General features: G+C 36.0%; 1 protein-coding gene across 1 annotated transcript; it reads left to right on the forward strand.

The window, feature by feature from the left end:
- Positions 1–16761: 16761 nt before the first annotated feature.
- LOC110603621 (probable LRR receptor-like serine/threonine-protein kinase At1g56140) lies at positions 16762–94305 on the forward strand. Its single transcript, XM_021741415.2, has 24 exons — positions 16762–16978; positions 18394–18577; positions 20587–20658; positions 20959–21030; positions 21948–22019; positions 22190–22261; positions 34465–34536; positions 34627–34698; positions 65320–65391; positions 65465–65536; positions 83743–83814; positions 84099–84170; positions 84281–84346; positions 89214–89276; positions 89403–89447; positions 89611–89672; positions 89975–90357; positions 90562–90757; positions 90959–91120; positions 91280–91398; positions 91517–91727; positions 93067–93298; positions 93462–93612; positions 93711–94305. Exons 1-24 carry the CDS (start codon positions 16864–16866, stop codon positions 94095–94097), a joined length of 3096 nt encoding a protein of 1031 aa, XP_021597107.1. The 5' UTR covers positions 16762–16863; the 3' UTR covers positions 94098–94305.
- Positions 94306–144179: the final 49874 nt, after the last annotated feature.

Genomic DNA, 144179 nt, shown 5'->3' on the forward strand with positions numbered 1-144179 from the left:
CTGGTCTTACTCAGAGACTATTAGATCATCCACTTTCACCCACACAGCACAATGATAGAATACAATGCAACATATTCGTGATTTCTAATGCAATCAACCTATTGCATAGTTATGGTGCATGAAATATGCTCAAAGCATTCAATTTCTCAAGTAAAAGAATTACGTTTAGTTCCACTCACCTCTGGCTATCTCTGAACAGACTCTGCAAACTCTGAAGCAGTACTCACTGCTGAACTCTCTGGTTCCTCTGGTCTGTGCCTACACAGATGGACTCAAATGAGGGACCAAACTAGCTCAATAACAACTCTATAAAACTCCCCAAATATCCCCTTAGATACCCTAAAACAACCATGTAAATCATGCAAAGGAAGGCTGGACAGAGCACATTCGGCGGCAGGTTCGGCGGCCGAACTTTTACTTTCGGCAGCCGAACCCTTTCAGGGGCAAGGTTCGGGGGCGGAAAGGCACTCCAGAGCCGAAAGTCCACAACCTTCTGCGGCACCTTCGGCGGCCGAAACCCCCCTCCAGAGCCGAAAGTCCAAACTCTCGGGGGCAAGCTTAGACAACCGAAGCCACCTCCTCAGCATGTTCGGCAGCGGATCCTTCCTTCGACGGCCGAAGCTGGGTTCTTTGGCAAGGTAGAACCTTGCTCTGCCTCACGCCAAACTTCTCCAATCTTACCCAAACTCAACCACAACAAATCCTCAACACACATATACCCAAGTATATGCTCAAAGGGGTCAAAAACTACCTTATAACCCAACAAACAACAGAACACAACATATATACATGCTTTCATCAACAAAACACCAAAAACATACCAAGAACCCTAATCATGCAACTCTACCCATAAACTCTATAAAACCTCCACAAATCATAAAAAGAAGTTCAGGATCTTCACTTACCTCTTGAAAAACAAGAAGATGAACAATCCTAGCGTGGAGATATGGAGAAACTCTCCCTCAAACTCTCCAAACTTCAAATCTTGGGTTTTTAGCTCAAAACCTTCAAAACAACATCAAAACCTATCAAAACTTTGCAAGATTTGATGAAAACATGAAGAACACCTAAGGAAGACATGGTCTCATCTCTGTTTGTGAAAGGAAAAGCAAATCTTATCCTTTAACCGACTGAGGGCCGGCTGGCCAGACCACCTTCGGCGGCCTAACGTGAAACCAAAAGCCATGCATGTTCGGCGGCCGAACATCACCTTCGGCGGCCGAACCTGGCTTTTCTTCCTTGGTGCTTTTCTTTCAAAAACTCATTTCCTTTTCACTTTAAACCTATATATCCTACGAAAAATACTTTAGAAAAACATAAATCTTACCCGTCTAGAGGATTCCGACATCCTGGATCCAACCAGAAAGTAAAATTCCAATGCTGAACTCGAGCCGGGTATTACATTAACACTCCTATTTATTTCAATAAATTAGTTTAGGATGTGGAAGACGCTTCTCACAATCCAAATTCCTCCTTAGTTCTAGTTTGATTAGGAAACGTTCGCTAATCAAACACTAGTTAACAAGTTGCCAAGGAACGTCCTTGGGGCTTTTAGCATCGAACAACTGTTAACTGCATTAAGACTTAGAGAAACCTAATTCTAATCTTGCCAACCACGTGGTCAAGTTTAGATTATGCAACTTGATTAAATGTGTGTTTAAATAATCCAAGTAATTCCGGAACTAAATTATTCAAACAATTGTTACTCAAGCAATTAAAAGCAATATGCCTAAATTGATTCTAAAAGCAAAGCAACAATTATAGAAAGATCAAGTTGCATAAATATTGAAAATAAATAGAAGTTTAACAATGGAGATTTAAATCTCCCAATTCATCACAAATCTGAATTTTCCAACTTCAACTAGAAAGGAATTGTTTTAGCCACTCATGGTGGACAAAAATATACAAAAGAAGAGAAGAAAAGAAGAAAGTAAGTTCTGGTGTATTTCTGCAGAATTCCTGAGGAGGAGAGGATGCTGAGATGATGTCCCTTTGCTGGTTTGGAGGTTGCTCTTTTATAGCTGAAGAATCCCATCCATCTAGGGTTTTGAAATCCCTTTTTGATTTGGTTTTTGTTTCCTCTTTTGATGTTGAATTTAATTGCAAATGGAATTCCTTAGGTGAGAAACTCTTTCGTGGCCCTTTGAATTGTGTTGGCAGTGATTGAGTTGGATTTGGGCTTCTCAAAATTCAAATTTCGGTTCCCTGCACTTTTCCCGCCTCTGCTGTCTGTTTCTGCTGTCAGTGTGATTGGGGCAGTGATTTGGGCAGATCATTTGCCCCAATCGCTTTTCCGTGAGTCAGCCCAGTTTTTAGCTTTCTGTCTCTGCGAGTGATTTGGGCGGTGATTTGGACAGATCGCTTGCCCAAATCACTTCTACCTGTTGCCTCCAGGTTTCTGCTTCAGCTTAATCTGGGCAGCGTTTTGGCCAAATCACTTTGACCCAATCACTTTTCCAGCTTTTTCTTCACTTTTTCTCCAACTTTTCATTTTCTTCTTTTTCTATAAAAACATAAATTAAGCTAGAAAAATGTGTAATTAAACAGTAATAAATATACTAAAAATGTGGCTAAATTATGCTTGATCAATGGGTTATAGGCAGAGCAGGGGGTAGGACACCCATACCCTCATTCTCAGGTGGAACTCTAGTCAATCGTGTAGATCGACGAGTGCCTCGCATTCTAATTTCTGAAAAGACAACATACATCACATCAACATTAGCATCATATGGTTCGTGTGGATACACATGAACTCACATCATATACATAACATGTCATTAATGCACATGCATATTATCATGGCATTACACATCATCATCAAGGCAGGACTCTACATCCTATCCTAGTGGACATGACTTTTCCTAATGTGCTTGCCCTTCTATACCATCTATGAGTCCGATACGCTAGGTCCGACCATATAAACCTAGGGCTCTGATACCACTTATAACGACTCGAAAATCGGACCGCTACTGGCGCTATGATTCAGATCGACTTAAGGTCGCCGAAACCCGTAGCAAGCCTACTGTGCATCCTGTGTACCTGATAACATCCCATATATGATCAAACATTTTCATAAAAAAAAAAAAATTTAACCTTCCATATCCCAATCTCGACCTGTGCTTTCATCATAAACTGTATACATAAAACCCACACTAGAGTCCTCATCAAATGCTCTAGTATGGTCAACATCACATACAACAAGCTTGGTTCATCATAACTCATTATAAAAACTTTTACATAAAAACATGTTCACTGGGATTTATAAAACATACACTAGGGCAAAGCACAAATCTAATCCATTACATAGTACATGTCTACTACTATTCTACTACATAAACTTATACCAGCATCTAGCCGACTTCCCAAGCTTTTCTTGACCTTGCAAACCTGGGGTTAGGGGAGAGGGATAAGCTACAAGAGCCTAGTAAGCAGAACATAAGAAAAAGAGTTTAATAAACATATGCTCTCATGAAATGCATCACAACGCAAACAATATACATCAAGGATGGACTTGTCCAGTGACCCTCTACATAATCCAAATAATGTCCGGCCCTCGACGGAGCTCCTCAACACTTCCTCTTAAAACATAACATAACATATCCAACTGTGTCAGGGGCGTAAAATGGGCCTCACCTAGACTTTCCCTTACATAATGCCAGGGGCATAGAATGGGCTTCACCTGGATTTATGTATCCGTCATAACATAACCTGCTCGAGGGCTAGTGGGTCATCCAATATCCATCCACAACAACTGTAAATTATGCAATGCATCATATTCGCGAATTCTAATGCAAACAACCTATTACATAACATGGCATTCGTGATGCATGAACATGCTCAAAAATTTGATTACTTTAAAACAATAGATTAGTTTAGTTCTACTCACATCTAGCTAATGCTTGCCTAACAATGACGCAACTAGCTCACTGAAGGCCTCTATGGTCTCCCTGGTCCGATCCTACAAAGGTGGACTCAACTGAGGGACCAAACATAACTCTAAACAACTCCCCAAAAACCCCCCTAAAACATCATAAAACATGCATAGGAAACAAGCAAAGGAAGGCTGAGCAGAGGACTTTCGGCGGCAGGTTCGGCGGCCGAAGGTCCTCTACAGATCCAAAAGTCGGGGTCCTTCGGGGGCAGATTCGACGGCCGAAGGTCCTCCACCGATCCGAAAGTCAGGGACTTTCGGGGGCGAGTTCGACGGCCGAAACTCCCTTCCAGATCCGAAAGTGCATGCTTTCTGGGGCATGTTAGGCGGCCAAAAGGCTGCCTCCCATACAGGTTCGACGACCAAACCTGGGTTCTCCAGAATGGCAGAACCCGCTTCTACCTCATGCATTTTAACGCCAAAACTCTCAAATCCTCACACCCAACTTCCCACAATATGCATACTTACTCCAACATGCATAAGGGGCATAAAAACTAACTTAAGCCCCAACAACAACAACAAAAACATCACATAAGCATACATTCAACAAAAACCCAACTCAAAGCCTATGACCTTAGATCTAGCCATTTCATGCATTTATTACCCTTAACCCTTTTGTAAAACTTACTTAAAACATAATAATGAGCAAGGATCTACACTTACCTCTTGAAGATCGAAGGTAGATGTGACCCCAAACTTGGAGTTGAGGAGAAACGGTCTCCGAACTCTAAAATCTTTGATTTAAGCTTAAAACTTCAAAAACAAGCGAAAACTCATGAAAATTTGAAGGATTTGAAGGAAAAACATAAAATCATCAAAGAAAATGCAAGAACTCACATTTGCCCGAAAATGGAGAGAGAAAACTCTTTCATTTTCGGACTGGGGGCCTCATATAGGTGGCTGGCCAGACCACCTTCGGGGACCGAAAGGGAAGCTCCCGCGACAGCGCCATGTTCGGCGGCCGAACATGAGGTTCAGCGGCCGATTTGAAATAAGCGCTGATGCCAAAACTCTAATAAACTAGAAAGAAATCTATTCGAAAAAATCAGCTTCTGAAGTATTGGACACAACATACAAATCATGCTTTTGGTTCCCTGTTTTTAACGAGTGCCCTATTTTCCATTCTTTAACACAAAAAATTTCATCAGAAAATTCACAATTATTAGGAAACTGTGATGTTAATTGACTAATTGAAAGCAAATTTTTCTTTAAACTAGGAACAAAAAGAACATCATCAAGTGGCAATAGATTTTTTATTTAACAAAAGACTCACCAACACCCATTATAGGCAGCGAAGAACCATTTCCTATCATAATTGAATCTAAACCTTTATAATTCTGAATTTAATGAGTAAAGAAAGCTTACCTATCATATGGTTGAAGGCTTTAGTGTCTATTGTCCACTCTGTATCCGCAACTGAATTATCTAAAGCGAGTGTTGCTAAAGCTTATTGAATTACAATATTCTGACTAACTTGTTTCGGTATCCACCAACATATTTTAGCTATATGCATAGTTTTACCATAATACTGGCATGTTTCATTCCAATATAACTCACGTTCTTCAACCATCATTCGTGGTGGTGGTCAATGTGATTGAGCACCAACAGCATTATTACCAGCTTGAACCCTAGGTCGTTGTGCTTGAAAGCCACGTCCAGCTGAACTAAACTCAGGACACCTACTTGATGTCAGTTGACTAGTAGAGTTGATCAATTAATTTGGTTGCAACAAAGGAGTTGAACAATTAGAGAAGTTATTCATTAGACTCATTTGCACCAAAAAAAAGCCGACTGATTAGGAAAAATAGGTTGTCCAAGACTCTAATGTTGTCCATAAAAACACACATGTTATAGAAACCCTTGTGAACTTCTTGAAAACCAATTATGCCTTTAATCAAAATTTTGCAGTTGAGAGACCAATTCAGAGTAAGTTGGTCTAAATGGTTTCAACATTGTAGTGGTAAAGGTTTTATATTGAAGCCTAAGGCTAGTAAGAAGACAAAAGACCTTTTCCTTATCTTGTACTGGTTTTCCAATCGCAGTCAAATTAGCACATATACGTTTTAAAAATCGAATATGCTCTCCAATTGACTTGGTTTCATCTTTGCGAAGGTAAGTGAGTTGTTAATGCAAAGTAAACTCGTGTTCTTTTGATTCCTAAGCGCATTCTTCTTTCAAAGCATTTCAGACAGCTTGCGTTGTATCAATACCAATAACAAGTCCTAAATTCTCCTTTGAAAGAGTGCCAATGATCTATCCACGAAGAAGTCGATCAGATTTCTACCAAGCAACAAACACCTTCATTAACTGAGGTTCTGGACTAGATGTTTCTAATGTTGCAAACTTTGGTGGAACAGGAGTTTCATTGTGAAGATGTCCAACAAGATCCTGACTTTCAACCAACCCCATAACCTGCTCTCTCCATAATAGAAAATTGCTTTGTGTGAGCTTCAAGGTCACAAAATTACTAACATTGAGGGAAAGAGTACTAATTCTTTGAAGTTAGGAGAAAAGGAAAAATAAATGTTGCTAATTTAGTAATCGGTACAGTGGAGACGATTTTAATGAATGAAATATCAGACACAAACAAATATTTTTTTTGTTATTTTTTGGCAAAAAAAAAACAATTTGAAAGCTGGAAGTTTGGAATGATTTAGAGATTGGAACACAATTTGGTAACCGGTTTGGTTTTCAAATAGAATTTGGCAGGTTGTATTTGATAGGAAACTAGAAGACAATTTGATGGTTTTTTGTTGAAAAACAAATTAAAATTTGACAAATTCTATCTAGTAGAAAACAAATTTAGAATTTGGTAATCTATGGTTGATGGTTTTTTCCTGCGATTTTGTGACTTGGAAATATAATTTGGAAATGAACGATTCTGCTCTGATACTAAAATGAAAACGAAGAATGGAAAACAAAAAGAAAAATAAGAATTTTGGTTTCTTGTTGTTACCGATTCTTGAAGAAGTAGATTGATAATTTTGTTTTTATTTCTCATTCTTAACGACAAACGACGGATACATTACATATATAGAATAGACTACAACTAATATTAACCAATAACCACTAAATACAAAAATTAAGTGTAACTTAAATTTCTTATCGCTAAATACATCTCTTCAAATATTTGTGAGTTGTCTTATCTCTCTACTACCTTATTTCTCCAATAATCTTTATTACTCCAAACTCATAGAAAGACCGTCTAATAATTTTATTTGAATTGATTATCTTCAATAACGGTGGAGTCTTAAATTGAGTTAGTCCTCTTATTGCATTTAGAAAAAAAATATTGGCTTTTGAAATATGATTAAATACTCATAAAAGAGATTTAAACTATCTTTTTAAGACCCTTATAATTATTAAAATATATAAAATAAGTCATTCAAATTCAAAAAATATATCAGATAAGCTATTGTTAGATATATAAGTTATTAGAAATTTTAAAAATAAATTAAATAAACTCATTAAATCTTAAAAATAAATCAGATAACCCTTTGCTTCCAATTTATATATTTTCTTTTTGTTGTGCCTCATCTCTCTCTCTCATTAACATTCATTAGCTATATTTGTGAACTTACATCATTTACCTAACTCTTACTTAGATAATTAATTGGAATCAATTCTCTTAAATCAGTGACACGTATACATCTTTTGAATCACTCAACAAAGAACGATTTGTTGTCTTCGGTCTTTTGAACCACTAAATAAAAAATAACTTTTTTTTAAAACGAAAATTATAGATCGAGTGAGTAGAATATGTGATCTCTTAAATTTATTCAACTGAACTTATTCAACAAAAAATAACTTATCCATCCATTCTATAATACAATAAATATCTATTAGATGCATAAAATAACTAATAAAACCTAGATTTTATGCAGTCTTTTGACCATATTTAAATTTTAAAAAATAAGACCAATTAAGTTTATATACGTTTTTTAAGGGTTAAATAAACTGAATTTAAATTTTTGGATCAATTAAGTCCTTATATTTTTATTGAGAGTCAAATAAATCTTAATAAAATATAAAATTATATTTTAATAAAAAAATTATTTTTTAGTAAAAAAATATTATTTTTTATAATTTAAAATATCAAAAATTTTTTAAGAACACATAGATATAATAAATAATTTTTAAAATTATAAAAATAAAATTTTATTACATAAAAATATTTTTATTGTTAAAAAATAATATTATATTAAATGAGGGTTTAATTCACCTTTGAATAAAATTACAGAAATTTAATTGACAAAAATATTAAACTCGACTTATTTGAACCTTAAATAAAAGTAAAAAGAATTAATTAGATTTATATCCTTACATTTATGCATTTATTATGTAGGCCAGTAATGTCTTTCCCTTTGTATCCATTTCAGAAATTTATATATATCTGAGTGAATTCAAAAAAGAAAAAAAAAATCAATAATTTTCTCTTTAATAAATTTAAAAAATTATCAAATTTTTTTGACTTTTTATAATTTTATCAATTCTGGTTAGTTCCACGTATTTGACCATATTTAAATTAAAAAAAATTAACACCAATAAAGTCTATATATCTTTTTAAGAGCTAAATAAGTTGAATTTAAATTTTTAAATCAATTAAGTTCTTGTATTTTTATTGAGGGCCAAATAAGTCTTATCATATTATAATATTATATTTTTAATAATAAAATTATTTTTATAATTTAAAATATAACGAATTGGATTATAAAAATTTTAAGAACACATAAATATAATAAATAATTTTTAAAATTATAAAATAAAATTTTATTATATAAAAAATATTTTTATTATTAAAAAGATAATATTATATCAAATGAGAGTTTATTTAATCTTAAATAAGATTATGGAAAGTTTAATTCGCAATAAAAATTGAACTGATATTGAATGAAGGTAAAAAAAGTTTAATTAGACTTATATCCTTAAATTTAAAATAAGATATCATTTAATCTACTTTAAATCTAAAAATTGATGAATTTAATATCGCGTACTAAAGTTTGAGAAATATAATTTTTCTATGAATTATTTAATTTATTAATTTTAGACTAAAAATAGAAATTTTCCCTTCTTTTATTTGCCATCTATCTATCTACCTATTCATTAATTTAATATTTCAATTTATGCATTTATTATGTAGGCCAGTAATGTCTTTTCCTTTGTGTCTATTTCAGAAATTTATATATATCTGAGTCAATTCAAAAAAAAAAAAACAATAATTTTTCTTCCAGATTAAGATTTCATTTATAACAAAGGAAAAAAATTAATTTTTTTAAAAAAGGAAAAATACTGTTACAAAATGTATCATACAACTCCAAATATAAAGGAAATTAAATATATCTAATTCATATACTTTACTTCTTTAGTGTATATTAAAATACTGAAAAATACTGAATTTAAATACATCAAACATTGAATTTTAATATCTTTTAAATATTATTTGTTTGATTTCAATCGGATTAAATATTGAAAAAAATATAATATTAAAAAAATAAATATATTTTATTTTCTATGCGGTAAAAATACATCATAATTAAATTGTTGCAAACCATAAATCGTATAAGTATTCGGTCGCAATAAAAAAACCTTAGAATTAGTCAATAGATCTGAAAAGAAAAGAGGTTTTAAATGCTACATCTCTGTTTTTCTTATAAAATTTGGAGACTCTAGAAAGTATTTCTACCAAGAAGTATAGATTCTAATAAGATGTCATTCTATACTCAAATTCTAGGATTTCAATATAATTTAATTAATTAATTAAATTACGACTATAATCTATAACTTTAATAAATAAGTCACTCATAAACCAAGTAACGGGTAAAATGTATCAAAATATAAAAGTTCCTATATAAGATTATTTATTGATATTAAATCAAAGGATCACTTATATATACAATCATCACTTGAATAATTCATAGATACATATTATTTTTCATATAAATTTCTTAGGCGGGTCAGTTTAATGTACTTATTTATAAAATAAATCTTGAGATTATAGGAAGAAAACTGTTTTTATTTTCTTACCTCTTGTGTAGTAAGTTACAGAGTTTATATAGTACATGATATGAACAATTAGACCTTTGATTGAGCCCTCAATTATGTCCTAGAATCGTGCTATGCTAAATATGGTAAGATTTGATCACTGACTGATTTACAATCATGACAGAGGATCACTGATTGATTTACAATCATGGCAGAGAATTCTTTCCAACAACTGATTGATTTACAATCATGGCAGAGGATTCTTTCCAACACTCCCCCTCAAGTTGGTTCATGTGGATCTAGCATACCCAACTTGCCCAAAAACTCATGGAATATTCGTCCAGCTACTGCTTTGGTTAGGATGTCCGCCCATTGATCCTCTGATCGAATAAACAGTAAAGATATCAGACCACTGTCCAACTTTTCTTTGATGAAATGTCGGTCTATTTCAACATGTTTTGTTCGATCATGCTGAACTGGATTTTCAGAAATGCTTATTGCTGCCTTGTTGTCACAACAGAGTTCAGCTGCATCCTTTGATGGGAATCCAAGCTCAAACATCAACTTTCTGATCCATAGGAGTTCTGCCAGTCCTTTTGCTATTCCCCTGAATTCTGCTTCAGCACTTGACAGTGCCACCACCTTCTATTTCTTACTTTTCCACGTTACCAAATTTCCTCCGACAAAGGTAAAGTATCCTGAAGTAGATCGTCTGTCAGAGAGATCTCCTGCCCAACTTGCGTCCGTATATCCACTGATACTGAAATGACCATTCTTTTTGAACAACATGCCCATCCCAGCTGTTCCTTTCAGATATCGAACGATTCTTAATGCTGCCTCCATATGGTCTTGTTTTGGATCATGCATGAACTGACTTACCAAACTCACAGCATATGCCACGTCTGGTCTGGTGTGTGATAAATAAATCAGTTTTCCTACCAGTCTCTGGTACCTCCCCCTGTCTGTGGGTCCTTCTTTTGAGTCCTTGCTCAACTCGTGATTGACCATTACCGGAGTATCGACTGGTTTGCAATCTATCATTCCTGTTTCAGTTAACAGATCAAGAATGTACTTTCTCTGTGATATTAGAATTCCCTGGTTTGATCTGAGAACTTCGATTCCAAGAAAATATTTTAGCATCCCCAGGTCTTTCATCTCAAATTCTTGGAATAAGTTGTCCCTTAGTTGTTTGATTTCGTCCACATCATCTCCAGTTATAATCATGTCATCCACGTATATAATCAAACACGTGATCTTCCTTCCTTGCCTCTTCAAGAATAGAGTGTGATCGGAGTTACTCTGTCGATATCCATTTTTCTTCATTGCTTGAGTAAATCTCCCAAACCATGCTCTGGGTGACTGTTTCAACCCATACAAGGCTCGCCTCAATCGACACACTTCTCCCCTTCTATATCCACTCATGAACCCTGGTGGAGCATCCATGTATACTTCCTCCTCCAGATCACCATGTAAAAAAGCATTTTTCACATCAAATTGGTGAAGTGGCCAGTCTAGGTTTGCAGCTAGAGAGAATAGGACCCGTATTGTATCAATTTTTGCTACTGGAGAGAATGTTTCAGAATAGTCAACTCCATAAGTCTGAGTATATCCTTTTGCTACAAGTCTAGCTTTATATCTGTCCACCGTTCCGTCTGACTTATACTTTATGGTAAACACCCATTTGCATCCCACTGGTCGTTTTCCCTTGGGTAGCCAGCATTTTTCCCAGGTCTTGTTTTTCTCCAGGGCATCCATCTCGGTCTCTATCGCCTCAACCCATCTTTTGTCCTTCTGGGCCTCTATGGCATCCTTTGGTATCCATTCTGAGCAAATGTTTTTCTGTAGGTTGACCAACTGAGGTGATAGTCTTTCTCCTCTGGTAACATTTGCCACAGGGTATCTGGACCTGGCTGCCTCGAATTCTGGATCATATCTCCTGGGTGGAATTCCTCTATTATTCCGAGGGGGTAGGACATATTGGCCTGTTTCAGAAACCTCAAGGGAAATGGGTTCAGTAGTAAGGTTATTAGAACCAAGGGAAAGTTCAGATTCACATACCTCAGTTGTGTGTTCCTCAGGATATTCTACGGTGTCAGGTTCTGGTTGTGACGTTGAGACCGAGGACTGTACTAGATGGTCAGTGTCTCCCAGTTCTGGTGTAGACTCAGGAAGAGAAGAATGATCAAGTTCTGGCCCCTCCTGACTAAGCCAATTTGGCAGTGGTGGTGATTGTGACTGTACTAGATGGTCAGTGTCTCCCAGTTCTGGTGTAGACTTAGGAAGAGAAGAATGATCAAGTTCTGGCCCCTCCTGACTAAGCCAATTTGGCAGTGGTGGTGATTGTGCCGTTGTCTACCCCTCACTGCTAGTTGGCGAGGGAAAAAAATATTCCTCTTCCAGAAAAGTGCAGTCCATGGTAGTGAAGAGTCGTTTAGAGATTGGGTCAAAACACCGATAGCCCTTTTTATGGACACCATAACCAAAGAAAACACACTTAAGAGCACATGGATCAAGTTTAGTGCGGTGTGTTTTAGGAATGTGAACATAAACTGTACAGCCAAAGATTTTAGGTGGAAGGTTGAAAAGGGAAGGGATGGTGTGATGAGAGGACAAGGTATGCAAGGGAGATTGGAAATTAAGGACGTGAGACGGAAGTCGATTGATGAGGTAAATGGATGTGGCAACTGCTTCAGACCAAAACTTAGGAGGAACTTGGGCTTCAAACAATAGGGCTCGGGCAGTCTCAAGGATATGTCGATTTTTCCTTTCAGCAACCCCATTTTGCTGTGGTGTATAAGGACAAGTAGTTTGGTGAAGGATCCCATTATCCCGAAAAAAGGTTTGGAGATGGTTATTGACAAATTCCCCTCCATTATCAGATCGGAGGACTTGAATGGTCTTGTGAAATTGGGTTTTAATCATGCGGAAAAAATCACAGAATTTCTCAGCCACTTCACTTTTTTGTCTTAACAGGTAAACCCAAGTAACACGAGTGCAATCATCAATAAAAGTCACAAAGTATCTATAATCAGGGGAGACAGTTTCCGGGGCAGGCCCCCATACATCAGAGTGTATTATTGAGAAGGGAGTATCAGATTTATTTGTGGATATATGATAAGTACTCTTATGACTCTTAGCAAGCACGCATGAAGAACAAACTGGAATGTCAATGGATTTAAACTCAGGAAACAAAGTACGAAGATAATCACTTGAGGGATGGCCGTAGCGCCGATGCCAGAGCCATAACTGTCGGGTTGAGGACCCTTGAGCTAAATGAGCTGACCCAGTACTTGAGATCTCCTCCACATAGTACAGTCCATCTTTCCAGTACCACGGCCCAGTACCGTGCCCGTATGAATATCCTGCAAAACACAAAAATGAGGATACATGAGTACTCTGCAATTTAACTGTTTGGTGATCTGACTGACAGAGAGTAATTTGCAAGATAAGGAAGGTACATAGAGGCTATTGGAGACATTTAAAGTGGGGGTTATAGAAACGGTACCACCACCGATGACCGGGAAAGAGCCACTGGTAGCGTTTAGAATATTGGATTTTGAGGGTGGGGCTGACACAACAAAATTTGAAGAATCATTAGTCATAGTGTCTGTGGCTCCTGAATCAAATATCCACCCACTAGTATTTTGTACCTTGTTAGAATTAAAACAAGCAGAGGCACATTTAGATTTATTTAAAGAGACAGGGGTAGAAAGGTCATTTGCCCTCCTTTCTAACCCTAAAATACCTTCTTTCCGATCATAAGGGACACCCGTGCCTCCTCCTTTCGCGGCTCCTTGTAGTGCCGTGATAAACATCTCCATCATCTTTGCCCATACAACATAATTGGAATCATTCAATTTTATGTCGGACGGTGGCTGTGCTGAATTAGGAGTGAATTGGTTCACTGATTTCTGATTTCCATCTTGGCTATTCTGAATTAACTGGAATAGTTTTTGTGACAGGTCTGCTATTGGATCAATTATTGCCTGGGATTGGTCAACCGGGCTGGGGAGGTCGGCCATTGTTGTTTCGGTGAGAGAAAGAAGTTGGGAAGGGTATCTGGTAAAGGATTATTGCAGGATGGCTATATTTTTAGACCGAAACCTGCTTTGATACCATCTTGAGATTATAGGAAGAAAACTGTTTTTATTTTCTTACCTCTTGTGTAGTAAGTTACAGAGTTTATATAGTACATGATATGAATAATTAGACCTTTGATTGAGCCCTCAATTATGTCCTAAAATCGTGCTATGCTAAATATGGTAAGATTTGATCACTGACTGATTTACAATCATGACAGAGGATCACTGATTGATTTACAATCATGGCAGAGGATTCTTTCCAACAACTGATTGATTTACAATCATGGCAGAGGATTCTTTCCAACAATAAACACTTAAATATTAGTTCTAAATATCTCACATATTTTAACCTATGAGATCGATTGCTTCCTCTAAAAGAAAAGAACATAATATGTATTAGTTTCAGCAGTCTAATCATTATTCAATCACGATAAGAACATCTACCAGGAATATTTGGAGATATTATTTAAATATAATAGAAATCTCACAATTATAACTACATTATAATTTCTTTTGCATAGTAATATAGTCTCATAAACTTTATTTTTACTTGAAATTCAATTAAATTAACACCGAAGATAAATAATAATCTTTATACAATGTACTTAAATACTTAAAATACATGAAAAAATATTATTTAACTACAACTAACAGATTGACTGTAAGACATATTACTAACATTATTCTCTCATGCTCATAACTTGAGTCAGACAAATTATTATTAAAAGAAAGCTTAGTCAGACAAATTATTATTAAAAGAAAGCTTAGTCAAACCAATACTATCATCTGTGACCTATTAGTCATATAATGGATCTAAGACAATACCTTGAAATTACCATCATATATATTTAAATTGTAGTATTAAATCAAGGGGCGATAGTTTAAAAACCAATACATTTATAATAGTTACATAACTATTACTGCATAAAAGAATAATTTACTTATTTTTTCAAAACAAATAAACATCACAACTAAAATTATAATCTAATTAAGCATAAAGCAAGCCATTTATTAAAATAAGTTATTATATATATAGTAATAAAATTGATTTTTTCGTACAAAACTATTGTCATATTGTTGTTGGAGATATGTGACTTAGATATACATTATAGTATTCATTTGATATAATCTTATATCTCTAAGAATAAATAATAAATAATCTAATTGTATAAATAATTAAAGATAATTTATTATCCATTAGTTTTTTATAGTCATTCCATTCTTAAGAAGTTGAGAATATGATGATTGAACGTAATTATAAAATATTATTAAATGTTCACAATCATAAGATACTTCATTGAGAATAATTCATCTAGAATATATTGTCACTTTTATATGTCAATACATAGTATACTGATACTAATGATAGTAGAGTAACGAGTTTCATACCATAGCATATATAATACCTAGGCAGATATGTGGGTGCTTATGGTGATGAGTGGATCAAACTAGTGGCAGTTAGATGAATAAGAAATGGAGGTTTATCTTGTCAATATTCGTTCATCTCGATCATAATAGTGCATATGGTCCTTACACCAAAAACTGCACTTATGTTGTATGCAAATGGTTTGAGTTTGATTTCGATTATTTACTTGTATAATGTATGAGCACATGACAAGTGTTGCCTTAAGTTAGTTATGCATGGAGATAAAATGAGATTTATTACCTTGGATAAATGGGTGGAATCCTATGATCGAGTTAATTTTACTTGATAACAAGTCCTTGGCAAGGCAATCTCACTTAATTAGAAAAAGGTTTCCAATATAAGTCTTATTAATCATGAATTGGGAATAAAAAATGATCATATGATTTATGATATTGAGATTTGACATTTACCATGACCATATCTTTGATTGGAACTCTATAATGAAAAAATTCTAGTGCATGATGATTTATGATCATAATTATTGAATGGAATAATATATTCATTATTAATTGGATAGACATGTTGCATTATATGTGATATGACCGAAAAATAGAGTTGTGTTGTGAGTGGCTAGACCTACAAGAAAGAGAACATGAGATGGTGGGTGCCCACGGCAGCCACTCTAATACTCAAGTCAGTATAATAGAGGATAAGACAAATATAATGAATTGCTTAAAAATTGAGTAATGTGAGATAATAGCGTACATTTATCTCTGTGATCCTTCTATTTTTATATTGTAAAAAAATAGAGATAAATATAGCAAATTTTGATAATCCAACGATGATGTGGCCAATTGCTTGAAAAGAAATATCGCCAGTGGATATGTCGGTGATCCCGCAATTACAAGCGTAACAGAGATTATATTGGAATGTATGGTAATTTTGTGCCGAAACTTGTCTTTCCCAAGGGAGGGAGAGTCTTGATAACAAACTAGGTGTTTGAGGTGTCCGGATCTTTCTTTGTTTGTGTGGACCGTGTTTTCTACTTATTAGATCTTTACCACGTGACTCTATTCTATGATGACAACTCATGACTTATTTTGAATGACTCTTATGCAGTATCAGAGGTTCCATTGTTGATTTTTAATTCTTTAAATTTAAAGATGACGATTTATCCTTTTAATTTGAGACACGTAACATGATTTGGCTGATCTTCATTGTTTGTGTCATTTTACCTCCTTCCTGTAGTAACGATGGTTCAAAAATCATCCTAATGTATGATGGGACTTGATGAAGAAAATAAAAAATAGTGTGTATTTAGTCATAAAGAAAAGTCATCCTCTTGCAGAAAGAAAAAAAAAAAAAAGAAAAAAGAAAAGAAAAGTCATCCTTATGTATGATGGGACTTCATGTTCCAAACAAGGACATTTTTAGCTTAATGGACTTGCACTATTTCTCTATATATAATCAACACTTGTCAAAGAGAGTTTTTAGCAGAGAAGATGGGTTTGAGGGTTTCTTCATCGTCTGTTGAACACTTCTGGCTTTTTCTCCTCTTCTTTTCCCTTTCCTTTCCTTTCTATCATGCTCAGAATGCTACTACTGATCCATCTGAAGGTACTTCTCTCTCTCTCTCCCTCTCTCTCTCTCTTTCTCACTCTCACTTTGATTGCAGTAGCTGGTGATCATCTATGGTACGATGCTAGAATTACCGGGAAAATATTCTTTTTTTAGTGATTCAGTTTAATAGCTTTAACCCAAATATTAACAGTGGAATTCGCTTCGTTTCGTTTACTTCATGTATCTGTATGAATTAAGTTTTTTTTTTTTTTTAACAAATTTTTAATACTTCTATGCAAGCTCAATTTCCTTTTATGTCGATTTTATTTTTATTTTTATTTTTATTTTTATTTTTGTTCTATCTCCGTGGATGTTAAAAATTCCTATTCGCATAAATATCAACCAATTGGATAAGATAAGATCGTCTCAAGCTTGTGTGGCTCAAAACACCTTTAAGATCGATCTCTCTTGGTTTTTGGAACGAGCCTTGTGCCCTTTTCCTTTATGATTTGGATAAAATTGGAAAGAAAAAAGAAAATAAAAGAGGACAAAATACATATTTTTTTGTTCCTTCATATGCTTGGATGGGTGGAAATTAAAAATAAAAAAAAAAAAAACTTATTTTTCATTATTTGAAAATATAAGAAATGAAAAGAAAGTTAAAAAGATTAATATTTCCTCATTATATAAATTACATTTTTATTGCATGACTAAAAATTTATCAATAGTAATATAATAAAACCTATTAAATAATAATAAAATTTACCGCAAATCATTGATTCATATTTTATTAAGAGTTGAATAAATAAACATAGAAGTCAATAACATTTTTAGAAAAAAATTAATATTTAATCCTTTTTTATATTAAAAATTTTATTAATTAGTTGCTGAATTTTTTTTAAAAAAATATATATATATATATATCAAAATATTTTTAATATTTTAAAATATTTATTAGTTAATTATTTTATTTATTTTAAATTTGAAAAGTTTTGATTAAGAGTCATCTCTTAATTTTTAAATTTTAATCGGCAATTTTGATTATTTATCAAATATAGTTTTTCATTAAATTTTTTAAAAATTGATATTAATTATTTAAAAATATTTTGTAGCATTATAAATTAAGATTTTTCAATTATTAAATTTTAATATGGAAATTCAACAATATTTAACTGTAGGTTAAATACTACATAATAGATCTTTATTTAATTTTAAAACTTTACCATATATCCTATTTAATAATTTTTTAGTAATTGAAATAATAAAGATACTTATAAGTTATCTTTTAATAAATATAACTATATTATTATTTAATATGTATTAAAAAATAAAATTTAATAGTTTCAAAAATAATTTAATAGTATGAGTTATTTTACTTTAATGAAACAATATAAATGGAGGTGCAGTGTATTAAGAAAAAATTAAATAAAATTTATTTAATAATAATAATATGGTCAAATTATGATACACAGTGAGAGCATTGAACTTGGTGTTTGCGGAATGGGGAGCAGAAGCTGTAGAACTATGGAACATAAGTGGAGAACCATGCAGTGGATCTGCCATTAATGGTACGGCATTTGAAGATGGAAACAACAATCCAGCGATCAAGTGTGATTGTTCCTACAACAGCAATACTACTTGCCATATCACTCAATTGTATGCTCTCTTTTTCTTTCCTTCTCAGAAGTTTTGTTTAATTTATTTTGAGGTAATGTGCTTCTTTTAAAATAATAACACTATAAAACCTTTTTTTTACTCTTTAAAATACTATAATGAAGATTTTTTCTTTTTAAATTTTTAAATATTTTATAAACAACTACTATTTAATTTTTATAATATAGTGAAATCAACATATTAATTTTTTATTTTTAATAACACATTAATTATTCTTGTATTTTTCAAACTCTAATCTTCAACTTTTAGCAATTCGATAATTATCTTCAACCGTTAACAATACAATAATTATTTTTATATTTTTCTCACCGCTCCTTAAATTGTAGAGATGAATATAATTATAATTTTAAAATAATAAAAAGTAAAAAATTTGAGATTTAAAATTTGTAAAAATAAAAAAATTATGATTTTAAAAAGAAAATTTATTATTTAATCTTTATATTATTAGAAACTTATTAATTATATATCTATTTTTAAAAATATATTAAAATATTTTTAATATTTTAAAAAGTCACTCCGTAATTTTAACTGTAAATTATTATTAAAAAGTTTAAAATGTCTCTAATACGAAGGTGTTAATTAATAAATTTTTTAATAAATTTAATAAAGTTTTTAATAAATTTTTTAAAATCACATAAAATAAATAATAAAATATTTAATAGTTAAAATAAAATTTATAATATATTTTTATTTTTAATATATTTTTTAAAACTGAAATGCTAACTATTAAAATTTATAATGATAATTTTTTTTTTCTTTTAAAATTAGAGTAACATTTTAAAATCACAAATACTAAATACTCGCAAATACTAAATAAAGAAAAGATTTATTAAGTATAAAAGATTAAAACTTTATATTTAATATAGCTAAAATTTTTAAGTTTAAATAACAATAAATTTGTTACTAGTTAATATCTAAGAATGGCCTATTAAATATAAAAATTTAAAATTTTACATTTAATCATAATTAAGTTAAAATTTTTAATATTATACTTAAATTTTTTTATTTATTTTATTTTATAATTATAATTAAATTTTAAAATAATTTTAATAAATTTTAAATTAGTACGGTCGCATGTAACATGTGTTATTTATTTGTATTTTTAAATATAATTAAATTTATATAAGTAATTCATTCACTCTGATTAATCATATACTTTAAAAATATATAAATTTTATTATTTTAATATTTAAAAAAGATAAATAAATATATCACTAATTTAAGATTAATTAAAAAAAATTATAAGTGTTAACCATTAAAATGATTAAATATAAAATTAAAAATTTTAACTATAATTATAATTAGACTTCAAATTTTTAAATTTTTATATTTAATTAGATAAATTATCTGATCGATTATAATTGTATCAAATTTAAAAATTTATATTTTATCATTAAAATTGAAAAATTTTACTATTAACTATAATTAAGCGTAAATTTATGATGTCCCTAAAAGGCCTAGAGACAATAATGATATTTTAATGATTTTATATAATACTAATAACGTAAATAAATGAATATATAAATTAAATAATTATATGCTTGAAAGGATAATAATTTTAAATATATAGACTAAATAACATATTTTTTAAAATATAATTGGTTTCTTAGAATTATATAGACTAAATAATAATTTTTTTAATATTCAAAATAAAAGAAATTCATTCTTTCAAAGTAACTGAAATTATAAATATTTTAAAATTATACATTAAAAACCCTTTATTCTTCATTCTCTCAATCATAATATTATTCTAAATTAGAAATAGTTAGGATGATTACATTACCAAGCTCAAAAAAAGACACATATTTCTCTTTTCATTTAATTATTTAATTAATAGAAAACTTAGTGTTTCTTTTTTTTTAAATGGAAATTAAGGAGTAAAACCTGAAATCTATCAAATTTTTTCAAATATACTTACCACCAAATTAAATTTATGAGTGCAATAAAAAACTTAGTTATATATTGAAAACTTATTTTTAATTGTTTTTCAGGAGAGTTTATGCTTTGGAAAAGCGAGGAAGAATTCCAGAAGCAATTGTGGGATTGAAATATTTGACCCTTTTGTAAGGAATCTTTCACACTCCCATCTAGCATTGTCACTCCACCATATAATCACACTTGTATGTATTTTTAAAAGATCAATTCTAGTAAACTTGTAGAAATTATCATATTCTCTTTAAAGCATGATCTTTTTTCAAAGCGGAATCTTATTTAGATTTGATTTTTATTAATTTAAAATACAAATATATGAATCTCAATTATTTTTATACGTAATCCACTATAATTATTATGTCTTAGATTTTTATAAACCACATAATTTGTATAGAAGTTTTTTTTTTGACATTTTTTATTAAATTTTGCAGGAAAATTGATCAAAATTATTTCACAGGTCCCTTGCCTGCATTTATTGGGAATTTAACTACATTGAAAACTTTGTAAGTAAAGCAAGTTCTTTTTAAAACTTTTTAAATTAAGTTTGATTTATTGCTACTCATAAAAGATGAATAACATATTCATAAATCTAGCTGAAAAATCAATAAAAATAATTTAAGAATTTTATTTTCAAGACATACATATAACTTGCATTGATATTAGATTGAAAATTTGAAGTAGAAGACCAATTTGAATATTTTTAATAGCATATGGATAAAAAATAATAATAAAGTGCATTATTAATAAATATAGATCAAATTGAAAATGATTGTTCTGAATTTGATTAGATTATTAATAATTGTAAATTTTTTTTATAAAAATTAAATTAAATTTTATTATAATAATTTTAAATTATTATTAAATTATTATATTAATAATATTAAACTAATAATTTTATAATCATTGGTATGATACTATTAAATAAACTCTATTATTAAAATAATAATTTATATTAATTGATATGATATAATTGTTATGATATTATTGTATAAAGTCTAATATGTAGTATTGTATGATTTTAATTGATATAAAAGATATTTTAATTCACTATTTATTAAATTTAAATTTAAATTTTTTTAAAATTTTTAAATGATAGTTTATTTATTTTATAAATTTTATAAAATTATTCTATTCATTTATAATAATATAAATTAACATAAATTATTTATAAATTAAATTGTTAAAATATAATATTAAAATTATTTATTTAAGAATTTAAATGGCTATGCACATTTATTTTGTTGACGATATATAGATATATAATTTATGAAGCATGATGTTTTTATTTATTTATTTTTTTTAAATGAGAATTAAAAATTAAGAGAATATAAGTTGATATGCATTTACCACTAGAATAAATCTGTGAATATTATTTACTTATACTTTTATGGCTTCTAATAATTAATGTTTTTATGACAAGGTCAATCGCTCATAATGCACTCTCTGGAAGCATTCCAAAGGAAATAGGAAATCTTAAGGAGCTAACCTTGTTGTAAGATTTTTTTTTTTTTTTTTCAATTTAACCTCAATTACTTATGGAACATTTCATTTATCAATATTTACTTTTTTGAGCTAAATTATAAATATTGCAATATTTTAACCTAAATTAAAATGTTTCATATTGTTTATTCTATTATTAAATAAAATGTTAACTAAAAACAGGTCTATAGGAGTGAACAACTTTAGTGGAACCCTTCCTCCAGAAATAGGCAATCTTGTCAAGCTTGAGCAAATGTAAGTGAAAAACTCTCATCTTTTGATTAACTAATATACTCGGTACATACATATGTGTATATATATGTACAACTCCAGCTAATTTGCATTCATTGTTTAATTATTATTGTCAGTTATGAATCTTAAAAATAAAATTTTATACTAAATCTCTAAAAACGTTTTTAGTGTGGTAAAATTAATAATTTTTTTTTTTTTGGTCAATTGATCTAAAAAGCTAAACTTTTCCATATTTGTATTTTAATAATTTTTTTTAATTTGATTTAATTGGTTCAATCTTTGCATTTTTATGTAATTTTAATTAATTTATAAATTTATAAATTTGATAAATTTATGTGAAAATTTGATAGTTTAATTAGCATAATATCGTGTATTATTATTATTATTTTTTTACAGTCATAATTATGAATATTTTATAATAAACATATTGTTTAATCCAAAACAGTAGGATATATAAATAAATAAAAATAATATATCTATTATAAAATCTTCATAATTATTAATAAAAATAAAATCTATCTTCTTTTTAATTTACCAATTAAACAATTAGATTATTACTATCTTTAAAATTAAATATATTATTTAACTATAATTAAATATGAGTTAATATTATTTTTATATATAAAATTAGTTTATACTTAAAAAATAATAAAATATTATATTTGGTATTCTATTTGAACTTTAACATTTAAATTTTTAAAAATTAACTAAAATTACATTCAAAGGCAAATATTGAATGGATTCATTTAAAATTTAAATATTTAAATTAAAATATAAAATAATATAAACATTGACATTTTTTAGTCGTTTAGTCATTAATTAATTAATAATAATAATAATAATAATAATAATATAATATATTAGTTAAACTATTAAATTACCATATAAATTATCAAATTTAAAAATTTATTAAAATTGTACTAAAACACAAATTAAATTAATTAAACTAAAATTTAAAAAAAATAAATTAAAAAATAAACAATTGCAAATTGCAAACGACTGAGTTTTTTGATGAATTGACTTTTTTATTTATTTAAAACGGGAGAAAAATTATCCAAGTTCATATTATAAGTTCATATTATATAAAAAAATCTACGTAATTGTACTTTTTTATAAAAAGAATATCCGACTGTTAAATTTATGAGGTTAAAATTTAAATAAATAAATATAAAGAGTTTTATCAATAAAAAAATATTGACTTTTTTTTTGAGTAGACACAAGTCCAAATTAGTACGTAAAACTTGTAAATTGCTTGATATAATTTTTCTTCATGTCATCTTATATTTATCTCTCTTTTTCCATCTCACTATTTTTATTAAGTTATCGAACTTTTTATCATAATCAAACTTTTTGGCTAAACCGTCACTATACTAAAAATTTAAAAGATGATTTATCAAGATCTTTTTTATCATCTTCTTATCCGAAAAATTTTGTCCACGCAATTTTATTTTATTAATAACATCAAGAAGATTAGAGGAGAAATCCTTTATACTTTTCTATTCATTTATTTTCAAATTTTCAAATACCGACATCGTATTGCTTAATAGTGTAAGCAACTAAAAGTTGACAAGAAATTCCTTCATCATCACAAAATTTCTTGAACTCTATTGAATTATACTTCATTCTATTATCTAACCACAAAACTTTACGTTTGCATCTGAACTTTACTTCAACCATCTTCTTAAACCTTTTGAATACATTGAATACCTGTGATTTGTGACTTATAAAATAGATCCAAGTCATTTTGGTTAGATCATCAATATATAATATAAAATATTTATTTTTGCTTAAGAATTCATCCTTCATGGGATCACACACATCAGTGTGAACAAGTTTCAATTTCTCCTTAGCTCTCCATGAAGATGCACTAGAAAAAGACATTTTGCTTCCCGATTTGACAATAAGAGCACATACCATCATGTTGTTTTATACTAGGAAATTCCCTTTCTAGGCCTTCTTTACACATCAAAGAAAGAGAACCATAATTGCAATCTCCAAACCTCTTATGTCATAATTCAGATTCTTCAACCTTAGCAAAGCTTAATGACTCCTTTACATCACTCCAACCTAACAGAAAAGATCTATCAACCATAGGCAATCTAGCAATCAATTCATTTTTTTCATCATAGATACAACAAGCAATATCTTTAAAATATAAAACATAACCGTTCAAAAATATTTGCACTAAGTAAGTTTTGTGCTAAGCTTGGATTAAATAGAGCACATTATGAATGAGTTTTGTACCTTGCTTAGTTTGAATAGCAATAATACCTTTTTTTTTTAGCTTTGACAATAGCTCCATTACCCAACTTCACCTTTGTCTTGCATGTCTTGTCAAGTTTAGTGAAAATACTTTCATCCTTTGCTATATGACTTATACAACCACTATCAATAAACCATACATGCTTGCTTTCCATTATAAGATTTTGAGCAACCATAAGCATCCTTCCCACTCTTTCCTCTTCTTCATCCTCTTCGGTATAATTACCTTATTGCACATCTTTTGCTTGAACTTGGCTTTGTTTCTGCTTACAATTTCTCTCAATATGGCCAAGTTTCTTGTAAAAATGGCATTGAATTGGAACTTTACCTTTGAACCAACAATCCTTCTTAAGATGATTGGTTCTAGTGCAGAACTTATATGGAGGAAACTTTTCCTTTTTATCTGAATTGAATTTGTTGCTATGCCTTTACCTTTATCATCTTTGTCATTGTTTTCCTTCTTTCTTACCTTGCTTCCATTTGTGCATTACTTGAAAACACCTTCAGAGACATCTCTTTCCCTCGTAATAGCCTTTTACTCTTGAACTTACAGCTTGTTCAAAAGCTTAGAAACACTCATAGTTTTAAAGTCACAAGATTTTTCAATTGCAGAAATCTTGAACTTCAACTCATGACATCATACTCTATGTTCACAATAAGCCTTACTGAAACCATATCTACAAATAGGCGCAAATGTATAATTATAAATAATCCATTTACTATGTACCTCTACTATATATAAAAGTGAAGGAGAAAAATATTAAAAATTTTTAAAAATACGTTTAAACCTTTAAATTATTTATAAAAATATTTATTTGTAAAATAATTGATAATGTTATTATTTAAATTTAATTTTCAAAATAAATGATAATTTGATTATTCAAATTATTTTTATAATTACTTAACAAAATCTCAAAAGATTTATAAAAATAAAATAAGATTATAATTTTTAAAACAATTATATTTTTAATGTGATGATAAAATTTATTATTTAAACTAATTTTAGTGTTTATTAAGAAAGTCTAAAAAAATATATTAAAATACAATAATATTAAATTTCAAAATAAGAATTATTAACATAGTTATATCTCTTGTAACTATTTAGATAATGATACGAAATTCAAAATCAACTTGTGATTAAGAACTCTACAAAACACACTAAAAATATCTTTCAAAGTTTCTCTACCACATCTTTAATCAGGTAATGTAACTAGTAATACAGATAATCAAGTGATATATTTAATTAAATAAAAGAGTATGAGATTTCCCTTTAGGAAAATTTGTACTCAAATTAAAAAAACAAAAGAGGATGATACAAAGCTCAACTAAAGGAGCTGATCAACTACAGTATAGGCAGGAATACTTGTTTTGCTTATCCTGCTCTAGTCCCAAGTATATTCCTTTACATATTAATTTCTCCACAAAAAATTAACCATATTTGCTTGGATTGTAGCTAATGTATTTGATTATGTATAATAGCTATTAACTTCTCCTTATATAATAGATCCTCACTAGTCTCCATCGAGTTGGGTTGAAGCATATGAGATGAGTTAATTATGTGCTTCCTCAGCATAGAAATATGGAATGCATAATAAATATGATAAAGCTCTAATGGCAACTCTAAATGATAAGCAATTGTCCCAACTTTGTTTGTGATTTCTTAAAATTAAGACTTTTCTCCATTATTTCTTCTAGAAGGATTGAGTATTTGATATTTTTTGGATATCTAAAAGTTATTTTCATTTCCTAAGTATGTTTTTCGTTTTCTGTGTTTATACTTCTTCATGAAATTCCTTATGTATATAAATATTATTTCTATCAATGAAAGCTTAAGAGACTTTCTAGCAAATTCTGGCAATTCTCTTCATCTTTTATCTATTCTCCATCTATTTTTATCCATAAAACTCTATCAATTGATATCAGAGTTCAATTCTTAAGGGATCTGTGAAGGTTATTCAATCAAATATTAAAGGATCTAGAATTATAGGAAGAAAAATATTTTTCAATTTCATCCTATAATTCTAGATGGTATCAGAGCCTCCCATCTGATGTTGGGTCTCTCATAAATGTGTCACGCACCAGTAAAAATTCTGGGTGTGAGGGGGTATGTTGAATCTCATATCAGTTGTGGAAAGGTATTCTACAAATGATGATTGTAGGAAAAATAGGCTAAACTTTTAGACCGAAACTCGCTATTTTCTTCCTATAATTCTAGATGATATCAGAGCCTCCCCTTCTGATGTTGGGCCTTCCATAAATATGTCATGTACCAGTAAAAATTATGGCCATGTGGGATGTGTTAAATCTCACATCAGTTGTGGAAAGGGGTAATGTGCCCCTTATATAGGTCATCGACAATCCTCCCCCTTACGCTAGCTTTTGGAGTGAGTTAGATCTGCCCCAAATTTAACAAAAAGTATAAGATGTCTTCAAGCAACATCCTTAATTCAGGTCCTCCTATCACATATGATCAATCAAGGTGAAGATCTATCTTCAATTTTTAAACTTATGAGAAGTTATTAAAGTAGGTGATGATTTAGCCCCTCTTGGCAATAATCCCACCACTGCTCAACTGAAGGAATTTGGAGAGAATAAGGCAAAGAAGCCAAAAGCTCTTGCTTCTCTCCATTCGGTTTTGTCCGATGTGATTTTCACAAGAATCATGACTTGTGAATCTCCAAAGGAGATGTGTAATAAGTTAAAAGAAGAATTTGAAGGGAATGCTAGGGTGAAATCTGCCAAAATTTAAATCAAATAGTTCTCTCCAGAATTGGCTAGTAAAAGCCGGGTCCAGATCACAAATAATTATTTTTAGGAAGAATAAAAGTGTTGTGGAGATGGTGATATACATGCTAGCTGAAAAGAAGCTACATAATTCATTTTGCGCTGAAGCTGCATATACATCGGTTTATTTGCAAAATCGACTATCAACTACTGCTCTTAAAGGAGCAACTCTAATTGAAGCTTGGAATAGTGTCAAGCCTTCAGTTTCTCACATGAAAATCTTTGACTCGTGTTGCTATATTCATATTCCATCTATCTAAAGAAGTAAGTTAGAACCCAAGTCTGAAATTGACATCTTTTTGGGATACTCTACCCAATCCAAAGGCTATTAAATCTATAATATTGAGAAGGAGAAGGTTATTATCAGTCGAGATGTGGTTATGGATGAAAATTATTTTTGAAATTAGAAAAAAACTAGAAGTTGAAACTACCAATCTAGCACCAAACTACTAAATAACTTGGGTTAATCAGTTTGGGCAAAGTGGAAAAGTGGGTCCAAAAGTTATTTGGGCCAGTTTGGGCTGAGCTGTTCCAATTGGTATCAGAGCCACCCTGAGTCAGACAAATTGTGCGGAGCTAGTGGACTTACAAGGAAAGGGCTACCCATGTAAGACGAGGTAGAGCCGTCCGAAGTACTAGCGAACCACAATACCTAAGGGTCCGGTCCTAGTTAGCAATTGTATCCGATTCAGTTGCGACAAGGACGTCGCAAACTTAGTAAGGGAGAGTGTGACGCTCACCTGCTAGCTTGGGGACGATTCCCACATCGGCGGATTACGACAATTTCGAATTGTATATAATAACTAGCACGAAACTACTAAATAACTTGGGTTAACCATTTTGGACAAAGTAGAAAAGTGGGTTCAAAAGTTATTTGGTCCAGTTTGGGCTGGGCTGTTTCAAAAAATCCAGTGCTTCATGGTAGAAAAAAACACATCAAATTCAAATATCATGCTCTAAGGGAAGCGAAAGCTAATGGAGAGGTGAAGCTTAAGCATTACAAGTCTAAAGATCAAATTGTTGATATTTTGACGACAAGTCTTCCTAAAGGGAAATTTAAAGCGCTAAAGTTGCAAATGAGTGTCATGAAAAATTTTAAAGAGTGTTAAAATTAAGATTTTTCTCCATTACTTATTCTAGAAGGTTTGAGTATTTAATGTTCATTAGACATCTAAAAGTTATTCTTATTTTCTAAGTATGTTCTTCATTCTCGGTGTTTATCATTAATGTTATACTTCTTCATGAAGTTTCTTATGTATATAAATATCATTTCTATCAATGAAAGTTAAGAGACTTTCTAGTAAATTCTGCAATTCTCTTCTTCTTTCATCTATTCTCCATCTATTTTTATCTATCAAACATATCGATATTCCAACTTACCTTTATCCCAAACCTCAAAACTCCCTTTATAGGAGAAATCTCAATTAGTACAAAACATCTCTCCTTTTGGAATCTGCACAACTCTTTTGCATTCTAAAAGCTAGTTTCAAGTGTTCCTAAATTAATGGTACTTTATCTACTATGTACAGAACCAGGTTAATGTCATTGAGTTTAGCTTCACCAACTTTAGCTTAATATAAAGGAGATTTGCACTTCCTACCATAAAGTGCTTCATAAGATTCCATACCTATACTTAGCATCAACAAACTCTACTAATATTTTTTGGTAATCTCACTGACTGCCAAAGTCCATTATACACAAATGAAGCATACCCTCTAAGTTCTTTCCAATAGTCATTGTCTGCAGATGGAAAGTGATACTAAAATTTAGTTGTGTGTTAAGTGCTTCTTAGAGTTTCTTCACTAGAATCTAGAAGTGAATTGGGGCCCTCTATCAGATGTAGAATCTTATATAATCTGAATATTTCCCTGATATATAATCTAGCATATTATGCAATTGATAATGTAGTCCATACAGGAAAAAAATGAGCTGCTTTAGTAAGTTTATTCACAAAAAAAAATTTTATCCTTAATTATGGGGGTAGAGCAATCATAAAATCCATGATGATCATTTTTCACTTTGACTCTTAAATTGAAATATCCTGAAGCTTCTTTAATGGTCTCTAATACTCAAACTTAACTTTCTAGCAAGTCAAACACTTCAATTCAAATTTTACAGTGTCTCTCTTCATACCATTCTACCAATTCTCTCCTTCACATCATGATACTTCTTTATGGATTATGGATGAACAATATAAGCTATATAATGTACTTGCTGCATAATTTCATTCTTCAAGCAACATTAGGCACATAAATATGGGAACCTTGCATCAAAGCAACCTTGTTGCTGAATCTAAACTCAGTCTTCACCATACTGCAACTTTTCCACTATACTCACCAACTGTGAATCTTTATGTTGAGAAAATTTAATTTTATCTCTAAGGTTTGGTCATGTCCTTAAGTGAGCTAGTTGTGCACCAAAAGGTAAAATATCTAATTCCAATCCTTGAACAAACAACACATGTAACTTCCAAATCAAATGTCTCATTTATATTACACATGTGCTAGACTTCAAGCTAATTTTTTGCTTAGAGCATTAGTTACCATATTAGCTTTTCTAGAATCATACTATATGGTGCAATGATAATCATTCAAGAGTCCCCTTTATGGTCTTTGTCTTAATAGGTTTATGTCCCTTTGCTTTAGACTCTTACAATTAGTGTATATTTCACATGTTTTCTCATATAAGTAATGCCTCCTCAATGAAAGACTACTGTTGCCATTTTTAAGTCATAAATAGGGTAGTTCTCTTCATATCTCTTTAATTAGTGTTATGCATAAGCAACCATTTCACCATTCTACATAACCACACATCTAAACCAACTTTAAAGGCATCAAAATAAATGATATTTCCTTTTGCATTCTTAGGTAGTGTTAATTTGGGAACTAAAGTTAAACAATGATTGATTTTTTTTTTTTTTAAAAAAACTCTCTTCACAAGCATTTGACTACATAAAGGCATGGTTTTCTAAGTTAACTTAGTTAAAAGGTTGTAATTCTTGAAAAATTATGCAGAAACTCCTTATAGTAGCCTGATAATTCTGAAAAGCTCTAAACATTTGTTACTATAATAAGTCTTAGCTAACTAGTTACTGTCGCTACTTTCTTAGCGTCCACCTAAATTTCTTCTCTAGAAACTACATGGCCTGCTACACTATTCGGCTAGAACTCACATTTAGAGAACTTAGCATATAATTGACATTCCCTTACAATTTGTAGCATCATCCTTAAAGCAGAGTTTGCTCCTCTACAGTTTGAGAATATACCAAAATATTATCAATGAATATTATCACTAATTGAGTCAGGAATGATCATAACACCAGATTCATTAAATCCATAAAAGTTTTTGATGTATTAATAAGTTCAAATGACATCACAAGTAACTCATAATGTCCATATTGTGTCTTGAAATGTGTCTTTGGAGCATCCTCTCTTCGAATCCTCAACTGATGATATCCTGACTACATATCTATTCTAAAGAAGTACTTAACTCCTTGCAACTGATCAAATAGGTCAATTTCAAGAAAGCATATATTTTTTCTTCATTGTCACCTTATTCAACATCTAATGATCAATACACAATCTTATGGACCTATTTTCTTACTCACAATCAATACTGGTGTACCCTATGATGATAAACTCAATTGGATAAACCCTTTCTCTAATAGTTATTGTAGTTACTCCTTATGCCTCTTCAATTATGTTGGGGCAATCCTATAAGTAAGCATCGAAATAAGAGCCATAACAAGCACCATGTCAATATAGAATTCTATCTCTTAGTCTAGAGGGAACTTTAATATCTATTCAAGAAAAAAAATCCGAAAACTCATTTACCCACTGGAACATTAACTACGTCGATAATATCTGCACATATGTCCCTAATTAAAGCTACATAATCTTTGAAAACATTGCCATAACATCTTCCTATTTCTCTTAATCCAAATCCTATTAGTAAGGTCAACTCTGACTAATCTAAAGGATTGAGTCCTAGTTTATTTAACTCAAATCGTATGACCTGTTCAATTTATATCCACCACATATAACATATATTCCCATCTCCAAATTATCCCGAAGGCAACATATATAAACAATTAGCATAAAACAGACATGTAACAAATAAATGTCTCTAACATATATAACTAATTAAATACATATACAATGATAATACATATGCATGCTAAAAATATAGAAACAGTATTGAAATTATAAAAATATGCGATATCCAACTCACAAACTAGATACAACCTTAATTCGGCTGGCCAAACATAGAAGGACTAGTGGTATCACCTAAAATCAATAATACAAATAAAGACTTCATGGAAGCAAAATTAAATCTTACAATCCTGCAGAAAATTCAATAAAGTTTTTCCAATACTTAGAGCATAAGAAAATGTAATCTCAAGCTCAATAATGGCCTTAACCCACCACGTAATTATGATTGCTCATCTACGGTTATAAAGTTTTAATTTATTCTTTGGCCACACATTTTATTTATAGTAATTTAATATAGAGATAGCCCAAAATTTATTCTTACCACTCTAAAAAAAACTCTACAATATATATTTAGAGAGTCCATTATGACATCATTATATTACTCTAAATTTTCATTTAATTTTTTATAGAGCCAATTTTTTTTAAATCATAGGCCAATAGCACAAAGTTGATTTCAGGATTACATGATATACTATAAATTAAACAATCTAAATGCATTGGCATATTTGATAATGTAAGAATCAATTGTAATATTGATTCTTCTACTCGTTCACTTTAAACCAACTCGGGTTTGATTTGAGAAAGCGTCCAAAATTGCAATAAAATTTTAACAAACTGAAGATACCTACACGAATTCAATGACATCAAGAGTTAGAATATAAAAAAAATTATTATTAAGAAACTGCCCAGAAAGCCTGAAAACTCCCCTCGAAGTTCATGAATCACTTAAAATCTCACCATCCCGAAAACTCTCCTCGAAGTTCATGAATCACTTAAAATCTCTAATGATGAAAAATCATACATAAGTTGCCAAATCAAAGATCTTAAAGCATAGAGTCCAAATATACTTTTTTTTTGTGGTTAGAAAGGAGATCATACTTGATGGGTAAACAACTGGAAAAGGGGTGGTGGACTGAAATATATAGTTTTGATCTGGTGGCTTAACAACATTGGTTGCTTAAGCGAATGCTGCGATTAGGCTAAAGGCAGCTGAAAAAGGCGAATAGTTGCAGTCTAAAAGTTTTCTAACATCATATATGTTGGAATTTGGCCGAGTCATCTAAAAGGCATTGAATTGATCCATTAGTTTCTATACCGTTTGCCAACGGATTAGTAGCAACTTTAGTGGCACTAGGATCATCTAGCGACAAAAAGACGTTTAGCATGGGAATAGGGTGAATAGGAGGTTGAATGGCATTCATACGGATGAGAGAAGGTGAGGATTGTGGAGAGGAAAGAGAGAAGTGAACAGAGAGTGAGGTTACTTACTTTTAAAATTTAGAGGGACCTTTTTGTAATTTTTGCTACAAGAATTATAGCTTTGGACGATAAAAAAATAACAATTAATTTAACTTTTTCTTATTATTAATAATATATATATATATAACAGTCAATAATGACATATATATATATATATGTCATTATATAACCATTTGTAAAATACTTTTATTAAAAAATGAAATTGTTGGTCATTAAAATATAAATATATATATATATATTTAAATTTCGAAATGAGAAACAATAGTTATCACTTAAAATCATTATAAATTATCAAGTAATATGACTTTTAGATCATATAAAGCCGTAGTAGTATAAAATTAAATTTTTTATTTTTTATTAAAAATATTATATACTAAATTATTATTAATATTTAATTATTTTTAATTATTATCATTATTCTAAATTATTACCATTATTCTAAATTATTATATTGAAAAATAATAATTTTTTAGTTTAAAATTTAAAGACAAATTTCACTGTAGTTATTAAATTTTTCACAATTATATTAATTATTATTAATGAGAAATAAATTTATCATTATTATTATAGTTTTAATGATTAATTATAGTATCCTCTAACTAGTTTTAACTATGCATTATTCTCATTAAAAACTTTTAACAACAGAACTTTAACGATCAACTGAAATCATCATTAATAATTTTTAACTATCAATTTATAATATTTAATAATAATTTTTTCTTGTAGTATTTTTCTATTAGTAAAAAATTATAATTTAGTCCTTCCACCTAAAATTTATTTTCAAATAGATCCAAAAATTTTATGAAAGGCCTCCTAAACTTTATTTTCTCCTTTAAATATGCCAAAGAATTTTCCCTCTGTTTTAAACATAGGAAAATTTTTTGAATTCATAAAAATAATTTTCATACATTAAATAATTAATTAAAATTGCACTCAAATAAATATTTAGATACCAATCAAACTTAAAATTATTTAAATTTAATTTAAAAGAAATAATTTCTTAACTAAATACTAAAATAATATTTTAAAATTCTGCAAATATTTTACTAGAAAATAAAATAAAATATTTATAGAATTAGTAGCAACTTTACTGGCACTAGAATCATTTGGCCACAAAGAGACATTTGGCATGGGAATAGGGTCGAAAGGAGGTCCAACGGGAGCAGTTGAGGACTGAGGGGAGAAGAGAGAAAAGGGAAGAGAGAGTGAGGTTACTGCCATTTAAAATTTGGAGGGATCTTTTCATAATTTTCTCAATCAATGAAACTTATAATTTAGTCCCTCCACCTAAAAGTTATTTTCAAATAGATCCAAAAGTTTTATGAAATGCCTCCTAAACTTTATTTTCTCCGTCATATGTGCTGAAAAATTCTCTCTAATTCAAAAATAGGAAAAATTTTTAAAATCATAAAAATAATTTTTATACATAAAATAATTAATTAAAATTACACTCAAATAAATATTTGGATACCGATCAAACTTAAAATTATTTAAAGTTAATTTAAAAGAAAGTATTTCTTAATTAAATACTAAAATAATATTTTAAAATTCTATAAATATTTTACTAGAAAATAGAATAAAATAAAATCTGAATACTATATTTAATTAATAAAAAATCTAGAAAGTTGCACTTCCATATTCATATAAACTTTTTTTTATATTTTTATCTTACCGTGCATAATTTTGCAGTTATATTAACAGCTGTGGATTGGGTGGTGAAATCCCCTCAACATTCGCCGCTTTACAAAGCATGAGAATCTTGTAAGAAAGAGTGCAAAATCCTATACTGATTTATTCTTTCTTTTTGCATTTGAAGGTTACATTAATATCACTTGGTTTATACATTTTCAGGTGGGCATCAGACAGTGCTTTCTCGGGCAAGATACCTGATTTCATAGGGAATTGGACAAACCTTCAATCTCTGTAAGCTATTTAAAAAACTTTTGCTTTTCATATTCAAATCTTGGTAATCCCTAAATCCATTTTATTAGTAGTTTAAATTGTTTTTACGATAATTAGAAAAATAGTTTATTCAATTAAATTATAATAAAATTATTATCCTAAAATAAATGATCAAGAAAGAGTGAATGAGTCACTTTACCAATTTTTCGGCTCTTATTCAAAGTTTTAATTAAAAATGTGATTATTAATTCTTAGAGTAAAAAAGGTGATGGATTTAAATATGTTTCTCAAATGTTTTCTTGAATAATTTTGAAAATGAAATAAAATACAAAATACAGGTAAACAACAAAAACAATTAGATGAAAGGAGATATTAAAATAACAATATAATTTTATCAAAATCTTATTAGCAGTGATTTGAATTTGCAAACATATATCACAGATTAATAATGAGAACTATAAGTAAAGAGTTTAGAGATAAGAAAATTAAACACAGATTTTAAAGTGGTTCGACAAATTTAGCCTACGTCCACTTTTCCAAGGTCCTCCTTTGAGTTTTCATTCTACTAAACCTATTTTAACAGGCAATAGAACAACTTTTTATACTATTAACAAATTTCTCAGGTGTTTGTGGATCTTTACACATTTGATTCACACTCAAACTCTCACTTAAGTTTCTGGTGCTTAGAACTTCTATCAAGTGATCATACACTTGATTAACCTTATATAGGTTTTGATTCAGAAGAAAAACACTCTCAACAACTCTATCAGATACAACAAAAATGCTATTAAGATGAGAGAGAGTAGATTTGCCAATGAAGATTAGATGTGAGACAGTTTTAGATGCTCTCAAGAATCCTGTGCTTTCATTACCCATTTATGAAGAGATTTAATCTCTTAAATAGATGTTTGAAAAACTTTTCTTTATTAGCTGTAGAGATAGTTTAACGGTAATAATTTTGAAAAAATAGCCGTTAAACCGTTTGAAATTCTCGTAAATTGAAATCAGTTACTTTCGGAGGCTAAGAGTAGTTAACTAAAATAAGCACAGACAAAAATTAGATATCTAAATTTAAACTGTTTCTAAAATTAGATGTCTAATTTTAGCTTTTCAGGTCAGTTTATATAAATAACTCAAAACATTTGCTTTGCTTTTCAAGGAATGAAATGAGATAAATGATTTCATCACTGGTATATCAATTCATTCACTCTTTTATAATAAATCCTAAAGATACCTTTCTTCATTTCTCCTTTCTTTTATTCATCTTGTGTTGCCATATGAGTCTTTATTCTTTCCGATGTATAGAATTTTCTTGTGTCTTTAATGCATTTTAGATATTTCACTTTCAATACTAAAGATGGTTAGATAAACATAATTTATTAAGTTTTGATATCATCAAAATTAAGCTCTAGCAAGGCTTATGGGGTCAACAATCTCTCCCTTTTTAATGATGACTAAACTTAATGACAGAAAATATAAAACATGTACTGTGAATCAAAAATTGATAATGCAAATGCCAAGGCTCCCCTTCAACATATGCACATGATGTATACAATTGCTTATTAGATTAACACAATAAAAATTAGCATATCAAAGTAGATGACAATCATATCAAAAACAAATATTAACAGATCAAAGTATATCAAAGCACATGAATAGAACAAATATGATCATGCCCATACTTCTCCCCTTTCTTGTCACCAGCAAAAAAGAAAACAGGAGTCCAAAAGAGATTTGTGCAAAAGGATCGTTAAGAAAATTAAAAAGAGATTGTTCCAAAAATAGTATTAAAAATAGGTAAGAGATTTAGAGATTCATTGGTTTTTCCATGCTGCCTGGTTCACTAGGTTTGGCAATCTTCATTCTCAATCCATGGTGGCCACTTTTTCTAAGTTGAATTTTCAGGGATTCACCCCCAAAACTGGAAGAAGAGCTGTTAGTCGAATCAGATGAATTCTCATCTTCATATTTCTCTTTGAAAACTTGAACGGGCTCCATATCAATTGGGATGAAGGATTGCTGGTCTGAGGCTTTGGAAGAATTGGTTGAATTGACTTTTGGACATTTAATTTTGAGAATCTCCTTGCAAGAAGAGGTGCAATAGGAGCATGAGAAGGCTTTTGTGCAGCGGTTGCAGGTGCTTGATCATCATATTTGTCTGTGTTTTGAGGCTCTTTTGGTGAAATGGGTTAGCTGTCAGATGACTTTTTATTCAGTGAGGCTATAGGTGATGGTTGGATTGATTGAAGTAGAGATGGTTGGGAGAAAGGTTCATTATCAGTGGGTTGTTGGAGTTGTGTAGATGGCCCTGCAGAAGGGTTCACTCCAAATGGTTCTCAAAACCCAAAGTTCAATCCGGAACCTCCAACTCTATCAAAAAACAACTTCTTCAGAATTATATCTATTTTCTTTTCAACCATTTCAATTCTGTGAGATAGAAGGATCATAGAACTATCTCTGTCTTGAACAATAGACTGTTGCAGCTTGGATGTATCACTACAGACATCACCCACCATTTTAAATGTCTTTTGGATGTTTCTCGTTATTTTGAAAGTGTCTTTAGGGACTTCAACTTTTTCACCAAGATTAGTTCTCATATCCTCTGAATTTCCAGAACTAAAACTGGATAAAGAGTCTGCAACTTTTTTTTTTCTTTTCCTTTATTTGTCTTCTCTTTCTTTTCTTTTTTTTCTTCTTTGCCACTATAAGTCTCTTTTATTACCAAAGTTTTAGAACCTTTATTCTCCTCCATAAGATTTACTTTTAGCTTTTTGAAAAGTAGGGTTAAGAACATTCCATAAGGCAGGCTTCTCATTGAGGTGTTTTTAAGGATTCCCTTAAAGATCAAATAAGCTAGATTCAACTTTTATTTAGTCAGGAGATGCCACAAAATGCACCAGTCAAGCTTATTGAAGTATGTATGATTTCCCATTCTAGAACACAGTTAGTAGATAATAAAACTATGCAGAATACGAATTTGCTTGGGCAAGGATGAGGTATTTGTTCTTTCTTTCGAAAGGTTGCAATTGGGTACTAAGGTATCTACAAAAACTTATTTGTCATAACCCCTCAGCCTATTCACTTCCTTGAATGACCCAATCTTGTTACCCTCATTCTTTATACCAAAAGCAGAGGCAAGAAAATCAACAGAGATATCATACACCTGACTTCTAATTTTAACTCTAAAAGGTTTATTTTTCTCAGTTTCTTCCAGGGATTTATAGAACTCTTCAATTAGATCGGGGTAATATTTGTAACGACCCGAAAATCGGACCGCTACCGGCGCTAGGATCCGGGTCGACTTAAGGCTGCCGGGACCCGTAGCAAGCCAAACATACATCCTGTGAACCTGATAAATCCCATACATGATCAACAACATACATAAAAATTTAAAACTTTTCTTTCAAACATCCAACTCAACCTGAACATATTCTGAACATAGTCATGATCATAATCATGATCCCTCTATGGGATCTCATCAATGCCCCAACGGGCAATACAACATGAGATGAGTTGGCTTTCATGAACATTATAAAACATTTTTGATCATGTAATAAAAGGGATACCTCAAACACAATGTCAAGCACAATATCTAATCCTCAATATCATTACATGACTGAAACTGTACTTTTACATAACATTAATACATTTATCATGTCCACACTATCTATTACATAAACCATACTTCAAAACTCTGGCTAACCTCCTGGTCTACCCTGTACCTGCACATCTGGGGTTAGGGGAGAGGGGTGAGCTACAAAGCCCAGTGAGCAGAATAATAAAAACATTTAAATCATATGGGTCATGGAATGCATCACATCACAGCTAATCACATCAAGGATGAACTTGTCACCAATAGCCCTCTACATAGTCCAACTGTGCCAGAACGTACAATGGGTCCTGGTCTTTCCCTTACATATTGATAGGCGGTTGTCGAAGCCGTAAAAAATAAACCTATTAAACAATCAACAATAAACTTGTAGATAGTGGCAATAGGGTCGAACCACAGGGAATTGACACCAATGATTTTCCTAATAATGACTAGGTCAAGTAAATAACAAGTAATTAAAAGAGGGGGGTTTGATTTGATGAGTTAAAACTAAATAGCAAAAGAAAGCAATAATGTAAAGATGAGTAAATCAATAAGAGAGAAGCTTCTAGTTGAAGTATGGATCTATTCCAGATTGTTTAGAATTGATCATTGATTCTTTAACTCTCCTATTTATTCCAATAAATTAGTTTTGGATGTGGAAGACGCTTCTCACAATCCAAATTCCTCCTTAGTTCTAGTTTGATTAGGAAACGTTCGCTAATCAAACACTAATCAACAAGTTGCCAAGGAACGTCCTTGGGGCATTGTAGCATCGAACAACTGTTGACTGCATTAAGACTTAGAGAAACCCAATTCTATCCTTGCCAACCGCGTGGTCAAGTTTAGATTATGCAATTTGATTAAATGTGTATTTGAACAACCTAAGCAATTACGGACCTAAATCATTCAAACAATATTACTTAAGCAATTTAAAAGCAATGGGCCCTTATTGATTCTAAAAGCAAAGTAATATTTATGGAAAGCTCAAATTGCATAAATATTGAAATTAAATAGAAGTTTAACAATGGAGATTTAAATCTCCCAATTCATCACAAAATCTGAAATTCACCCACTTCAACTAGAAAAGAAGGAGTTTAGCCACTCATGGTGGACTAAATACACAAAAAGATGAAAAGAAAAGAAAAAGGAAGATGCTGGAGAGTTTCTGGCGAGTTGAGTTGCTGATCAGAAGATGCCCTTGCTGGTTTGGAGGCTGCCCTTTTTATAGCTGAAGAGTTCCATCCTTCTAGGGTTTTGAAATCCCTTTTTAATTTGGCTTGTGATTCCTCTTTTGATGTTGAATTTAATTGCAACTGGAATTCCTTAGGTGAGAAACTCTTTCGTGGCTCTTGGAATTGTTTTGGTAGTGATTGAGTTGGATTTGGACTTTTGAAAACTTGAAATTCGGTTTCCTGAACAATTTCCTGCTCTGCTGTATTTTCTGCTGTCAAAGTGATTTGCCCGGTGATTTGACCAGTTTCTTCAAGTGATTGGGCAAATCACAGACCTGATCACGTTTCTGCCAGTCAGTTCTCTCTGTCTTCTGCGAGTGATTTGGCCAGTGATCTTCGATTATCTTGGGCAAATCACTTGCCCATATCACTGCTGTCTGTTGCCTCCGGATTTCTGCTTTAGCTTGATCTGGGCAGTGATTGGAGCAGATTTTCTGGTGATCTTGGGCAAATCACTGGGCAAATCATCCTTTTGTAAATTTTCTACACTTTTTCTCCCATTTTCCAATTTCTTCCTTTTCTGAAAAAACAAGATAAAAACCATAAATTAAACTGAAAAATGTGTAAATAAGTAATAATAATTATGATAAAAATGTGGCTAAATTATGCTTGATCACATATCATAACATAACAGTGTCCAACTGTGCCAGAACGTAGAATGGGTCCTGGTCTTTCCCTTACATAGTGCCAGCGAACGTAGAATGGGTCCCACTGGTCTTACATTCCGTACCGTACATATCACATCGTCATATCATAGATCGAGGGCTATGGATCATCCAACATTCATCCACATCAACATTTAACATATGCAATGCAACATATTCGTGAATTCTAATGCAAGCAACCTAATTCATCACATGGCATTCATGATGCATGAAGCATGCTAAAAAGTACATTATTTGCTTTAAAACATAATAGGTTATTCCACTCACCTCTGGATAGCTCTGACCAGACACTGGGGCAACAGACTCACTGCTGGGGTCCTCGGTTCCTCGGGTCCGAACCTACACAGGTGGACTCAAATGAGGGACCAAACATACTTGAACATAACTCTAAACTATCCCCCAAAAACCCCCTAAAACATCATGGAGTAACCATAGAAAAATATGCAAGAAATGGCTGGACAGGGCACTTTCGGCGGCAGGTTCGGCGGCCGAAAGTCCCTTCAGAGCCGAAAGTCAGGCAGGTTCGGCGGCACCTTCGGCGGCCGAAACTCCCAGACAGAGGCGAAACTCATGCATGTTCGGCGGCACCTTCGGCGGCCGAAAGTCCCAGATAGAGACGAAAGTCTCTTTTCGGGGGCAACTTCGGCAGCCGAAAGGCCTGCCTCCCCAGCCATGTTCGGCGGCCGAAAGCTCCTTCGGCTGCCGAACCTGGTTTCTGCCAAAGGGCAGAAACTTGGCTCCCTTATGCATTTATGCCTCCAAAACTAACCAATCATGCATAAACCTATTCTACAACATTCCCAAGCATTCACAAGCAAGCATACAAGCTCCTAGGGGCATCAAACCATCAAAAAACCCCAACTACAACACACAAGCAACTCACATTGTTCAAAATCACATCAAAAACCCATAAACATAACTATGACCTAAACATGCATCCTACCCCCATGAACTTCATAAAACTTACTTAAAACATAACATAAGCTAGAGATCGACTCTTACCTCTTGAAGATCGAGAGTAGAGGCGACCAAACTTGGAGTTGGAAGAGATTCGAGTTCTTGAACCTCAAAGCTCCAAAACTTTGCTCAAAAGCTCAAATCTTCAAAATGAAGTTAAAACAAGTGAAAAACTTGAAAGATCTAGAGGAAAAACATCAAAGATCGGTGAGGGGCGGCGGAAAGCTCACCTTGGCCGAAAATGGGGAAAAGCTCGCCCGTTTTCGGCTAAGGGACCCTTTTATAGTGGCTGGCCAGGCCACGTTCGGGGGCCGAATGTGCCTCCGCATGCATGCCATGTTCGGCGGCCGAACTTGGGTTTCGGCGGCCGAACCTGGACTTCCCTCACTCATGCTTTCGGGGGCCTAACGTGCCTCCAAAACGCATGCATGTTCGGCGGCCGAACTTGACATTCGGCGGCCGAACCTGGGTTTTCCTCCAAAGACTTTTCATGCAAAAACTCATTAAATCTTCATACTTAAAACCATGAAATACCTTAAAACATTTTATGAAAACATGTTTCTACCCTACTAGAGGCTTCCGACATCCGAGATTCCACCGGACGGTAGGAATTCCGATACTGGTGTCTAGTCGGGTATTACATTCTCCCCCCCTTAAGAACATTCGTCCCCGAATGTACGTCAACTAGCACACATAGCATGGCATAACACATACATACATACATAGCACATATACACAAAGGGATCTAACCTCAGAAAAGATAAGGGTATTGCTGGAGCATGGACTCCCGTGTCTCCCAAGTGCATTCCTCCAAATTGTGGTGGTTCCACAGGACTTTCACCATCGGGATTTCCTTGTTCCTTAACTTTATGATCTGGGTGTCTAGGATCCGTATTGGCTGCTCAACATAGGTGAGATCCTCTTGGACCTCCACATCAGGCTCACTAAGAACCTTGCTCGGATCTGACACAAACTTCCTCAACATTGAAACATGGAAAACCGGATGGATTCTTTCCATTGAAGCAGGTAAATCCAGCTTGTACGATACATTCCCAATCTTTCGCAAGATTTCAAAGGGTCCGATGTATCGTGGGGCTTTCCCTTTCTTCCCGAAGCGAACCACTCCCTTCATAGGAGACACTTTGAGCAATACCAGATCCCCCTCCTGAAACTCTAACTGTCTTCTGCGGACGTCTACATAACTCTTCTGTCTGCTGGCAGCAGTCTTGATTCTCTCTCTGATTATGGGTACTACCCTGCTGGTAATCTCTACTAGCTCAGGCCCTGCCAAGGCCTTCTCTCCTACCTCCTCCCAGCAAACAGGTGATCTGCACTTCCTTCCATATAAAGCTTCATATGGAGCCATCCCGATGCTAGCATGATGGCTGTTATTGTAGGCAAACTCCACCAAAGGTAGATGCTGCCTCCAAGAACCGCCAAAGTCCAGCACACACATTCTAAGCATATCTTCTATGGTCTGGATGGTCCTTTCTGATTGTCCGTCCGTCTGTGGGTGAAGGCAGTACTGAAATCCAACCTAGTACCCATGGCATTCTGCAGACTCCGCCAAAATCTGGAGGTGAACTGGGGCCCTCTATCTGACACTATCGAAACAGGAACCCCATGCAGCCTGACGATCTCGTCCACATATACCTGTGCCAACTTGTCCACAGAGTAGCCACTCCTGACAGGAATGAAGTGAGCAGATTTGGTGAGTCTGTCCACAATCACCCATATGGAGTCCACTCTGTTGGACGCCGCCGGTAACCCCACTACGAAGTCCATAGCTATATTTTCCCATTTCCATTCTGGAATAGGTAGCGGGTTAAGCATTCCAGCCGGCTTCTGATGTTCCAGCTTCACCCTCTGACACACTTCGCAGGTTGACACAAACTGTGCCACTTCTTTCTTCATCGCTGGCCACCAATAAACTTTCTTCAAATCTTGATACATCTTGGTGGCTCTGGGGTGAATGCTGTATCTTGCATTATGAGCCTCTCTCATAATGTCTCCTTTTAGCCCTATGTCGTCTGGTACACATAGTCTGCTCCCATAGCGGAGGATCCCCTTGCTGTCGAATCTAAACTCACTATCATTGCCTGACTGAACAGTCCTGGCAATCTTCACTAACTCCGGGTCCTCATGCTGTTTCTGAGCCACCTGCTCCAGAAACACGGGTGCCACTCTCATCTGGGCCACCAAGGCACCTGTACCAGACAACTCCATCTATAGACCTTCCTCAATGAGCTTGTAGAGCTCCTTCACCACTGGCCTCCTCTCTGCCGAAATGTGGGATAAACTACCGAGTGATTTCCGGCTTAAGGCGTCTGCCACAACATTCGCCTTACCCAGATGGTACTGAATCTTGCAATCATAGTCACTCAGCAGCTCCACCCATCTCCTCTGTCTCAAATTCAAATCTCTTTGACTCAGGATGTACTGCAGGCTTTTATGATCTGTGAAGATCTTGCATTTAACCCCATAGAGGTAGTGCCTCCACATCTTGAGTGCAAAGATTACTGCTGCCATCTCTAGGTCATGTGTGGGGTAATTCAACTCGTGCTTCTTCAGCTGCCTAGAAGCATAAGCAATCACCCTCTCATTCTGCATCAGTACACAACCCAGTCCCACACGGGACGCATCACAAAAGACTGTAAAGTCCTCATCACTAGATGGCAGAGCTAAAACTGGTGCTGAAGTCAACCTCTTCTTAAGCTCTTCAAAACTCTCTTCGCACTGGTCGGTCCACAGAAACTTCTGATTCTTCCTGGTTAGTTTGGTCAGAGGAGCTGCTATCTTTGAGAAGTCCTGAACGAACCTCCTTTAGTAACCTGCCAAACCCAAGAAACTTCTAATCTCTGTCACTGAAGTGGGTCTAGGCTAGTTAGCCACAGTTTCTGTCTTCTTGGGGTCTACCTCTATACCATTCTCTGACACTACATGCCCCAAGAACGAAATGCTCCTCAGCCAGAATTCACACTTAGAGAACTTGGCATACAAGCCATGTTCCCTCAAAGTCTGCAAGACCAACCGCAGATGATGGGCATGCTCCTTTGCATTCCTAGAATACACTAAGATATCATCTATGAAGACAATAACAAAGTGATCCAGGTATTGGCTAAATACTCTGTTCATGAGATCCATGAATGCTGCAGGGGCGTTGGTTAACCCGAACGGCATTACAAGGAACTCAAAATGCCCATATCTGGTCCTGAAAGCTGTCTTTGGCATGTCTTCCTCCCTTATCCTTAGCTGATGATACCCCGATCTCAGATCTATTTTGGAGAAACAACCCGCTCCTGCTAGCTGGTCGAACAGATCGTCGATCCTTGGCAAAGGGTACCTATTTTTGGTAGTGACTTTGTTCAACTGCCTGTAGTCGATACAAAGTCTAAGGGATCCATCCTTCTTCCTCACAAACAAGACCGGAGCACCCCAAGGTGAGGTACTCTGTCGGATGAAGCCCTTTTCTACCAACTCTTGCAATTGCTCCTTCAACTCCTTCAACTCAGCTGGGGCCATCCTGTAGGGAGGGATAGAGATCGGTCTAGTTCCAGGCACCAACTCTATCTCGAACTCTATCTCCCTAGCAGGTGGTAAACCTGGAAGCTCGTCTGGAAAAACATCCTGAAACTCTCTGACAACTGGCACCGAGGCCGACTCCCTAACCTGACTGTCTAGCTCTCTCACATGAGCTAAGTACCCCTGACATCCCTTCCTAAGCAACCTACGAGCCTGAAGAGCTGATATCAGACCTCTAGGTGTGCCCCTCTTGTCTCCTCTGAAGACGACCTCTGACCCATTCTGATCTCTGAACCTGACTACCTTGTCCCTGCAGTCCAAGGTAGCACCATGGGTAGATAGCCAATCCATCCCTAGAATGACGTCAAAGTCTGTCAAATCTAGAACCACAAGGTCGGCGGAGAGGCATCTTCCCTCAATAAAAACTGGACTGTACTGGCAGACTGACACTGCCACTGACGGGTCACACTTGGGTCCACTGACCCATAGGGGACACTCTAACCCAGAGACTATCAGACCCAACCTCTCAACGGCTCTCGGAGCAATAAATGAATGAGATGCACCCGGGTCCATTAAAGCATACACATCAGAACACCCAATGATAAGATTACCTGACACCACGGTGTTGGATGTGTTAGCCTCCTGCTGAGTCATGGTGAAGATCCTGGCTGGAGCTGATGGACCTTCACCTCGGAAACCAGAAGAAGAGGCTGCCCCTCTCCCTCTACCTCTGCCACTGCCCTGAGTTGTGGCTGGGGCTGCTGGCTGTGCCACACTACCAGAAGCTGTCTGCTGGGGCTGACCCATAAAAGGTGCTCTAGGACACTCCCGAGCTATGTGTCCCTCCTGTCCACATCTGAAACATGTATTAGTCCCAGCTCGACACACTCCCCTGTGCGGTCTTCCACATCTCTGACATTCTATACCAGCTGAGCCTGAGCTCGAGCCACCGCCAAATCCCAGACCGGATTTCAACTTGTTCCAAAACTTATTCTTCTTCGGCTTCCTGGTGGTGTTATCCCACCTCTTCTTACCTGAGCTCTGAGAAGAGAAACCTGGTCCTCCTCTGCCTGGGGTCTTAACCCCTGAAGACTGGGTCACTGACTGTTTCACTGACCCCTCGACTATGGCACTTGCTTCCATTCTTCGAGCCATATCCACTACAGTGTGGAAACTTTCTCTCTCAGCCGACTGAATCAACGAGGAGTACCTGGAATGCAGCTTCATAACATATCTCTTGGCTTTCTTCGTATCTGTATCTAGAGCTTGCCCTGAAAAAGGCAATAGCTCCAAGAATTTATCCGTGAACTCCTCTACACCCATGTGTTCCGACTGCCTCAGTTGCTCAAACTCAATCATCTTCAGTTCTCTGGAACTGTCTGGAAAAGCCCATCCCGCGAACTCATTCGCAAATTCCTCCCATGTCATGCCGTCTAGTCTCGGGTCCACATAACACTTGAACCATTCCTGTGCCTTCTTGCACTTTAAAGTGAACCCTGCCATCTGAATGGCCCTGCTGTCACTTGCCCCTAGCTCATCAGTTATTGTCTTCACTACTCTCAGATACTCAAAGGGGTCATCCCCTGACTTGTACTTGGGAGCATCCAGCTTGAGGTAATCTGTCATCTTCACCTTGCTCCCATCGGCTGAGCTAGGTCTGGAAGGTTAAGTAACTGGGGCTGCTGGTTCTGTAGGTGGTGGAGGTGGGGGTGCAGCATTCCCCGAGGTGGGGTTTGCCGGGTTTGGATAGAAGGGTGAGGGTGGATAAGCTGGGTACTGTGTGTAAGGTGGATAGAAAGGTGGATAAGGCATGTAGGTAGGGTAGGGGTTAAAGCTGGAATAATCCGATGTGCCTCCCATCGGATACCCCGAACCCTGAGGAAAGGGTGGATAATGGAGTGGAAAACCATACCCCGAGGCCTGAACGCCTCCCTGAGACTCCCCTGTCCCTTCTTCCTCCATGCTCACATCCAGGTTCCCATCCCTCCTCTAATCCTCTTCCATAACCTCCCTCACATCTGCCGAACTTCCTCCTCTATCTGTCCCCCTTCTGCTAGCATCAAAAGACCTTCTAGGGTCCCTTGACACTCTTTCTCTGTTTTCTCTACAAGACATTGCCCTAGGCAATGTAGGAGGACGGGTGCTCGTGCCCTCATCCTCAGGTGGTACTCCAGTCAATCTTGCCGATCGACGGGTTCCTCTCATCCTGTTTTCTGAAAAAACAGTACACATCATACAAACATCAGCATCATATGGTTCATGTGGGCACACATGAACCCTCATCACATAAACATATCATTCATATCATAGCATCAATGCACATGTATATAATCATGGCATTTCACATCATCATACAAGACAGGACTCAACATCCTATCCTAGTGAACATGATCCTCCTATTGTGCTTGACCTTCTAGAACATATATGAGCCCGACACTCTAGGTCCGATCCTATGAACCTAGGGCTCTGATACCATTCTGTAACGACCTGAAAATCGGACCGTTACCGGTGCTAGGATCCGGGTCGACTTAAGGCCGTCGGGACCCGTAGCAAGCGAAACATACATCCTGTGAACCTGATAAATCCCATACATGATCAACAACATACATAAAAATTTAAAACTTTTCTTTCAAACATCCAACTCAACCTGAACATATTCTGAACATAGTCATGATCATAATCATGATCCCTCTATGGGATCTCATCAATGCCCCAACGGGCAATACAACATGAGATGAGTTGGCTTTCATGAACATTATAAAACATTTTTGATCATGTAATAAAAGGGATACCTCAAACACAATGTCAAGCACAATATCTAATCCTCAATATCATTACGTGACTGAAACTGTACTTTTACATAACATTAATACATTTATCATGTCCACACTATCTATTACATAAACCATACTTCAAAACTCTGGCTAACCTCCTGGTCTACCCTGTACCTGCACATCTGGGGTTAGGGGAGAGGGGTGAGCTACAAAGCCCAGTAAGCAGAATAATAAAAACATTTAAATCATATGGGTCATGGAATGCATCACATCACAGCTAATCACATCAAGGAAGAACTTGTCACCAATAGCCCTCTACATAGTCCAACTGTGCCAGAACGTAGAATGGGTCCTGGTCTTTCCCTTACATATCATAACATAATAGTGTCCAACTGTGCCAGAACGTAGAATGGGTCCTGGTCTTTCCCTTACATAGTGCCAGCGAACGTAGAATGGGTCCCACTGGTCTTACATTCCGTACCGTACATATCACATCGTCATATCATAGATCGAGGGCTATGGATCATCCAACATTCATCCACATCAACATTTAACATATGCAATGCAACATATTTGTGAATTCTAATGCAAGCAACCTAATTCATCACATGGCATTCATGATGCATGAAGCATGCTAAAAAGTACATTATTTGCTTTAAAACATAATAGGTTATTCCACTCACCTCTGGATAGCTCTGACCAGACACTGGGGCAACAGACTCACTGCTGGGGTCCTCGGTTCCTCGGGTCCGAACCTACACAGGTGGACTCAAATGAGGGACCAAACATACTTGAACATAACTCTAAACTATCCCCCAAAAACCCCTAAAACATCATGGAGTAACCATAGAAAAACATGCAAGAAATGGCTGGACAGGGCACTTTCGGCGGCAAGTTCGGCGACCGAAAGTCCCTTCAGAGCCGAAAGTCAGGCAGGTTCGGCGGCACCTTCGGCGGCCGAAACTCCCAGACAGAGGCGAAACTCATGCATGTTCGGCGGCACCTTCGGCGGCCGAAAGTCCTAGACAGAGACGAAAGTCTCTTTTCGGGGGTAACTTCGGCAGCCGAAAGGCCTGCCTCCCCAGCCATGTTCGGCGGCCGAAAGCTCCTTCGGCTGCCGAACCTGGTTTCTGCCAAAGGGCAGAAACTTGGCTCCCTTATGCATTTATGCCTCCAAAACTAACCAATCATGCATAAACCTATTCTACAACATTCCCAAGCATTCACAAGCAAGCATACAAGCTCCTAGGGGCATCAAACCATCAAAAAACCCCAACTACAACACACAAGCAACTCACATTGTTCAAAATCACATCAAAAACCCATAAACATAACTATGACCTAAACATGCATCCTACCCCCATGAACTTCATAAAACTTACTTAAAACATAACATAAGCTAGAGATCGACTCTTACCTCTTGAAGATCGAGAGTAGAGGCGACCAAACTTGGAGTTGGAAGAGATTCGAGTTCTTGAACCTCAAAGCTCCAAAACTTTGCTCAAAAGCTCAAATCTTCAAAATGAAGTTAAAACAAGTGAAAAACTTGAAAGATCTAGAGGAAAAACATCAAAGATCGGTGAGGGGCGGCGGAAAGCTCACCTTGGCCGAAAATGGAGAAAAGCTCGCCCATTTTCGGCTAAGGGACCCTTTTATAGTGGCTGGCCAGGCCACATTCGGGGGCCGAATGTGCCTCCGCATGCATGCCATGTTCGGCGGCCGAACTTGGGTTTCGGCGGCCGAACCTGGACTTCCCTCACTCATGCTTTCGGGGGCCTAACGTGCCTCCAAAACGCATGCATGTTCGGCGGCCGAACTTGACATTCGGCGGCCGAACCTGGGTTTTCCTCCAAAGACTTTTCATGCAAAAACTCATTAAATCTTCATACTTAAAACCATGAAATACCTTAAAAAATTTTATGAAAACATGTTTCTACCCTACTAGAGGCTTCCGACATCCGAGATTCCACCGGACGGTAGGAATTCCGATACCGGAGTCTAGCCGGGTATTACAGTATTCCTCATTGGTTTTCATAAAACTTTCCCAACCTTGGAATACAAATAGCTCTAACAACTCAAAACCCAAATTCATGAAGGAAAACTATTGGATGTACCTTGGTATAGAGATGTTTCTCTTGACATGCGATGGCTTTTCCTTTGTCTTCATCCTCTTTGCAATAGGTTCTAAGATGGTGATCTCACTATTTCTTTTCTTAAACTTTGAGATAGGAATCTCTTCTTTCATTCATTCTGAGCTACTGAATGTTTCCTCAATAGCTTTTTCTTTCATTTTTCCGGTTGGCAGCATGTTTAATCCTTACCATTTTGTGAAAGACAATGAAAGAGAGACAAACTTGAAAATTTTGAAGAGAGTGAAAAGAGAATATCTAAAACAGAGAGGATAAAAACCAATCTGAAAATTTTCATGTTTTTAAATAAGTAAAAACATAGAGGGAAAAACTCCCGTCATTTCTACTTCCCACGTTCAAAAAGCGTTTTAAGAAGTGAGCTTTCGAAAAATTAGCTGATGGAGTTAATGGAGTAACTGACATGAAGGAAGTTTTTAGGTCTACTCAAGGATTGGATTGAAAAGAGGTGTCAGAAGATTGTATAATTAGACAATTGATTTTTAAAAAAATCAGAAAATTTTTTCCTTTTGCCACTTAAATACAAAATGAGGAGAGGACAAAAATACCCTCATTTCAGAAGATTTGATTTTAAAAGACTCAGAGATTAAAATTGTCTCTTAGAGAGTCATAAAAAATATTACATTTTGTTCAAGCTCAGAACGCACCATTTCATGAAATCAATTGGACACACAGCTTTAAAGATCAAACTTCGTCGTTTTAAGCATATATAACAAAATCAATACTAAAAAATAGAGAGAGTTTTGGCAATCTGATTTTAAACAAACATTTGCTAGAAATAGGCATATTTAAAAACAAATTATTTAAAAATAAAGTGAATGACAAAACTAGAGCAGAGAATATAATCATGATCTATTAAGAACAGAAAACAAATTTAATACATTTAATTCATTCAAGATCTATCATTCCTAGTTCCCTTCTGATTCTACAAAAAGCTTCCTTACTCAAAGGCTTAGTAAAGATATTCACAAGTTATTTTCCTATTGGAACAAATTCTAGTTGCACATGATCTCTTATGAAGTGATGCCTGATTTCTATGTGTTTTGTCCTTCAATGCTAGATTGAATTTTTAGTTAGGTTATTGTTACATTTTATGGATACATGATCAACCTTTATACTATAGTCATTAAGTTGTTGCTTCATCTAAAGGATTTTAGCAACACAGCTTTCAGCAGCTATATACTCAGCCTCAACTGTAGATAGAGCTACAGAAGTTTGTTTCTTACTAAACCAATAGACCAAGGCATGACCAAGAAATTGACAGGTTTCAGAGGTGCTTTTTCTATCCATTCTACTTATAGCAAAATCAGAATCACTATATTCAATAAGATTTAAATTTTTACACTTAGGATAATAGAGACCAACAGATGGTGTGCTTATCAAATATCTAAAAATTCTTTTAATAGCAATCAGTTGAGATTCTTTAGGATTAGACTGAAATCTATCACACAAATACATGCTAAAATGAATATCAGATCTAGATGCATTAAGATAGAGAAGAGAACCAACCATACTTCTATATAATTTTTTATCTACTTCTTTACCTTTTTCATCTCTGTCCAATTTGATCTTTGAGTTCATCGGAGTCCCAATTCCTTTCAGCACATTCATCTTGAAGTTCTTCAACATATCATTGATGTTTTGATTGATTTATAAAAATTCCATCAGCTACTTATTTGATTTGTAGTCTAAGGAAGAATATAAGTTCTCTCATTAAACTCTTCTCAAATTTACTCTGAAGCTTAGAGAACTTCTTACTCAAGGAATCATTAGTAGCACCAAAGATTATGTTATTAACATAAATTTGAACAACCAAAATGCCATTCTTTTGAATTTTTGTAAATAGAGTTGTATCTACTTTTCTTCTTGTAAAATTATTTTCTAATAAAAACTTGCTCAATCTTTTATACCAAGCTCTAAGAGCTTGTTTCAAACCATAAAGAGCTTTTGAAACTTTAAATATATAATTTGGATAAATTGGATCTTCGAAACCAGGGAGTTGTGCTACATACACTTCTTCATCTATATAACTATTTAAAAATACACTTTTAACATCCATTTCAAATAGCATAAAATTCTTAAAACATGCAAAAACACAAAGCATTTTAATAGCTTCAATTCTAGCAACCGGAGTGAACGTTTCACTAAAATATATTCCTTCCTCTTGGTTGTATCTTTGAACTACTAATCTAGTTTTGTTTCTAACAATATTTTCACTGTCATCCATTTTGTTCTGAAAAACCCATTTAGTGCCAATGATAGATTGATTTTTACGATTTGGAACAAGTTTCCAAACCTTATTTCTTTCAAACTGATTTAGTTCTTCTTGCATTGCAAAAATCCAACTTTCATCATTTTGAGCTTCTTTAAAAGATTTAGGTTCTAATTTTAAAATGAAAGCAACATTACTGAAATATCTTCTCAATTGACTCCTTGTCATCATTCTTTGATTCGGGCTATTAATGATATTTTCTTTTAGATGATACTTGTGATGTTTTCAATCTTGTAGAAGATCCTCATGAACTTGATCGTTAATTTGCAAGTCTTCCACCTTCGGTTGTTGTTCTTTACTTCTTTCATCAGTTGGATTTTCTCCATGATCAACTTAAGTTTCAACAGTTTGTTTATCTACTATTTTCTCATCTATTTTCTCTTTGGTAAAGATCTGTTCAAGATCAGCTTCACAATAGTCTTTCTTTTGCACAATAGGATCATATTCATCAAATATCACATTGATAAATTCTTCAACAATCAAACTTTTTCTATTAAAGAATCTATAAGTTTTGCTTGTAGAAGTATATCCAAGAAAAATATCTTAAAAAAACTTTCCATCAAACTTACCAAGATGTTCTTTGTTATTTAAAAAATAGCATTTGCATCCAAAACATGAAAATATGAAATGTTTGGTTTCTTACCTTTCCACAACTCATAAGGTGTCTTCTTTAGAAATGCTCTAATGGTGACTCTATTAACAATGTAGCATGATGTATTAATAGATTCAATCCAAAAATATTTTGGAGTGTGATTTTCATTTGACATAGCTCTAACCATTTCTTGCAAAGTTCTATTTTTCTGTTTAACCATTCCATTTTGTTGTAGAGTTATTGGAGTAGAAAAATAATAAAATATGCCATGATTTGAACAAAAGCTATTAAATATGTGATTTTCAAATTCTTTTCCGTGATCACTTCTTAAAGATGTGATATAATATCCTTTCTTGTTTTGAACATGTTTGCAAAAAGTTTTAAAAACATTGAAGGTGTCATCCTTATGTGCCAAGAAGAAAACCCAAGAAAACTTTGAATAATCGTAAATAATAACAAAAGCATATAATTTTTTTACCAAGGCTTGTGGGAGTTATTGGTCCAAATAGATCAAGATGCAATAACTCTAAAGGTCTTGATGTTGAAACTTTATTTTTTGGTTTAAAAGAGACTTTGGTTTGTTTTTCCATCGAGCATGCTTTACATGAACAATCTTTTTCAAAATTTAGTTTTGGTAAACCTCCAACAAGGTTTTTCTTTGAAATCTTTGAAATTAGATACATGCTTGGATGACCTAACTTTCTATGCCAAAACCAGCTATTAGCATTAAAACTAGCAAAGCAATTTCCTTCACTATTTTTAAAACATTCAAGATCAAACAGATAAATATTATCTACTCTAGATGCTATAAATAAGACATTATCATTCATATTAAGGATTTCACAATGAGTAGATAGAAATATTACCTTAAAACCTTTGTCACAAAGTTGACTTACACTTAACAGGTTGTACTTCAAACTTTGAACAAGTGCCACATTTTCAATACATTGTTTTAATCCAATTGTTCTATTTTCAATAATTTGTGCTATTCCTTTATCTCCAAATCTTACAAATCCTTCTAATTTCATGATCAACTTACTGAATAAGGTCTTGTACCAGTCATGTGGCATGAGTATCCACTATCAACATGTCATTTATTTGTTTCCTCTTTGTGCTTTAGACAGATTTGAAATCAAATATCTAATTTAGGTACCCAAATCCTTTTGGGTCATTTGCATGTTAGCAAAAATAGGGGTTATACCTTTTGGTACCCAGATTTTCTTTACTTCTGTGTTTTCTCTTCTTATAAGACATAAATGAACTATATGACCTATAAAAATATGTAATGCTAGGAAAAGATGATTTGTGCTATTCCTTTATCTCCAAATCTTACAAATCCTTCTAATTTCATGATCAACTTACTAAATAAGGTCTTATCTCCAGTCATGTGACATGAGCATTCACTATCAACATATCATTTATTTGTTTTCTCTTTGTGCTTTAGACAGACCTGAAATCAAATACCTAATTTAGGTACCCAAATTCTTTTGGATCATCTGCATGTTAGCAAAAATAGGGACTGTACCTTTCGGTACCCAGATTTTCTTTACTTTTATATTTTTCTCTTCTTATATCATATGAATGAACCATATGACATTTTTTATTGTAGTAAAAATATGTAATGCTAGGAAAAGATGATGATGATGCTTTCACAAAATGATTTCTATATTTATGATTATGATTTATAAACCCATTATATCTAATTCCTAATTTTTGTCCAGACATTCTTTGTAAACCAAGTAGAAGCTCAAGAGATTGTTTTCTTTTTGTGAATTTTGCAAGATCATTTGTTAAAGATTCTATTTTTGTTTCAAGAATTTTGTTTTTCTCTGAAAGTTTTTCACAGTTTTGTTTTGAAATATCTAATTCCTTTTTCAAATCTTTAAATAAAATTATTTGAGCTTTGTAAAATTCATTTTGTTTCAAAAGCACACTAAGAGAAATATTTTCAAATATATTTTCTTTTATACGTTTTATATTCATCATAAACTTTAGCAAAAGCAAGCTCTAACTCTTCTATATTAGGTGGTTAAGATTCGATTACCTCAATTTGTTCTTCTTTTGAAGGTTCAACAGCTTCTTCTTCAAGAGTCATACAATAGAGATTGGCTTCATTATTTTCATTTGAGTCGTCACTGGAGCTTTCATCAGTTTCATCCCATACAACAGCCATAACCTTCTTTCCTTTATCTTCATTTTTCTTCTTTTTGGTTTTTGGATAGTTGGGTCTAATGTGATCGGGCTTGTTACATTAATAGCAGATAACTTCTTTTGGGTCTTTGTGAGGATGTGATTGAGAGCCATCCTTTGGTCCATACTTTTTGATAAATATTTTGTACTTGTTTCCACCTTTTCTGAAAGCTCTTCTGAATTTTTTGCTGACATAGCCATTTCTTCTTCATCACTTGATAAGCTAGAAGACTCACTTGTATCTATCTTTAAGGCAATAGATTTCTTTTTGATGTTTATCAGCTTTTCTGATTTTCAAGCTATGCTTTTCTTGCCTTTTTCTTTCTTTGTGATCTCCTTTTTGAGCATCATTTCATGGGCAATTAATGATTCAATCAACTCATCATATGTGTACCTTGTGAAGTCTTTTGTATCAAAGATGATTGTGGCTTTTACTTTCCAAGACTTTGGCTGTGATCTCAAAATTTTCTTCACTAGCTCAACTTCCTCAAAGCTTTTTCCAATTGCTTTTAGAAGATTGACTAGATCAGTAAATCTAGTACTCATTTCAGCAATGGTTTCGTCCGGTTTTATCTCAAACAGTTCGAAGTCACGAACCAGCAAGTTTTCTTTTGATTCCTTCACTTGATTTATGCCTTCATAAGTCACTTCAAGTTTGTCCCATACTTCTTTGGTAGACTCACAACCTGAAATACGATTGCCTTCAGTTATATCTAAAGCACAATGAAATATGTTTAAGGCTTTAGCATTTGCAGAGATTTTTTTCCAATCAGTATCAGTATATTCTTCCTTAGTCTTCTCTCTAGTTCCTCCTGTGACCAAAGGAATTTTAGGGCCTTTAATAATTCTTTGCCAAGCTTCTATATCAATAGATTGTATAAATTTTTTTATTCTAACTTTTCAAAAGGAGTAGTTTGTGCCATTAAACAGAGGTGGTTGTGTGATTGAATAGCTTTCGGCTAAAGGTATAGGAATACCAGTAGAATTAGAAGAACTAGCCATTCTAGGATCTCTCTAAGGTATTTGAACCTTAAGTAAGAGAGCTTAACTCTGATATTAATTTGTTGTCTGAAGATAAGTGACCAAGAGGGAGGAGAATGGGTCACTTGACAATTTTTTCAGTCCTTGCTCAAAACTTTAATGAAAAATTATGGCTACTAATTCTGAGAGTAAAAAGGCGATGGATTCAAATAAGTTTTTCAAATGTTTTTTGGAAGATTTTGAAAATCAACTAAAATCATATACATAAGTAACAACAAAAGCAATTAGATGAAAGCAGAGATAAAATAGCAAGCTAATTTTATTAAAATATTATCAGCAGTAATTCTAACTTGCAAATAGATATTACAGATTAATAATAGGAGCTATAAGTAAATAGTTTAGGGATAAGAAAATCAAATACAGAGATTTTGTAGTGGTTCGGAAACTTAGTCTACGTCCACTCTCCGAAGGTTCTCCCTTGAGTCTTCACTCTACTAAACCTCTTTTAACAGGTAAGAGAGCAGCCTTTCATACAATCAGCAAGCTTTCTAGGTGCTTGTGGACCTTTACACGTTTGATTCACACTCAAACTTTAATTTAAACTTCAACAGGTGCTTAGAACCTCTATCAAGTGTTCACACACTTGATCAACCTTATATAGGTTTTGATTCAGAAGAAAAATACTCTCAACAACTCTATCAAATATAACAGAAATGTTATTAAGATGAGAAAGAGTAGATTTTCCAATGTAGATTTGACATGGAGCAATTAGCCTTGGACTTTACGGCAGACTTGGACCGACCCTAACTTTTACTGCCGACGTCCGATAGAGACCCACGATAACTTTTCGAAAAGGGTATTTCGAGACGCACGACTTTCAAAAATATTACAAGGGCTATAGGTCTGTCACAAAGTTCAATATGGAAATTCCATCGTTTAGGGGGTCAGTTTTGAATTTTAATTATTTTTTTAGATATTTTGGGTATTTTCATAATTTTGCATATTAGGGTTTTGTTTTCTATTATAAATAGCATGCCTTGACTATTAGAAACACACTTTTCAATCTTTGAGGAATTTCAGTAAGGCTTTTAGTCTTCTAGCCTATCTTTTCTCTTATTTCGTCTTAGGCAAATGATATTGATTAAAACTCTTCATGGAGTCTAAATAGTCCTTTATCAGATTAGTATCAGAGCTAAGTTCGACCATGGCAGATAACCAAGAGGTGCGACTTGCTGCTATTGAGGCATACTTGGCAGAATTGAGGGAGATGATCGGACAACTGACCCTGCAGTAAGGACTCCACCAACCCACTGCCGCCGCACACCCCCCAGTCGCCAATCCTATGGCTGCCAATCCTGTGGTTGCTAATCCTGTACCTACGAATCTCCATCAGAATTATCAAGAAGGTTACAAGATCAAGATAGACCTTTAAAACTTTTCTGGTTTGCTAGATGTGGAATTTGTTCTTGATTGGCTGGCAGAGGTTGAATGTTTTTTCAAAGTTATGAATGTGGAAGAGGATCGCAAGGTTTCGATTGTGGCCTATAAGTTAAAAGGGGGTGCAACAGCCTGGTGGAATTTGATTCAAAACGAACGCTATCGGAGGAGGCTGGAACCCATACAAAACTAGGTGTTGATGAAGCAGATGTTTGAACAACGGTTCTTGTCTAGTGATCATGCTCAGATTTTGTATAACTGGTATCATGACTGTGTACAGGGAAATCAAAGGGTGGATGAATATACGGAGGAGTTTTTGAGGTTGTAGGCGAGGTTTGAAAACTGTGAGAACGAAGCCCAATAGGTTGCTCATTATCAGAGGGGCCTGAATCATGAAATTCGTTGTATGATGGGAGTAGCTGCGATTTTCACCCTGGCAGACGCTATTGAGACGGCGAAAAGGGCAGAAGAGCATATTGATTGGCAGCCATGACAGTAGTACAACCGAAATTTCAATTATAGAAATTCTGGTTCAACAGGGACGCAGCAGTATAGAGGCAATTACAGGGGCAACCTTCTAAGGTTGTAAATTCTGGCAATCCTCAGAATACCATGGAAGAAAGGAGAGACAATAAGGGAAAGGCAGTCACCACTACAGCAGACAAAGGAGGCAGAACCAATCCTTATCAGAAGCCAACGGGAGACATATGTTACCGATGCAGGCAACCTGGCCATCGATCAAATAATTTTCCATAAGAGTTAATACTGATCCCCGACAGGTAAATATAGTTAAGCAGGTGGCTGAAATTGACGAGGAAGTGGATGACGATAACAGATCTATTGCTGGTTCTGAAGATGGAGAGATCACCTATGTGGTGAAGAAAATCTTATGCTCAACAAAACAAGAGGATGAGACGCAAAGGAGGAAGATTTTCCAGGCAAATTGTCGAGTAGGAGAGGCAATTTGCAGGGTAATTATAGATAGTTGCAGTTGTGAGAATCTGATAGCTAAGCAATTGGTAGAGAAATTGCAGTTGCCTACACAGCCACACCCTTCGAAATACAAAGTGGGACGGATTAATGAAAGTCCGACAATTGAGGTCAATAGAATCTGCAGCGTGCCTATCTCGATCGGTAAATCTTACACTGAACCTGTTAATTGTGATGTTGTGGATATGGATTGTTGTGGCATTTTGCTAGGTCGCCCTTGGCAATTCGATGTTGATGCTTTGCATAAGGGGAAGGAGAATTCATACATGTTCACATGGAATCAAAAGAAGATTACTATCTTGCCTTCCGGTTCTGCGAAACATTCTAAAGTGGAAGGGAAGAATGTTGTTGCTGTTTCCACAGGAGTGCAGAGGCCATCAGGTGCAGTTGAGAAATCTGGAGGCACACTGGCTTTATTGGTGCGAGCAAAAGGTGGAATGGAGGATGTACCATCTTTACCACCACCTGTCAAAGAGCTGTTGAAGGAGTTTCCTAAGATAGTGGAGGAATCATCCAAGCTTCCACCTCTGCGGGATATCCAACATCAGATTGATCTCATTCCTGGATCAAAATTATCGAATCTGCCTTATTACAAGATGAGTCCAAAGGAGAGTGAAATCCTCCAAGAACAGGTGGAAGAATTACTGAAGAATGGGCATATTTGGGAGAGCATTAGCCCCTGCGGAGTACCAGCCTTATTAGTTCCAAAGAAAGATGGGACTTGGAGAATGTGCGTGGATAGTAGGGCCATCAACAAAATTACAGTTCAATATCGATTTCCTATTCCATGATTGGATGACATGCTGGATCAACTATCCGGGTCTAAAGTCTTTTCTAAAATCGACCTTAAAAGTGGCTATCACCAAGTTCAGATCAAGGAAGGAGATGAATGGAAGACTGCCTTCAAGACTAAGGAAGACTTGTATGAGTGGCTGGTTATGCCCTTTGATTTAACAAATGCACCTAACACTTTAAAGCGACTCATAAACCAGATTTTGTATCCTTTCTTATGCAAATTTGTGGTTGTTTATTTTGATGACATCTTGATTTTTAGTCGCAGTGAGGAAGAACATCTACAACATCTCTGTCAAGTCATGACAGCCTTGCAAGAAAGTGAGCTGGTTATTAATCTTAAGAAGTGCATTTATATGACGGAGCACATTCTGTTCTTGGGATTCGTTGTTAGTGCAGAAAGGGATACATATTGATGAGAAGAAGGTAGAAGCAATACGGAATTGGCCCATCCCTAAAACTATTTCTGAAGTTCGCAGCTTTCATGGCCTTGCTACTTTCTATCGACGGTTTATCAGAAATTTCAACAGCATCGTTGCTCCTATCACAGATTGCTTGAAGAAAGAGAGAGTACATAAATTTGCATGGACTGAAGCTGCCAGCAAGTGCTTTGAAGAGATTAAAGATAAGCTTACTTCTGTCCCTATTCTTGCTCTACCCGATTTCGATAAACTGTTTGAGGTTGAATGTGATGCTTGTGGAGTTGGAATTGGTGGAGTGTTGTCACAGTCTAAAAGGCCTATTGCCTTCTTTAGTGAGAAACTGAATGAAGCTAGAAAGAAGTGGTCTACTTATGAGCAGGAGCTATATGCAGTATTCCGGGCTTTTAAAACTTGGGAGCAGTATTTGATGGGGCGAGAGTTTATTATTCACACAGATCATCAATTTTTGATCCATTTTAAAACTCAAAAATATATGAATAAGATGCATGCTCGATGGGCAACTTACTTTAGAGTCTTTCATTATGTCATCAAACATAAGGCTGGCCATAGTAATAAGGTGGCAGATGCTTTGAGTAGGAGGGCTGCTCTGTTGATTACGGTTAATCAGGAGGTTGTAGGCTTTGAATTCCTGAAGGATTTTTATGCTACCGCTGATGACTTTGCTGATATATGGTCTAGAGTCCAGATTCACCAACCTATTGATGGATTCTTGATACATGATGGCTTTCTTTTTAAGGAGAACATCTTATGCATTCCTCGATCTTCTTGGCAGGAAAGGTTGATTCGGGAGGTCTATGGAGGAGGTTTGAGTGGTCATTTGGGGCGTGACAAGACTATTGCTGGGTTGGAGGAGCATTTTTACTAGCCACAGTTAAAAAGGGATATAGGTCGGATGGTTTAGAAATGCCCAGTGTGTCCAACTCAGAAGGGACATTCGCATAATACAGGCTTATACACTCCACTGCCTATTCCAGCACATACTTGGGAGGACTTGTCTATGGATTTTGTTCTTGGTCTTCCACGTACTCAACGTGGATCTGATTCCATTTTTGTTGTTGTTGACAGGTTCTCCAAAATAGCGCATTTCATTCCTTGCAAGAAAACTAACGATGCTTCTCATGTAGCAAAACTGTTTTTCCAAGAAATTGTTCGCTTATATGGTGTCCCTAAGACCATTACTTCTGACAGAGATGTGAAGTTTTTAGTTCACTTCTGGGTGACTTTATGGAAACGTTTTGGAACTGAATTTCAATATAGTAATGTCGCACATCCCCAAACTGGTGGACAAACTAAAGTGGTGAACGGCACGCTTGGCAATCTTCTGCGTTGCATCTGCAGTAACAAGAAAACTGTTTGGGATCTTGCTCTTGCCCAAACAGAATTTGCTTACAACAGTGCTGTCCATAGCTCCACAAAGATGTCACAGTTTGATGTTGTGTACAGGAAAGTCCCAGCACATACAGTTGATCTTATTGCCTTTCCCACAGGTTCTCACAACAGTATGGCAGCAAGCAACTTGGCAAAGCAGCAAGTGGATGTTTTCAAACAGGTACAACAATACCTTAAAGAAGCCATGACAAATATAAAGCTACGGCTGATAAACATAGGCGTTTCAAGTCCTTCAATGTCAGTGATCAAGTTATGGTGTATTTAAGCAAGGAGCGTGATGGAGGACAGAAAAAGCTTGATGCCAAGAAGATTGGTTCATTTTGAATCATTCAGAAGATTAATGATAATGCCTATATTCTTGACCTCCCACATGAGATGAAAATCTCCAAGACATTTAACGTGGCAGATCTATTTCAGTACTACTCTGCTGATGACAACTCGAGGTGGAGTTCTCTACAAGTGAAAGAGAATGACATGGAGCAATTAGCTTTGGACATTATGGCAGACTTGGACCGGACCTAACTTTTGTTGCCGACGTCCGATAAAGACCCACGATAGCTTTTCGGAAAGGAAATTTCAAGACGCACGACTTTCAAAAGTGTGACACGGGCTATAGACCTGTCACAAAGTTTGATATGGAAATTCCATTATTTAGGGGGTCAATTTTGCATTTTAATTATTTTTTTTAGATATTTTGGGTATTTTCGTAATTTTGCATATTAGGGTTTTGTTTTCTATTATAATAGCCTCCCTTAACTATTAGAAATACACTTTTAAATCTTTGAGGAATTTCAATAAGACTTTTAGTTTTCTAGCCTTTCTTTTCTCTTATTTCGTCTTAATCAAACGATATTAGTTAAAACTCCTGATGGAGTCTAAATAGTCATTTATCAAGATTAGATATGAGAATGAAAAGCATTTAATGCAAAGGTTTCAGATGCTCTCAAGAATTCTGTGTTTTCATTACCCATTTATGAAGAGATTTAATCTCTTAAATAGATGTCTGAAAAACTTTTCTTTCTGAGCTGAAAAGATAGTTTAATGGTAATAATTTTGAAAAATTAGCCATTAAACTGTTTGAAATTTGCGTAGACTGAAATCAGTTACTTTCACAGACTGAAAGTAGTTAACTAAAATAAGTATAGACAAAAATTAGATATCTAAATTTAAACTATTTCTAAAATTAAATGCCTAATTTTAGCCTTTCAGGTCATTTTAGAAAAATAACTCAAAATATTTGTTTTGCTTTTCAAGGAATGAAATGAGATTAGATGATTTCATCATTGACATATCAAGTGACTCACTCTTTTACAATAAATCCTAAAGATATCTTTCTTCATTTCTTCTTTCTTTTATTCATCTTGTGATGCCATATATATCTTCATTCTTTCTAATGTATAGAATTTTCTTGTGTCTCCAATGCTTTTCAGATATTTCACTTTTAATACTAAAGATAGTTAAATAAATATGATTAAATAAACATGATTTATTAAGTTTTGGTATCATCAAAATCAAGTTGTACCAAAGCTTATGAGGTCAACAAAAATATTACTTAATTTATTTAAATTATCCTTCATCTCGAGTAACTATTGAAATCTCAATATAATATGTTTTCTCTCTATTAATCTAACACTGCAAAAATGAGATAACTAAGATAAACAAAAATGATATGGGTAACTACATATGTACACCGTTATAATATTTCCTATTATTCTATTAAACACCTAAATTAAAATTATAATTTATTGAACACCTAAACTTACAAAAATCATAATAGTTAAACATAAATTAAATAAACTTATCATAATGGTTTATAGAAAAAATAGAAATAGTTCGATTTATGGTTAATTGTGCTTGAAATTCTGTTGATTGGCCTTTAAATTTTCATAAAATAATAAAATTATAATGACTTATCAAAAGAAATTAGAAATAGTTCGATTTATTGTTAATTGTGCTTAAAATTTTTTTGATTGGCCCTTTAAATTTTCATAAAATAATAAAATCACTCTCATTTAACTTTTTCAATTTATAAAATTTCAGTTTGCAGTCAACAAAATTTAGAATATAGTCAATAATATATACGGTCAAATTTTACTTTTTTTTTAAATAGATTTTAAAAAATATAACTAAGTTATTATAATTTTCATAAGTTGAGATGTTGAATAGATTATGATCCGGTATTGAATGGGTTAATCTCAAGTAATCTAGTTGTGTAAATATATATTTCACTAAATGATATTATGAGTTTTAGAAAATAGTGAAAATAATTATAGTGTAGGATAGAAATGAGGATAAATTTGGAAACAAAATTAATTAATATTTTTAATTTTCTTGTAACAATAGATAATTTTAAATAAAATAATTTTTCAAAAGTGACATATAAAAGTGGAAGAATGGAGTATATTCTGATTAAACAAGATCAATTATTTTAAAAAATTTTCCATAATTAAATCTTAAGAGAAAAAGTGTAAATTAGATAATATTGAGCTACATTTTACTTTTAAAATATGATAAATTATATTTTAGTTCCTTAATTTTAGCGTAGTTAATAGATTGATCCCTCTATTTTTAAAATTAAACACATAAATTCCTAAATTTTTAATCTGTTCAAATTAGAGGTCCTTATGTCTATAAAATCTGTTAGTCAATTAATTAAATATTATAGAAAGAAAGAGAAAGTATTTTAATCCAAATAATACCCTCTTACGCCTAATTTCTCTTTCTCGTCTTTCTCTATCAAAAACTCCATATTCACAAATGGAGCTATCTCTTTTCCATTTTACATGATTTTAATTCTCGATCCATTCACTTATTTTCTTCATTCTTCCCTCCTCTTTGGTTTTCTCAGCTCATCTCTTTCTTTTTTTTTTTGTTTTTGTAATCATCCTATACTAGTATCATCACCAATATGCAATCATTCTCCATCGCTGCCATCAACCATGCTTTAGTCGATCTCTACCACGCCATCGCCTAGGCTTTAGTCATCCTTCAGTGCCTTGCGAGTTAGATTCTTGCGAGTTACAAACTTGTTTATAGAATCTCGAACAATAAATCAATCTTTTCATGAACTCTATTGATACTGTGTATCCATATGAGTTTGATGAATTTGGATGTAATGGATTTAAATTTTATGAATTTATCATTGAATCATTTGCTCCTCATAATCGCTTCCTATTTATTGTTCAATCTAGATTCGATGAATTTAGACTCTCTTAATCTCTCATGCAATCACATATCTTTGAGTTTTATGAACTTGTGATAAATTTTAGTTAAGTGCTATATGAGAACATTTGAAAAATTTGAATGTACATTTGGATTTGTGAGGAAGAATGAAATTTTATCTTGAGTTCATGTTTTTTCCTTCTAATATTTTGATTTTTTGAAATGTGATATTGATTGGTGGGTTTAAACTAATAGCTTTCAGCAAAATTAGGGACAATGAAAGTTTTTCTATTGTAAGTTCTAAGTATCTGAATATTTTTATGTTATCAGGAAGTGTATTAATAAATAATAATTATAGGATGAAAATGTTTAAAATTTGTTGAATGTTCAGTTTTAGAATCTCATAATTATACAAGGGTAAAGTAGACATTTTTGTTAAAGATAGCATTAACTTTTTTGAAAAAGTGAATGGAAGGGCCAGTTGTTGAACGATTAAAAATTCAGAGATTTAAGTATTTGATTTTTAAAATAGAGAGATCAATCCGTTAATTATGATAAAACTCAACAATTAAAGTGTAATTTATCTTTCAAAATACCATTTTTCAAAAATGAATTAAATGGTCTAAACATTTTAATTTTACAATTAACTCTCTAACTTTTGGTATTCAAAATTAATGTTACTTCACAATCAATATTTATCTAAAGATCAAAGACTTTAATTAACGTTTATATATATTTTCCTCGAAAAATAGTAAAGATAGAAAAACAAGAACAGTACTTCAGATTTATTCTACTTTTACAAATTACTAATAGTAAATAATAATAATTAATTATTTTACATTCGGGACATTGAAAATTTTTGTTAGTTGAAACATTATAGGGATTACTTTGAGTCGAGCAATTTCTCTTGCAATACAGTTGGGCCCCAAACTAATTTGGATTTTTTTTATTATTTAAATTTGCTGAAGAAAATATTAAGTTTAATTTTTTTTTATTAAAGGTAATATATAAATTTTATTAACAATTTCCAATCTGATGTATCTTTAAAAAAATTCGTCAATCTGATATAAAGTGACTGTAATTCATTTTAACCCACATGAATTCTAAAATGATTTGAACCTAGTGACATATGAAATTGAGAATTTTATTGATTGATATGATTAATTTGGATATTAAAATGAAAAATATATTAATAAAAATTAGTTTTAAAAAAATACTATTTTATTAAGAAATGGCCTGCAATTATTATACAATAGTGATCTAATGCACAATTTAAATAAATCAACAAATAGAAATGACTTGATATAAATCTATTTGGTCTAATCCATTTTTCAATCAATAGGATAAAATTATAATTAAAATTTCGATATATCAGAAAATAGAGTTATAATTGATATTTGAAATTAATAAAAACTGTTAAAACTGAAAAAGTTATTAGCATAAGAAAAAAAAAAAAGAAAAACAATATATTATGAATAATGATTCACCTCTACAATTTGATGCAGGAGACTTCAGGGGAATTCATTTGAGGGTCCCATACCATCTAGCTTTTCTAACTTGACATCTTTGGATTCCTTGTAAGTAGCAATTTTTTAGAATCTCTCTCACACATTCCATTAGTTACATAAATACAAGCTACTATATATGCAGGAGAATCAGTGATCTATACAATGTGAGTTCAACTCTTGATTTTATCAAGAACATGAAGAGTTTGTCAGACTTGTAAGTTAATTTATATTCCAATTTTTCATTAAAATTTTTATAAAAATAAATCAAATTATTAAAATGTATGTATGTACCTTCTATATTATTGCTAATGTTATCCTTCATCTTCTCTTTTGGTATGGTATGGATCTACAAAAAGGTAACAATATCATATGATTAGTTTATTAAGTAAGTCCTGCTGAATCCCACATCGGTTGTGAGAAGGGGTAACATGTCTTTATATGAGTCATAGGCACTTCTCCTCCTCTTTAAGCTAGTTTGGGATGAGTTGGACCTGACCCAAATCTAATATAGTATCAAAGTCTTCCTATCCGATGTTGAGCCTGCCATAAATTAACCTAGCTTTTGGGGTGAGGGAACACGAGTTTATAGGATTTAGCACCCTAGTTAAGACATCTAATTTGAGAAGTATTCAGAATCCTCTAAAAGTAGGAGAGGAATTCAAGTTCTGTCTTTTCTCATATTTTGACTTCATAACTGATAGTAGATTTTAGATTTCGGTTTTAGGTTATATATTTGAAAATTTAAGTGGTACGTATACCATTACTCCATTCTAGGATTTGAATCTTTACGTTCAACTTCTAGAAAGATCTAGTAGGGACACTGGGCATTGGACACTTGGCATCATTCCAAAAATGAAGAGAATCGATGATTAATTTTTTTGGAGAATAACAAGCAATAATTTGGAAATTAATATGCCTTTTTCCTGCCTATGCTTTCTCTATATAAGAGGGTGACGAAAATAAAACAAGTTGGAGTGAATATCCAACTTTGAAGTGCTTTTAAACAATAACCAAAGATCTTTCTTTCAGTACCATATCATCGACCATCTACCATGAAACATGTAAAAACCAAATAGTCCTTAAAACATGATATTTGAATCCAATACACCAAAATCAGTCTTGGACAATGAAGGTGCAATATTGATGACCAATTGTTGAAGATTTGGTTCTTTGATTTTTCCCAAAGGAATAATATATTCTGGCTCGAGACATTTAGCGACATTTTATTTGGGTTTCATCAATTTCTAGTGAGGCGCAATGTCTTCTACCTTATCAATGTGTTGATTTTTTTAATATGGTATCTTCTACATCTAACCAATCAATATTCATATCCGAATAAATAGACAAAATAGTTGGGGGAGAGATGAAGAAACCATTTTGAAACTAGAAACTATATTACCTTACAAAAGCACGTTGGCAACGATTATCTAATGAGGAAATAAGAACTCCTGTAGAGTTTTAGGATGAAAATTTGAGAACAAATTTTAGCAAAAGAAGTGCTCAAAAGAAAGAAGTGAAGTAATAAAGGTTTGAATTTGTCCCAAACTAGTATGCACAACTTCATCCAAACTGCTATAGGATATTAGAGGCTTTCCAATCTCTTAAATGAATCTAGAATATTGAAATCTTTCCTCAAGTTTTCCGATTGATGTACAAGCTGTGAAACTGAAAAAAGCAGACGATTTTTACTACTTTGCATCAACAAGGGGTTGCAACCTTTTGATGAGTTGCCTTATTTTTGTAAGAATTGGAAATCCTACTTCTCCATGATCCATCATATGAATCTTGAAGGATAGATTGGTTTCCCTTTTAACGAGACAGTCTAAGTCCAAAAATTCAAAAGAGCACTTCAAATTACTAAGCCTAAATGTTAGCATTTTGAGAGTTGAAAATTATAACCGAATTCAGAAAATATGGAGTAGAAAAGGCTGATTCAAGAGGAAATTTTGATACTTTATAGTGAACGTAGTGGGTAGGATGTTAGGGCTTTCCTGAAGGTAAAACTAAAACTTGTTTTTGAATATTTTTTAGAATTCTTGAATTTTTTCTATTCACAGATGGTTGGAAAATATCCTTCTCTGGCAAGCAAAGTTGTTGAAAAAAAAAAAAGAGAAAAGTTGTTGAGATGACACAACAAGTGAAACGTCGGAAGAATGAGATTAGAATAACCTCATAGCCTCCTCCCAAAGAAACCATTCAATTGATCAAGATGCACAATGAGTATCGTATGGATAATAAGGATGTAAACTGTGAATATGATCACCCAAAGATGGAAGTGAAGCAGTGGACCTGAACTTTATGAGGTTGCTGCAACTGTTGATATTACTTCAAAATTTGAAGTTTCTGCAGAATTTTTAAGAAAAGAGCAGTGTAGCTAAGGACAGAGAAATCAAGTTGTAGAACTCAACACATCTTCTTTCATTGAGATATTGCCTTATTTATACTAGAATTACAACTGAAAAACAAGTTTCAATCCGAGCATCACGCCATATTGCATAAATCATGGATTGAGGGAAAAACGGATGCTGAACAATTAAACAAAACATGTAGAAACAGAACAACGTGCAAAGTGGGCAGAAACAGAACAATGTGCAAAGTGGGTGCAAAGTGGGTACGTGCAACTGTGGACACTACAGTTGGCATAACAAGCTTATTTCCTTCATTTCTCCCCCGTAAGCTTGTTCTTCACATCTTTGATCCCAATCATCATGCTCAACTCGTCGATCTTGTCTCGGGACAGTGGCTTTGTCAGAATATCAGCGAGTTGTGATTCAGTTTTTACATACTCGATTTCGACTTCTTCTCTTTGGACACACTCCCGAATGAAATGAAACTTAATATCTATGTGCTTGCTTCTGTTATGGTGGACGGAAGTCTTTGAGAGAGCTATTACAGACTTGTTGTCAACTCTTAACACAAACTTGTTTGTCTTCCAACCGATCAATTCATGTAACAGCCTACTAATCCATACGCCTTGACAAGCTCCTGCTGTTGCAGCAATATACTCGGCTTCACAAGAGGATAAGGCTACAACTTTCTGTTTCTGAGAAATCCAAGTGACAGGGCTTTGGCCGAGGAAGTAGATTACTCCTGTCGTGCTTTTTCGATCATCTACGTCTCCGGCTAAGTCACTGTCGCTATAGCCTACTAGCTTGAACTCCTCCTCTTCCACCTTGTTGTATATGCACCCATGATGTAAGGTGCCTTTCACATAACGCAATATCTATTTTACGGCTGCTAGATGTTTCGTTGTTGGGGCTTCCATGAAACGACTTACAATTCCAACTGAATATGCAAGATCGGGTCGAGTGTTCACCAAATACCTCAAACTTCCGATTGCACTCCTGTATAGTGTTGCATCTACCGGAGGACTTCCATCTGACTTGCTCAGCTTCACCCGTGTATCCATTGGAACCCGACATGGCTTGCACTCAGCCAGGCCAAGCTTCTCGAGCATCTTCTCAGCATACCCTGACTGGTTAAGGGTGATGCTATATGGCTTTTGCTTGACTTCTATACCCAGGTAGTAGCTTAGCATCCCAAGATCACTCATCTCGAAGATCTTTCTCATCTTGGCTTTGAAATTCTCCACTCCTCTCGGCTTTGAGCCCATGATTATCAGATCATCTACGTACACTCCTACAATCTGCACTTCATCTCCTTCGTGTTTCTTGTAGACTGCATGTTCGATCATACATCTTTGAAACCCCAGCTCTCGGAAACATTTGTCTAGCTTTATATTCCATGCCCGAGGCGCCTGTTTAAGACCATACAGGGCCTTTCGTAGTTTCAAAACCTTTCCTTCCTCTCCTTGTTCAATGAATCCGTCTGGTTGTGTCACATAAACCTCTTCTTCTATCTCACCATTCAAGAATGCAGATTTGACATCCATATGATGCACTATCCAGCCTTCTTGAGCGGCTACAGCAAGTAATACTCTCACAGTCTCCAGCCTGGCTACGGGAGCAAAGACTTCTTCAAAGTCTATGCCTTGTTTCTGCACATACCCCTTTGCAACAAGTCTTGCTTTATATTTAATGATCTCCCCTTCTGGATTCTTCTTTACTTTGAAGATCCATTTCAGACCAATAGCTCTCTGGTCCTTTGGGAGTTCTGCTAGTTCCCATGTTCCGTTTCTCCGGATAGCCTCCATTTCTTCTATCATTGCTTGTCGCCAATGTTCACTGCAGGCAGCTTCATGGTAAGATGCTGGTTCTTCAATTGACATCAGGTAAAGACCGTAGTCTTGGTCGACCTCCACTGTGTTGTCATAAATTTCTTGAAGAGTCCTGAACCTCCTTGGTCCCTCCGAGCTGCTTTCTCCTGTCTCTGAATGTTCTAGATTTGACTCGGCTATAGGTGATAAGGAAGCTGGCGTCAGTTCCTGACTTCGGAGGTTTTTGTCTTCTTGCATTTGTGCTTCCTTGTATGTGATGACAAGTGGTCCTTCTGTTGTGGAGTTTGATGTCGTCTGGCCTTGCCATTTCCACTTCTCTTCTTCCTAAAACACAACATCCCGACTTACCACAATTTGGTTAGAATTTGGATTCAATAATCGATATGCTTTGGACCCTGGTTCATATCCCAATAAAACCAGCTTCATGCTCCTGTCATCTAATTTTCTCAAGTGAGGAGCTGTGTTTTTGGCATATGCAATGCAACCAAAAACACGCATATGATGAACACTTGGGAGTCTTCCATGCCACGCTTGATACGGAGTCATGCCTTAGACACTTTTTGTAGGTGATCTGTTCAATATGTATACTGCAATACGTGCAGCTTCTCCCCAGTATGTAGCTGGCACCCCGGAGCTGTTTAATAGACACCTCATCATCTCCACTACGGTTTGGTTTCTCCATTCTACTACACCGTTTTGTTGTGGGGACTAAGGTGCAGTGAGCTGGCGTTTGATGCCATGTAACTTGCAGTACTCTTCGAACTCATTCGATGTAAACTCACCTCCTCTATCTGTTCTAAACATTTTAAGCTTACATTTGGACTGGACTTCGATCTGAGCTTTCACTTTTTTGAAAGCATTAAAAGCTTCATCTTTACTTCTAAGCATTTCAATCCACATATAACGACTGTAGTCATCCACAAGCAAAAGAAAATACCTATTTCCGCCGCATGTGGTAGGTGATATCGGCCCACACAAATCACCATGCATGAGTTCTAGAGGTTTAGTTGCTTGATACTCTCCTGCTTTCGGGAAACTTGTGCGATGCTGCTTGCTGATCACACAAGGTTCACAAATGTACTTCACTGTTTCTATCTCCGGCAAACCTTTCACCAAGCTTTCTTGTGCAAGCTTGCGTAAAGCTTGATAGTTCAAGTGCCCAAAGCGTGCATGCCATAAGCAAGATTTTTCTGACAACCTTGTCAAGTGGCACTCCGATTTAGCTTGTATCATCTTCATCGTATACAGACGATTTTTAGATCTCTGCACCTTGGCTATCAATCTACCCTTTGCATCATATACTCTGAGAATTCCTCCATTCACCACCACTTTTGCTCCTGATTCGTCGAGTTGATCAAGACTTATAATATTGGATCTTAATCAAGGAATGTAGTACACATTTGTTAGTTTAAAATGATCTCCATTCTTGCACTGAAACACTAAAGTGCCTCGACCTTCTACCTTGACGATGGAACCATCACCAAACTTGACATTCCCTTTGATTGTTTCATCGAGATCGGTTAAGGCCTGCTTGTTGCCGGTCATATGGTTGCTTGCCCCCGTATCATAGTACCACATGGTTCCTTTTGTTTCTACACCTTCAAAATCATGATCTGTTCTTCATTCAACATTAGCTCTTTTTCTTTCTCTTCACCAATGTGAATCAGCTCACTGGTTTCTAGCATTAACAACGTCGACTCCTCTTCAAATTGCTCCACTAAATGTGCCTCATTTTTTTCCTTTCTTTCAGCTTTGCAATCAGATTGAAAATGGCCATATTCATTGCAATTGTAACACCTGACCTTTTTAATGTCAAACTTCTGACGGTGTTGTCCTTCATCATCCTGACCTTGACTTGTTCCAGGAAGGCCACGACCCCTGCCGCGACCACCTCCTCTACCTCTGCCGCGTCCTCTACCACGTCCGTGTCCCCGGCCTCTGCTCACGTCCTGTGGGTGCTTCTCGTTGGATCTTGAGGACTCCGCTCGTGCTTTCCACTCTCCTTTAGTGAGTAGCACATATTCGTCTCCTCTGGAATCGTAGCTCCGCAACCTCTCCTCGTGAGCTTTGAGAGAACCAGTTATATCTTCAATTGTCTTAACAGACAAGTTCCCGAATTCTTCTATGGTTGAGGCAATCTGAAGGTATTTAGGGGACACTGAACGTAGCATTTTCTTCACTACATACGTTTCATCAACCCTTTCACCAAGAGCTCGGAGCTTGTTGACAACTGTCGAAATCTTTCCAGTAAATTCATCAACGGATTCACCAACCTCCATCTTCATGCTTTTGAGCTCCCATCTGAGAGCTTGTGCCCGTACTTCTTTGACCCTCTCTGCACTGAGGTTCATAACCTTGAGAGCGTCCCATGCCTCTTTAGCTGATTTCTTTACCCCCCAACTGTAATAGGGTATCTTCGGTGATCCCTTGAAAGATTGCCACCAATGCAATCCGGTCTGAACGAGGATCAACTGGATCTTCTGACTCAACGACATCCCAAACACCTTGAGCTTGCATATATACTTGCATCTTGATTGCCCAAGCTGCATAATTTGTCTTTGTTAGGAGCGGATACTGCAGAGAGACACCCCCTTCTCTTACGGGTGCTCTCACTATCGTTTCTACCGTCTGTCCAGTTTCTATCGTCTGACCACCATTGCCGCCGTTACCACTACGGACAGCACTGGACGATGAAGCTTCGTGTCGTGGCATGTATTTGGGCATAAACTAGGTCCCGGGCTCTAATACCAAGTGTAAACTGTGAATATGATCACCCAAAGATGGAAGCGAAGCAGTGGACCTGAACTTTATGAGGTTGCTGCAACTGTTGATATTACTTCAAAATTTGAAGTTTCTGCAGAATTTTTAAGAAAAGAGCAGTGTAGCTAAGGACAGAGAAATCAAGCTGTAGCTAAATTTCTTGAGAACTCAACACATCTTCTTTCATTGAGATATTGCCTTATTTATACTAGAATTACAACTGAAAAACAAGTTTCAATCCGAGCATCACGCCATATTGCATAAATCATGGATTGAGGGAAAAACGGATGCTGAACAATTAAACAAAACATGCAGAAACAGAACAACGTGCAAAGTGGGCAGAAACAGAACAACGTGCAAAGTGGGTGCAAAGTGGGTACGTGCAACTGTGGACACTACAGCTGGCATAACAAGCTTATTTCCTTCAAAGGATCGTATCCATACGATATTACACTTCTTGACAAATATAATTTGTCATTATTCTAAATGATTATCCTATTTTAAATAATAAAAAATTTATCATTCTTAATTCTTGGCTCAAAAATTCCTATATAACTTAAGCGATACAATAAAAAAATTTTCCATTTTTCTATTAACCAATTTATGTATAAGATTTTATTCACTTCATCATTAGGAACTAAACTTCTCCAGAAACAAATGGGCTATTTCTTTGCAAAATTGTGTTCAATTTTATGTGGCAATTTTGCCAAAATCTCTTTATTAGTTGGGGCAATAATCTGCACCAATCAGATTTCTTGAGAAATATATGGAGAGAGAAGTGGATTTAGTTAGATAAGATATGGTTGGTAAACAATGATCTGTTTTTTAGCAAGAAACAAAATATATTGTCAAATACTCAATATGATTTCACAAAGTCTAGTTTCGTTCAAGAGTTGAAATATTAGGAAAAGTTTTAGTTTTGGAGAAGAACATCATCCTACCTCTGGCTCTAGAGACATTAATTTCACCCTTTTGCAAAATTTTTTGATGTTAGTTAGCGATGGCATTGTTCTATTGCAGATAACTACCACTTGGTGGATAAAATTACCTAGAAAACCATGCTTCCATGGGATAGAGACTAATTGAAGAACGAGAATGATGAAGTTGTTTTTGCTCGAGCAACGTCATTGAACATGGATGCGATTTCTACCATGTAGGTGGTATGTGAAAGATATTACCAATATTAAGGCTTATATGAGGAACTTCATACTAAAAATATGATGAAGAAGATATCCTTAGGGTCTACAGAAGGCAAAAACTGCCAACTTAAAGAAACCTAACAGATCAGAAGTTTGTGCTTTTGCCTTGTATAAAGAGCTTGATTTAAAAAGGGAAAAACATACTTTTGAAAAGGTTGATTTGATCAGCAACTCTAGAAAGGTGAAACTAAACTTGAGGTCTTAGATGGCTGTCAAGCAGATATGTTCATTAGCTTACAGGGGACTATTATTATTAAACTAAACCAGTAGTTTGCTCGCACTTTGTGCGAGTATTAAAAATATTTTATATGCAATATATTGTCATAAAACAAAGAAAATAATTATAGAAGAGAATTAGAAATTCAATTACTATGCATGATTTCCAATTATAGAATAAGAAATTTAAAGATTTCAAATATTAATCAAATACAAAACCATGAATCAATAAATTTAATTATATCAATAAAAATTAAAAATTATAGTACTTACTGTCATATAATATTAATATCCAATAACATATTTCATTCAAGAAACTATATCTTTAAGAAAATAAAATTTACTAAACTTCAATAGTGGTAGATAATAACAGCAGCAGTGGAAGAGTAGAATACTAGAATCAAAGAATCCAAATACTTGAATAACTCTTATCCAACTTCTATTTATTCAAGAATATTGAGTTTGACATGTAAGAGTTATACAAATACACATCCCATGTTAAATTCAAAGAACAATAAAAAAATGAAAGAAATAGAATGTGTGAAAGAGATTATGCTATAGGGTTTTGTACAGGATGGACCTATAGAGGTTACATCTTTTATAGAAAATGAAAAAACTAAAATTATCACAATAATTAATGTAGTAAATTATAATAATTTAGATTTAATAACTTGATTGTTCCAAGTTTGTAATACTTAATTTAAAATATTGCAAACACTATTTTATTTTTTATTATACTTTAATTATTTATATTATTTATTTATTATAAATTATTTGAATTAAATCTTGGAGGTGATTTTAATTGGGTTGATGATATTCTTCTTGGCCAAACTAATGATCATGTGATCGAAACTAGAAGGAAGCAAGATAGAGTTGGGGAGAATGTTTCAGAGAATGGTGAGAGTGGAGATGTATAGGATGGAAATTGAATCCTGAACCTTTGCACTTGAAACTTTTTTGTCTTGTTCTTTGAAATATATGAAGCCTTTGCTTTTTATGTGTTTTTTTCTGTCTCCATTTTTTTTTTTTTGGAAGATCACTAAAGAATTTTGTTGAGTAAAAACTTTTAGAATTTGAAATAAATATTTCAATAATGTGAAGGATATGTGGATGTGGAGGGAACCCTTGAAGTGTCTTTCTTCAAATGATGAAAGCTCACCTTCAAGGGTGTCAAAGATCACCTTCCAATATGAAAACTTGCCTTTGAAAGTTAACAAAGATTCATTTTCCAATTATGAAAATTAGCATTTAAGAGTGCTGAAGATTCATCTCCCAATAACCTAAACTTACTTTTAATAATAACGTGGATTCACCTATAAATGATAAAAACTCATCTTCCAGTGATAAATATTGCCTTTTATGATGAAATCTCACCTTAAAGGGTGTCAAAGAGTTGCCTTTCAATGATGAAAACTCACCTTAAGGAGTAATGAAGATTCACCTTTCAATGAAAAAAATCGCCTTAAAGACTGCTTGCTTTTTGAAGCCTATAAATGACATTTTCATTACTTTCATAATGTTTCATTCAAAAATGAAAATGAAGTATTGAAAGGTGGAATACATTATGAAAGATTGAAATGTGTTTCCACTGATAAAACTTCTTAAAATTGGGGATGCTTTAGGATTTGAGAATGGCTTTTCCTTCTAAGTTAAAAAGCTTTGATGTACAAGGTCCGATTACCTTTACAAGTTGATACAAAGCTTTCTATAATTGTTTTTTCGAATTTACTTGGTCTTGCATTTTCTTTCTTCAATTATGTTTTTCTAAGAACCAAGTCTACCACGATGAGAACTCTTCCCATTACTTTGAAATTGAATATCTGACCATCTTTTGATAATAGGCTACTATGTGGATGAAAGTTGTCCCTTAGACTTTTGACTTGATCCAATATGAAATGAAGACCTCTTCCTTGCTAGATTATTCTAGGTTAGCTGTTTTGGAACTAAGGACTTGAATTTTTGTTAGAATTATTGCGTTAGAACCATATGTTAGAGAAAAATATTTCTCGAGTACCAACTCTATGTGTAGTGCGATATGCCTGCAATATGTTTGGTAGCTCTTCCAACCAATTTTCTTGTGCTTCATTGAGACATTTTTTTAGTAAACAGAAAATTATTTTATTTATGACTTTTCGCTTATTCCATTGGATTAAGGATGGTAAATAGAGATGAATTTAAAGTTAATGATCCATCTAGTGTAAAATATGTTAAACTTGTTTCGTGAATTATCTCCCATTATCCATTTCAATACTCATAGAATGCTGAATATACTGAATATACTTCTTTTGCCGAAGGAAATGGGGTTATCTATGATGAAATTTGATGTTGTTTCAACTTTAACCCCCTTTTATGAAGTGTTCAATTGCAATAATCACATATCTACATTGATATTAGGCTTTCAGAAATGGACTTAGAATGTCAATATCCTATTAGAAGATAGGCCATGGACTGTGAATTCTTAATTTTTTTTTTAGCAAAGATATGAGGAACAAAATCATTTTGCTAGTGTAAAATATAACGGTCAGCTGTCTTTTTCCGCTGTGGAAGCCATCTCACATTGGGAGATTATAGAAAATCTGAATTGTATATAATAGCTAGCATGAAACTACTAAATAACTTGGGTTAACCACTTTAGACCAAGTGAAAAGTGGGTCCAAAAGTTATTTGGGCCAGTTTGGACCGGGCTGTTTCAATTGGTATCAGAGCCACCCTGGGTCAGACAAATTGTGCGGAGCTAGTGGGCCTGCGAGGAAAGGGCTACCCGTGTGAGACGAGGTACTAGCGAACCACAATACCCGAGGGTCCGGTCCTGGTTAGCAATTGTAACCGATTCAGTTGCGATGAGGACGTCGCAAATTTAGCGGGATCGAGTGTAACGGTCAGCTGTCTGCTTCTGCTGTGGAAGCCGTCCCACATCGGGAGATTATAAAAAATCTAAATTGTATATAATAGCTAGCACGAAACTACTAAATAACATGGGTTAACCATTTTGGGTCAAGTGAAAAGTGGGTCTAAAAATTATTTGGACTAGTTTGGGCCGGGTTGTTTCATAAAATACCATATTAAACTAGTTCTTGAGCATTTTCAGCAATTGTAGGCCAAAACAATCCTTAGTGAAAGGTTTTTTAGCTATTGTTCTTCCACCTTTGTAGCTTTCGTATAGTCCTTCATGAATTTCATGAAGAAATTTCACCCTATCCTCTTGCAAAATACATTTCAACTAAGTTCAAAGATAAAATCCACAATGTAGCCATCCATCCAATAATCCATACTTGAAGGATTTTTCAATTATTCTCTTGACTTTAAACCTATTTTCTAATAGTCTCCCTTAGGTGAGGTAAAAAAGAATTGGGAGCATCCAAACTTCTCTTATTTACATTGGGAATACTTCTTTGCTTTATATAATAGGAGTATCAACTTCTTATAAGAAAAAAATTGAGTCAAATGATGCTCTCCATGTAAAACTAAATTAGCCAATGAGTCCATTTCGTCATTCCCTTCCTTAGAAATTCAAGAAATTGAAATTTCACCATCCTCCAATTGGTATTATGCCAATAATTTTTAATTTCTATCATACTTGTTGTGATTAGGATCCATGACTTGAAAGTTTCCTTTATACTAATTCAACACTAGTTGAGAGTGACAATAGATTGTTGCACCAAATTTCAATTTGGCTACATATTTCAATTTTATCCACTAAGGTCCTTCTAGTATTATTCCAATTCTAGAACATTGAGTTGGATGCTTTATCTATCCATATTTTCCATTCTTTCTTGACTTTTTAATCGACAGGTTTGGTTGGAGTAAGTTTAGCTATAAATTCAACCAATGCTTGCACTTTTAATACCAATCTTGGTGAATAGTGAATATTATAAGTGCCAAATTGAACTGACTACTCAGTTACCCTTTATAATATGTTAGTCGATATAATATTTTCTTGAGCAGACAATTGCTTTTGAACTCAATTTTTGTGGGATCCCAATATGGTCTCAACTTCTTATTGTGATACGTATGATATATGCGAGTTTCTCCAAGGCTGGATAATTGAGTTTAGCTACTTTCAACACTTAGTAGATCGGGAATTGCTCTCCACTTTCTTCATTATACTAAAATTGACAATCTCCTTCACTATATAAAGGTAGAGATATACAAATTTTCTAGGTTTCGGTATATTAAATAGTGGTTGCTAAATAAGAAAATGGTTTAACTATTTGAAAGCAATTCGATAAACTTCCCAATATTTATATTGTTTCTTTGCTTTTAATGTATGATAGAAGGGGAAGACACCTTTTAGCTTAGCATGAAATGTCCAAGTACTGTGATTCTACCATTCAACCTTTGAAATCCTTTTATGGATTTTGGTGGCTACATATCTATGATTGCTTTAATTTTTTTTTTTTTTAAATTTTCTTATATCCCACTTTCTAAAACAAAATATCCAAGCAATTTTTTTCTTTAAATATGTAAAGTGCATTTTCTTGGTTCAATTTCATTCCAACTTTGTTTGGGATATCAAAATTTTTAAAAAAGTCTATTGTATGGTTTTTTACCTTTTTGCTTTTGATTATCATGTCATCCATATTTACCTTAATTAATTGCTAATTAAGTCCTTAAACATCCATTGACTAACCTTTGATAAGTTTCTCTTGTATTCTTCAATTTGAAATGTATTACTGATAGTAAAATTCCCCCTCATCCGTGATAGAAACTTGTTTTCTCCACATCATCTTTCATGATTTAGTTGTAACTATAAATTATATCCATTACAGATACTGTAACGCCCCGGAAATCCGGACCGCTACCGGCGCTAGGATCCGGGTCGACTTAAGGCCGCCGGGACCCGTAGCAAGCCTGACATATAACCTGTAAACCTGTATAATCCCATACATGATCAACAACATGCATAAAATTAGAACTTTTCCTCATACATACTGTCATCAACTAACTCAACCTGTGCATACTCTGATCATATACATAACATAGTCCCTCTGTGGGATCTCATCAAGCCTTAAAGGCAAAACAACCTGTGTTGAGTTAGTTTACATAAACATCATAACATAAGATCATGTATATACAAAAGGGATTAACAATATATTATGGTCAAGCACAACTCTATCCTCAATGACCTCATTACATAACATCCTGAATATTTTTACATTTCATCATAATACAGTTGTCATGTCCACAAACTAACTATTACATACATATGACTTTTTCTCTTCTTGCCTTCTCTATCTATCCCGTACCTGCAAACCTGGGGGTTAGGGGAGAGGGGTGAGCTAGATGCCCAGTGAGTAGAACTGTAAAAAGAATATTTAAAACATGCTATCATGAATGCGTCACTGCACAAATAAATCACACCACGGATGGACTGATTCAAAAATCCCTCAACTCCATGCCCGGCCCTATTATGGGCACCACAGGACTTCGTACTCGGAGTTATTGCCCGGCCCTATTATGGGCACCACAGGTCTTCGTATTGCCCGGCCCTATTATGGGCACCACAGGACTTCGTATATAGAAGGCTAATGAATCATCCTAAGGTCCATCCACTATCATCTATCACAACAATACAATGCGGCATAGTCGTGAATTCTAATGCAAACAACCTATAATATGATCATGATGCATGAAGCATGATAAAAGCATTTCATTTCTAAATTCAAAAAAGTTAAGTTAGTTCCACTCACCTCTGGCTGACTCTGACAAACTCTGTAGCAGCTGGCTCACTGCTGGGGTCCTTGGTTCCTCGGGTCCGAACCTACAGGTGGACTCCAATGAGGGACCAAACATACATAAACATAACTCTAATATATTCCCCAAAAACCCCCTAAAACATCCTGAAAATATCACATAGAGATATGCATGAAGTGGCTGAACAGGGCACTTTCGGCGGCACCTTCGGCGGCCGAAAGTCCTGGACAGAGACGAAACTCAGGTAGGTTCGGCGGCACCTTCGGCGGCCGAAAGTGCCAGACAGAGACGAAAGTCTCTTTTCGGGGGCAACTTCGGCAGCCGGAAGGCCTGCCTCCCCAGCCATGTTCGGCGGCCGAAAGTGCCTTCGGCTGCCGAACCTGGTTTCTGCCAAAGGGCAGAAACTTGGCTCCTTTGTGCATTTTCACCTCCAAACTCACCAATCATGCATACCACTCAACCAAAACATGCATACAAGCTCCTAGGGGCCTCAAACAAGCATACACCCCAACTACAACACTTCAAACATACTCAAACATGCCACATTGTTCATAAATCACATAAAACCTAACATTTGCTTAAAAACTCATACAACCCTATACATGCCATTCTACCCCATAAAATCACTTAAAACTTACTTAAAACACATAAGGAGCTTAAGATCGGCCCTTACCTCTTGAAGATCGAGAGGAAGACGACCTAAACTTGGAGATCCACGAAAATGAGCTCCTGAGTTCCCAAAGCTCCAAAACTTGGTTTAAAAGCTCAAAACCTTCAATGCAAGCTTAAAACTCAAGAAAAAATGGTAGAGATTTGGAGGAAGAGCACAAGAGTTGCAAAAGGAAGGTCGGAAGCTTGCTGTGGCCGAAAATGGGAAAAAGCTCACCCATTTCGGCTAAGTGCCCCTTTTATAGGTGGCTGGCCAGGCCACGTTCGGGGGCCGAATGTGCCTCCGCATCCATGCAATGTTCGGCGGCCGAACTTGACTTTCGGCGGCCGAACCTGAACTGCCCTAACTCATGCTTTCGGGGGCCTAACGTGCCTCCAAAACGCATGCATGTTCGGCGGCCGAATTTGACTTTCGGTGGCCGAACCTGGGTTTTCCTCCAATGCTATTTTCATGCAAAAACTCATTTAGTTTCATACTTTAAAACCATTAAAAACATGAAAACATTTTATGAAAGCACGGTCCTACCCTTCTAGAGGTCTCCGACATCCGAGATTCCACCGGACGGTAGGAATTCCGATACCGGAGTCTAGCCGGGTATTACAGATACTATGTGTTCAATGATTGCATTTACTAGATGATCAATGGAAAGGAGTGGACAATGATATTTGGGACATGTATTTAAGTTAATGAAATCAATGCACTTTCTCCACTTTCCATTAGCACTTTTAATTAAAATAATGTCGGTAACCTAGGTAGGATATTGAACTTCGTTAATGATCTTTTATCTTTCAACTTTCATAATACTTTTTTGCCTTTTTGGGCAATCTTTCTCTCTCTCTCTGTTTCTCTCTCTTTTTTGCTAAGCATGTTAGCCTTAGAGTCTACATTCAACTTATGAGTTGTTACTTTTAGGTCAATCCCTTTCATATTATCATGTGTCTAAGAAAAAATTGTGATTTGCTCCTTTAATATTGAAATCATTGCTTTTTGCCGTTCTCCCTTCAAAACCAAACTCATTTTTAAGCTTTTACCATCCTCCAACTGTATTATTAAACTTCTTTATAATTGATTATAGAAAAAGCATTTCCTCCAAATTTTTTCAACAGATCATTAGGGAGAGACATTTAGATGACAACTTTAATCGATTGTCTATAATAGTCTTGGGCTAACTTCTAACTTACCTTTACGAATGCAATCCCTTTAACAAGAGCTATCTTTAAACCTAATAGCTCCATGACAAAGACAATCTCATGTTTGTTAAGGATAGGGCATCCTATATTGTATAAGAGGGGAATGTCAATCACCCTATAAATTTGACATATACATCCATCATGAACTTTTCATCTCTAATCACAATTAGTAGGTTGGTTACTCCCATTATTAGTATTGACTCGCCACCTAACTGCACTAAGGTATACAAAACCTTATAAATATCCTTCTTATGCAACCTTAATTTCTCAGATTCATTAAGATTTATGAGATTGATAGAACTTATAGTATCAACCAAAATTCTTTTTGTCATATATTTATTTAGTCAAAATGAGATTATCAAAAGGTCTAAGTGAGGACGCAATATCGTATTATCCTTCTTTAATCTAAAAGTAAGAGTCTAACATAACTCTTCTACTGCATAATTTTTATCGAATCACAAGTTTATTTCCCTCTTTCCTTTTTTTTTTGTTTTTACCAGATTAGGGCCTTCAACAATCACATTAATTATTCCCAAACATTCATCATTTTAAGTGACATCCCTTCTCTTCAAAGAATATTCCTTTTTAGACAAAGTTTCTTCCTTTATTTTCTTTTGTTGAATGTTGGCCACTTCGAGTGAATTATTTAAGTGATTCGTCCCTTATAAGTCTTTCAATTTCACCCTCTAGCTGTCAACACTCTTTGATCTTATGTGCATGATCTTCGTGAAATTAGCAAAATTTATTTTTGTCCTTTTTGGTGGATGTGGTAAGATTCATTCTTTTTTTGGTCCACCATTTCTTTGAATTCACATTAGCACTTTAGATCTTAATTCATTTAAGGGGGTATAGTTCCTAAATCTATCACGATTTCTTTTAGGTTTACTTCCTCCTCCCTTTCCCTTCAAACTAAACTTTCTCTCATCTTTCTAATGCTTTTGAATTTTCTATGCTTGCTTTTTATCATTTAATCAAATGTATTTCTAGGCCTTTTCTATCAATTGGTAATAGTATATGACTATGTTTTTCACTAGGATTTTAACAAATATTGTGTTTTGAGATCTCTTTTTGAGGGCTCACATGTTGTTTTATGATGGAGGTTGTCCACTTGAAGAGCTTCAACATTGAACTTCTCAATGTAGCTCCAAAGAGACTCAATCCTTAGGAATGTTTTTTTTTATGTAGATATATGATGAAACATTACTTGAAGTTGTAAGCAGATTAGCTGAAATCACGTATGAAATTTGGATGGAGTTGTTGTTACCATTTTTAGACAAGAACAATGATAGTGGAAGAGAATACTTGATAGAGTATCAAGTTATTAACATTGTGGAGAAACATAGTAATGCAAAAGTTAGTTAAATGGCTATGAAATCAATTGTTCCATCAAATGTTTATAAAGATAGAAAGTTTGATTCTTGAAGAAAAAGATTCAGTCAATATTTTGACTAATAAGGAAACCATCCCTTATCCCTTAAATCGTCATCAAAATGCTCCTTTTTGAATCTTTCTTACGACCTCTAACAACCTAGCATCAAGTTGTTCGCTATATTCATATGATTCTTCAAGTCCATATTAGCTCCAAGAATTTCCCTTGACCTCTCTGTTTGCCTTTCTAACTCCTATGGATTGTTCAGGTTTTGGCTTCCTTAAGGAGAATTAGAGCCCTTATGTCATTTTGATTGCATCAATTTTAGCTTTTCCCAAATTTGCTCTTTGGTAGACTCATCTATTCACAAATTTTCAATGCCCATTAGGTTGCTATTGATGGCATCATTGGCAGTAGTATTGGCATCAATGCAAAAACCTTTGATAATGGCTAGGTTCACATTATTTCTTACAGAAATAATCTCCATCGCAGGGTCAAAGGCTATGGTGTATAGTAAAAGGATCAAAATACGGTAATCAAATATGAATTAAGTGAGAAAAAAGATTTTAAGTCTTTTCTCATAGATAGTGCGAATGATGCTTTGCTTGATTTTCTCCTCATTTATGGATTTGCAAAATAGTTAAGAACAACAAGTGTTCAGTTTAATGGGAAAATCCTATGATGCTTAAGTTAGTAATAGTCTCTAGGGAAAATAAACAATCATAAATAGAGATAGCTAGGAAAGATGAGAAATCATAATTGAGGTAATATATGTGTAGGCATCAAACTAAGTGTCTTATTAAAATCTATTTTGGTCTAAAAGACATAAATTGATAGAATTTAGGAATTTTTCTGAGTTAGGATATCTAATCTAAGAAGGATTCATAATATTTTTAAGGTTAAAAGTCCTGTTGGAAGTCAACCACTTGATCTTTCATAATTTTTTTGTTTTCATGATCCTGAAATATGAGGGTTCGGAACCTTCAAAAGTAAGGGAAGAGTCTTGGTTCTGACCCTTAAGGTGCTCAACCTTTAAAATTGGTGATAGGTTTTAGGTTTTGATAGTCGATTCACATGCTTAGATAAGAACAATATCAATTACCGTAATGCTATTCTTTATTATAATTTCAATATTTTTTTCACAGGAATCTAAGAAATGCATTGATTAGTGACACTATCCCATCCGACATTGCAGAGTATACAAGATTGCAAAGGCTGTAAGTTATAGTCATAAAGGTCTTTATTCTCTAGTTCAAAATTAAGAATTTTATAAGAATTTAATTCAAGTTTTTTTTTTTAATTCTCATGTTTGGAAAGAAAAAAAATTAAATTCATTTTAATTTAAACAAATCATGTTAATAGAAATTATTGTCACTCATGATTGTATAAGAATTTTTTCTTTAAAAATTCTTTTCTTTAAAAGAATTTTTTGAAATAAATGCTAAAAAATTTATTTGGATGATTATTTTTTTTAAACTTCATTTTGTCTAAATGGTTGCAGGGATTTAAGTTTCAACAACATAACAGGCTCAATTCCAAGTTCTTTGTTCAACATGAGTTCTCTTGAATCCTTGTAAATACTGTCTATTTTCATGTCTGAAGCCCTTTATATACACTTGGCTAGCTTGTTCTGATTTTTTTTTCTAATATTTTGTACAATTAATTATATTATTAAATCATCAGGATTCTTGGAAATAATAGCCTTTCTGGAAGCCTTTCTAGTCAGAAAAGTAATACTCTTCAAACCATGTAAGTACTCATCTTACATAATTTCTCATTTTTTTCTTTTTTATTTCTTACACTGCTTTAAGTATGAACCTTGTATCTATTGTTGTGTTGTAAATAATTTAAGCATTGAATGGTAGCCCTTTTATATTTAACAAATATTTCAACATATACATATAATATATAGATTTACAAAAACATTTTTAAAAATTTCTATTTTTTTTCGTAAGTAATATATTTTATTGCAAACCAAAGTAAAAACAAGATACAACTATCCAAAAGTAACAACTCCTCAAAACACCATATACATATAGTAACATACTAGACAAGACTCAACTCAGCTACTCCATCTGTGCTAGTCAATAGACCTATATGTATCATCTAATTTCAGTTTAATAGTAAAAATAATCTTTTGTATAACTATATTTACATTTGGAGATTGTTACTTAAAAATAACAGTATTTCTCTCCATCCAAATGAAATAAACTGCCGTATTGAAAACCATTCTCCTACAAACGGTCAGCTCACTCCTCTCTTTAGTTTTCCTCACAAACCAACTTACATCTCTCTTCCATCGCATAATAGGTTTGTTCACATTATATTTTTATAAAATAATGGTCCACACCTTCTTAGAGAAAGAATAATAAAAGAAAATATGTTCAACCGTTTTAACATCATTTAAGCATAGCTGGCAAATAGAGTTGTCAATAACTCCTCATCTCATAAATATGATTTTAATAACTAACTTGTTCATCAAAGCTAACCATGCAATAAAACTATGCCGCGGCACAACAAACCTGCCTCAAATCAACTGACACTAGCTCACCTTATTATTTGGCTCCCCTATTGCCTTCCAAGTACTAGCAATAGAGAACTTACTTGAGGGAGTAACCTTTTATAAAATGGCATTATCCTGGTTCTCAACAACCATGTAGTTCCTCACCTCTTCCTAAGCTGCCATAGTCACCATGTCACTAGGATCAAATAGCCTCCTATCTCCTTGCCTCCATAAGTCATTAGTCTTCGTATGTTTAGGCACATCTGCGTCCTTAAAATTCAAGTTAGAAAACTTATCAGAAATACTAGTATCATTCAACCAAGGGTCAAACCAGAAGGATATGTCACCCCTTCCCAGTTTGTCATCATAAAATTGCTTCAAAGCACTACTAATCTTCACAATATGTCTCTAAGCCCAGCTTGCATCCAAAGGTTTAGTAATCCCCCAAAAACTCAATTGCTTCAACTTATTCTTACTCAACCATATATCTCACAAGGAACCCTTGGAAGTTAACAACTCCCAAATGAGTTTCTCTATCACCACTTTATTTCAAGTTTTAAGTTCCTTTATTCATACTCCACCCTCATTTTTGAGTTTATATACCATCTTCCAAGCAACCACCCTTCCCTTTTTATTCTCAGCCATACCCAACCATAAGAACGCTTTGCATCTCTGATCAATTTCTTTAACAACGCTAATTTAGGCAGAATGAATACACTGCACCAGTACACAAACATACTTTTCAACATAGCATTAATCAGTTGAGCTCTCCCTACATATAATAGGTGCTTTGTAGCCCAAAACTGAATTCTTGCAGTTATTTTGTCCACCAACTACGGGCAATGCACTTTTTAATGGTAGTAGACATAAGAGGCAATCCTAAGTATTTAACATGCAAACTGCCTTCTTTGAAGCTTGACACTTATAAAATTTGATCTTTAACCTCATCATCAACATTAGCAAAGAAAATAAGACTTTTATCTTCGTCAACCTATAAGCTTGACACGTTTTGAAAGTGTTGTAGTTCAGCAACCAAAAAACTCACAAATTTCACCTCATCAAAACTGAACAAGAATAAATCATCCGCAAAACATAGGTGGTTTAAATTCACATATTTTAGTTCTTATGGATCTTAAAAGAAGAGGGGCAGTTTACCACCAAATACCTAGACAAATATTTCATAGCAATCACAAATAGGAGAGATGACATAGGATCCCCCTACCTTAAACCCTTTTTTCCTAGAAAGAAGCTTAAGCCAAGGAGTTCTAATATATTCCAGTACCCAATCAATAAATCTACCAGGGAAGGTTAAGCCTAATAAAACCTCCTCAATTAAATCCAGCACATAGAGTCATACGCTTTCCTTAAGTTTGTTGTAAAATTAATTTAGATTTCAAAAGATTTTATAGTCATTAAAGATTTTATGGTCGTTGAAGATTTTATGGTCGTTGAAGATTTTATTTATGAGATTTTTTTGCTGTTACAGATTCGATATTTAAATCTAATATTAAATCTGACTGTTATGATTTTATTATATTATCTCAAGATTTTTACAACCGCTTACAACGACCATTTTTTCCACTATAAATAGCCTACATTTTACAAAGAAGGGAAATCCTATATTTCTATTTTATTCTCTCTTCTCTATGTTTTCTGCTGGATTATAAATTAGAGATAAATTCTTGTTGTCCTAATTTTGGAAATTAAATCCCAGAAGAACCTGTTTAATCGTGGGGGATTACAAAATAAATCTTTAAGGACAGTGTTCAACACGACTCAGATTTCATTATTTTATCATATTTTTCCAACAAAGTTTACCTTTAATGCACATCTAGGAGTACCATTTTCCTTATGGTAATTCTTTATAAGCTCATGTGCAATCAATACACTATCTACAATTTTCCTTCATGGGACAAAAGTAGATTGGTTGAGGTTAATAATTCTGCCCAAAACCTTCCCTAGTCTTGCAGCCAACACTTTACTAATAATATTGTAAATGATAGTATATCAAGCAATAGGTCTATAATCCCCAAGGCTACTAGGACCTTAGGAATTATGGTTAGAGTGGAAACATTGAACTGCTTCAAAATCTTATTGGTCTGAAAAAATTTTCTTATCGCATTCACAATGTCCCTTCCTATAGTTCCCCAAACCTTCTTGAAAAAAATAACTATTATACCCATCAATGCCTGGCACCTTATTATTCCAAATTGATCAAAGGGCCGTCTTGATTTCCTCATCAAGATAATTCTAACATCCGCATTCACAACGTTCCTCACACAAAACCAAGGCTTCATTCTCGTGAACCACCAGACCCGTAGAGATAATTCTAATATATGCATGCCCCCTACTAGGTATCTCAACCCCTATAACCCATTGATAATAACTCATTGTTGCTTGTTTAATAGCATCTTAGTCTTCAATAGCATATCCATTCTCAACCATTAAACTAGGAATTGAATTTCTTACTCACCTAATTTTCATTGAATTACAAAATAATTTGTTGTTGAGATCTCCTGATTGCACCCAATTGAGCGTTGACTTTACTTGTAAAACTCTTCCTCCTACTTTAACAGATTTCTAAAATAACTCATCACAGCCCTCTCCTCATCCAAAAGTACAGGGTTCATTAGGTTACTCTGTAAGCTTTCTTGTAGTTGCTCCATCACCTGCCTACAGTTATCAACTTTCCCTGATATATCAGAAAACTCCCTTCTATTCAACCTTTTCAATTTCCTTTTGAGCTCCTTTAGCTTACACTGGAGCTTAATATTAACATTTCCCCTCCTTTCCTCTTGCCATACTCTTGCCATAATCCCATCATACTCAGGATGTGATACCCACATATTAAAGAATCTGAATGGGACATTTCTACTATTAACAACACCTAGCAATCTGATGATTAAAGATGAGTGGTATGAGATATTTGCAGGCATAGCTTCACATTCAACAATCTCCATTTCATCCATCTAGTGGAAATTACCCATACATCTGTCAAGCCTTTGCCAGATTCTATTCTCTTCCGCTTGGTTGTTTGTCCATGTAAGAAAATATCCTTTCATGTGCACCTCTACCAACCCTACATTCTCAATGCAGTTTTTGAAATTCTCATCTGGATTCATAGGTTCCTGTCCTCCCAACCTCTTGCTTGCAAAAAGGGTGGTATTAAAATTGCCTTAGACTAACCATATTCTTTCCATACCACTCGAAATATACTCAATCCTATCCCATAAACTTCTTCTCTCCATACTAGTATTACTTGCATATACAACTGTCCAGAAAAACCTTTTACTCTCCACCTCAATTTGAGTGGGAACTAGCTGATCCGTAGCCATAATTATATGCAGCTTTACACAAAGGATATCAAAACACACCCAAATCCATCCCAGATCCGCATCTTGGTAATTACAAGCCTTTTTGAACATTTTCTTTATTACATTTTCTAACTCTTGTCCCCAAAATTGCTACTACTTTTAAATGACACCTAACAATTAGATAGTGGATCTTTGACCACTTTCTGAGGTCATTAAGACCCCTTATATTCCAGGAGCCAATCACTACCTCTTTAATAGGGAAATTCTCATCCTTCCCCCTCCCCTCCTTCCATCTCCCTTCTCAACTGTAGGTGACATTGCAATCTCCACTCTATCCCCACTCTCCCTCTCACTATTATTAATACTCAATCCATGTATTTTGAGAAACTCATTAAAACATTTCTATGTTTTGATTTTGTTAGATACTTTAGTCATTCCATCTATTTTCTAAATAAATTACAGAATAATCTGTTAGTCAAACTATAGATGGATATTGAGTCTTTGGATTTTGCCATTTTTAATAGTCTTATCTATCTATTTTTTAAAAACAAATTAAACATCCTTATACTATAAAGGTGGTTTGATATTTTTCTTAATATTAATGGTCAAATGGATGGCAGAATGAAAGTATTTGACAAAAATAAAATTTAAAAACATTTTAACGAGTTTCACTAAAAGAGGATGGATTTGTTATTTAATGATAAGTTACTTAGAAAACAAACTCAATGATTGTTTTTACAACTTCTAGCTATATATAATTACAAGCCTACTCACCCTTGGTAATAAAAATTGCGTGCAGAGATTTATCTTACAATTATCTTTCAGGAAGTTTTCCTTCATGGGTATCCTCCAATCTACAGCTGTATGTATTATCTCCTTTGTCTTCATATTTTGGGATTAGCTATTTGCTTTGAATTGCATTAGGGCTACACACCGTATTGTCTTGATTTGTCATCTTTTTATCTTAATGATGAAACTGTATCTGCAGGAATTTAGTGGCCAACAATTTTACATTTGACAGCTCAAACATAAGGTGGATTACTGTCCCCTTGATTGTATAAGTTAATAATTGAATCTAAAATTAATTGTGTAAAATTAAGTTAAGTAAAAAGCTATTGCAAAATTACATTTAACATATATGCTTTTACATTTTTCATATTTTAATAAATAATAATACTTATTTTCTTACAATGCAGCATTTTGCCAAGATTGAATTGCCTACAGAGAAATTTTCCTTGCAATAGGAATCCTCCACTTTGTAAGTTGTTCTATTAGCTTAATGTTCAATTTCACCATGTATTTGTTAAGGGAGTTCCATTAATTTAGCCCACTTTTTCAACTTTTTCTCTAAATTAATATAAAAGTTTGAGGTTAAACTGAGCTTAAATTAAAATTTTAATAAAATAAATAAAACGGGATGAATTGAAGATGTTCAATAATTTAAGGGATGAATTTGAATATTTAACAGTTCTTTTATAAAACACCTAATGATTTAAAATTGCATTTTTTTAAATAATCCATTAGGAAGTACAAAGATAATGAAAATATGAATTGTTACAGATGCAAAATTTTCAATAAAGTGCGGCGGTAAAGAGAGGATAACAAGTGATGGAACAGTGTTTGAAGCAGAGAACTCATCTCTGGGAGGAGCAACCTTCAATGTGACAAGTAGTGAAAAATGGGCAGTGAGTAATGTGGGCATATATGCTGATAGAACTAGTCCAGATTATTTTGAACCCACCTTAGCACAAGTGAAAAGCACCAACGTTCCAGAGCTTTATCAGACTTCAAGGATCTCTCCGAGTTCACTAAGGTACTATGGCCTTGGTCTTCAGAATGGAGAATACACAATTAGCTTGTTCTTTGCAGAAACCAAATTCGATGATGAGAGCTCACAAACTTGGGAGAGTCTTGGAAGACGCATTTTCGACATCTATATTCAAGTATACTTCACACTTATAAATATATATATATGGATTAAGTTCATGTTTGGTAGCAACTTTTAAGTTAGCTTCTTTTTTTTTTTTTTTTTGTTCAAATATTGGCCTTAATTATTTTGACGATCAAGTTTAAAGAAAATATAAAAGGTTGGTTGGAAAAGTTGCAGATGCAGAACCTCATTCTTTGGATGATACTTGGTTTTTCAGGGAAGTCTCCAACAGAAGGATTTTGAAATATCAAAGGAAGCAGGAGGTGTTGAGAGGGCAATTATAAAGAAATTTAATGTTACTGTATCAGAAAACTATCTTGAAATTCACCTATTTTGGGCTGGAAAAGGAACTTGTTGTACCCCTGAACAAGGGTATTATGGACCAATTATTTCAGCACTCAGTGTTAATCCAGGTAGCCCATGATTTTATCTTATATGTGTTTTTTCTTTTCTTTTATTTTTTCTTTAGTTGAGCTTTTCCTTTTACCATACATTAGATGACTAATTTATTAGGTTTACAGTGGTTTCGGATAACACTAATGCTTGTTGGTTGCACTCGGATTTTTATATATGTTTAATATGTTTTTTTAACTTAATTCAAAATTCTTTTGCAGATTTTACGCCTAATGTTAGTGGGATACCGCCAGATCTTCGTGAAAAGAAGAGAAATATAGGGTTGATTGTCGGTGTTACTGTCTCTGCTGGAATTGTTGGCTTGGTTTTGTTATTTTTGTTTCTTTATCTTAACAGAAAGAGAGAAAAAGATGATGAGGATGGTAAGTTTTTAGTTTTTATGTAAGTCTAAATTAAGATGCAACTGATCACTAAGTATAAGTTCAAATTTTAAACTCAACCTTGATTTTTGTTTCCTGATCCATTCTTATGATTACTGATCCATAAGTAATTAAGTTATCATATTGTTCACAAATGTACAGTGTTTGCTGGGATTGGTCCTAAACCCAACACATTTAGCTATGCTGAATTGAGAACAGCCACAGAAGACTTTAACCCTTCAAATAAGCTTGGGGAGGGAGGATTTGGACCTGTATACAAGGTAATTCAATTTGACTTTTCCTTTTTTTTTTTTTTTTTTAATAAAAAAATGGATTATGGATTCGAACTCGAAGCTCACAGCACAATCAAATTAAGGATTATGGTTGTTTTATATTCAGGGTAAACTTATTGATGGAAGAGAAGTAGCAGTAAAGCAACTTTCAGTAGAATCAAATCAAGGAAACAGTCAATTTATTGCAGAGATAGCTACCATTTCTGCTGTTCAACATCGCAATCTTGTCAAATTGTATGGATGCTGCGTTGAAGGAAATAGACGCCTCTTGGTCTATGAATATCTCCAAAACAAAAGCCTTGACAAAGCACTCTTTGGTATTACTTTTTGTTTTTTGCATCGAGTTTTTAACTAATTATCTTTATTTTTTTAACTAATTATCTTTTTTTTTTCTTTAAAATGACTATTTAATCCCTATATTTTTTCACTAATAATAATGATTTGAATTAAACTATTTAATCTCTCATTTTATTTTCATAATACATTTTAAGTCCTTCCATCAATCTTATTTTTCAGTTTTTAAAATTAAAATACTAATTTAATTCTTGAATACTGCAATTCTCAATTTTATAATTAGTAACAATTTCATTTTTCATATCCATCTCTCTTATCTGAAATGGATGAAAAATGAAAAAATAAATTTACGAATGAAATTATAAATAATTACAAAATTAAAGGATAAAATTTTAAATAATTAAAAATATTTAGAGACTTAGATAATAATTTATCTTAAAATACTAACATTAAAAAAATGAAAAAATCTAAATATATGATGAACATAAATTAAGAGTCTAAGTCTTCGTTTATTTGACGGAAAATATATTTTTTCTATTTTGTATGTTTGAATTAATAAAAAAATTTAATTAATTAAAAATATTTTTTTATTTAAAATAAAAATTAAGTCATTTTAAAAACAAATGACCGTCTTTTTTAAAAAAATGACCGTCTTTTTTAATCCGTTTTCCATACTTTAAAGTTTTTATTACTATCTTTATGTATATATTTTATTAAAAAATATTTTACATGAAAAATATTTTTTATAAAATATATTTTATAAAAAATATTTTTTAAATATTAATTATTTTTCATAAACAGACGGAGCTTAAATAATTTAGTTTGTAAAATACAAGCGTGAATATTAAATCTAAATCATTAGTAGAAATAAAATTTAAGGACTAAGCCTCCGTTTTATTAATTTGAAATAATTTACTGAAAAATATTTTTCATAACTTTTAGCGTTTATAATATTCAAAAAATTTAGTTAACAGAAAATATTTACTCGTCAAAAAAAAAAAATAAGTCATTTTAAGAATAATAACTTCTTTTTAAAAAAAAAGTCATTTTTTGCACTTTTGACATTTTTATCAAGGCTTCTCTATATATATATATTTAATAAATTTTATTTTATAAATTAAAATTAAATAATAAAAAATAAATTATTCATTAAAAAATATTTTCCACAAAAAATATTTTCAATATTTTTTATGGAAGATATTTTTCCATAGAAAATATTTTCTACGGAAAATATTTTCCAATGATAAGTAATTATTTTTTGTGAAATAAATAAAATATTTTGTGTGAAATAAATAATAAATTTTTATTTTTTATTAGCAAAATTACTAACAAAATCTTTATGTTTGACACACATTTGTATAGCAAAAAATAGTTTCCAACTTGATTGGGCCACCCGATTCAATATATGTATGGGAACCGCAAGAGGATTAGCTTATCTTCATGAAGAGTCAATGCCAAGGATTGTACATAGAGATGTAAAGGCAAGTAATATTCTGATTGATGCAGAACTCTGCCCTAAAATATCAGATTTTGGATTGGCAAAACTATATGATGATAAGAAAACCCATATCAGCACTCGAATTGCGGGCACCATGTAACATCCTCCATCCTTGTTCTTCAACCTTTTCTATTTGCTTGTTTATTTTCTTTTATTTATGTTATGTGGAGTTGCATTGTCTTTGAATATAAAGCAACTTTATTAGTGGAAAAACATTCTTTTTTAAATTCAATTTTCATTTTAATTTCCTTAATTTCAGAGGGTATTTGGCACCTGAATATGCAATGCGTGGACATTTAACAGAGAAGGCTGATGTTTTTAGTTTTGGAGTTGTTGCTCTAGAGATTCTTAGTGGAAGACCAAACTCTGATAATGGCTTGCCTGAGGAACAAGTTTATCTGCTTGAATTGGTGAGGATAATAATAATAATAATCTATTTTATTCTCTCTTTCCTATCTATCGTTATATTTTCTTTTCCCAATAAAGTTTTTACACCTATGTTTTGTAGGCATGGAATTTGCATGAAAGTAACCAAAGTTTGGCACTAGTGGATCCAAGCTTAACCGAGTTTGACGAAAATGAAGCACTTAAGCTCATAGGGGTGGCACTCTTGTGTACTCAAGGCTCACCACTGATGAGACCAACTATGTCACGTGTTGTAGGCATGCTTGCTGGAGACATGGAAGTGAATCATGTGATATCAAAGCCAAGCTATTTGACTGATTGGGATTTTAAGGATTTAACCTCTGCCTTCTCAAATCAAGATTCTGCCCTATCCGTTGAAGCTAAAACTATCCAGCCAAATGATGATAATAACGCTGAGGTTGAGGCCATGCATACTCCAGTTAACCTCACTGCACCTAGCCTCAGTGATCTCATTGGGGAAGGAAGGTGATTGGCATGCTATTTCTGAAATATGCATCTTTATATGATCTATAGTTTTATGAATAAAGAACTGAACATGATGCTTTGCATCTGTAGTACAATATGGAAACATATATTTATCTTGCTTGAATTTAGAATTTTAAAGTCATGATATGACTTATGTATAAAATTTCTATTTTTATATGAAAATACCATTAAAATATTGAACAATTATTCAATACATCAACAGCACTAAAATAGAATGTTTCTTAAGATGCGCATTACGGCTTTTCCTTACATATTGGAGGCGATTCTTGCATTAATACTAAGGGAGCACATATTCTGGGAGTACAGTATAATACCCAAAAATGCGAATCTAACATCTTCGGTTGCCGTGAGCATGACAATGACAAGATTTTTCAGCAGCAACAAGTTGTGTATAAAAATTTAAACTTTTTTTGAGGAATCAAATGGAGAAGTCTGGAACATAAGAGTTCAATTTGTGTTGAAAGAATTTTATTTATACTGAATATCATGCTCGGAAGATAAGAAAAAAAAATCAACCATGTTGTTTTTAAAAATTTGTGGATCCAATTTCAATTATAATTAATTCACTTTTAAAAACTCATATATGAGATATTTTAATAATTTTTAATGTCTTTTATAGTCCTATATGAATTAGGAGTCAAATTGATACTATTGACAAATTGAATTCTCCTATATGAAGAGAGATTTTGGTCTAGTAGAAGGATGGATAAATTTTATATTTCTAAATGAAGCAGAAGACTAACAATATTACTTATCCTTCAAAAAGTAGCATTATGGAAGGAAGTGGACTTTTATTTGCAATCTAATTAGGTTATAATTTAATTTTCCTTATTTTACGAAGATTATTATTATTATTTTTATATTAGTAGGATGAGATTTAATTTCCTTTGATCTAATAAGATTACCTTATTGATATAGTATAACTATCGAAACCTGAAACTCAAAGTCCGAGATCCGAAACTCGAGACTCAAGATCTGACGTTTTGAATACCGAAACTATTAAGAGACCCAAGGGGAGTAAAACATGAAGCCATTATCCCAAGGAAACTCCAATCCTTATCAGGAGAAGACCAACAAGCAAGTGTTTATGCTATTGAAACTATTCTCCAAACATTGTGAGGATAAAACTTCCAACAATTATATATAAGGGCAACCTTCAGGTACACAATCTTATCTCATTATTCATCATTTTCATTAAATATGCCTTTGAACAAGCTATTGACTTAAACATCAAAGGTTTACCTATCAAACAACCCAGTGCTCTATTTGTTTTGTTGATTCAAATTCGACGAAGGAGCTAGTGCAATATCACATATATTTTCCTATTTTAACTAGGATTTGTTTTATTTTCTATTTTAATTAGGATTTATTTTATTTTCTTACTTCTTATTTCAATTAGGACTTATTCTGTTTTCTTACTCCAGCTAGAATTAAAAATATTTGGCTATAAATATCCTTTATTTGTACATATGGAGAGAATCATGCTATTAACAATGAAAACTTATTCTTAAAACTTTGGTTTTTTTATCCGTGATAAAGATGATTAATTCTTTGTGTCTCCATATTTAATTACTTATCAAGGTTCAATCTTATGACTTTCTAATCTAAATTTTTATCACTCCATAATCTTCGTTTCTTGTTATATATGTTAATTAGGAGTGTGATAGAGCAACTCTTGAAAATTATCTTTACCTCCATCGTTATCAGTTTAGAAGTTATTAATGGCTTTTGAAAAGAACCATAGTGTACTTACTAAGGCTTTTAGTGTTCTAAAAGTCTCTATTGATGCCATGCATGAGGAAGTGACAAAAGTTCTACTATTTTAATAGCAAGACCTTGATGGATCAAGCTTTTTAGGTATTAATTTCCTCTTTTTGAATTAGTGTCCTAATTAGAAGAAGTGAAAATTGTGACCCATATTAATTTAGTTGTTTATTCTCCTAAGTATTAATTTCATTCATATAGCAATAAATAATGGATCAAAAGGGTAAATAATAAACAATACAAACTCCATTTGCTTCAAAGTTTACATTAATATTAAAAGTAATTTATGAAATAAATTAATTAAGCTTTATATTTAATTTTTGCATGTTATTTTTCTATTATCTAGTTAATTATCTAAAAAAAATTAATAAATCAGTTAATTATTAATCTTAATTATAGTTAAGGATTGGTCACTACTATGTCATATTCTAAGGGTTCTACCTAGACTCCCTTCTCACTAGTGATGGGAATGTTGATGCATATTATGTGGAACCAAGATTAATTAATGCATAAATAAATTTATCAAAGATGGAGAATTTATCCGCTATAACATCTGGTTTGTTCTAGTCTTCTTTTGCTCATATAGCATACTCCATAGTAGGTGCCCTCGTGTTTGGTATATCTATTGTCTCTGATACTCTTTGACTCGGTGCACTGCTAGACTCACCTTTGCCTCTAAGCCCTGTTGGCATAGATCTCTCTATCTATAGAAGTTGTACTGGTTCGCCTCTAAGACAATCCCTCATAAATTAATATGTAGTCCTATGCAAGAAGCGAGCCCCAGTTAACATCCTATATGCTCCATCACGTCTCCTACCATAATGCTCATTAACTGGTGGCAATTCTCTACCTAGTCCTCATGTACTAGATATTGTGATAGTTTATTGTTCAGACCTCATTACTAAACTCTATCCATGTCTTTGGCTCTATTTAATTGGTCGTCTCTATACTCCTACTGAAAACCCCTTTGTCTCCTAGTAATTGTCTAAAATGCAAAGGACTTTCCTTGAAACTGACTCTAATCCTCTTCTATTGCCATTTCTATTTTCTACTATGCTCTTCCTCTCTAATTCGCTCCAAGTTGTTGGCTATTTTTATTAAAATTGAAAATTCTCCGAATAACTTTGAGATACATCCTAATCTCAGCATGCAAACCTTGCTTAAAGCACTTACATCTCTCCTTTTCTGTAGGGACTATCTATATGGCATATTTACTAAGTTTGACAAACTCTTGCTCATATTCACTTATTGTAACTCTGCCTTGTCTAAGGTACAAAAACTCCCTCCTTTCGTCTATTTATATGGCCCTAAGATATTTTTTCTTAAACTCTGTCAAAAAGAATTTCTTAATCTTCCACTCTAGTCTAACTATTCGTATTAATATGGTCCTCCATTTGTAGACTTCATCTTCCAGTAGAGATACTGCACACATCAAACTATCTATTAGTGAACACTTTAGCTACTGTAAGACATTGTCTATACTTTTTAAACAAAATTCTACAGGTAAAGGATCATCTTTCTTTATATCTCTAAACTCTATAGCACCATACTTAAGTTTTTCTATTTGGGGTCTAGGTGGTGCCTAGGCTATAATTGGTGGTAGTATCTAGATTGTTACAGGTGATAGTAGTTGTAACGACCCGAAAACCGGACCGCTACTGGCACTAGGATCCAGATCGACTTAAGGTCACCGGGACCCGTAGCAAGCCTAACATACATCCTGTATGCCTGTTAAATCCCATACATGATCATACAAATACATAAAACTTTAAACTTTTTCTTTCATTTACCAAGCTTAATCTGTGCATTCATAAATTCATAAACTCATAAACATAAAACCCCACACTGGAGCCCTCATCAAATGCTCCAATGGGGTAACATATCATACATTAAGCTTGGTTTACATAAACATCATTAAAACATTTCATTAAAAAGATCATGTACCAAAAAGGGATTTACATATACTAGGGCCAAGCACAATTCTATCCTCAATACAATTATTTACATTACATCACATTATAACACTTTACAATACATGTCCACATCTAACTATTACATAAAACATGACTTCTTTACTCTTACTGACTTCTTGGCCTATCCCGTACCTGCAAACCTAGGAGTTAAGGGAATGGGGTGAGCTACTAGAGCCCAGTGAGCAGAATAGTAAAACATTATATTAAAATTCATGCTTTCATGAAATGCATCACATCACAAACAAATCACATTAAGGATGAACTTGTCACCAATAGCCCTCTACATATCCAATAGTGCCAGAACGTAGAATGGGTCCTAGTCTTTCCCTTACATAACATATCATAACATTCCAATGTGCCAGGGACGTAGAATGGGTCTTCCTGAACTTTCTCTTACATAGTGCCAGGGACGTAGAATGGGTCTTCCTGGACTTCCATACCGTATCATCATCATATCGTATCATACCATACGAGGGCTAATGGATCATCCAATGTTCATCCACATCAACATCATATTATGCAATGCAACATATTCGTGAATTCTAATGCAAACAACCTAATATATATCTCATGGTATTCATGATGCATGAACATGCTCAAAATTTATTTATTTGCTTTGCAATATAAAGAGTCATTCTACTCACCTCAGGCTAGCTCTGACAAGACTCTGAAGCAGCTATCTCACTGCTGGGATCCTTGGTTCCTTGAGTCCGAACCTACACAGGTGGACTCAAATGAGGGACCAAACATACATGAACATGACTCTAAACAACTCCCCAAAAACCCCCTAAAATATCATAAAACAATCATAGAAATCATGCAAAGGAAGGCTGAACAGGGCACTTTCGACGGCAGGTTTGACAGCCGAAAGTCCCTCCAGAGTCGAAACTCAGCCACTTTCGGCGGCACCTTCGGCGGCCGAAACTCCCTTTCAGAGCCGAAAGTCCAACTTTCTGGGGCAGGGTTCGGCAGCCAAAAGCTTGCCTCCACAGGCAGGTTCGGCAGCCGAAAGTCCTTCGGCTGCCGAACCTGAGTTCTTCCAAAGTGGCAGAACTCAGCCTCCACATACACATTTTGCCTCCCAAAACTTTCAAACATGCATTTTTCTATTCTACAACATGCATACACAAGCAAACAAGCATATAGGGGTCTTACACTATCCTAAACCTCAACAACAACACAATGCATATACACATTACACATATTTTCAACAAAACTCACATGAACCCTAACAACAATCAACTAACTCCAACTTGCATTTCTACCCCATAAACCTCATAAAACTTGTTTAAAACATGGAATGAGCTAAAGATCTACTCTTACCTCTTGAAGATTGAGAGGGGAAGCGACCTACACTTGGAGAAATGGAGGAAGAGAGCTCCGGGGTCTCCAAGCTTCAAATCTTGATCTTAGCTCCAAAAACTTCAAAAACCAAGTTAAGACTCGTTAAAACTTGAAAGATTTGAGGAAAATCATCAAAACCAACCATGGGAGGGCATGGACTCACCGTTGACCGAAAATAGGGGAGAAAACTCGCCCATTTTTGGCCAGACCACCTTCGGAAGTCAAAGGCGACTCCAAAACTCCACCATGTTCGGCGGCCGAACATGAGGATCGGCGGCCGAACCTGGATTTTCCTCTATGGTCATTTTCATTCAAAACTCAATTTCTTTCTTATTTAAAACCATAAAATACATGAAAACATTTTATAAAAACATGATTTTACCCTTCTAAAGATTTTCGACATCTGAGATTCCACCGGACGGTAGGAATTCTGATACCGGTGTAACGACCCGAAAATCGGACCACTACCGGCGCTAGGATCCAGATTGACTTAAGGTCGCCGGGACCCGTAGCAAGCCTGCTATACTCTCTGTGTCTCTGTCAAATCCCATACATGATTATACATTTTCTGTAAAAACATAAAACTGGTGCTCTGAACCAAGGCTCAACCTGTGCATGCACTATCTCTGTACTATAAAATCTCTTACTAGAGCTTGCTCCAGACGGGTTCAACTCATACTCTGTTAAGCCTGGTTTTTTCACATACTGATAAAAATATTCATAGCACATAAATAGACCATGTATACAAAAAGGATTTACAACATGGGTCAAGCACAATACTGTACACTATACAATACTAAACCATGTCTTTACAATATTATATGTCCACACTATGCTATTATAAAACTCTTTCTTTACTCTGCCTGTACCCTGCTGACTTCCTTCTGACTCTGATCCTGCAAGACTGGGGTTAAAGGAGAGGGATGAGCTATACTAGCCCAGTGAGTAGAACAGATAAAACATGGTACTAAAACATGCTCACATGGAATGCATCACATCACAAGTAAATCACCCATCTCAGACGGACAGATTCAAAAATCCCTCTGTACTGTGCCTGGCTCGCGAAGGAGCTCCTCAGGACTTTATCCGCACCCTATGGTGCTCTGTGCCCGGCCCTCTCAGGGCTCCTCAGGACTTTACTCGGAGGGCTAATGAATCCAAACTATGTCCAATCCGTACAAGCAAAGCATAATGCATCACATTAGTGTATTACTAGTGCACGCAACCTATTACATATCATGATGCATGGAACATGCTCAAAGCATTTAATTGCTCATATTAAAAGATTTAGTTTAGTTCCACTCACCTCTGGCTGACTCTGAGCTGACTCTCACTACTCTGAAGCAGTGCTCACTGCTGCTCTCTTCGGTTCCTCTGGTCTGTTCCTACATAGGTGGACTCAAATGAGGGACCAAACTAGCTTAAGAACAACTCTAGAAAACTCCCCAAAACCCCCCCTAAAACATCCTAAAAGAATCAAGCAAAACATGCAAAAGAAGGCTGGACAGGGCACTTTCAGCGGCATGTTCGGCGGCCGAAAGTCCCTTCCAGAGCCGAACCTCAAGCACTTTCGGCGGCACTTCAGCTGTCGAAAGTCCTCTCCAGAGACGAAAGTCTCTAACCTTCGGCAGCCGAAACCCTCCTCCAGAGCCAAAAGTCCAAACTTTCGGGGGCAAGCTTGGGCAAGCTTCGGCAGCCGAAACCACCTCCTTGCATGTTCGGCGGCCGAACCCTCTTTCGGCGGCCGAAACTGGATTCTCCAGTCAGGCAGAAACGTGTTCTGCTTCATGCAAACCAACCCAAACTTCACTCAAACATGCAACCAACAAAGTCCCAACCTGCATATACTCAAGTATAGGCACAAAGGGGTCCAAAACTAACTTAAAACCCCAACAAACAACACAACTAAACCCATAAGCATGCTTTGACCACAAATCAACCAAAACCTCAACTTACCCTAAACATGCATCTCTCCCCAAAACCTTCATCAAACCTTCATAAAACATGAAAAGCAGTTCAGGATCTTCACTTACCTCTTACAAACAAGAAGATAAATGATCCCAACGTGGAGATATGGAGAAACTCTCCCTCAAAGTCTCCAACTTCCAAACTTTTGGTTAATTTGCTCAAAAGCTTCAAAACAACATAAAACCCATCACAACTTTGCAAGATTTGAAGAAAACATGAAAATCACCCAAGGAAGATCATGGTCTCACCTCTGTCTGTGAATGGAAAGAAAAGCTTATCCATTCACCGACCTAGGGCCTTTTATAGGTGGCTGGCCAGACCACCTTCGGCGGCCTAACGTGAAACCAAAACGCATGCATGTTCAGCGGCCGAACTTCGCCTTCGGCGGCCGAACCTTGCATTTCTTCCTTGGCTCTTTTCTTTCAAAAACTCATTTCCTTTTGTACTTAAAACATTAAAACATACTCAAATCCTTTACAAAAACATAAATCGTCCCCTTCCAGAGGATTCTGACATCCGAGAGTCCACCGAAAAGTAGAATGCCGATGCCGGACTCTAGCCGGGTATTACATTCTCCCCCCTTAAGAACATTCATCCCCGAATGTTCCACAAACAATGAAACACATAACAAGGAGGAAAACTAACCTCAAAACAGATATGGATATTGCTGAAGCATAGACTCCCGTGTCTCCCAGGTGCACTCTTCTCGATTGTGGTGGTTCCAAAGGACTTTCACCATTAGAATTTCCTTGTTCCTTAACTTTCTGATCTGTGTGTCTAGGATCCTTACTGGCTGCTCTACATAGGTGAGATCTCCAAGGATCTCCACTTCAGGCTCACTAAGAACCTTACTCGGATCTGACATGAACTTTCGGAGCATAGAAACATGGAAAACCGGGTGAATTCTCTCCATAGAAGCAGGTAAATCCAGCTTTTACGACACATTCTCGATCTTCTGCAAGATCTCAAAGGGTCCAATGTATCGTGGGGCTAGCTTACCCTTTTTTCCCAAACCGAACCACTCCTTTCATTGGAGACACCTTCAGCAAGACCATATCACCCTCTTGAAACTCTAACTGCTTCCTACGGACATCTGCATAGCTTTTCTGTCTGCTCTGAGCAGTCCTGATTCTCTCTCTGATCATGGGCACCATTCTGCTGGTGATCTCAACTAACTCCGGCCCTGCAAGAGCCGCCTCTCCTACTTCTTCCTAGCAAACAGGTGATCTGCACTTTCTCCCATACAAAGCTTCATAAGGGGCCATCCCTATGCTAGCATGATGGCTATTGTTGTAAGCAAACTCCACCAAAGGTAGATGCTGCCTCCAAGAACCGCCAAAATCTAACACACACATTCGAAGCAAAGCTCTCTTCACATTGGTCCGACCACACGAACCTCTGGTTCTTCTGCGTCAGTTTGGTCATAGGAGCAGCTATCTTTGAGAAGTCCTGTACGAACCTCCTGTAGTAACCTGCCAAACCCAAAAAGCTTTTAATCTCAGTCACTGTGGTGGGTTTAGGCCAGTTAGCTACAGCTGCTATCTTCTTGGGGTCTACCTGAATACCTTCGGCTGATACAACATGCCCCAAGAATGAAATGCTCCTCAACCAAAACTCACTCTTAGAGAACTTGGCATATAAACCATGCTCTCTCAAAGAAGATGGGTAGAACTGCTCAGTGACTATGATTGCACGATTCAGTATCATCCGGGTAAGGTGAATGTTGTGGCAGACGCCCTAAGCCAGAAATCACTTGGCAGTTTGTCCCATATAGCAGCAGAGCGAAGACCAGTGGTGATGGAGTTTTATAAGCTCATTGACGAAGGGCTACAGCTAGAGTTGTCTGGTACAGGTGCGTTGATAGCACAGATGCGAGTGACACCAGTGTTTCTGGAGTAGGTGGCTCAGAAATAGCATGAGGACCCTGAGTTAGTTAAAATTGCCAGGACTGTTCAGTCAGGCAATAATGTAGAGTTCAGATTCGACAGCAAAGGGATCCTCCGCTATGGAAATCGCCTATGTGTACCAGATGACATCAGTCTGAAGGGAGACATTATGAGGGAAGCTCATAATGCAAGGTACAATGTTCACCCTGGAGCCACCAAGATGTATCAGGATCTAAAAAGGGTGTATTGGTGGCCAGCTATGAAGAAAGAAGTGGCACAGTTTGTGTCCGCCTGTGAGGTTTGCCAGAGGGTGAAACTAGAACATCAAAAGCCGGCTGGAATGCTTAACCCACTGCTGATTCCAGAGTGAAAATGAGAGAATATAGCTATGGATTTTGTAGTGGGCTTACCGGCAGTGTCCAACAGGTTAGACTTCATATGGGTGATTGTGGACAGACTCACGAAATCTGCTCATTTCATCCCTGTGAGGAGTACTTATTCTGTGGACAAGTTAGCACAGGTTTATTTGGAGGAGATAGTAAGGTTGCATGGAGTCCCAGTGTCTATAGTGTCAGACAGAGGACCTCAGTTCACCTCCAGATTTTGGTGGAGTCTGCAAAGTGCTATGGGTACAAGGTTGGATTTCAGCACTGCTTTCCATCCACAGACTGACGGACAGTCAGAGAGGACCATCCAGACAAATGCTGGGCATGCTCCTCTGCATCTCTAGAGTACACTAAGATATCATCGATGAAGACAATAACAAAGTGATCCAGATACTCACTGAAAACTCTGTTCATGAGATCCATCAATGCTGCAGGGGCGTTAGTCAACCCGAACGACATTACTAAGAACTCATAATGCCCATATCTAGTCCTGAAAGCTGTCTTTGGCACATCTGCTTCTCTGACTCTCAACTGATGATACCCGAACCTTATATCTATTTTAGAAAAATAACCTGCTCCAACTAGCTGGTCAAATAGATCGTCGATCCTAGGCAGGGGATACTTATTCTTGGTAGTGACCTTATTCAACTGCCTGTAGTCGATACAAAGTCTGAGGGATCCATCCTTCTTTCTGACAAACAACACTGGAGCACCCTATGGTGAGGTACTAGGGCGGATGAAACCCTTATCTACCAACTCTTGCAGCTACTCTTTCAACTCTTTTAACTCTGCTGGCGCCATCCTGTAGGGAGGAATAGAGATAGGTCTGGTACCAGGCAGCAATTCTATTGCAAACTCTATATCCCTATCAGGTGGTAGTCCTGGAAGCTCATCTAGGAAGACGACTAGAAACTCTTGGACTACTGGAACTGAGGCTGGTTCCCTAACCTGACTATCTAGCTCTCTCATATGCGCTAGAAACCCTTGACAACCCCTCCTAAGCAAACGACGAGCCTGAAGGGCTGAGATCAAACCTCTAGGTGTCTCCCTTATGTCTCCTCTGAAGACACACTCTGACCCATCCTGGTCTCTAAGACTAACTACCTTGTCTCTGCAGTCCAAGGTAGCTCCATATGTAGATAGCCAATCTATCCCTAGAATGACATCAAAATCCGTCAAATCTAGAACCACTAGGTCAGCTGGAAGGCATCTACCCTCTATGAACACGGGACTGAAGCGACAGACTGACACTGCCACTGATGGATCACATTTGGGTCCACTGACCCAGAGAGGACACGCTAACTCAGAAATGAGCAGACCCAATCTCTCCACGGCTCTCGAAGCAATAAAAGAGTGAGAAGCACCGGGGTCCATCAAAGCATACACATTAGAACACCCAATGATGAGATTACCTGACACCACTGTGTTCGACGTGTTCGCCTCCTCCTGAGTCACAGTGAAGATTCGTGCTGGGGCTACCGGACCTTCACCTTGGGAACCTGCTGCTGAAGAAGAGGCTGACCCTCTCCCTCTCCCTCTGCCACTGCTCTGCGGTATGGCTGGAGTTGCTGGCTGTACTACACTGCCTTAGCTCATCTGCTGGGATGGTGCCATAAAGATCACCTGAGGACATTCTCGAGCAAAATGTCCCTCCTGCCCACATTTATAATAGGCTGAAGATCCCAACCGACAAACTCCTCTGTGCTGTCTCACACATCTCATGCATATTGTACTGCCTGTGCCAGAGCTTGAGCCACTACCCATTCCCAAACTAGATTTGATCTTGTTCCAGAACTTGCCTTTCTTGGCCTTAAACTTGTCTCCTTTCTTGCTGCCAGAAGCTACTGCACTGGGGGTCTTCGAACCCAAAGACTGTGCCATATGCTATTTTACTGTTCCCTGAATAATGGCACTCGCCTCCATTTTCCTGGCGGCATCCACTATAGAGTGGAAACTCTCTTTCTCTGCTGGAAGAATCAAAGAGGAATACCTGGGATGTAGTCTCATGGTATATCTCCTTGCCTTCTTCTGGTCAGTGTCATAAGCCTGACCCACATACTGAAGCAGATCCAGGAACTTGTCTGTGTATTCATCTACACTCATCTCTTCAGTCTGCCTCAGCTGTTCAAATTCTATAACTTTCATCTCCCTGGAACTGTCAGGAAAAGCCCACCCTGCAAACTCATTGGCGAACTCTCCCCATGACATGCTGTCCAACCTGGGGTCCACATAATTCTTGAACCACTCTCGAGCCTTCTTACATTTGAGTGTGAACCCTGCCATCTCGATGGCTCTACTATCATCAGCTCCTAACTCATCGGTTATCAGCTTAACCGTTCTGAGGTACTCAAATGGATCATCTCCCGTATTGAATTTGGGAGCATCCAACTTCAGGTACTCTGTCATTTTCACTTTGCTTCCCTCAGCTGAGCTAGGTTGCGGTGCTTGGACAACAGGGGCTACTGGTTCTGGTTCTGGTGATAGAGCAGAAGGTGCTGAACTTGACTCTGGGTATGCTGAACTGGGATGAAAAGGTGTGGGTGGATACATGGGATATGGTGGGTAAAAAGGAGTATAAGGCATGTAAGGCATGTAGGTAGGATATAGGGTAAAGCTAGAGTAATCCGACGTACCCCCCATCGGATACCCTGGGCCCTGTGGAAAGGGTGGATAATGGGGTGGATAACCAAACCCCGAGGCCTGAGCGCCTCCCTGAGACTCTTCCATATCCTCTTCAAACCTGCCCATACCTATACTTTCCTCTCTTGGCTGCTGATCCACATCCATAGCCTCCCTCACTTCCTCTGACCTTCCTCCTCTATCTGTTCCTCTTCTGCTCTCATCAACAGACCTTCTAGGGTCCCTTGACATATCCTCCCTGCTAGACCTCTGAGACCTTGCCCTTGGCAACGCAGGAGGACGAGCATCTGAACCCTCATTCACTGGTGGGACTCCAGTCAATCGTGCAGATCGACGAGTTCCTCTCATCTTAACTTTCTGGAAAACAGTACATAACAGCACACATCAGCATATAAACATCACATAACAACACTGCACATGCATAACTCATGGCATTACACCGCAGCAAATAGACAGGACTCAACATCCTATCCTAGTGGACATGCTTTCCTATGGTGCTTGACCTACTATAACCTCTATGAGCCCGACACTCTCTATCTAGGTCCGACCATATGAACCTAGGGCTCTGATACCAATCTGTAACGACCCGAAAATCGGACCACTACCGGCGCTAGGATCCAGGTCGACTTAAGGTTGCCGGGACCCGTAGCAAGCCTGCTATACTCTCTGTGTCCCTGTCAAATCCCATACATGATTATACATTTTCTATAAAAACATAAAACTGGTGCTCTGAACCAAGGCTCAACCTGTGCATGCACTATCTCTGTACTATAAAACCCCTTACTAGAGCTTGCTCCAGACGGGTTCAACTCATACTCTGTTAAGCCTGGTTTTTTCACATACTGATAAAAACATTCACAGCACATAAATAGACCATGTATACAAAAAGGATTTACAACATGGGTCAAACACAATACTCTACACTATACAATACTAAACCATGTCTTTATAATATTACATGTCCACACTATGCTATTACAAAACTCTTTCTTTACTCTGCCTGTACCCTGCTGACTTCCCTCTGACTCTGATCCTGCAAGACTGGGGTTAAAGGAGAGGGATGAGCTATACTAGCCCAGTGAGTAGAACAGATAAAACATGGTACTAAAACATGCTCACATGGAATGCATCACATCACAAGTAAATCACCCATCTCAGACGGACAGATTCAAAAATCCCTCTGTACTGTGCCCGGCCCGCGAAGGAGCTCCTCAAGACTTTATCCGCACCCTATGGTGCTCTGTGCCCGACCCTCTCAGGACTCCTCAGGACTTTACTCGGAGGGCTAATGAATCCAAACTATGTCCGATCCGTACAAGCAAAGCATAATGCATCACATTAGTGTATACTAGTGCACGCAACCTATTACATATCATGATGCATGGAACATGCTCAAAGCATTTAATTGCTCATATTAAAAGATTTAGTTTAGTTCCACTCACCTCTGGCTGACTCTGAGCTGACTCTGACTACTCTGAAGCAGTGCTCACTGCTGCTCTCTTCGGTTCCTCTGGTCCGTTCCTACACAGGTGGACTCAAATGAGGGACCAAACTAACTCAAGAACAACTCTAGAAAACTCCCCAAAACCCCCCCTAAAACATCCTAAAAGAATCAAGCAAAACATGCAAAAGAAGGCTGGACAGGGCACTTTCGGCGGCAGGTTCAGCGGCCAAAAGTCCCTTCCAGAGCCGAACCTCAAGCACTTTCGGCGGCACTTCGGCTGCCGAAAGTCCTCTCTAGAGACGAAAGTCCCTAACCTTCGACGGCACCTTCGGCGGCCGAAACCCTCCTCCAGAGCCGAAAGTCCAAACTTTCGAAGGCAAGCTTGGGCAAGCTTCGGCAGCCGAAACCACCTCCTTGCATGTTCGGCGGCCGAACCCTCTTTCGACGGCCGAAACTGGATTCTTCAGTCAGGCAGAAACGTGTTCTGCTTCATGCAAACCAACCTAATCTTCACTCAAACATGCAACCAACAAATTCCCAACCTGCATATACTCAAGTATAGGCACAAAGGGGTCCAAAACTAACTTAAAACCCCAACAAACAACACAACTAAACCCATAAGCATGCTTTGACCACAAATTAACCAAAACCTCAACTTACCCTAAACATGCATCTCTACCCAAAACCTTCATCAAACCTTCAAAAAACATGAAAAGCAGTTCAGGATCTTCACTTACCTCTTACAAACAAGAAGATAAATGATCCCAACGTGGAGATATGGAGAAACTCTCCCTCAAAGTCTCCAACTTCCAAACTTTTGGTTAATTTGCTCAAAAGCTTCAGAACAACATAAAACCCATCACAACTTTGCAAGATTTGAAGAAAACATGAAAATCACCCAAGGAAGATCATGGTCTCACCTCTGTCTGTGAATGGAAAGAAAAGCTTATCCATTCATCGACCTAGGGCCTTTTATAGGTGGCTGGCCAGACCACCTTCGGCGGTCTAACGTGAAACCAAAACGCATGCATGTTCGGCGGCCGAACTTCACCTTCGGCGGCCGAACCTTGCATTTCTTCCTTGGCTCTTTTCTTTCAAAAACTCATTTCCTTTTGTACTTAAAACATTAAAACATACTCAAATCCTTTACAAAAACATAAATCGTCCCCTTCCAGAGGATTTCGACATCCGAGAGTCCACCAGAAAGTAGAATGTCGATGCTGGACTCTAGCCGGGTATTACAACCGGAGTTTAGCCGGGTATTACAATCGGAGTTTAGCCGGATATTACAGTAGTGGTGGTGGTGGTGGTGGTACCTCTAGTACTCACTGTGTGACCCTCCTAAGCAACTCAGCTATTTGTTAGAATTGTGCATCCTACCTTGGTCTGCCACCACCTATAGGTGGAGGAGTAGCAGTAAGTGTAGCTATCTTAGAGGGGGCATAATTCTCTACCTCTTCATCTACAACTATTTGTGACTCAAAATATATCATTTAATAGATCTAAAGTCACAAAAAAGAGATCTGTATCAAAAATATATCATAATTGTAACTTATTTTGGCATGTATATATACTAACACATCTGCACATATATGTGATGATGTAGAACTTCGTAAGCCTTTCCTTTAATACCACTAAATATAAAACCCATTACCCTGTCTAGGTGCAAACCGAGTAAGGATTGCCACAAGCTATATTTCCTCATACATTTCAAAATTAAACCATTTACTTAATATGAGTAGTTATCAAGTTATTATATGATTCATGTAAGTCTCATCATAATGTATTTAAGGTATATGTGAAAGATATTGAACTAAGAAGTTTGGCAGAATTTCATCTATTTTATCAACATCCTAACTTGTGAAACATATTGGAAAATGCATTTATTGTTATACTTTCATTTTCCATTTGATGTGATATGATCCATTAGTTTATCAAGCATTTCAAAATAACAACATCTCCCATTCTTCCATGGCTACTATTATATGCATATGTTTATTCTTTTTGTTTTCATACATGATTATGTTACTTCAACTTCCATAATTTTAAAACCATCTCTACTTAATATTTACATCCCAAACTATACAATGACTTAGAGACTCTAAACAACCGCTATAATGAAAGACTTGATGTTTGATGTTAATCTATGGTCAACTTTGTAATGAATGCTTTATCTACAACCTGTGTGAGGTAGAAAACAATATGTTGAGCTTGTGTCTAGTGGGTGATTGCTAACAAATAATAACATAGAAAAAGTATATTTATAATTAACACAATACTTATAAGCATGTAAGACGTATTAAACATGGAACATAACATACTATATTAGAATTCTAGCATTAAGTGTAAGTGTAAGTGTGCACCTTTGTGCATAACTAGAATTCTTTCAATATGTATAGACTATTATCTTTTACTATATTTGTACATATTATGTCCATAGCAATTTATCATGATAAAAAAATATGTGATATATCCAAATGTGTCAACATATATTGAAAATTCATAAAATCAAGTATTAAGTGTTAATTAAGTTCTCATCCCCTATAAACACATAGTAGAATTGACTAGGTAGATAAGAAATTACAACAGTAGGAATAGGGTGTCAAACAGTAGGCTAGAAGCTGAAACTATGATAGTAAGGCTATAGGTTTGTATCTATGAGGTACCTATTATGTAACCTCATATATAGGTCGTCTAAAGTGTTGGCCCTATAAGATTTGAAAGAGCTTAGTTTTGATGATATCAAAACCTTTTTTTATCTAACTATTTTTAGTTGTTTAAAAGTTGAAATTAGAATATTAAAAAATTTAAGAATTGAGAAAGCACCTCATATAGAAAAGAAGAGAACTCTAAAGATAACTCAAGATGAATTAAAGGAGGAAAATATAAGATAAATTTATCTTTAGAAATTATATAAAAGAATGAATGAGTTTTGAGTCATAAAATCTATTTTCATTAAATTTAAATGTTTGCTGAAAAATGAATTTAACTCCTAAAGCTTGAGAAAACAAGTGTTTAAAGTATACAGATTTTTAGCTGATCTAAAATTTTCAAAGGCTAAAATTAGACATTTAATTTTGGATACATTTTAAATTTAGATATTTAATTTCTACTTCCTTTTATTCTAGTTAACTAATTTTAAATTGTGAGTTAACTGATTTCAATCTGTATGAATTTCAACATAAAAATGACTAGTTTTTTTAAAATTTATTACTGTTGAACAACTATTACAACTGAGATGTAAATTTTCAGACACCTATATATAAGAGATTTATTCTTTTTATAAATTCTTAATGGACTTGAAATTCTAAGTACATTTACAAACCTGTCTACCTGCTTTCATTTAAGAATTTGATCTTTATTGGCAAATTTTCTCTCTCTTCTTAATAACTTTTTGTTGCATTGTTGTGAGTCGTTGAGATATCTTGGAGTGAGTGTGTTCAATTGGTATAAGTTTTAAGAACCTATTGAAACTTAGGTAGGAGTTTAAGAAGTGGTTCAAACTTATAAAGGTTTACAAGTATCTAAAAAGCTTGTTGTTGTAAGAAAGGTTATTCTCTTGTCTGTGTAAAAGAGCTTAATGGAGTGAAGACTCAAAGGAAGTCCTCAAGATAGTGGATGAAAGTTGAGTTAGTCGAACCACTATAAATATCTAGTGTTTGATTCTCTCATCCATAATCCTTTTACATTCAACACTTAATCTTTAACTCTGATTTATGATTGAATGTTGAAATGTAGGTGATAGAAATATATCAAAAGTAGTTTGCTAATTCTATCTTTACCTTGTCGTATCAATATTTGATATGTGCTAGTTATGTTTGCTGAAATTGATTGCATGTTTTTCAAGAAAATATTTAAATTATCTGTTTTAAAATAGCACTTATTCATACTAGAATTATCATCTACAATTTTTCATTAAGTTTTGAGTAAGAGCTAAAAAATTGATAAAAGTGATGAATTCACTCCCTGTTGGTCTCTTAGTTTGGGATAACATAAAGGTAGTAGTACAACAGACTTTGTATGTATATATGGCATGCCATACTCTTAAACTAACTTTGACTCCTACTGATTTTACTAGGGCAAGTACATTTAATTTTAGTATATCATATTGTGTAGGTAGAAACATATGTCATTTGATACCATTTCAAGTCATTTTCTAAATGTAAATATCAATTGTCATTAATAACAATACTACAAACTCATATCAAGTAGTGCATAATTTCATAGGCTTGACATTTAAATTAGTACATTAAATAAATTCGACTTTTGCATTTCAAATCGTCAATAAGTATAGAACGACAAGTTTTTCTTTATCTCTTGATGTATAAAAATTTCTAATTCACAAGCTAGTACGTGCGTAAAGCAAGCACATCAAGTATGCACCTGCGTAATTCTTACCAATTAAGTAAGCAACTCAATCTTGTACAATTTATTTTAAAAAAGGGCTGCATTCTACATAAATTTGCATCAATTATTCAAGAATCTTATGGATAGAATTACACTTTAGTTTCTACATAAAAAATGTATATTTATGCCTTAGCAAAAAATAAGATATTATTCATACAATTATGATCATCTTAACTTAAGTTATAAATTTTTTTTTTACAAGTTGCCCAAAGGAGCTATTTCCAATCTATTACAAGTTTTAATTTTCAAACCCTTTAAATATTAGGTTGTGCACATAAATCCATATAGAACTGGGTTTTTCATCTTTTGGTACTTAATTTTCAATCCTTGTGAATACGATACTATACTCCCTCTGTATTACTTGAGACGATTCCATACACTTGTGGATATTGCACGGCGTACAACTTGTCAAGTTTTTGATAATCTATAAAAGATTTTTATTTTAAAGAGTTTCAGGTATGTTAAAAAGAAGTGTATTTATTATGCATTCTAGTAAACATTATATACCTTACAATTTACATTGTATTATGTGCATTTTTTTTCAATAAATTTCCAAAAAGAGTTTTATTGGGATGGCGTAAGTGATGTTATATTAAGAAAAGTATCGAATAAAAAAGTAGAAACTCGGTACAAAGACTTTCTCACTAATGAAAAGAATAAAAAGAAAAGGAGTTCTTATATATTAGTTGAAGTTTGGGACAAATGGAACTTAGATTGGAGTACTATAGAATTTGTGGCATAGTCGATGAAGTACTAAAAAAACCACCTAACTAAGAAGGGAGGTAAAGGAGTTGGTTCATCTAAGCATACAGGTGGGCCTATCACACACGAGGAGCATGTAAAGCGCATGCAAAATGCATCCATAGACAAAGTTCCTCCAACAACAACTGAACTATTTCTCCATACCCATACGAAGAAGAGTGACCTTGATCTAATTTGTTGATAAACGAGCTGAGATTGTTTATATAAGTTTCTAACTAAATAAGAATTATTTAAATTACATTTGTATTGGGAATTACGTATGATATCTTTGTACTTGTATTGAAGATATTGAGATTGAGTCTGATTTTTGTAGATATTATATTTTAATTGAAAGTCAAAGAATATTATTATGTGATGTGTATATTGTTGCTCTTTTAAAGACGGTTTTTTATTAAGTTAGCTCATGGGACCAGGTAAATAAATAAATATCCATAAATAACTAATATTATTACTATGTGATTTTTCAGAAAAATTATTTGAAACTAAAAGAAAAATAGGTGAGCCAATATATGGCCTCAAATACAAAAGGAGTTGCAGCAACAACTGATGGTAATGAGTTGCCCATTCAAGCAGCGGGAGGGTGGAAAGGAATTAAGTTTATAGGTTAGGCAATGCTGCCTCCTCTGCCTTCTCCCAGTCAGGATCAGGGATACATTAATAAATATGCCATCATCCCAATAACCAGAATGGAAGAAGGATATGAGAGAAGTATAATTCTTTGCAAAAAATCATGGAGGAACAAAATCGCATCTTAGCTGAAATGTATGAAGAACTACGGGCATCAAAGACGTGACAACATGCTTCTTCATTGGTGCCGTCATCATTTGATATCTATCCAGCTCATGCATCCTCTAATACTTCACACATGGAAAAGGATGAGACTCACTCCTAGCCTGATATTGGTTATAAGTATGCTATTAAGCTACATTAATAAATTATCAGTACTTTTTAATTACTTAAACTTTGAATACTACTATTTGTATTTATTGTGTATTTTCAATATTTAAACTGTTATTATTGGATAATATTATTGTTTTTGCTATTTTAGATTGCATAATGGTAGATTAAAATGTGTAGAAATTATTATTATAACAGGTTTTATTTTTTGGTATTTTAGATTACGGAATTATGGATTGAATTATATATGTACATATTGTTATTTAACTAGTTTTATTTTTACTGTTTTAGATTGAAGAACTATGGATTGAAAATATATATGCACATATTGTTGTTACAATAGGTTTATGAATATATTAGGTAACAAATAATGGTTAATTAGTTTTGGAGCAATGATCAATCAACGACTCAAATAAAACAAATTGTTTCAATTTAGCTACTAATTAGCGACTAGATGACGATATTTTGATGACTGTTTAGCGTCCAATATTTAGCGATCATTCCGCGACTATAAAAAGGAAAAAATCAGCTTTAAATAGCAACCAAAATAACGACATGTTAGCGTCCAATTGGCATCCACATCATAGGGACCATTTTACAACAATATTATCAACCAAACTGTATCGATCATTTAAACCAACTTTAGCGACCTTTTGTAACACAATTAGAGACCAAATTGTAGAGACCAATTCGCAACAAAGTTAGGGACCGACATTTAGAATGGCATCTTGTCTCGGCACCTAAATAGCGACAGCTTTTTCATCTCTGATTGGTCGTAATATTAACGACCAAATCATAATTGGCCGCTAATTCTATAGCGAATGGGAAAATTCAGACTAATTGTTTGTAGTGAAAGTAATTGGTCGCTAAATCTCTATTTTTTGTAGTGAAAACCATATGTAGCTTTATTTTCTCTCAACTATTCTTTATAAGTCATCTCTCTCTCCCTTACTCTCCAAATTCTCTCATTTTGCTTCAAGAAAATTCAAAAAGCCACCCTTTTCTCAATTGAAGTCACTGCCCCATTCAAATTCTTCTTCTTTTATTTTCTTTTATTTTTCACAAGGTAGTCTACTGAAATAAATTATAACTGATTAATTTGAGTGTGTTGGACACCTTCCACATTAATTTTGATGTGTAATTTGAAGGCAATACAAATTTTGAGCATGAACTAGGTGAGCAATTAGATCTATTCAAGTTCTTCATACTGATCATGAAGGAGTATGACACTCTAAATATTTTTTTTGTTATTCTTAATGAAATTATCTTCAATTTGCATATATATTTTTTGTATTTTTCTTTATTTCTTATTGAATTAGTTAAGAATTTTGAAAATTATAGAGGCAAATTTAGAAATTTAGTTAATTATAATGCGATATCTAAAATTTCAAGGACCTATAACCTGAACTTTAGATCACCAAATGAGGTGATTCTTGCACCTAAAATAAATTTTGTGAAGTATACTACAATTTTGATGGTTTGGTTTTTTTTATGTTTTTGCCTCTAGTATAGTGTCAAATCACAAAAAAAAATTAGTGTGTAAATTTTAAACTGTATTGGAACAATACTATTGCGATGAAAATATCTCAAAAAATTCAATTATTCCTTTTGTGTCTTTTTGTCCTATTATGTTTAAAATATTTCCATAAAATTCCATAATTTTCAGAACACTTTACTATATTTCATTGAATTTTTATTTATGATGCCAAAATTATCAATAATCAGGTGACGATCTTTTATAAATCTAATTTTAATGTTTTTTGTAATCTTGGTTATTTGTTTCTATTTTTTTTTGTACTTTGATATTTGATTTCATATTGTTAAATTGCATTTAGGCATTAAAATAGATGGTAGATAGCAGCTAGAATTCCTTATTGGAAATTAGGTGGACCGAATTTTGCCTCTCTCAACTTAGCAAGATCTTGTCTCATGTTTTTTATATTTTAGATTTAATTTCCACAAGTTTCATATTTGAATGGATTTGTTAATTGCTATAATTTAGTTTTTTTTTATCATTTTTTTCTTCATTTAATTTTTGTTCCTTGCCATATTTTAATTTATCTCTTAACATATTTTAATTTTTACATGCCATATTTGAATTCTTTTATTTATATATTTGTTTGATTTTCTTCCTTTATTGAATTTATTTTCTTGCCATATTTGTGAATATTTCTTTCCATGTTAGAATAAATTTCTTTCCTTAATTAAAATATTTCTTTTAATATTAGAATAAATTTCTTTCCATATTAGAATAAATTTCTTTCCTTAATTAAAAATATTTCTTTCCTTAATAAATTAATTTCTTTTTCTTGTTTGAAAATATTTCTTTCCATATTTGAATTTATTTACTTTCCTTATATGACTTCCTTTTCTTTTTAATTTCTTTCTTTTCTTTTTAATTTCTTCCTTTTCTTTCTTTTGTTTTTTCCACTATAGTAAGATGGAATTTGGTAAGTACATTTGAAGAAAAGAAAGTCCAACACTCTTAATTTTTCTATTTTAGCTGATAGCACTTCCCTTTTTGGTGTGCAAGTATTTTCTTTATTGGACCTATGGAACATATTGTGGAAGACTATTTGGACATGAAGATCCATTGGCATATCTTAAAGGCCCTTTGTAATCGGAGACAGGCCTAAAGGTCTTGTAATAATTTAGATTTAGTTAGTGAATTTTAATTACTTTTTATGTTCGGTTTGTAATTAATTTTTTTCCTTTCCTCTTTCTTATGGCCTTTTGCTGTTAATTAATTTTTCTCTCTTTTTCTTTAGTTTACAAGTTACTTGATTTTGTTACTTCATATGGTTTATTTTATGCACTTCATCTAATATGAAAGTAATTAAATTAGTAAATTAGGTAATGTACTTGGTAATCTAAAAGCAACTTTAGTATGATAGACACGTGGTTATATATGCCTTGGGGTTGATTTTTACTTTAGTATAGAAATGACCATAGAGCAAGATAACCATAAAATTGGACTTTAAAGATGCATGCCTATAAATTTGGTGAGACATTTTTGCTATATGCTAAATAAGAATATAGAAACCATGACATTAGTGCAACTTGGCAACTCCCCCACTTTAATTCAAGTAAAAACTTTGCATGTTAGGTGTAATAGATGCATATGAGATGGAGCATACAATAATTAGATTGCATGTTGCCTAAAATTGATATCTCAATAAATACTTAAAGACAAGATATAAGAATCAATATAGGGGGCTGGTACTTGTTCTCATGTAATGTCTAAGCGAGAAAGGTGCCTAACACCTTCTCTTTCTCGTCATGGACCAAATAGCTGATTGATGCAAAAAATATATGATAGAGAATAAAGGCCTATATGAAGACACTGAGGCCTAAGAAGATGAAAATAAACATGTGTAATAAATTGAAGGCATGTCTATATATAAGCTTGATATACTTGTTGCAAATGTTAATGAAAGGCTTCTAACTTGTTTTTTTTTTTTTCATCTTGAAGGTTAAAATGCATATCATTCATGGACATTTAGAGTCACTTTTATTAATTCATTAGCTTTATCCTTATTAACTTGGGTACACTAGAAAAACTCTAAGGAGTAAAACTTGATTGCATGCTTAGTTTTAAAAGAAAGGGAAAAACTCATAACATTGAAACAAATAAGTCACTTAAAGCATTCTCCTGGATTCAATAAGCCTTCTGAATTACAAGTAACCCAGGAGCAAGAATAGCAGCAATTATTAATTACCCAGAAATAGAGAAAAAGCAATAGAGAAAAAGAGAAATATTTATTTTTTGTGTGATCCTAAATAACGTAAATGCACTGCTATTTATAGTGTTTAACGTTATTCAAATCCACAATATCAGCTAAAAATATGGTTCAGTTAAAATAAAGATTAAGATATCCATAATATCAGCTAAAAATATAGTTCAGTTAGGATAAATATTAAGATAACTTAAAGTGGAAAAAAATTTTTTAACCAACTAAAAATCTGTAACTTATTTCAAAATATTTTGAATTATTTATGATTGTTTTGAAATAATTGTTAAATATCCAACAAGCACATCCAATCTAAAAATCTTAGAACAAAAGAAGCAAAGAAAAGCAAGAACAAAGAAGAAAAAAAAAAAAGAAAAACCACCCAAAGGTGGAAAATCCACTCTCTAGTTAGTCGAAAATGAGGTCTCACTGCCGGATGGAGCAGAGGAGATCGATGGCGCGACAGTAAACAAAGAGACTAAGCTCTTAGGAAAAAAAAAGAAGAAGAAAGAATAACGAGAGAAAACACTTTTTCAAACTATAACATGAATTTTTTTTTATTACTATTCTTTGAAGTTTGGACAAGAAAATTAAACATTAAAAGCCATTGCCTTTGATAATGTTCAATGAATTAAGAGTAGATATCAAAATATTCAGAAAACTAAATTATAACTCAAAATCATAAGAATCCAAAAAATTTAAAATAAAAAGCCCATAAACTCTAACTTGAAGGACCATTGGATAACACACACCCACCGCCCGACACTCACATTGCACCGAACCAAACTAGCTTCTCCTTAGCATCCCTACAACAACATTAATATACACCTTTCCTAATTGCATCGGTGAGAGCATCACTCAAATAAGAAAATAAGAATGGTCTTAAATCCAGTCCATCTATCCAAAGCCTTCATGATCAACCATATCGACCAAGAAATCAACAACTATATCGACCCAAGAAGAAGGGCACCATAAAAACCAATTGATTCCATGATGATTAAGTAGCAACTTCTACCAGAAAAAGAGTTAGTCCATGATATTTTCAGTCTAGCATAGTCATGGAGCCACCATTAGAGCAAATAAAGAGTATCGATACTGATAATCACCAAACTCCTGCACCTTTTGATGAAACCAGTCATAGCAAGGCCAAAAATAAACGCAAAAAACTAAGTTGAACAAACAACCAACATGAACATCACCCTTAAAAACCAAAAAAAAAAAAAACAAAATAATATATTCACATGATCGGGCACTCTTCATCGAACTATGAAGGAGCTCGACTCCATGCTTTCCTCTCTCTCTGCTTCTCACTTTATTTTTACTTTTCAAAAAGAAAAAAACATGATCAATCAAATTAACTATTATGCGGAAATTCTATTGTTGCAATTTCTTACTAATTCAACTGCTTATTCTTGTATTAATTCAATTTATGAATGTCGAAATATAAATAAGTAAATCTCATTTAATTTTTATATTATGATTAATTGTAAATCAAGTCTATATAAAATTTATCCTCTAATTTAACATAAAATTTAAGAGTTTTAGAGTTACTGTCCCGAAGACAATTTTGGCCTCCGTTAGTACACCATGAATCCACTTTTTTTATTATATAATTTTTTATCTACTTTACTTTTTCATATAGATTCAGCAATGCTAATTATTTTAGTTTGTAAAATAATTTTTTTACTAATTTCAAATAATATCCATCTTTAATATAAAAAGGATACTAAATTTTATATAAATAATAAATCATTAGTAATGATTTGAATTAAAGGTTCATGATAGTTTAAATTATTATTTTAAAAAATAAAATATTAATTTGAAGTTGCATTAAAAATAAAATAAAATTATAATAATTAATTTATATCTTAATCGCAAAGACATGTAAGAATAAAACTAAATGAGTCTCATTTAAATTGAACAACCATTTGTTTATATGTTGAGTCGAGATAAATTTTCTTGAAAGCTCTTTCATTTCACGGAAAATATTTTAACAAAATTATTTTTCATATTTTTTAATATTTAGAATATTCAAAAGTAATCGACAAAAGATATTTTTATTGTTAAAGGAAAAATTAAATTATTTTTTAAAAAATAATTTAACTTTTAAAAAGAAAAATCATTCTTTGTATTATTATAATTTTATTAACACCCTATATATAAGTTAGTTAATATATTTTATTTTTTAAATTAAAATTAAACAATTACAAATAAATTAATTTTTAGAAAATATTTTCTCAAAATTATTTTTCGAAAACAAATTGAGTTGCTCGTGGAATTTTCCATGAAGCTTATTTTGTATTGGATTGTTGTTGGATCTCTGATTGCCAATATCTTTCTGTTCAATTTCCTTTTCACTTTGGCCCTGTTAAGTCCATTTCCATTTTCAGTTCTGAGACAGATGGCCAAAATTCTGGTTAGTCAAACTCATTGCGGCATTTGAAAAGACTGGAGCAATTTTCTCACAAGAGGCCTTCGCTGAGAAAAATGCTGACTGAAGAAGGGAGTTTTTTAAACTCTCAGCAAGCAGGAAAAGCTCTTTATATGGCTCGTACGAAAACGGAGTTCAAGCCGCAGAAATTCCTCATCCTGGACGCCATATGTTAGGGTAACCAACTTTGGTGAAGCAAACCGGGACATGAAGCTGGGAATGGTTCTACCATTTCAGTCCCTTTCCCATCACTTGTAATGAAATCATATATGCTGTAGACATTCCACAGACATCTTAAGCTTTATTTAAGAAGCAGCTAGATGTTTTAGGATTAGAATCTTGAATCCCCAGATCGTACACTTGCAAGAAACAAAAGCGCTTTTGAAGGTTCAATCTTGACTAAAACTGAGGTTGATTCTATTAAAAGAAAGGTACATGTACATTTTGTTCAGTTTCCTATCTTCTTTTGTGGGAGATATAAGTTCTAATTATTCAATAGTCACATTACAGTTGGATGACATGCCTGTCACCTGAGCATATATTTTGAGGTTGGAATGATAATATCAGTAGTTCCAGCAATTCCTGAGCTGTTCAGTGTTTATCTCCTTTAATATGCAAGCTCCTGCATTTCTCTTCATTCTTGAGCTATAACACAAAGCAAACCCCAGCATAAGAAGCTAAGATTAAACCCATGTAAACCAAGGATCCATTTTCAAAGATTGATAACAACTGATGCGAAAGCCCCATGAAAGTTAAATAATTATGCCTGATGATTGCCACTTATAGCTGTTTTTTATGGAAAAAAAAAAAAGAAGAAAATCAAGATCTAAAGAAAATTTAAGAAATAGAGAAACAAATAAGTCCCAGAGGAACTACATACGAAAAATGAGTCGCCAAATATCCTCCCAATGTAACAGCCCGGCCCTCTCTCTTTGCCGGCACTGTTACCACTCACGGCCCAGGGCTATCCCTCGCCTGGCCTCTTGCCACCTCGGGCTTTCCACTGGCGTCGTGAGCAGCTCTTAACATCCCTTCACCCTCACGGGTTCCAGGCAGGATTTGTCCCCTTGGGTTCTCGTCAAACGCATCCTTCCCCAAGTGGATTTGGCCCAAATTTCCCTTAGGAAATTAGGTCGCCTCCCCCACTACTCGAACCCTTGACCTCCCACTTTAAGGGAATAGTCTGGTGAGAGTGAGTACCAATTGTACCAATGGCACAATTGGTACTCACTCTCACCAGACTATTCCCTTAAAGTGGGAGGTCAAGGGTTCGAGTAGTGGGGGAGGCGACCTAATTTCCTAAGGGAAATTTGGGCCAAATCCACTTGGGGAAGGATGCGTTTGACGAGAACCCAAGGGGACAAATCCTGCCTGGAACCCGTGAGGGTGAAGGGATGTTAAGAGCTGCTCACGACGCCAGTGGAAAGCCCGAGGTGGCAAGAGGCCAGGCGAGGGATAGCCCTGGGCCGTGAGTGGTAACAGTGCCGGCAAAGAGAGAGGGCCGGGCTGTTACATAAAAAGGCGCCTTTTTAAATGTAATACCCGACTAGACTCCGGTATCGGAATTCCCACCGTCCGATGGAATTTGGGTGTCGGAAACCTCTAGAAGGGTAAAAGCATGTTTTTATAAAATGTTTTCATGTTTTTAATGTTTTTAAGTATGATTTTAAATAAGTTTTAGCATGAAAATTCTTTAAGGAAAAACCCAGGTTCGGCCGCCGAAACTTACTTTTGGCCGCCGAACATGCATGGACTTTGGGAGGCACGTTAGGCCCCCGAAAGTCTAAGTGAGGGAAGTGCAGGTTCGGCCGCCGAACCTTATGTTCGGCCGCCGAACATTGCATGAATGCGGAGGCACATTCGGCCCCCGAACGTGGTCTGGCCAGCCACTATAAAAGGGTCCCCTTGGTCCGCACGGGCGAGCTTTTTCTCTCCCATTGTCGGCCAAGGTGAGTCTCCGCCGCTCCTCCCTCGATCTTGAGTGTTTCCTTTAGATCTTTCATGGTTTTAACAAGTCTTCATCTTGCTTTGAAGTTTTTAAGCTTTTGAAACGAGTTTTGAACAAGTTTTGAACTTGGAGACCCAAGGAGCTCAATCTCTCCCAACTCCAAGTTAGATCGCCTCCACTCTCGATCTTCAAGAGGTTCGGACCCGAGGAACCAAGGACCCCAGCAGTGAGCCAGCTGCTGAGAGTTTGACAGAGTCAGCCAGAGGTGAGTGGAACTATACTTAATCTTTTAAATTAAGAAAGTGAATATTTTATCATGTTTCATGCATCATGACTATAATATAGGATGTTTGCATTAGAATCACGAATATGCTACATTGCATTATTATATTGTGGTTGATGAGGAGGGACATTGCACGACTCACTAGTCCTGTGTACGAAGTCCTGTGGTGCCCATAATAGGGCCGGGCAATAGCTCCGATTTACGAAGTCCTGTGGTGCCCATAATAGGGCCGGGCAATACGAAGTCCTGTGGTGCCCATAATAGGGCCGGGCATGGAGCTGAGGGATTTTTGGGTCGGTCCGTCCATGATGTGAAATGTTTGTGCAATGATGCATTCCATTATAGCATGTTTTAAATATTTTTTTTATATAGTTCTACTCACTGGGCATCTAGCTCACCCCTCTCCCCTAACCCCAGGTTTGCAGGTACGGGATTGATAGAGAAGAAAAGAAGAGAAAAGTCATATGTATGTAATAGCTAGAGTATGTGGACATGACAAATGATAAGAATGTAATGTGAAGTTTTGAACAGTTATGTTTATGTAATTACGTTATTGAGGATAGAGTTGTGCTTGACCATAGTATATGTTAATCCCTTGGTATGTACATGATCTTATTTTATGATGTATATGTGAACCAACTCAACACAGGATATATATATTGCCCATTGAGACTTTGATGAAATCCCACAGAGGGATTAATGTTTATGTATATGATGAACATAGTGCATGCACGGGTTGAGTTTGGTGAATGAAGAAAAAGAAAAGTTTTTAATTCTTATGTATGTTTGTTGATCATGTATGGGATTAAACAGGTAAACAGGATGTATGTAGGCTTGCTACGGGTTCCGGCGGCCTTAAGCCGACCTGAATCCTAGCGCCGGTAGCGGTCCGGATTTCCGGGGCGTTACAGAGTGGTATCAGAGCCCTAGGTTCATATGGTCGGACCTAGAGTGTCGGGCTCATAGATGTTCTAGAAGGTCAAGCACAGTAGGAAGGTCATGTCCACTAGGATAGGATGTTGAGTCCTGTCTTGCATGATAATGTGAAATGCCATGATTTTGTACATGTGCATTGATGATATGCTATGCTATGTTTGCCATGTATGTGATGTAGGTTCATGTGACTCCACATGAACCATATGATGCTAATGCTTGTGAGTTATGTGCTGTTTTTCAGAAACAGAATGAGAGGAACTCGTCGATCTGCACGATTGACAGGAGTCCCACCAGAGGATGAGGGCACAAGCGCCCGTCCTCCCACATTGCCTAGGGCAATGTCATGCAGAACAAACAGAGAAAGAGTATCAAGGGACCCTAGAAGGTCTTTTGATACTAGCAGAAGGGGGACAGAAAGAGGAGGAAGTTCTTCAGATGTGAGGGAGGTTATGGAAGAAGATCAGAGAAGGGATGGGAATCTGGATGTTGGCATGTCAGAAGAAGGGACAGGGGAGTCACAAGGAGGCACTCAGGCCTCGGGGTATGGTTTTCCACCCTATTACCCACCCTATGCACAGAGTCCCGGGTATCCGATGGGAAGTACGACGGATTACTCCAGCTTTAATCCCTACCCTACCCACATGCCTTATCCACCTTTCTATCCACCGTACCCACAGTACCCAGCCTATCCACCCTCATCCTTCCATCCTCACCCAGCAAACCCCACCTCGGGGAATGCTGCATCCCCACCTCCACCTCCTACAGAACCAGTAGCCCCAGTTACTCAACCTCCTAGACCTAGCTCAGCCAGTGGGAGTAAGGTGAAAATGACAGCTTACCTTAAGCTGGATGCTCCTAAATATAAGTCAGGGGATGATCCCTTTGAATACCTGAGAGCAGTGAAGACGATCACTGATGAGCTAGGGGCAGATGATAGAAGAGCCATTGAGATGGCAGGGTTCACCCTGAAGTGCAAAAAGGCAAAGGAATGGTTCAAGTGCTATGTGGACCCGAGACTAGACAGTATGACATGGGAGGAATTTGCCAATGAGTTTGCTGGATGGGCATTTCCAGATAGTTCCAGAGAGTTGAAGATGATTGAGTTTGAACAACTGAGACAGACAGAAGACATGAGCATAGAGGAGTACACAGACAGATTTCTGGAGCTATTACCCTTCTCAGGGCAAGCTCTAGATACAGATGTGAAGAAGGCCAGGAGATTTGTCATGAAATTACAGTCCAGGTACTCCTCATTGATTCAATCAGCTGAGAGGGAGAGTTTTCACACAGTGGTAGACATGGCTCGAAGAATGGAGGCCAGTGCCATAGTTGAGGGGTCAGTGAAGCAGTCAGTGACCCAGTCTTCAGGGGTTAAGACCCCAGGCAGAGGAGGGCCAGGACCCTCTACTCAGAGTTCAGGTAGTAAGAGATGGAGTAGCACTAAGAAGCCCAAGAAGAACAAGTTCTGGAACAAGCTGAAATCCGGTCTAGGATTTGGCGGTGGCTCGAGTTCAGGCTCAGATGGTGCAGAATGCCAAAGGTGTGGGAGGCCACACAAGGGAGCGTGTCGATGGGGGACCAATGCATGTTTCAGATGTGGCCAGGAGGGACACATAGCTCGGGATTGTCCTAGAGCACCTTTCATGGGCCAGCCCCAACAGACAGCTTCGGGTAGTGTGGCACAACCAGCAGCTCCAGCCACAACACAGGGCAGTGGCAGAGGTAGAGGGAGAGGGGCAGCCTCTTCTTCTGGTTCCCGAGGTGAAGGTCCATCAGCTCCAGCCAGGATCTTCACAATGACTCAGCAGGAGGCGAACACATCCAACACCGTGGTGTCAGGTAATCTCATCATTGGGTGTTCTGATGTGTATGCATTAATGGACCCGGGTGCATCTCATTCCTTTATTTCTCCGAGGGCAGTTGAGAGGTTAGGGTTGATGGTCTCTGGGTTAGAGTGTCCCCTATGGGTCAGTGGACCCAAGTGTGATCCGACGGTGGCAGAGTCAGTCTGCCGGTACTGTCCAGTGTTTGTTGAGGGAAGATGCCTCTCCGCCGACCTTGTGGTTCTAGACTTGACAGACTTTGACGTCATTCTAGGGATGGATTGGCTATCTACCCATGGTGCTACCTTGGACTGCAGGGACAAGGTAGTCAAGTTCAGAGATCAGAACGGGTCAGAGGTTGTCTTCAGAGGAGACAAGAGGGGTACGCCTAGAGGTCTGATATCGGCCCTACAGGCTCGTAGGCTGCTTAGGAAGGGATGTCAGGGGTATGTAGCTCACGTGAGAGAGCTAGATAGTCAGGTCAGGGAGCCAGCCTCAGTGCCAGTTGTCAGAGAATTTCTGGATGTCTTTCCAGAAGAGCTTCCAGGACTACCACCTGCTAGGGAGATAGAGTTCGAGATTGAATTGATGCCTGGAACTAGACCGATCTCTATCCCTCCCTACAGGATGGCACCAGCAGAATTGAAGGAACTGAAAGAACAGTTGCAAGATCTGGTAGACAAGGGCTTCATCCGACCGAGTACCTCACCTTGGGGTGCTCCAGTGCTTTTTGTGAGAAAGAAGGATGGATCCCTCAGACTTTGTATCGACTACAGGCAGTTGAACAAGGTCACTACCAAGAACAAGTACCCATTGCCAAGGATCGATGATCTATTCGACCAGCTAGCAGGAGCGGGTTGTTTCTCCAAGATAGATCTGAGATCAGGGTACCATCAGCTGAGGATAAGGGAAGAAGACATACCAAAGACAGCTTTCAGGACCAGATATGGGCACTATGAGTTCCTTGTAATGCCGTTTGGGTTAACTAACGCCCCTGCAGCATTCATGGACCTCATGAACAGAGTATTCAGACCATACCTGGATCACTTCGTTATTGTCTTTATAGATGATATCCTAGTGTATTCCAGGAATGCAGAGGAGCATGCCCAGCATCTGAGGATTGTATTACAGACCTTGAGGGAACATGGCTTGTATGCCAAGTTCTCCAAGTGTGAGTTCTGGTTAAGGAGCATATCATTCTTGGGGCATATAGTGTCAGAGAATGGGATAGAAGTGGACCCCAAGAAGGTTGAAGCTGTGACTAACTGGCCAAGACCCACCTCAGTGACAGAGATCAGAAGCTTCTTGGGTTTGGCTGGCTACTACAGGAGGTTCGTTCAGGACTTCTCTAAGATTGCAGCTCCTTTAACCAGATTAACCAGAAAGAATCAGAGATTCGAGTGGACCGATCAGTGTGAAGAAAACTTTGAGGAGCTCAAGAAGAGGTTGACTTCAGCACCAGTGTTAGCTCTGCCAAACAGCAATGAGGATTTCACAGTGTTCTGTGATGCATCCAGAGTAGGCCTGGGTTGTGTGTTGATGCAGAATGGTAAGGTGATCGCTTATGCTTCTAGACAGCTGAAGAGGCATGAGTTGAATTACCCCACACACGACCTGGAAATGGCAGCAGTTATCTTTGCCCTCAAGATGTGGAGGCATTACCTCTATGGGGTAAAATGTGAGATCTTCACAGATCATAAGAGCCTGCAGCACATCTTGAACCAGAGAGAGCTGAACTTGAGGCAGAGGAGATGGGTAGAACTGTTGAGTGACTATGATTGCAAGATCCAGTACCATCCGGGTAAGGCTAATGTAGTAGCTGATGCCTTAAGCCGGAAATCACTTGGCAGTCTATCCCACATCACGGCAGAGAGGAGACCGGTGGTGAAGGAATTTTATAAACTCATCAATGAGGGTCTACTGATGGAGTTGTCTGGTACAGGTGCTTTGATTGCGCAGATGAAAGTAACACCCGTGTTTCTGGAGCAGGTGGCTCAGAAACAGCATGAGGACCCAGAGTTAGTAAAGATTGCCAGGACTGTTCAGTCAGGCAAAAACAGTGAGTTCAGGTTCGATAGTAAGGGGATCCTCCGCTATGGGAATAGACTATGTGTACCAGATGACATCGGGCTAAAAGGAGACATTATGAGAGAGGCTCATAATGCAAGGTACAGTGTTCACCCTGGAGCCACCAAGATGTACCAGGATCTGAAGGGAGTGTATTGGTGGCCAGCTATGAAGAGGGAAGTGGCACAGTTCGTGTCAGCCTGCGAAATATGTCAGAGGGTGAAGCTGGAACATCAGAAGCCGGCTGGAATGCTTAACCCACTGCCGATTCCAGAGTGGAAATGGGAGAATATCGCTATGGATTTTGTAGTGGGGTTACCGGCAACATCCAACAGACTAGACTCCATATGGGTGATTGTGGACAGACTCACCAAATCTGCTCACTTCATCCCTGTTAGGAGCAACTACTCTGTGGATAAGTTAGCGCAGGTTTATGTGGATGAAGTTGTCAGGCTGCATGGGGTCCCAGTTTCTATAGTGTCAGATAGAGGGCCCCAGTTCACCTCCAGGTTTTGGCGGAGTCTGCAGAATGCTATGGGTACCAGGTTGGATTTCAGTACTGCCTTCCATCCCCAGACTGATGGACAATCAGAGAGGACCATCCAGACAATAGAGGATATGCTCAGGATGTGTGTGCTAGATTTTGGCGGTTCTTGGAGGCAACATCTACCCTTGGTAGAGTTCGCCTACAATAACAGCTATCATGCTAGCATTGGGATGGCTCCATATGAAGCTTTGTATGGGAGGAAGTGCAGGTCACCTGTTTGCTGGGAAGAGGTTGGAGAGAGGTCCTTAGCAGGGCCTGAGCTTGTAGAGATCACCAGCAGAGTGGTACCCATGATCAGAGAAAGAATCAAGACTGCTACAAGCAGGCAGAAGAGTTATGCAGACATCCGCAGGAGACAGATAGAGTTTCAGGAGGGGGATCTAGTATTGCTCAAGGTGTCCCCAATGAAAGGGGTGGTTCGGTTCGGAAAGAAGGGTAAGCTAGCTCCGCGGTACATCGGACCCTTTGAGGTCTTGCAAAAAGTTGGGAACGTATCGTACAAGCTGGACTTGCCTGCTTCTATGGAGAGAATCCATCCGGTTTTCCATGTTTCCATGTTGAGGAAGTTCGTGTCAGATCCGGGCAAGGTTCTTAGTGAGCCTGATGTGGAGATCCAAGAGGATCTCACTTATGTTGAACAACCAGTGCGGATTCTTGACACTCAGATCAAAAAGCTAAGGAACAAGGAAATCCCGATGGTGAAAGTCCTTTGGAACCACCACAATATGGAAGAATGTACTTGGGAGACACGGGAGTCCATGCTCCAGCAATATCCCTATCTCTTTTAAGGTTAGTCTCTATGTGTTTTATATGTATGTTATGTTGTTTTGCTATGCATGTACTAGTTGAGGAACATTCGGGGACGAATGTTCTTAAGGGGGGGAGAATGTAATACCCGACTAGACTCCGGTATCGGAATTCCCACGGTCCGATGGAATTTGGGTGTCGGAAACCTCTAGAAGGGTAAAAGCATGTTTTTATAAAATGTTTTCATGTTTTTAATGTTTTTAAGTATGATTTTAAATAAGTTTTAGCATGAAAATTCTTTAAGGAAAAACCCAGGTTCGGCCGCCGAAACTTACTTTTGGCCGCCGAACATGCATGGACTTTGGGAGGCACGTTAGGCCCCCGAAAGTCTAAGTGAGGGAAGTGCAGGTTCGGCCGCCGAACCTTATGTTCGGCCGCCGAACATTGCATGAATGCGGAGGCACATTCGGCCCCCGAACGTGGTCTGGCCAGCCACTATAAAAGGGTCCCCTTGGTCCGCACGGGCGAGCTTTTTCTCTCCCATTGTCGGCCAAGGTGAGTCTCCGCCGCTCCTCCCTCGATCTTGAGTGTTTCCTTTAGATCTTTCATGGTTTTAACAAGTCTTCATCTTGCTTTGAAGTTTTTAAGCTTTTGAAACGAGTTTTGAACAAGTTTTGAACTTAGAGACCCAAGGAGCTCAATCTCTCCCAACTCCAAGTTAGATCGCCTCCACTCTCGATCTTCAAGAGGTTCGGACCCGAGGAACCAAGGACCCCAGCAGTGAGCCAGCTGCTGAGAGTTTGACAGAGTCAGCCAGAGGTGAGTGGAACTATACTTAATCTTTTAAATTAAGAAAGTGAATATTTTATCATGTTTCATGCATCATGACTATAATATAGGATGTTTGCATTAGAATCACGAATATGCTACATTGCATTATTATATTGTGGTTGATGAGGAGGGACATTGCACGACTCACTAGTCCTGTGTACGAAGTCCTGTGGTGCCCATAATAGGGCCGGGCAATAGCTCCGATTTACGAAGTCCTGTGGTGCCCATAATAGGGCCGGGCAATACGAAGTCCTGTGGTGCCCATAATAGGGCCGGGCATGGAGCTGAGGGATTTTTGGGTCGGTCCGTCCATGATGTGAAATGTTTGTGCAATGATGCATTCCATTATAGCATGTTTTAAATATTTTTTTTATATAGTTCTACTCACTGGGCATCTAGCTCACCCCTCTCCCCTAACCCCAGGTTTGCAGGTACGGGATTGATAGAGAAGAAAAGAAGAGAAAAGTCATATGTATGTAATAGCTAGAGTATGTGGACATGACAAATGATAAGAATGTAATGTGAAGTTTTGAACAGTTATGTTTATGTAATTACGTTATTGAGGATAGAGTTGTGCTTGACCATAGTATATGTTAATCCCTTGGTATGTACATGATCTTATTTTATGATGTATATGTGAACCAACTCAACACAGGATATATATATTGCCCATTGAGGCTTTGATGAAATCCCACAGAGGGATTAATGTTTATGTATATGATGAACATAGTGCATGCACGGGTTGAGTTTGGTGAATGAAGAAAAAGAAAAGTTTTTAATTCTTATGTATGTTTGTTGATCATGTATGGGATTAAACAGGTAAACAGGATGTATGTAGGCTTGCTACGGGTTCCGGCGGCCTTAAGCCGACCTGAATCCTAGCGCCGGTAGCGGTCCGGATTTCCGGGGCGTTACACCCAACCCCTTAGGCCTCCCCCTCCTCTGCCACCCCCAGCTCCGGGTCCATCTCTCCCCAACCAGGCACCCATATCAAACAATCACAGTGACCCATCCCGTCCCTGTTACCTCCCCTTTTAAACCGTCAACCACTTCCATCCTATCACCAAAGTTATCTAACGGTGTACCTTGAAAACTTTCCCTTTAATTCTAATGCTGGATTTCTTAAGAGGATAATATCTAAGTTCGTAAGGGTTATTGATGTGTTTATTCCGAGGAAGTTATCTAAGTAAGGGAAGTACTTCGCTTTCATTCGTGTGAGTACTGTTCTTGTAATGGTTAATCTCATCAAGGCGCTAAATTTGCTGTGGATTGGATCCTTCAAACTAAAGGGAGCTTTTTTTCATATCATGCATAATTTAAAAACTTATTATCAAATCATGTAGGGTCCGAAAATATTTTCGGATTCTGTGTGTGAAAGGAGTCTGTGGTCATGCATGCAGGCTAGCTATGTTCGGCACTTTGAGTGCCGAACATGTCCAGCTTGCACCAAAATATGCAGTTCGACACTCATAGTATCGAACTACGCTTTGTTCGGCACTATGAATGTCGAACATACTTGTTTGGCAGTCACATTGCCGAACAGACTCCTTTGACACACAGAATCCGAAAATATTTTCGGATCCTGCATGATTTGATAATAAGTTTTTAAATTATGCATGATATGAAAAAAAGCTCAACTAAAGGCAACAAAGTCACATTTCCTTAAAGGTGATGCAAGGAATAAAAGGTATGAAGTCTCTAAGCCTTTGGAGTGCCATTCTGTATCCGAAAGGTGGGGAAAGCCCCAAAATGCAGGTAAAGAGCATTTACATGGAGAGCAAACAACGAATATAGGAGAAGGTTTTAACTTGTGCCATGGTTTATCGCTTTTTAAAGTTCCATACATGTCTTATGGTAGTTATGCTATTCCTGACAATGTTAAAAATGATGATGATGATTGGTTGGCAGAGTCTGCTATTTCAACTGCCCTAAATATCAATTCAATGTTATACATGAATGTTCATTTCTCCAGAGAAGGGGTTCTCCCTATTAAAGCTATCCCCTTGGGAAGGAAAACTATATTGTTGAACTTTGATAGTCAAGAAGTCATGGAAAGTTTTTTGAGTAATGATGCAGAATGATTGAAAAGCTGGTTCTCGAAGATAAGGCCATGCAAGGCTGTTTTTGCTCAAGATAAAAGATTGGCATGGTTTAGACTTTGGTATGCTCATTTCTTTAAATGGTTTGCTAAGGAAATGGGTGCTTTGTGGATATTGATGGTGCAACCATCTCAAAGACAAATATGGAAGTTGCAAGAATCCTTGTTCTTGTGGATCATTTGGAAAATTTTAATAAAATTTTTGCTGTGGAAGAGGGCTCCTTCAGGTATCATATTTTTGTTTGCGAAAAAATTGGTGGAACCCTATGACACAAGTCTCAAACCCACACGCACAACTAGATATGGAATCCAAAAATTTGATAAACCCATCTCCGATAGCACTCAATACCTAAAGAAACTGAAACACCAATGATAGAAGGATATAGATGAGAATTCGACAACGCCATAATGAATAGTTGATAATTTAGCCGAGATTCTTAATACAATTGATGAAAGCAAATCCTCACTTTTACTCAAAGCAATATACACCAAAGGCATGAAAAAAATTTTAAAAATTTTGACTAAAAATTGCCGCCTACAAGTGTTCCTTATCCTTATATAGTAAGGAGAAAAATAAAACCATAAGATACTCTTCTTTAGACTTGGCCGAACCACACACTAGGCTCAAGCCCATTCATATACTAAAATAACACCTCAACTCATAAGTAATAAAATATAAGCTTAAAACATGACCCAGTACTCTAAAACTTAGAAGAAAAAATTATGGGTAGAATATAAGCTTAAACAAAGCTAAGATAAAATAAGTGTTTGAATAAAAATACATAGCAAATCCATCATGACAAAGTTGAATCTTCATAAAAACCTTTCTTTGTAATACCCGGCTAGACTCCGGAGTCGGAATTCCAATCTTCCGATGGAATCTCCGTTAGAACCCGGAATCTCGAAGTTGGAATCTCCTTAAGAAGGGCAAAATAAGGTTTTTATAAAATAAATTTTGAAAATTTTAAGGTTTTAAGAAAGAAAGAAAAGAGTTTTGAAGAAAATAGTTTTGGTGGGGAAAAACCAGATTTGGCCGCCGAAGGTGGTGCCGCCGCGGGACCTCCCCTTTCGACCGTCGAAGGTGGTTTATCCAGCCATTTATAAGAGGCCTTCAGCCCTAAAATGAGAGAGTTTTTCTCTCCATTTTCGGGCAGATGTGAGCTCTTGCCACCCTTTGATGCTTTTGTGGTTTTTCCTTTAAATCTCTTAAGAAAATCACGAGTTTCCTTTTGTTTTTGAAGATTTAAGTTTGAATCCAAGTTTTTAAACCTTGGAGACCTCCAGAGAATGTTTTTCTCTCATCTCCAAGTTTGGGTTGCTGCTACCCTTAGATCTCCAAGAGGTAAGTCTAGATCTTTGTTTTTCTTATGTTTTAATCAAGTTTTAAGAAGGGGTAAAGGGTCAAAAATGCATGAAATAGATAGATCTAAAGTTTTAGGGTTTGAGTTGGATTATTAATGAATGTTTGCTCTTATGAGTTTTTATTGTTGTTTGTTGGGCTTTAGGCTAGTTTTTATACCCCTTATGCTTGATGAGTGAGTATGCATGCGTTTAAGTTGTTGGGTGTGAGGATTGGAGTGTTTTGGTGACTGTGTGCATAGGGCAGAATCAGGTTCTGCCTTGCTGGAGAACCTAGGTTCGGCCGTCGAAGCAAGGTTCGGCCATCGAAGCAAGGTTCGGCCGTCGAAGCAAGGTTCGGCCACCGAACCTGCTTGTGGAGGCACCCTTTTGGCCGCTTAACCTGCCCTCGAAAGCATGACTTTCGAATCTGTAATGGGGTTTCGGCCGCCGAACCCGCCCCCGAAGGTTGCTGACTTTCGAATCTATGTGGAGTTTAGGCCGCCGAACCAGCCTCTGAAAGTCCCTGACTTTCGGATCTGTGAGGGACCTTCGATCGCCGAACCTGCCGTTAAAAGTGCCCTGTTCAGCCTTCCTTTGCTTGTTTTATGTGCATGTTTTGGTATGTTTAATTTGCAGTGAGTTAGTTGTTCCAGTGTCAGCCAGAGGTGAGTAGAACTGAACTCTAAATTTTAAAGTACTAAATTTTTAAGCATGTTCATGCATCATGAATGCCATGTTATATAATAGGTTGTTTGCATTAGAATTCACGAATATGATGCATTGCATAATTTGTTGTTGATGTGGATGGATATTGGATGACCCACTAGCCCTCGATATGATATGATATGATATGATATGGAAGTCTAGGTCGAAGCCCATTCTATGCCCCTGGCACGATGTAAGAGAAAGTCCAGGTCGAGGCCCATTCTACGCCCCTGGCACAGTTGGATATGTTATGTTATGTTTAAGAGGAAGTCCTGAGGAGCTCCGTCGAGGGCCGGGCATGTATTAGATTATGTAGAGGGTTACTGGTGACAAGTCCATCCGTGATGTGAATTGTTTGTGTTGTGATGCATTTCATGAAAGCATATGTTTAATTAAATTGTTTTTACTGTTCTACTCACTGGGCTTTAGTAGCTCACCCCTTTCCCCTAACTCCCAGGTTTGCAGGTCAAAGATAGCACAGGAAGTCACCAAGTTTGATGGTATATGCTATGTAATAGATTAGTAGTGGGCATGTAATGTATTGTGGATAGTATTATGCTTGGCCCTATTAATAGATTGTAATTCCTTTTGTACATGATCTTTATGTAAATGTTTTAATGATGAGATGTGTTGAACCAAGCTTAATGTATGAGATGTTAACCCTACCAGAGCATTTGATGAGGGCTCTAGTATTGTAGTACCCGGCTAGACCCCGACATCGGAATTCCTACTTTCCGGTGAAATCTCGAATGTCGAAACCCTCTAGAAGGGTAAAATATGTTTTTATAAAATGTTTTTACATGTTTTTATATTTTTAATGAAGAAAGAAATTGAGTTTTGAAAGAAAAGACCAAGGAGGAAAAGTCCAGGTTCGGCCGCTGAACCTCATGTTCGGCCGCCGAACATGGTGGACTTGCGAGAGCTCTTTTGGCCCCCGAAGGTGGTCTGGCCAGCCACCTATAAAAGGTCTCTTGTCCGAAAATGGGTGAGTTGATGTTGACTTAAGAACATTATGTTGAAAAACTTCTAAAGAAATTTGAGAATTTTGATGTGAAACCTGTAAACACTCCATTTGATGCTAACAGTCAGTTAAAGCAAAATGTTGGAGATGTTGTATCCCAGTCTAAATATGCTCAAATTATTGGAAGTTTAATTCATTTGATGAATTTTACTCGACCAGATATAGCTTACGCAGTGTGTAGACTGAGCAGGTATACTCAAAGTCCTAACCATGATCATTAGAATGCTTTGGTACGTTTAATGAAATATTTGAGAGGTACCATAAATTATGGTATTATATATAGTGGATTTCCCGCTGTGCTAGAAGGGTATAGCGATGCAAATTGGATTTCAGATTCAGATGAGATCAAATCCACTAGGGGTTATATTTTCTGTAATACCCGGCTAGACTCCGGTATCAGAATTCCTACCGTCCGGCGGAATCTCGGATGTCGAAAATCTCTAGAAGGGTAATGTAACGACCCGAAAATTGGACCGCTACCGGCGCTAGGATCCAGATCGGCTTAAGGCCGCCGGGACCTGTAGCAAGCCTGACATGTAACCTGTAAACCTGTTTAATTCCATACATGATCAACAATCATACATAAAAATTAAAACTTTTCTTTCATACATTCTCTCATACACTAAACTCAACCTGTGCATGCACTGAACATAGACATACTGTAAATATTGACCCCTCTTTGGGATCCCATCAATGCCCCAATGGGCGATATACAACATAAGTTGAGTTGGTTTACATAAACATCATAAGACATCTAAGATCATGTATTAAAAGGGATAACAATACCCATAGAGTCAAGCACAACTTCTAATCCTCAACATCATTATTGTAACGACCCGGGAATCCGACCCGTTACCGGCGCTAGGATCCAGATCGGCTTAAGGCCGCCGGGACCCGTAGCAAGCCTACATACCTCCTGTAAACCTGTGGAATCCCATACATAACAACATATACATGATCTGTAAAAATTTTTCTTTTCTCTTATCCAAGCAAAACCTGTGCATGCACAAAATCATACATAAACCCCACACTGGAGTCCTCATCAAATACTCCAAAGGGGTATCATCATCATACATAACAGCTTGGATAATCATGGTCATTAACATCATTACTCATTAAACACTCTGTACATAATGGGGATTCACACACCTCTAGGTCAAGCACTACTATAATCCTCAATACATCATCAAATCATTCATTACATTACATGGTCATAAATACTCATTACATCATGTTCATGTCCACTACTATCTATTACAACATACATGACTTGACTTCACTCTAGCCGACTTCTTGATCTATCCTGTACCTGCAACTCTGGGGATAAAGGGAGTGGGGTGAGCTACTAGAGCTCAGTGAGCAGAAACTAAAAACATTTGTTTTAATTCCTCCATTTTTAGGTATATTGTTATTCATTTTATTATTATTATTATCATATAACTTTTTCTTTCTTTTTCTTATTCATGCTTTCATGTATGCGCCATAACACAAACATTTCACAACAAGGATGAACTTGTCACCATTTAGCCCCAATCTTTCTTACTTATACATGTCGGGGGCGTAGAGCCGTAGCAGGCACACCCGGACTTCCATAATCAGTCATAGTGCCAGGGGCGTAGAGCCGTAGCAGGCACACCTGGACTCACATAGGCTATCATGACATACAAGGGCTAATGGATCATTCAACATTCATCCACATCAACAACAAAGTATGCAATGCAACATATTCGTGAATTCTAATGCAAACAACCTAATATTGCATGGCATAATGATGCATGGGCAATGCTTTATGATTCATTCATTTATTCATTTACTTTAAAGCTTAAGGGGTTGTTCCACTCACATGGTAACTGAAGCTTTAACAACGAGCTCTGAACGACTATCTCACAATCGGGGGTCTCGGTTCCTCGGGTCCGAACCTACACAGGTGGACTCAAATGAGGCACCAAACATACATGAACATGACTCTAAAGTACTCCCCAAAAACCCCCTAAAACATCCTGAAAACATCACATGAAACATGCAAGAAATGGCTGAACAGGGCACTTTCGGCGGCACCTTCGGCGGCCGAAAGTCCTGGACAGAGACGAAACTCAGGTAGGTTCGGCGGCACCTTCGGCGGCCGAAAGTGCCAGACAGAGACGAAAGTCTCTTTTCGGGGGCAACTTCGGCAGCCGAAAGGCCTGCCTCCCCAGCCATGTTCGGCGGCCGAAAGTACCTTCGGCTGCCGAACCTGGTTTCTGCCAAAGGGCAGAAACTTGGCTCCCTTAGCACATTTCGCCTCCAAACCTTCCAAACATGCATATAGTTCAACCAAAGCATGCATACAAGTTCCTAGGGGCCTCAAACATGCATATACCCCATCTACAACACTTCAATCACACACAATCAAGCTACATTGTTCAAAAAGTCATCAAAAACCCATAGGTTTAACATATACCCTAACATGCATTCTACCCTTTAAAACTTCATAAAACTTGTTTAAATCATACATTGAGCTTAAGATCGGCTCTTACCTCTTGAAGATCGAGGGTTGAGGAGATCTAAACTTGGAGATGGGAGAAGTTCCAACTTTTGGTCTCCAAACTCCAAAATTCGTTTTAAGCTCCAAGATCTTCAAAAACAAAGTTATAAACTTGTAAAGATCAGGGAAAAAGGAAGGAAAAACTCGAGATTGGGGAAGGATGGCGGAATGCTCACCTTGGCCGAAATGGGGAGAAAAAGCTCGCCCATTTTCGGCTAAGGGACCCTTTTATAGTGGCTGGCCAGACCACGTTCGGGGGCCGAATGTGCCTCCGCATCCATGCAAATGTTCGGCGGCCGAACATGAGGTTCGGCGGCCGAACCTTGACTTCCCTCACTCATGCTTTCGGGGGCCTAACGTGCCTCCAAAACGCATGCATGTTCGGCGGCCGAACTTGACTTTAGGCGGCCGAACCTGGGTTTTCCTCCAAAGACTTTTCATGTAAAAACTCATTAAATTTCTTACTTAAAAACATGAAATACATGAAAACATTTCATAAAATCATAGTTTTACCCTTCTAGAGGTTTCCGACAACCGAGATTTCCACCGGACGGTAGGAATCCCGATACCGGAGTCTAGCCGGGTATTACAATTATACATAACGTGACTATTCAACTTTACATCATCTTACAATTGATCATGTCCACTTTCTATCTATTACAAACACATGACTTTACTCTTCTTGACTTCTCTGTCGCTACCGTACCTGCAATCCTGGGGGATTAGGGAAAAGGGGTGAGCTACTAGAGCCCAGTGAGCAGAATAATGAAAAACAACATTTAAATTCTCATGCCATCATGTAATGCAACACATCACAACAAATCACATCTCGGATGGTATTGTCACCAATAGTCCTCTACATTCCAATGTGCCGGGACGTAGAATGGGTACAACCGGTCTTTCTCTTAACATAACATATCATAACATTCCAATGTGCCAGGGACGTAGAATGGGTACAACCTGGACTTTCTCTAACATAGTGCCAGGGACGTAGAATGGGTACAACCTGGACTTTCTCTTACATAGTGCCAGGGACGTAGAATGGGTACAACCTGGACTTCCATACCATATCATGCCGTACCATCATCATACCATATGAGGACTAAAGGATCATCCAATAACCAATCCACATCAACATCATAAATGCAATGCAACATATTCGTGAATTCTAATGCAAACAACCTAATTCATCACATGGCATTCATGATGCATGAACATGCTAAAAACTTTATAATTTATTCGCTTTAAAACGTAAAGGTTTATTCTACTCACCTCTGGCTGAAGCTCTACTGACTCAGAAGCAGCTGAACTCATTGCTGGGGTCCTCGGTTCCTCGAGTCCGAACCTACACAGGTGGACTCAAATGAGGGACCAAACAACTAGAACATAACTCTAAAAACATCCCCCAAAAACCCCTTAAAACACCTCAAAATAATCATGCAAAAACATGCAAAGGAAGGCTGAACAGGGCAGGTTCGGCGGCACCTTCGGCGGCCGAAAGTCCCAGACAGAGACGAAAGTCTCTTTTCGGGGGCAGGCTTCGGCAGCCGAAAGGCTTGCCTCCCCAGCCATGTTCGGCGGCCGAAAGTCCTTCGGCTGCCGAACCTGGTTTCTGCCAAAGGGCAGAAACTTGGCTCCTCTATGCATATTTGCCTCCAAAACTTCCAATCATGTATAAACCTATTCTACAACACACATACTCAAGCATACAAGCTCCTAGGGGCTTCAAACCATCTAAAACCCCATCTACAACACATCAAACAACACAAATCCAACATACATTGCCCATAAACCAACAAAAACCCAAAAACTCACAAAACCCTACACATGCATTTCTACTTCAAGAATCAACTTAAAACTTGTTAAAAACATATAGTGAGCTCAAGATCGGCTCTTACCTCTTGAAGATCGAGAGGAAAATGACCCTAGCTCGAAGATGGGAGAGATTTGAGTTCTTGAACCTCAAAGCTCCAAAACTTGCTTTAAACTCGAAAATCTTCAAAACAAAGCAAAAACTTGTGAAAATCTTGAAAGATCTGAAGGAAAGGACTCCAGATTGGTGAGGGACGGCGGAGAACTCACCTTGGCCGAAAATGGGAAAAAAGCTCGCCCATTTTCGGCTAAGGGACCCTTTTATAGTGGCTGGCCAGGCCACGTTCGGGGGCCGAACGTGCCTCCGCATGCATGCCATGTTCGGCGGCCGAACTTGAGGTTCGGCGGCCGAACCTGGACTTCCCTCACTTATGCCTTCGGGGGCCTAAGGCACACCCGAAATGCCCGCATGTTCGGCAGCCGAACTTGAGGTTCGGCGGCCGAACCTGGGTTTTTCCTCCAAGGTTGTTTTCATACAAAACTCATTTTCCTTTTTACTTAAAATCATCAAATACATTAAAACATTTTATGAAAACATGGTTTTACCCTTCTAGAGGTCTCCGACATCCGAGATTCCACCGGACGGTAGGAATTCCGATACCGGAGTCTAGCCTGGTATTACAGGTAAAATCATGTTTTCATAAAATGTTTTAATGTGTTTTATGATTTTAAGAAAGAAGGAAATTGAGTTTTGAATGAAAAAGTCCAAGGAGACATTTCTAGGTTCGGCCGCCGATGTAATACCCGGCTAGACTCCGGTATCGGAATTCCTACCGTCCGGTGGAATCTCGAATGCCGAAAACCTCTAGAAGGGTAAAATCATGTTTTCATAAAATGTTTTAATGTATTTTATAGTTTTAAGTAAGAAAGGAATTGAGTTTTGAATGAAAAAGACTATGGAGGCATTTCCAAGTTCGGCCGCCGAACATTGGATGGTTTAGGGGGGCAAGTTAGGCTTCCGAAAGAGGCAAAGGTTCGGCCGCTGAACCTCATGTTCGGCCGCTAAACTTGAGTTTTGAATGAAAAAGACTATGGAGGCATTTCCAAGTTCGGCCGCCGAACCTCAAGTTCGGCCGCCGAACATTGGATGGTTTAGGGGGGCAAGTTAGGCTTCCGAAAGAGGCAAAGGTTCGGCCGCCGAACTTGCATGAGTTTTGGAGGCACTTTAGGCTGCCGAAAGGTGGTCTGGCAGCCCCTATATAAGGGCTCCATGGCCGAAACGGGCGAGTTTTCTCCCCATTTTCGACCACGGTGAGTCCATGCTCTCCCATGGTTGATTTTTGATGTTTTTCCTCCAATCTTTCATGTTTTAACAAGTTTTATCTTGATTTGAAGATATTTGAGCAAAAGAGCAAGTTTTGCAACTTGGAGACTAAAGAGTTGAGTTCTCTCCCATCTCCGAGTTAGATCGTCTCTCCCCTCGTTTTCCAAGAGGTAAGAGTAGATCCTTAGCTCATTTTATGTTTTAAACTAGTTTTGTGAAAGTTTATGGGGTAGAAATGCATGTTAGGTTATTATTGAGTTTATGGGTTATGTTGAGTTTTGAGCAATGTGTGTTGTTTATGTATGTTTGATGTGTTGTAGTTGGGGTTTAGGATAGTTTGAAGCCCCTAGGGGCTTATGTATGTGTGTATGCATGCTTTGGAAGTGTTTTGTTTGAGTTGAATGATTTTGGAGGCATTTGTGCATGAATGAGGCTGAGTTCTGCCCTTTGAAAGAACTCAGGTTCGGCAGCCGAAGGGACTTTCGGCCGCCGAACCTGCCTGTGGAGGCCAGCCTTTGGCTGCCGAACCCTGCCCCCGAAGGTGGACTTTCGGCTCTAGAAGGGAGTTTCGGCCGCCGAAGGTGCCGCCGAACTTGCATGAGTTTCGTCTCTGGAAGGAACCTTCGGCCGCCGAAAGTGCCGCCGAAGGTGCATGACTTTCGTCTCTGGAGGGACTTTCAGACGCCGAACCTGCCACCGAAAGTGCCCTGTCCAACCTTTCTTTGCATGATTTCTAGGATTGTTTTAAGGTATTTTAGGGGGTTTTTGGGGAGTATTTTAGAGTCATGTTCACGTATGTTTGGTCCCTCATTTGAGTCCACCTGTGTAGGTTCAGACCTGAGGAACCGAGGACCCCAGCAGTGAGTCAGTTGCTTCAGTGTCTTGTCAGAGCTAGCCTAAGGTGAGTAGAATGACTCCTTATGTTTTAAAGCAAATAATGAAAGTTTAGCATGATTCACGCATCATGAATGCCATGTGATATATTAGGTTGTTTGCATTAGAATTCACGAATATGCTGCATTGCATAATATGTTGATGATGTGGATGAATGTTGAATGATCCTTTAGCCCTCCCATGATATGATGATGATACGGTATGGAAGACCAGTGAGGCCCATTCTACGCCCTTGGCACTATGTAAGAGAAAGACCAGTGAGGCCCATTCTACGCCCCTGGCATTTTGGAACGTTATGTTATGTTATGTTATGTAAGAGAAAGACCAGTGAGGCCCATTCTACGCCCCTGGCACTATTGGAATGTGTAGAGGGCTGTTGGTGACAAATTCATCCTTGATGTGATTTGTCTGTGATGTGATGCATTCCATTATAGCATATGTTTTAAATGTTTTATTATTCTGCTCATTGGGCTCTAGTAGCTCACCCTATTTCCCTAATCCCCCAGGTATGCAGGTACGGGATAGACCAGGAGGTCAGTTAGAGTAAAGTCATGGTTATGTAATAGCTAGTGGTGGACATGATAAATATTGAAATGTAATGTATAGTACAGCTATGTAATGTAATGATGAGTATTGAGGTTTAGAATTGTGCTTGACCCTAGTATGTTGTTAATCCCCTTTGAGTACATGATTTTTAATGATGTTATGTTACCCCATTGGAGTATTTGTTGAGGACTCCAGTGTGGGGTTGATGATTATGTATATGAATAGTGCATGCACAGGTTGAGTTTGGTAAACGAATGAGAAAATTCAAATTTTTATGTAATTGTTGATCATGTATGAGATTAAACAGGTTTACAGGATGTATATTAGGCTTGCTACGGGTCCCGGCGGCCTTATGCCGATCTAGATCCTAGCGCCGGTAGCGGTCCAAGTTCCGGGTCGTTACAGATTGGTATCAAAGCCCTAGGTTCATATGGTCGGACCTAGAGAGTGTCGGGCTCATAGATGTTCTAGAAGGTCAAGCACAATAGGAAAATCATGTCCACTAGGATAGGATGCAGAGTCCTGTCTTGAATGATGATGTGAAATGCCATGATTTTATGCATGTGCATTGATGATATGCTATGTATGTGATGTATGTAATGCGGGTTCATGTGTTTACACATGAACCATTTGATGCTAATGTTTATGTGATGGGTATTGTTTTTCAGTAAGCAAGATGAGAGGAACTCATCGATCTGCACGATTGACTGGAGTACCACCCCAGGATGAGGGCACAGATGCCTGTCCTCCAGCATTGCCTAGGGCAATGTCCTGCAGGTCTGGTAGGGAGAGAACATCAAGGGACCCTAGAAGGTCTTTTGATGTGAGCAGAAGGGGAACAGTGCAAGGAGGAATGTCAGAGGATGTGGGGGATGAAATGGATGTGGATCAGAGGAGGGATGGCAGTCTTGGAGTGAGTATGTCGAAAGAGGGCATGGGAGAGTCCCAAGGAGGCACTCAGGCCTCGGGATTTGTTCAGCCACCCCAGTACCCGCCCTTTTCACAGAATCCCGGGTATTCGATGGGAGGTACATCAGATTACCCCAGTTTTAACCCTTACCACTCACACATGCCATACCCATCTTTCTACCCACCATACCCACAGTACCCTATGTACCCTCCCCCATCATTCTATCCAGGTACAGCAAACCCTACCCCAGGGGATGTTGCACCTCCTCCACCATCAGCAGAACCTACTGTCCCAGAAACTCAAGTGCCTAAACCTAACTCATCTGGAGGGAGCAAGGTCAAGATGACCGATTACATGAAGCTGGATGCTCCCCAGTTTGAATCAGGTGATGACCCATTTGTGTACCTTGAGAGGGTCAAGATGATTACAGATGAGATAGGAGCTGATGATAGTAGAGCCATTCAGATGGCTGGGTTCACACTAAAGTGCAAGAAGGCCTGAGAGTGGTTTAAAAACTATGTGAACCCGAAGTTGGATAGCCTATCATGGGAGGAATTTGCTAATGAGTTTGCAGGATGGGCTTTCCCTGACAGTTCAAGAGAGTTGAAGATGATTGAATTTGAGCAGTTGAGGCAGACGGATTAGATGAGTATGAATGAGTATACAGATCAATTCTTGGAGCTGTTGCCGTTTGCCGGGCAAAATCTGGACACAGATCAGAAGAAGTCAAGGAGGTATATCATGAGGCTCCATTCCAGGTATTCCTCCTTGATCCAGTCAGCAGAGAGGGAGAGCTTCCATGCCATTGTGGATATGGCTCAGAGAATGGAGGCTAGTGCAATCATCGAAGGGAAAGTTAAGCAGTCAGTAGCACAGCCTTCTGGTTCCAAGACCCCAGGTGGGGGAAGATTGGACCCTTCTTCTCTGAGTTCAGCTAGTAAGAGGTGGAGCAGTACCACCAAAAAGCCGAAGAAGAACAAGTTCTGGAATAAGATCAAGTCAAGTCTGGGATTAGGAAGTGGCTCAAGCTTAGGTGCAGATAATGCAGCATGTGTGAAATGTGGGAAGCCGCACAAAGGAGTATGTCGGTTTGGGACGACAGCCTGCTTCAGATGTGGGCAGGAGGGACTGATAGAGCATAATTTAGTCCATTTTATATTAATATTATTGATAAATATTTACATGATTTCTGCTTAATTTAGTGCCTTTAATATTATTTTACAGAAAATAGTATAAAAAGGACAATTTGGAGAAAATCCCCCTAAAACTGCCTTATTTGGAGCAAAAGAGAGCAAGCCTGCCAAGCCGGATTCAAGTCAAATATGGGAAAGATATGTTGAAGCTTAATATTCAAGCACTTGGGCCTAGGCACTCGGACAGCCCAGATTCCAGCCCAGGACCAGCACTCCACCGTGGGCGGTCCACTCATGAATGAGGACCGCGCCCAGCTTGCAAACGTGGCCCATTCCCGCACATGCACTCGTGGACCAAGGCACTTCAATTCCCACGCCAAAGCACATTCAACGCCAAACTCAATTCACACCCACGATCTCTTCATGCGCAACTTGGGCCCGCACACTTCACGTGGACCAAGCATTCACGTGCTCAGCATTTCACCGTGATCCACTTCACATGGACTAGCCCATGGATGCATACATGGCCGGCAATTTACCATGCACATCCACATGCACGCATGGCCAGCCCACAAATGCATGCTCCCACCGCACATTCAGCGCAACATGGACCACCAGCGCCACCTCGCCATTCCTTCACGTGTACACTCGCGCACTCGATCCACTCCCAGGCCAGCAATCTTCCAAAATAGTGCACCCCTCTGCACTTATAAATAGAGCCTTCAGTGGCCGAATAAAAGACACAATTCAATACTCGGCAATTTCGCAAGTTCGGCGCAGCTCTCTTCGGTTCTTCTTTCTTTCTTTTTCTTTTATTTTTTTTTATTTTTAATTCAGCCAATGAGTGGCTGATTTCTTTCATCTAGTTGAATATTGATTGAAACTTTAGTTGTTTAATGGGTTGTGAAACTTGATCAAATATTGTTTAATTTTGGGAATTCA

Source organism: Manihot esculenta, chromosome 16 (assembly GCF_001659605.2).
Source record: "Manihot esculenta cultivar AM560-2 chromosome 16, M.esculenta_v8, whole genome shotgun sequence".
Taxonomy (NCBI): domain Eukaryota; kingdom Viridiplantae; phylum Streptophyta; class Magnoliopsida; order Malpighiales; family Euphorbiaceae; genus Manihot; species Manihot esculenta.

Excerpts from the sequence above, each read along its gene's own strand:
- LOC110603621 (XM_021741415.2), top strand. The coding sequence starts at position 16,864 with ATGGGTTTGAGGGTTTCTTCATCGTCTGTTGAACACTTCTGGCTTTTT. Across the intron at positions 22,262-34,464 it reads CTTGTCAAGCTTGAGCAAAT|TTATATTAACAGCTGTGGAT; the intron begins GTAAGTGAAAAA and ends ATAATTTTGCAG. Across the intron at positions 84,347-89,213 it reads AGTAATACTCTTCAAACCAT|AGATTTATCTTACAATTATC; the intron begins GTAAGTACTCAT and ends AATTGCGTGCAG.